Source organism: Scyliorhinus torazame, chromosome 2, assembly GCF_047496885.1.
Source record: "Scyliorhinus torazame isolate Kashiwa2021f chromosome 2, sScyTor2.1, whole genome shotgun sequence".
Classification (NCBI taxonomy): domain Eukaryota; kingdom Metazoa; phylum Chordata; class Chondrichthyes; order Carcharhiniformes; family Scyliorhinidae; genus Scyliorhinus; species Scyliorhinus torazame.
Window position 1 is genome coordinate 78,857,424 of NC_092708.1, and position 144,179 is coordinate 79,001,602.

At 48.7% G+C, this 144,179-nt stretch overlaps 1 protein-coding gene across 3 annotated transcripts; it reads left to right on the forward strand.

Moving 5' to 3' along the window:
- Positions 1 to 49,313: 49,313 nt before the first annotated feature.
- On the forward strand, positions 49,314 to 95,514 carry insig2 (insulin induced gene 2). Of its 3 annotated transcripts, XR_011934232.1 has the most exons (7): positions 49,320 to 49,561; positions 55,264 to 55,621; positions 58,593 to 58,717; positions 59,071 to 59,237; positions 90,761 to 90,860; positions 93,508 to 93,873; positions 94,218 to 95,514. XR_011934232.1 is itself a non-coding variant. In XM_072473039.1 (6 exons), the coding sequence occupies exons 2-6, from the start codon at positions 55,372 to 55,374 to the stop codon at positions 93,547 to 93,549; spliced, it is 684 nt and encodes a 227-aa protein (XP_072329140.1). In that variant the 5' UTR covers positions 49,320 to 49,561; positions 55,264 to 55,371; the 3' UTR covers positions 93,550 to 95,514. The 3 variants fall into 3 exon arrangements, 2 of the variants coding, with proteins under 2 accessions (XP_072329151.1, XP_072329140.1); XM_072473039.1 differs by having other exon boundaries at positions 93,508 to 95,514; XM_072473050.1 differs by lacking the exons at positions 90,761 to 90,860; positions 93,508 to 93,873; positions 94,218 to 95,514 and adding an exon at positions 79,294 to 79,512 and having other exon boundaries at positions 49,314 to 49,561.
- The last annotated feature ends 48,665 nt before the right edge of the window (positions 95,515 to 144,179 follow it).

A 144,179-nucleotide genomic window follows, 5' to 3' on the forward strand; every position in this document is an offset into this window, starting at 1 on the left:
AGTCCCGCAATCTCCCATACTCTTTAGAGGAGGTCCGTACAGTCACAAGGAACTGCCACATCTGCGCGGAATGCAAACCGCATTTTTTCAGGCCGGATGGTGCACACCTGATTAAGGCTTCCCGCCCCTTTGAACGCCTTAGTCTCGATTTCAAAGGGCCCCTCCCTTCCACCGACCGCAACACATACTTTCTTAATGTGGTGGACGAATACTCCCGCTTCCCATTCGCCATTCCCTGCTCTGACATGACCGCGGCCACAGTCATTAAAGCCCTGAACATCATCTTCACACTGTTCGGTTGCCCCGCATACGTCCACAGCGACAGGGGGTCCTCTTTCATGAATGACGAGCTGCGCCAGTTCCTGCTCAGCAAGGGCATAGCCTCAAGCAGGACGACCAGCTACAACCCCCGGGGGAACGGGCAAGTAGAGAGGGAGAACGGCACGGTCTGGAAGACCGTCCTACTGGCCCTACGGTCCAGGGACCTCCCAGTTTCACGGTGGCAGGAGGTCCTCCCGAACGCTCTCCACTCCATCCGGTCACTATTATGTACGAGCACTAATCAAACGCCTCATGAGCGTCTCCTTGTCTTCCCTAGGAGGTCCTTCTCTGGAACGTCGCTGCCGACCTGGCTGGCGGCCCCAGGACCCATCTTGCTCCGAAAGCATGTGCGGGCACACAAGGCAGACCCGTTGGTCGAAAGGGCTCACCTCCTCCACGCGAACCCGCAGTACGCTTACGTGGAGTACCCCGACGGCCGACAGGACACAGTCTCCCTGTGGGATCTGGCGCCCGCCCGCAAACACACACACCCCCCCGACACCATTCACCCAACCCCCCCCTTCCTGCCACCGCCGCACCCCGCGACCGCCCCCTTCCCAGGAGGATCGGTTCCCCTCCCCTCAGGCCCGACCAAGAATAAAGCCCAAGCTGAAACCGTAAGGCTCCCGGAGACGACAACACTGGTACAAGCACCACCACCACCACCGGGGCCGAGGCGATCGACACAGACGACCAGACCACCCGACCGACTCGTGGCGTCGATCTAAATCAATATATGGACTTTTCACAAGAACTTTTTGCTTTTCTCCCGATACCTTCTGTAAATAGTTGAAACAGGACAAAATTGTACATACTGTATTGCCATGTGAATGTTTTCCTCCCAGGACCAGCCCTGTAAACCCTTACCACCATGCGAAGCATCACCCCGCCGGGTTCATTTTTGACAAGGGGTGAATGTGGTAGTATATATTAGGGGTCATGTGGGACTGGAAACCCTAATGTCATTGGCTGACAGATCCCGGGTCCTGGTTGGCCGTTGACCTCTAGCTCCGCCCTGAAGGCGGAGTATAAGAAGCCGGAGTTCTCCCCCGCAGGCCATTCTACTATCGAGCTGCGGGGGAACAGACACGCTTAATAAAGCCTCATCGACTTCACTCTATTCGTCTCACGGAGTCTTTGTTCGCTACACTTTGGACGTGCCCAGAACATGTGGACATGGTTCGCTGGTCCTCCTGCACATTTTGCACACCTGTCTTCCACCCCAAAGAACCTGCTCATCTGGGCCACTGTCATGTGGGCCCGGTGAACGACATTGAATTGAATCAGGCTGAGCCTGGCACATGTTGCGGTCGCGTTGACTCTACTCAACGCATCTGCCCATAGACCATCCTCTATCTCTCCTCCCAGCTCCTCTTCCCACTTGTGCTTCAGCTCCTCGGTCTGCGTCTCCTCTGATCCCATAAGTTCCTTGTAAATGTCAGAAACGCTCCCCTCTCCCCTCTGGAAACTACCCTGTCCTGTATCCCCCTTAGCGGCAGGAGTGGGAAGGTTGATACCTGTCTACGCAGAAAGTCCCGCACCTGCAGATATCTAAATTTGTTTCCCCTCACCAATGCAAACTTCTCCTTCAGCGCCCTCATACTCGGAAAGTTCCCCTCCATAAACAAGTCCCCCACCCTCTCAAACCCCACTCTCCACCATATTCGGAACCCCCCGTCCATCCTCCCTGGGGCAAACCGGTGATTATTACAGATTGGGGACCAGACCAATGCTCCCACTTCTCCCACATGTCTCTTCCATTGCCCCCAGACTCTCAGGGCCGCCACCACAATGGGGCTAGTAGAGTACTGTGCCAGCGGGAACGGTAGAGGCGCAGTTACCAGCGGCCCCAAACTTGTGCCCTTGCATGAAGCCGCCTCCATATGCACCCATGCCGACCCCCCCCCTCCCCAACCACTTCCTAATCATGGCTATATGAACCGCCCAGTAATAGTTGCTAAAATTCGCAGCGGCAGCCTGCCCTCTCCCCGACTCCGCTCAAGCATTACCCTCCTTACTCGCGGGGACTTGCCCCCCACCCGAAGCCTGCAATAACTTTGTTATCCGCCTAAAAAAGGACCGTGGAATAAAGATGGGGAGACATTGAAATACAAACAGGAATCTCAGGAGGACCGTCATTTTCACCGTTTGGACTCTTCCAGCTAGAGACAACAGGAGCGCATCCCATCTCCAGAAATCATCTTTCATCAGATCTACCAACCGGGCCAAGTTCAACTTATGTAGCCGGTCCCAATCCCGCGCCACTTGATACCTAGGTACCTGAAACTGTCCCCTACCAATCTAAACAGCAGTGCCCCCAGTCGCCTCTCCTGATCCCTCGCCTGGACAGCAAACATCTCGCTCTTCCCCATATTAAGCTTATACCCCGAGAACTGACTCAATTCCCCTAAAATTCCCATGATTTCTTCCATCCCCTCAATTGGATCTGAAACATACAGGAGCAGGTCATCCGCACAAAGCAAGACTCTGCTCCAACCTCCCCCGGACCAGCCCCTTGAAGCTCTCAGAGCAATTGCCAGTGGCTCTATAGCCAGCGCAAACAGCAGTGGGGAGAGGGTGCATCCCTGTCACGTCCCCCGGTGCAGTCTAAAATAGTCTGAAGTTGTCCTGTTCGTCCGTACACTTGCCACAGGAGACTGGTACAGCAACCTGACCCAGTCAATAAAGCCCCTCCCAAAACCGAACTGCCGCAGAACCTCCCATAAATAATCCCATTCAACCCGGTCAAAAGCTTTTTCCGCATCCATTGTGACCACTACCTCCACCTCCCAACCTTCCGGGGGCATCATGATCACATTTAACAGCCTTCTTACATTGGCCACCAACTGCCTGCCCTTAACGAACCCCGTCTGATCCTCCACAATAACATCTGGAACACAATCCTCGATCCTGGAGGACAAAATTTTGGCCAACAGTTTGGCGTCTCTATTCATCAGGGATATCGGCCTGTAAGACCCAGAAAACTCCGGGTTCTTGGCCCGTTCCAGGATAAGCGAAATCGTGGCCTGTGGCATCGTCCGGGGCAGAACCCCTCTATCCCTTGCCTCATTAAACATCTTCATCAGCACCAGCCCCAATATCCCGGAGAACTTTTTATAGAACTCAGCTGGGTACCCGTCCGGTCCCGGGGCCTTACCCGACTGCATGGCCTTCAAGCCATCCACTATCTCTTCCAACCCGATGTGGGCCCCCAGTCCTACTACCAGCACTCCATCCACCTGCGGGAAAGTTAGCCCCTCCAGGAAGTGCCTCATCTGCTCCGTCCCCGTAGGGGGTTCCGACCTGTACAGCCTGCTGTAGAAATCCCAAAACGCCTTACTTACCCCTGCCGAATCCCCAACCAAGTTCCCATCCCCGTCCATAACTTTCCCTATTTCTCTAGCTGCCTCCCTCTTTCTGAGCTGCTCTGCAAGCATCCTGTTGGCCTTCTCACCATGCTCATAGATCACCCCCCTCGCCTTTCTGAGCTGTTCCACTGCCCTCCCTGTGGTTAACAAGCTGAACTCCGCCTGTAGCCTCCGCCGTACCCTTAAAAGCCCTATCTCTGGAGTCTCCGCGTACCTCCTGTCGACTTGTAAAATCTCTTTTACCAGTTGGTCCATCTCTGCCCTGTCCATCCTGTCCCTGTGAGCCCGAATCAAGATCAGCTTTCCTCTCACTACTGCCTTCAGCGCTTCCCAGACCACCGCTGCTGAGACTTTCCCCGTATCATTTACCTGCAGGTAATTTTGTATGCATTTCCTGAGTCTCTCGTACACCCATTCATCCGCCAACAGCCCTACATCTAACCTCCATTGCGGGCGCTGATTACTATCTTTACTAACCTGCAGGTCAACCCAGTGTGGAGCATGGTCTGAGATTGTAATCACCGAGTACCCCGTGTCCACCACCCCTGCGAGCAAGGCCCTACCCAAAATAAAGAAATCGATCCGAGAGTATACCTTGTGTACGTGGGAGAAGAAGGAGAACTCCTTCACCCTCGGCTGCCTAAATCTCCATGGATCCACCCCCCACCCCCCCATCTGCTCCATGAACCCTTTCAGTTCCTTTGCCATTGCTGGCACCCTGCCCGTTTTCAAGCATGACCGATCCAGGCCGGGATCAATAACTGTATTAAAGTCCCCTCCCATGACCAGCTTGTGGGAGTCCAGGTCCGGTATCTTCTCCAACATCCTCTTTATGAAATCCACATCATCCCAATTTGGTGCATACACATTAACCAGCACTACCTTTATCCCCTCCAGCTACCACCAACCATAATATATCGACCTCCCACAACCGAAACTATTCTGCCCACCACAAATATCACCCGCTTATTAATCAAGATCGCAACCCCTCTAGTCTTTGTATCCAGTCCCGAGTGGAAGAGCTGACTGACTCAGCCTTTCCTCAATCTAACCTGGTCCGCTACTCTAAGGTGCGTCTCCTGCAACATTACCACGTCCGCCTTCAGTCCCCACAGGTGCGCTGTAGCCACCTGAGTTGGTCACTTCCCGACTTAAAATGGAGAACCGCAAAGGCTGAAGGGAAATTCAGCCAACACAGGCAAAAACTAGCAGGTGCAAGTTTACTGTGTATTAGACTCTGCAGAAACCCAGACAGCATCGATACAAGCAGCCATCTGCATAGTAATGTAGCAGCCATCTGCATAGTAATTTAGCAGCCATCTACATAGCAATGAGCGATCCCCGGGAACAATCGAAACATTTTAAGGTAAACAACGCCAAGCCAGACTCCTCGGCGCCAGCAGGAGCCAACACAAAAGAGGTTAACGGACACTTAAAGACCGCCCAACGATCAGGGAACAGCTCCAGTATTGGAGAAATCGAACCATGTGATTGGAAAGTAGTCCAATCACTTGGAACCAGGTACAGGGTCCACCCTGAAGGGCGGGAAGCCCCTGGGGACTATAAAGCAAAGCCCCCAAGTTCAAATCGGCCTTCTTGACAGGGTCACTCAACAACGCGAAGCAACCCCTGAGAGTGAACTGTCCAGCGGCCTCCAAGCATGTAAGTCTCAAGTCAACACTCACTACGAGATAGGTGCTCCTAGCTACCAGTCCATACCAGCTTTTGAATCCCGCATACTCAGAACCCGAACGAAAGGCCATTTGTTCCCCTGACCTGGCGGGCCAGTCCGAAGCTAAGTATAGGCCTGTTAGTGATAGAAAGTAGAGTTTATGCATGAGTAGTGATTTACTGTGTATAATAAATGTGCTTTGATTTGAATCTTACTAATTGGTGTGTTGAGCTATTGATCATTACTTGAACTTGAACCTTGTGGCGGTATCATAAAGATACCTGGCGACTCTAGAGCAAAGGTTATAAAACAGAGCCAATTGAACCAACCAAAAGTTAGCAACATATTACTGGCGACATCCTGACTGGACCCGATCTAGAAGTGGCTTAACCACTCTGGAAGAACCCAAAATTTGAATTAGAAATCCAATTGTGAACAGAAAAACCACAAGTGTTCAAGCAGTTCTGATCAATCCTCATAATTCGGAAGTGTGTTAATGCATGCGTAACTAACGGGGCTATAAGGTAATAGTGATAGATTTTTGTTGAGACAAAACTGTCGGGAGTTTGTATTCCGGAAAATAGCGAAAGCCGTACCCGTAATTACAGCACCGCCTTAAGACCCCTTGTTCCAAATTTTAAGAGAAGTATTCAGAGAGGAAAGATGGCAATGCAGGCAATGCAACGCCTCATGAACCCCGAAGAATTTGTGGTCGCAGCGACCAGCAGTAGAGTAGGACAGTGTCCCGTTTGGGAAGAGGAAATCAGAAAGTACCTCAAAGGGAAAGGATGTCCCCTTTGGAGCGAATTCTGTGACAATGAGGAAACAGGTCCCGGGAGTATAGGACATATTTGGTGGGAGAACCTGAGCGAGATTCACAAGAAGAGCTTAGGAAAAGCTCGCAAGCCGATGGCAATCGTGTCCTGTTTGGCACAATTGCGAGGCACAGAGGAGACCGTTCGGATGCTCCGTAGAGAGATAGAGGGGACACATCGAATGAGTAAGGTCGATGTGAGCGAGATAGAGAAAGAAAACGTATAATTAATAAGGAAGTTAGCAGCAAAGGACGGAGAGGTGGATGATGCCAAGAGGGCACACCAGTCTTGTCTGGCGCACCTAAGCAGCTTCCAATCCCAAGTCGAAAAGGCCTATCAGCACATGCAACGTACAGTCCTGGTACGAGAGGAAACAGAGAAGCAGGTAGAGGCATAGCAAAGGCAGTAGCGACCTGAAGGCAGCGTTAAGAGCACTCCATACGGCCACCACGGAGCAAAGACAAAGCTCATTAGACCACGCAAAGTGCCAGAAGCAGATTGCAGAACTGCAATCTCTGCTTTCAGTTCAAAAATGATTCCAGGAAACCTTTGGATCACAGTTAGATGAGGAAGACGGCCCTGATTGGGAAGAATTGAGTGAGACAGCGCTGAGATATGTTCAGGGAACATGTGCGCAGGGAAAGCCCCAGAAGAGAAAAGTGCCCCAACCCCCCCACAGAGCAGATAGTTCAGGCTCCAATGAACCCAGTCACCATCCACCGCACAGCCACATCGGACGACACGAAATTTCTGTACACCACCCCCTTAACAGTGACCCAATTATGGGACGCGTGCAATAAAATCAAACCGTTCCTCCCCACCTTAGACCCCCACCACTTCTTTGCCAGAGTAAAGCAGCAGACGACCATGTACAGCCTGGACGAGCGTGAGCATGTGAATCTCACAGTTTTGAGTTTAGACCCTTCAGTCGTAGCAGCCCTTCCCGACCCACAGAATGTAGGAGGAGGCACCCTTGCAGAAATGCATACCGCGATCCTAGACTCAATCGGGTATAACAGGGGTGACCCAGTAGAAGGCCTCAATAAGTGCAGGCAAAAGAAAACCGAGCACCCTACAGCGTTTGCTGGACGCATGTGAATCCATTTCGCAGCAGTTTTCGGAGACTTAGACCGTGCCCATTTGTCCCCAGACAACATGGCCAAATGGACCCGCACCCTTATCTCCCATGTCACAGAAACAGGACGAAAAGCTTGTGCCAAGTATGATCCCTCAGAGGAGGCTCATAATGAGAAATGTAAAAAGATTGTCCCGCACCTGGGAGCAATCTGTTCAAAACAAACCCACGAATAAAAATCCCAAAGAACAGCAGGCAGAAGCAGACATACACACAGTTAAGGCACACCAGAACCCCGCATGGGTAAATGAAGGCTGGAACAGCCCCCCACAAAAGCCACAGGAGTGTTACAACTGTGGACAGTTAGGACACTTTGCAAGAGAATGCAATGCCCCACGAAAGCCACAGAGAGCCCAGCAGGCAGGCACTCTGAATAAGAATAGGACAGAGCCCATACATAGTGTGAGCACCTGTTCAGATCAGACGGACCTGAACGGAATGGACTGACGGTGTTCGGGCTCCCCCAGTTGGGTCTGCGACACCCTTTGGGATAGGTCCGGCCGACCAGTAGTTGCAGCAAAGATTCGGGGACAGCCCATCGAATTTCTCTGGGACACAGGAGGGTCCCGCACCACAATCAATTCCTCCACCATGTTTCAAAAGGACACGTGGCCCACTACAGCCACCATCACCCTCAGCGGCTTTACAGGCCACTCACAGCAGGGACACATCATAGTCCCTGTACCCATTCAAATTGGCAACATCACCACCAAGCACCCCATAGTCTTAGTCGATCTGCCCCACACAGCAGAACACATTTTAGGCATAGATTTTATGAATTCCCACAACCTGTCCTTTGATCCAGTCAACCAATGTGTCTGGAGAATGGCAAAATCCGCAAGAGCCCCCGCAACGCTCACCATAGGAGAATATGCAAACAAGATTAGCGCAGAAGGCGAAATTTGGTTTGACCCGACCACGATTAGCACAGACAAGCAGGTTAGGGCAGTTCTGCAGAAGCACAGGACAGCATTCGCGACCCACAAACACGACTGTGGCCGGATGACTGGCTCTGTTCAATTCACAGGACCTGACCCTAGACCCCAAAAGCAATACAGATTTCCCCAAGAGGCAGAGGGAGAAATCACAAAAGTTATCGACAGCTTATTAGAGCAGGGTTGGCTCAGATCAGTAGCCTCCACTAATAATGCCCCGATTTGGCCAGTGAGAAAGCCCGATGGATCATGGCGACTGACCATCGATTACCGGGAACTCAACAAAGTCACCCCTGCAGCAGCCCCCACGGTAGGCACAAGTCCCGAGACCATGCTCAAACAGGGACTCAACTCACGATACTTTACGGTTTTGGACGTCAGTAATGGATTCTGGTCCATTCCATTGGCAAAAGCATGCCAATACAAATTTGCCTTCACTTTTAAAAATCAGCAGTACACGTGGACATGCCTGCCACAAGGATTCCACAACTCCCCCTCCATTTTCCACCGACAGTTGGCAAATGGTTTGTCAAAATTTTCTCACCCCGAATGTCTGGTCCAGTATATGGATGACCTATTACTGCAGACAGACATCAAGGCAGAGCACATCGAGCTTCTGGCCGAACTCCTGGAACTCCTACAGAAAATTGGTTGTAAAGTAAACCCCAAAAAGGTGCAGATTTTGGAAAACAAAGTGATATATTTGGGTACGATTATCACGCACGGTAAACGCGAGATCGAGCACAAAAGAATTGACTTGATTGCCAAATTGCCCTTCCCCAGAATGTTTCAGCCCTCCGGTCGTTTTTAGAACTGGTTGGCTACTGCCGAAGCCACATTGACGGTTTCGCCAGCAAGGCAGCGCCCCTCTCAGACCTCCTAAAGAAAGGAGCCCCCTTGGAATGGCTTCCGCAGCATACGGACTCTTTGAAAAGAGCACTCATAGCAGCCCCCGCACCACATGTTCCAGACCTGCTTTCCCCCTATGCGATAGAGGTAGCAAGCACAGACGGCACCCTTTCGGCCGTGCTCCTCCAGGAACGGCACGAACAGTTAAAGCCCGTGGCTTACGCCTCCAGAGTCTTAGATGCTGTGGAGCAGGGATTTTCAGCCTGTGAAAGGCACCTGCTCACAGTTTTTTGGGCAGTACAATATTTTCCATACATAACCGGACTGAACCCCATCACAATCCTGACGGAACACCCCCCCCCCCACCCAACTTTTACTGGACGGACGACTTAAGGACGGTACAGTCAGTCAAATAAGAGCAGCCAGATGGACCCTTCTGTTGCAGGGATGGGACATCACTGTTAAAAGGACCAAGACCCACACTTTCTTAGCCGATAACCTTCAGTACCCAGGCAACCCCCATGAATGTGAAATCATCTCACTGCACCACAACACAGGCCCCTTTATTGCGAAAACACCCCCCAGAAAGATAGGTAGTTCACCCCAGAGCCCCCAGCACACAGACGCGTGCGCACCTTTGCGAATACATGTGGATGGATCTTCCACAATATTAGAAGGGAAGCGCATAACAGGATGCGGCATTTGTGTCGAGGACGCGCAGGGACGTGCCCTAGAAGAATTCACAATAAAACTTCCAGGACACTTAGGCGTGCAGGCGGCAGAGCTAGCAAACGTGGTGCACATTGTAGAACACCCAGATTCCTTCCCCAGCCCAGCAGACATATACTCAGACAGCCTCTATGTCTGCAACAGCCTTACAGAGTATCTACCCCTGTGGAAAGCAAGAGGATTTGTTTCCGCAGACGGAAAACCCCTCCCCTCAGCCCCATTGCTCCATCACATTGTAGAAAAAGCACAGGGTAGGACTTTTGGAATAGTTAAAGTTCGTAGTCACCATCGTTCCTCCCCCCCTGGAAATGTAAAAGCCGACGCACTGGCAAAAGCAGGTTCCAGGCACGGATATTTTTGGACACCCCCCGAAAGCGCACCAGTGAATGCAGTTCAGTTCTCGCAGACTAATATTGAGGAATTAGTGCAGGCCCAGGCGCAGGATAACAATCCCAGGGAGATTTTAAAAGGAAAATTTACAGCACCTTACGATAGATTTAAAAATGCACTGACCACACATGACGGTGTGGTGTTAAAAGGCACCCTTTATGTGGTTCCTGAACAGGACAGGAATCAGCTCATTTGTTTGTTCCATGACGGTCATGGACATCAGGGAATTGATCCCACTACAGCCCACCTCAGGCAGCTCTGTTGGTGGCCAAGTTTAAAAGAAGACGTAACGCACTGCGTTGAGAATTGCCTTATCTGTGCCCAGAACAATCCGGACAGATATGCCAAGAAAGCTCAACTTAGTCACACCCGCCTCGTTAATGACCCCTGGACTAACCTCCAGATTGATTTTATAGGACCATTGCCCCCTTGCAGGAATGGTTATAAGTATGTACTCGTTGTGATAGACACGTTTACAAAATAGAGGCATTCCCATCCAGAACGAACATGGCAAAGACCACAGCCAAGATCTTAACCCACCACATCTTTACGAGATGGGGACTCCCCCGCAGCATTGAATCCGACCAAGGTTTCCATTTTACGGGACGTGTCATGAAGAACGTCCTCACGATATTTGGCATTACCCAAAGATTCCACGTTTGGCGGTATGGAGGAATTTTTGGAGGTTTGAGTCGTGGTCCTGCTGATCGTGGCCACAGATGGTGACATTATCTAGGTACGGGAGCGTGGCCCGCAGCCCGTACTGGTCAACCATTCGGTCCATCTCTCGCTGGAAGACCGAGACTCCATTGGTGACGCCGAAGGAAACTCTAAGTGATAGAGGTGGCCATCTGCTTCGAATGCAGTGTATTGGCAGTCTTCCGGGCGGATGGGGAGCTGGTGGTAGGCAGACTTCAAGTCAACTGTGAAGACTCGATACTGCGCAATCTGACTGACCATGTCAGATATGCGTGGGAGAGTGTACACATCGAGCTGTGTGTACCGATTGATGGTCTGACTGTAGTCGATGACCATCCTGCATTTCTCCCCCGTCTTGACTACCACTACTTGAGCTCTCCAGGGGCTGTTACTGGCCTCAATGATCCCCTCCCGCAGAAGCCGTTGGACTTCTGACTTGATGAAGGTCCTGTACTGTGCACTGTACCGTCTGCTCCTCGTGGCGACGGGCTTACAGTCCGGGGTGAGGTTTGCGAACAGTGAAGGCGGCTCAACCTTAAGGGTCGTGAGGCCACAAACGGTGAGGGGGGGCAGGGGTCCGCCGAATTTCAGAGTAAGGCTTTGGAGGTGACATTGAAAATCGAGACCTAGTAACAGGGCAGCGCAGAGATGGGGGAGGACGTAGAGCGTGAAGTCGCTATACTCTATGCCCTGAACGATGAGAGTCATATCATAGAATTTACAGTGCAGAAGGAGGCCATTCGGCCCATCGAATCTGCATCTGATTAAGACTGCAGTTGGAAAGAGCACCCTACCCAAGGTCAACACCACCACCCTATCCCCATAACCCAGTAACCCCACCCAACACTAAGGGCAATTTTGGACACTAAGGGCAATTTATCATGGCCAATTCACCTAACCTGCACATCTTTGGACTGTGGGAGGAAACCGGAGCACCCGGAGGAAACCCACGCAGACACGGGGAGGATGTGCAGATTCCGCACAGACAGTGACCCAAGCCGGAATCGAACCTGGGACCCTGGTGCTGTGAAGCAATTGTGCTATCCAAAAGGCTACCTTGCTGCCCCAAAGTCGTGACGCAGTACACCCGGATTTGCACGGAATGGGATCTGGAGGCCAGGGAGATTTTCTGGGTGACGGGGAGTACCGGGAGGGAGCAGCGCCTTACCGTAGTAGGGTGGATGAAACACTCTGTGCTCCTGGAGTCAAAGAGGCAGGTCGTCTTGTGCCTGTTGATCTTTACCGTCGTTTTAGTGGTCGCGAGGTTGCGCGCCCGAGACTGATAAAGGGTGATGGAAGCGAGCTGCGGAAGATGTTGGGAGGTCCCGGGCTGATCAACATTGGCGGAGGTATCGGCGGGCCGCGAACGGCCAGGCGAACAGGGGTCCTGAGGCACGGTCCAAGATGGCGGCACCCATGGGGCGCACATGACGGGCGACATCAAAGATGGCGGCACCCACGGGCTGCACGTGACTCGTGATGGAGACGATAGCGGCGCCCCTGGATCACACGTGGGGGGTGTAGCGATACTGGGTCTGAAAATAGCGGTGACCGACCGGGCCTGGCAAACGGAAACAAAGTGGCCCTTCCTCCCACACCCGTTGCAGGTCACGCTCCGTGCCGGGCAGCACTGCCTGGGATATTTGCTCTGGCCACAAAAGTAACATTTGGGCCCTCTGGAGTTGGTCGACTGCCGCGCGGCGCAGGCTTGCGGTGCAGTCGAGTTGGCTGCTGGTGGGGCCCAAGATGTCCACGAGGGTACAGCGTGGTCGGAGCTGTAGGCCTCCAGGTTACGGGAGGCCACTTCTAGGGAGTTAGCAAGCTGCACAGTCTCTGCAAGGTCGAGCATACCCCCTTCCAATAGCCGCTGGTGAACGTAAGTAGACTTAATGCCCATGACGTAAGAGTCTCTGATTAATAGTTCGGTGTGTTGGACTGCCAAAACTGCCTGGCAGTTACAGTTCCTACCGAGTATCCGTAGAGCCCGCAAAAAATCATCCTGAGACTCCCCCGGGAGTTGCCGTCTCTTGGCCAGGAGGTGCCTGGCTTACACTTGATTCACCGACTTGATGTACTGACCCTTTAGTAGCGCCTTTGCTTCTGTGTAGGTGGGCGCATCCCGGATGAGGGGAAAAACTTGTGGGCTCCCCCGTGAGTAGAGGATCTGGAGCTTCTGCGGGTCTGAGAGTTCTTCAGTGGCAGCTCTGAGGTATCCTTCGAAGCAGGCTAGCCAGTGCTCAAAGGTGGCAGCGGCTTTGGCTGCATGAGGATTCAGCTCCAGGCGATCAGGCTTGATTAAGACGTTCATCTCGTAAAATCTTGTGCAATAAAATTGATGTACCATCACGAGACGAGAATGGTGAAACAATTGAGGCTTTATTGCACAAGATATTGAGCCTCCTGCAGCTGGAACCAGAATGGGAGCAGCACAGGAGAGCATACACTTTTATACGGCGCCTGCTGGGAGGAGCCAGCAGGCTGGGATTACTGTGGTACCTGTAATACAGTGGCAGTACCGTAATACGCGTAGTGTGTTACCAGTGGTGTTTACACAGCCTCCTTGTCCAAAATTAATGGGCTGGGAAGATTCAGCCCTAAGAGTCTATATGCAGCCCATAGTGGGACAGTTGCATGAATCAAGCAATGTCAGACTTTTAATTTGGTTTGTTGCATGTAAAGTTGTGAGTGAAGAAAATCTTCCCGCTGAAGACTGGGAGTATGAAGGCCACCTTACTCCATCATGGATATTGAGTGTAAGGGATGGTGGGAGCTGGAATGTGTGACTTCACTTATTGCCAATGGATTCTTCTTCCCTGCCTTCATTGTCACTTCACCTCCTGATCCTAATTTATATGCAGCTCTTATGCCCGATAACATTCTGGGTCAGACTTCCGGGTGCGGCGATGGTTAGCTAAGTCGCACGTTTCAGCACCTCCCGTTTCAACTGACTTTTGGGCTCTTATCGGGAGTCCCAACGGAAATTTTCAAAGGCTAAACCCAGTGTGAGGCGACATAGGAAGGAGTCTCCCCGGGTGTGGATGAAAAGAAGTGATAGTAGTGGCCAGATTGTGGAGGATCCTCTGGAGCAGTGGCAGAGAAGGGAAGGGAGAAGCAAGATGGCGGCTGAGGGAGCCCAGTTGGTATGGGGCCTGGAACAGCAGGAGTTCCTCCGGCAATGTGTGGAGGAGCTCAAGAAGGAGGTGCTGGCGCCGATACTACAGGCGATTGAGGGGCTGAAGGAGACGCAAAAGACCCAAGAGATGGAGCTCCGTGGCGTGAAGGCAAAAGCTGCCAAAAATGAGGACGAGATACAGGGCTTGGTGGTGAAGACGGAGACGCACGAGGCGCTACACAAGAGGTGTATGGAGAGATTGGAAGCCCTGGAAAATAGCTTGAGGAGGAAGAACTTAAGGATTTTGGGTCTTCCCGAAGGGGCAGAGGGAGCGGACGTTGGGGCGTACGTGAGCGTGATGCTCCATACCTTAATGGGAGCTGAGGCCCCGACGGGCCCCCTGGAAGTGGAGGGAGCGTACCGGGTCCTCGTGAGAAGACCAAAGGCAGGGGAAACACCGCGAGCAATAGTGGTGAGATTCCACCGCTACAAGGACAGGGAGATGGTCCTGAGATGGGCTAAGACGACACGGAGCAGCAGATGGGAGAACGCGGTGATCCGCGTCTACCAAGATTGGAGTGCGGAGGTGGCGAGAAGGAGGGCGAGTTTCAATCGGGCCAAGGCGGTGCTCCACAGGAAGAAAGTGAAATTCGGAATGTTGCAGCCGGCAAGACTGTGGGTTACACACCAGGGCAAACACCACTACTTCGAGACGGCAGAGGAGGCTTGGACATTCATTCAAGAGGAGAAGTTGGACTAGATTTGGGAAAGGATGTTTGGAATGAAGTAGTGAGGTGGTGGCAAGAAATTGTAAATCAGATGGTGGACTTTTTTCCCCTCGAAGGAGGGGGACACGAAGGGGAAAAGGGGGCGTAGGAACGAGGGGGCCTCACACGCAGGGAGGCTAAGGATAAACGGGGGAAGCCTAGGTCAGCCAGAGTTTGCTGACTCCGGGAAGCAATATGGGGGGTGCAATCAAGCTAGAGCGGGATCTAGCGGGGGGGGGGGGGGGGGGGGGGGATTAACTGGGTTGCTGCTGATAAGGGGAAGGGGGAGCTGTTACGGGATGGGATGGTCGGGACGGGAGGGTGCTGTCTGGGGGACAAGCGGTTGCGTGGGAACCGGGTGAGGAGCTGGTTTAAAAAAGGGGATGGTTAGTCGACGAGGTGGGGGGGTAAATAGCCCCCCAACCCGGTTGATCACGTGGAACGTGAGAAGGTTGAATGGGCCGATTAAGAGGGCAAGGGTATTTGCGCACCTAAAGAAGCTAAAGGCAGACGTGGTTATGCTTCAGGAGACGCACCTGAAACTGGCGGATCAGGTCAGATTAAGAAAATGATGGGTGGGACAGGTATTTCACTCGGGCTTGGATGCGAAAAATAGAGGGGTGGCAATATTGGTGGGGAAACGGGTATCATTTGAGGCGAAGACCATAGTGGCGGACAGTGGGGGTAGGTACGTGATGGTGAGTGGCAGATTGCAAGGTGAAGCGGTGGTGCTGGTGAACGTATAATGCCCCGAACTGGGATGATGCAAACTTTATGAAGCGTATGTTGGGGCGCATCCTGGACCTGGAGATGGGAAAGTTGGTAATGGGGGGGGACTTCAACACGGTGCTGGACCCAGGGCTGGACCGGTCCAGATCTAGGACCGGGAGGAGGCCGGCAGCGGCCAAAGTGCTTAAGGGCTTTATGGAGCAGATGGGAGGAGTGGATCCCTGGAGATTTACTAGACCGAGGAATAAAGAGTTTTCCTTCTTCTCCCACGTTCATAGAGTGTACTCCCGGATAGATTTCTTTGTCCTGGGAAGGGCGCTGATCCCGAAGGTGGCAGGAGCGGAGTACTCGGCTATAGCCATTTCCGATCATGCCCCACATTGGGTAGATCTGGAACTAGGGGAGGAAAAGGAGCAACGCCCACTTTGGAGATTGGACATGGGACTGTTGGCGGACGAGGGGGTACGTGGAAGGGTGAGGGGATGTATTGAAAGATACCTAGAGGTCAATGATGACGGAGAAGTCCATGTGGGAGTAGTCTGGGAGGCGCTGAAGGCGGTGGTGAGAGGGGAGCTGATTTCCATAAGGGCCCATAAGGGGAAACAAGAGGGTAAAGAAAGGGAGAGACTGATTGGGGAGATTCTGAGGGTGGATAGGCAATATGCGGAGGCTCCGGACGAAGGGCTACACAGGGAAAGACGGAGACTACACACGGACTTCGACTTGTTGACCACGGGTAAGGCGGAGACGCAGTGGAGGAAGGCACAGGGAGTACAGTATGAATACGGAGAGAAGGTGAGCCGACTGCTGGCCCAACAATTTAGGAAGAGGGGGGCGGCGAGAGAGATCGGAGGAGTTAGAGACGAGGAGGGAAGGATGGAACAGAGAGCGGAGAGGGTGAACGGGGTATTTAAGGTATTCTACGAGAGGTTGTATAAGGCCCAACCCCCGGAAGGGAAAGAGGGAATGATGCATTTCCTAGACCAGTTGGAGTTCCCGAAGGTTGAGGAGCAGGAGAGGACAGGACTGGGAGCGCAGATTGGGGTAGAGGAGGTGGTAAAAGGAATCGGGAACATGCAGGCAGGGAAGGCCCCGGGACCAGATGGGTTCCCGGTGGAATTCTATAGGAAATATGTGGACCTGCTGGCCCCACTCTTGACGAGAACCTTCAAGGAGGCTAAGGAAAGGGGGACACTACCCCTGACGATGTCGGAGGCGATGATATCGCTGATCCTGAAAAGAGACAAAGACATGCTGCAGTGCGGGTCATACAGGCCCATCTCCCTCCTGAACGAAGATGCCAAGTTATTGGCCAAAGTGATGGCGACAAGGATAGAGGACTGTGTCCCTGGGGTGGTGCATGGTGACCAAACAGGATTTGTTAAAGGGAGGCAATTGAATACCAATATACGGAGGTTGTTGGGGGTGATGATGATGCCCACCGGAGGGGGAGGGGGAGATAGTGGTGGCTATGGATGCAGAAAAGGCATTTGATAGAGTGGAATGGGACTATTTATGGGAGGTACTGAAGAGATTTGGATTTGGAGAGGGGTTCATTAGATGGGTTCGGCTCCTATACGGGGCCCCGGTGGCAAGTGTGACTACGAACAGGCAACGATCCGACTACATCTGACTATATAGGGGCACAAGACAGGGGTGCCCCCTGTCCCCGTTACTGTTTGCGTTGGCAATTGAGTCATTGCCCATAGCGCTGAGGGGCTCTAGGAAGTGGAGAGGGGTACTTAGAGGAGGAGAAGAACATCGGGTGTCATTATATGCGGATGATCTGCTGTTATATGTCGCGGACCCAGTGGAAGGGATGCCTGAAATAATGCAGACACTCAGGGAGTTTGGAGAGTTTTCGGGATACAAACTGAATATGGGGAAGAGTGAACTGTTTGTGATGCACCCCGGGGAACAGGGCAGGGGAATAGACGAGCTGCCGCAGAGGAGGGTAACAAGAGATTTCCGATATTGAGGGATCTAGGTGGCCAGGGACTGGGGAACCTTGCATAAGCTTAACTTGACACGACTGGTAGTGCAGATGGAGGAAGACTTTAAGAGGTGGGATATGGTGCCCCTGTCATTGGCGGGCAGGGTGCAGGTGGTTAAAATGGTGGTCCTCCCGAGGTTTCTTTTTGTGTTTCAGTGCCTCCCCATACTGATTACAAAGACCTTTTTTAAGAAGGTGGACAGGAGCATCATGAGCTTTGTGTGAGCCGGAAAGACCCCAAGGGTAAAGAGGGGGTTCCTGCAGCACAGTAGAGATAGAGCGGGATTGGCACTGCCGAGTCTGAGTGATTATTATTGGGCCGCTAATGTGTCTATGATATGTAAGTGGATGAGGGAAGAAGGAGCGGCGTGGAAAAGGCTGGAGATGGCGCCCTGTAGGGGAACTAGCTTAAAAGCACTGGCAACGGCACCGCTGCCGTTCTCCCCGAAAAGGTACACCACAAACCCAGTGGTGGTGGCGACTCTGAAGATTTGGTGGCAGTGGAGATGACATAGGGGAGTGACGGGGGCCTCAGTGTGGTCCCCGATAAGGAACAACCACAGGTTCGTCCCGGGAAGGATAGGTGGGGGATTTCAATCTTGGCAGCGAGCAGGAATTGCGCAACTGAAGGACTTGTTCTTGGACGGGACGTTCGCGAGTCTGGGAGCACTGACAGGAAAATACGGGTTGCCACCTGGGAATGCATTTCGTTATATGCAAGTGAGGGCATTTGTGAGGCAACAGATGAGGGAATTTCACCAGCTCCCGGCGCAAGGGATCCAGGACAGAGTGATTTCGGCGGCATGGGTGGGTGATGGTAAGGTGTCCGATATATACAGGGAAATGAGAGACGAGGGGGAGACGATGATAGAGGAACTGAAAGGAAAATGGGAGGAGGAGCTGGGGGAAGAGATTGAGGAAGGGCTGTGGGCAGATGCCCTAAGTAGGGTAAATTCCTCGTCCTCGTGTGCCAGGCTCAGCCTGATCCAATTCAAGGTACTACACAGGGCGCATATGACGGAAGCAAGATTGAGCAGGTTTTTTGGGGTGGAGGATAGGTGTGGGAGGTGCGCGGGAAGCCCTGCGAACCACACCCACATGTTTTGGTCATGCCCGGTATTGCACGGGTTCTGGGTGGGTGTGGCAAAAGTGATTTCAAAGGTGGTGGGGGTCCGGGTCGAACCAAACTGGGGGTTGGCTATATTCGGGGTTGCAGATGAGCCGGGAGTGCAGGAGGCGAGAGAGGCCGATGTTCTGGCCTTTGCGTCCCTAGTAGCCCGGCGAAGGATTCTACTTATGTGGAAAGAAGCTAAACCCCCGGGCGTGGAGGCCTGGATAAATGATATGGCAGGGTTTATAAAATTGGAGCGGATAAAATACGCACTAAGAGGTTCGGCTCAGGGGTTCACCAGGCGGTGGCAACCGTTCCTCGACTATCTCGCAGAGCGATAAGGGAAAATAGGAAAGACAACAGCAGCAACCCAGGAGGGGGGCGGGGGGGGGGGGGGGGGGGGCGGGGGGGGGGAGGGTGCATTCGGGTCTTTGGTTTTTTTGTGTGTGTTGTTACATATTTGTTGTTCATCGTTATCTTCTCAATGTTACTATTTCTTTTCGTTTTTCTTTTTATTTGTGTTGGCACTTGCCTTTAGTTAATATATTATTTTTAAAACGATCAATGTATATACTGTTACAAAGTTGTAAAAATTGAAAAATTCTTGGTTGATCGAAAAACTTTAATAAAATATATATTTAAAAAAAAAACATTCTGGGTCACCCATATGCATCCTGAAGGCATCCAACTTTACTTCCCACCACATCTTTGACTCCATTTCTGCTTCTTTCCGATTGGATTACAAGCTATGGGTGAGTTCAGCAATTTGTCCCTTTTAAATTTGGTAAGATTGAAGCCATTCTGCTTGGATCTGAATGGAAACCAAATTCCTCAATTTCTGATTCTCTTCCTCCTCCCATATGGCTCAGGTTCAACCTGATGGTATGGAACATTACTTGAGCTTGAACTCACGCCTGGTCCATTACCAAGGCTGCCTATTCTATCTTTAAAATACCACCCATCTGATCTTCTCCTTGTCAATCATCTTTCCCACAAATTCTCCTATGTTAATCTTTCCGTTAGTAATCACCGTTAATATTTTCTCCCAATCCCTCTCCATTCACTTTCATCTCCTTGATTCCTCTTCCATGGTCCATTGAGTGATTGATTTCTCTTGTGTGTGAATTGTAGATAATAGATAATTGAAAATATATCTTGCTATCTATTTATAATGAATCAGGAGAACAATAATTGCACTTTTATATAGATAATAATATTTACACTTTCATGTACCAAAACGATTGCTGGCCATCCATAGCTTATTTATTATTCCAATCTGACTGCTCTCTGCCTTTTTCCAGATCCTTATTTTTGCTTATTTTTATTTCAAAAGGATATAATTGAGGAGGTTGGTGCTGATGACATTTGGACAAAAAAAATATTTATTACAAAGAACAGCTTGAGTGAAAACAGTGGTGAAAAATTGCGAGGGTGAAAAATGCCCCATAGGTCCAGCACTGGAACGGAAGTACACTGCAAATCCCAGCAAGCATTGTGACCCAACAAAAGACACAAGAGGGTTGAATCTCTGGGTTTCCTTACACATTTTCATGGATAACAGAAGATGGACTAGTTTGTTCTTCACAATAACTACAGATTCCTATTCGACCAATTAAACATCTCAACTAGCCAAAAGAGTTTCAAATTTATCTGATCTAAAATGCTATGTCAATCAGAAGAAGCCTTTCATCAGGCTTAACTACTAGAAGCTAAACAAGATAATTCAGGACTTCCCTAGGAATGGTTCAATACCATGTACTGGATTATCCCCCCCATTGGTGGGTTAGTGACAAAGTGGACATGTTGCCCATCCACCTGACTGCCCTTAAAATATGGACTAAAACAGTCCAGTATTCTAGATATACTTGGATCTAGTAAGAATTAACTTCTGGTTTTATATTAATGTGTCCTTGCTATCTACCATCACCCCACTAACATTTACAAAACTTCCACATCACAAACAAACTTTAAGTAGAAATAACTGAATTTTCAACAAAGTTGAAATAATCGTGAATACTTAAAAGGTCAAAGTTGTTGGAAAGTTGATTTGGTTGAAAGCCAGTTAAGTTCCAGTCCCCCGGAAAACCTGATGCTCAATTTATAAATAGGCTGAGCAGAGCTGTTTGCTGCTGAAGCCTCAGTAACTCTGTGAACAGAGAAAAACAACTGATAAATTACAGAAATGCTGGGGAAGTTAGCAATGCAGCTCTGTTTTAAGATCAATGATGTTGGGACTTCCGGTGACGGCGGGCGGGAGGCGGCCGCACAATGGAGGGCTCTCATTCGGGAATGGCATTTTCGGGGCTTTAAGCCCGGTCCCATGGTCCACGGAGGCGGCAGAAGCAGGGAAAAGGCACGGAGGAGGCACAGTGAAGACACAGGAGGAAAAAAAAAGAAAAATGTCGAGGGTGAGCAAAAAAAGGCCAAAAGAAAAACAGCTGAAGGTCCGTCGGGGAGTGGAAAGGTCACCGCGGGGTCACCAAGGAAAATGGAGGATGGAGCACCAGGGAAGGCCGCACTGCTTACGGCTGAAGACATAACTAAGGTGATGGCTGCGGAATTTGAAAAGCAGTTGGCGCAGATTGCGAAATGCATGGAGACGGTGAGGAAGGAGATGAGGGAAGTTTTGAGTGTGCTGGTGGAGGAGGCGGTTTCCCCGGTGAGGACGGAGGTGGCGAGCGCAGTGGCGGAGGTGCGAGAGCAAGGGGAGGCGCTGAAGGAAGTGGAGGAGACGTTATTGCAGCACGGTGATCAACTTGCCTCGATGGGGAAAGAGATGCGGAAGGTGATGGACACTAACAAGGATCTGTGAGGGAAAATGGAAGACCTGGAAAACAGATCCAGGCGACAGAATTTGAGGATTGTGGGGCTGCCCGAAGGAGTTGAAGGACCGAAGCCGACTGAGTATTTTGCCGCGATGCTGGCAAAACTATTGGGGGAGGGAGAGGATCCCTCCCGATATGAACTGGATCAGGCTCATCGGTCGTGGAGGCCTGTACCAAAGGTGAGTGAGCCGCCAAGGGCAGTGACTCTGTGCTTCCGTAGGTACAGTGTGAAGGAGAAGGTCCCGAGCTGGGCCAAGCAGAAGCGGGTGGTGCAGTGGGCTGGAGCTGGTATACGTGTATACCAGGACTTTACGGTGGAGCTGGCAAGGAGGCGGGCTGCCTTCAACCGGGTGAAGAGGGCACTGTACATTAGCAAGGTGCGGTGCGGCATTGTATATCCAGCGGAGCTGAGGGTGACTTACAAGCTCAGGGACTTTTATTTTGGAATGGCTGAAGCAGCGGAGGAGTTTGCGAAAGCAGAAGGACTGTGGCAGAACTGACAAATTGAGGAATGGCCATGTGCCGATGTAACCTCATGACTGGATTTTCTTCTTTTTTGTATCACTGCGCGCGGGTGTAGAGGCTAAAGGAGCCAATGTGGTATATATTTGGACAAGGGACAAGGGACTTTCACTCGAAATGAGGGTTCTTTGGGGTGTATGTGGATATGCGGGGTTTGTGTGCTAAAAGGGGATCTTTGGGCTTTCCTAGGGCCGGGCAAGTGGGAAAGGGACCCGGGCGGGGGCCTCCACGCTGGCCGGTTTAAGCCGGCCAGTGAACGGGAGTGAGGTGGGGGAGGGGCTGCGGCCATCGGAGCCTGGCAGAACAGGGTCCGAGTGGTCTAGCCAGGGTGGAAAGTTGGGGGGAAGGAACCGAGGTTGGGAGGAGGAGTTTAACAAAAGGCAGTGGACGGGAGGAGCTGGAGACCTGGGGTGGGGGGGGGGGGGGGGGGTGGGGGGGGGGGGGGGGGGGGGGTGGGGGTGGGGGGGGGTGGGGGGGTGGGGGGGGTGGGGGGGGGAGGCGGGGGGGGGAGCTGTGTAAGATTAAGGGTGACTACGGGTAATCCCTGATTCCTTTTGTCATTTGTTTATGTAAACATGCGGGTTGAGGTTTGGGGGTTGGTGAGTAGATGGGATCGTTGTTATTATGGGGACTGACATATCTTGCTGATTATTGTTTATTGTTGATGGATGTAAATGTGGGAGAAAATGTGAAAAAGGAGGAGAATAACATTTTTTTAAACAAAAGATCAATGATGTTGGTGACTCATAATGATGTGAGTTGTGTGAGTTGTAAACAATACTATTTCCTAACCAGCGAGTGAAAGATGTGTGCCAGTATATGTTGTCATTAGGATAAGCCTCGGGTGACTCATTAGCGAACAAGATAGGAAATAATAAGAAAAAAAGCCTTAACTTGTCCTTTTTCTAGTTTTTTTGATTCACTGTGCCCTTACACCTCATGCTGCATGGCACTGTTAAGATCAAAAACTCAATCATCTACATTTGATCATGCTGTGATACATTACATTAATACACCATCACGTGTATTAATGTAATACACAGACATTGTGGCGCCAGACATTTAAAAAAATTTAAATACATTTACAATCATTAGTTTAAAAAATAGTTCGAAACTCTACACATGAATAGACCCTTAAAAAAATTCTAATTTGCTTTAAAATAGTGATTGATTTTGTAAGTGACCTTTTATTAATTAAGTATAATGTGAAAATTAACAATCTGGAACATTCTGAAATTTGTTGCTATGCACAGTGCTCAGATACTAGAGTTAATTTTTTAAAAAAGTGGTACTCTATTTCTGAATAACTTCATTGCTGGCAGAGCTATGAAGACTATGAAGATGAATATTCTGGAGTTTTGCAATTTGAGATTTTTTGCGGAATATTCTTTCAAAAGATTAAATGAATAGACAAGTGTTCTTGATAAGGTAGATTGTAAATGGTCTGTAGAAGATGTGACGCTGATGGGTCAAATACCCTTTCATTCAATCACTATGGTGATTAACATTTTTTACTCCATTTATGAAAAATGGGTTTTTAATATGCACCATGTCTTCCTACATTAGGAGTAATTAATTAAGCACTTTTTACGGATTTAACTTGGTACTGGTGTCAATCATGTTCTTTGTAATGACCTTTGACCCAGATGTAGTACAGTCAGGAAAATGTGTCATGTCTGTGGACTTTGTAATTGTTTTCTACAATATTTGAAAAGGACTTTTGAGTGTTTGCATCAATAGCAAAGTTTTCAACTGGTCCATGTGACCTGGATGTGCCCTCTCTGACTCACTGGAAGTGGGTGCAAACAAAGACTGAAAAGCTCACTGACCTGGTGAACCTTGACCTGGAATTAATAGACCCAGGGGTGTAGTGCTGCCAGAGCGTACCAAAGCGATGATTTGGCACGTTTGATTTCAAGCAGAGCAGTAAATTCAGTGCGGCCCAACAAACATCAATATTCAAGTGACTGATATTTGAAAAATTTTGTCAAGCTGCTCAGGTCCTATCACGGGCTGATTCCTTCCTGAATTTGCTGATAGGCTCACGATTGGGAAGGTATGTATCGAAGGTAAGTTTCAAAGCCCAAAACGCGAGAAAGCTGGTGTGGCATGCAGGGCCCAGGAGACGCAGATGGAGCTGCGATGTGGGGGTTCTGGAGAGGCAGATGGAGCAGTGATTTTGGGGTTCTGGAGAGGCAGATGGAGCAGCGATGTGGGCCCAGGAGAGGCAGATCGAGCAGCGGTGTGGGGCCCAGGAGAGGCAGATCGAACAGCGGTGTGGGGCCCAGGAGAGACAGATGGAGCAGTGGTGTGGGTATACAGGAGAGGCAGATGGAGCAGCGATGTGGTGCCCAGGAGAGGCAGATGGAGGAGCGGTGGGACCCAGGAGAGGCAGATGGAGCAGTGGTGTGGGGATACTCGAGAGGCAGATGGAGCATCGGTGTGGGCATACAGGAGAGGCAGAAGGAGCAGCGATGTGGGGCCCAGGAGAGGCAGATGGAGCAGCGGTGTGGGGCCCAGGAGAGGCAGATGGAGCAGCGGTGTGGGGCCCAGGAGAGGCAGATGGAGCAGTGGTGTGGGGATACTCGAGAGGCAGATGGAGCATCGGTGTGGGTATACAAGAGAGGCATATGGAGCAGCGATGTGGGGCCCAGGAGAGGCAGATGGAGCAGCGGTGTGGGGCCCAGGAGAGGCAGATGGAGCAGTGATGTGGGGGTTCAGGAGAGGCAGATGGAGCAGTGATGTGGGGGTTCTGGAAAGGCAGATGGATCACGATGTGGGGGTTCTGGAAAGGCAGGTGGAGCATCGATGTGGGGGCTCTGGAGAGGCAGATGGAGCAGCGATGTGGGGCCCAGGAGAGGCAGATGGAGCAGTGATGTAGGGGTTCTGGAGAGGCAGTTGGAGCAGCAATGTGGGGGTTCAGGAGAGGCAGTTGGAGCAGCGATGTGGGGGTTCAGGAGAGGCAGATGGAGCAGCGATGTGGGGGTTCAGGAGAGGCAGGCGGAGCAGCAATGTGGGGGTTCTGGAAAGGCAGATGGAGCAGCGATGTGGGTGTTCTGGAAAGGCAGATGGAACAGCGATGTGGGGGTTCTGGAAAGGCAGATGGAGCAGCGATGTGGGGGTTCTGGAAAGGCAGATGGAGCAGTGATGTGGGGGTTCTGGAAAGGCAGATGGAGCAGCGATGTGTGAGTTCAGGAGAGGCAGATGGAGCAGCGATGTGGGGCCCAGGAGAGGCAGGTGGAGCAGTGGTGTGGGGCCCAGGAGAGGCAGATGGAGCAGCGATGTGGGGTTCTGGAAAGGCAGATGGAGCAGCGATGTGTGGGTTCAGGAGAGGCAGATGGAGCAGCGATGTGGGGCCCAGGAGAGGCAGGTGGAGCAGCAATGTGGGGGTTCTGGAAAGGCAGATGGAGCAGCGATGTGGGGCCCAGGAGAGGCAGGTGGAGCAGCAATGTGGGGGTTCTGGAAAGGCAGATGGAGCAGCGATGTGGGGGTTCAGGAGAGGCAGATGGAGCAGCATTGTGGGAGTTCAGGAGAGGCAGATGGAGCAGCAATGTGGGGGTTCAGGAGAGGCAGATGGAGCAGCGATATGGGGCCCAGGTGAGGCAGATGGAGCAGCGATGCGGGGGTTTAGGAGAGGCAGATGGAGCAGCGATGTGGGGGTTCTGGAAAGGCAGATGGAGCAGCGGTGTGGGGTTCTGGAAAGGCAGATGGAGCAGCGATGTAGGGGTTCAGGAGAGGCAGATGGAGCAGCGATGTGGGGGTTCAGGAGAGGCAGATGGAGCAGCGATGTGGGGGTTCAGGAGAGGCAGATGGAGCAGCGATGTGGGGGTTCAGGAGAGGCAGGCGGAGCAACGATGTGGGGGTTCAGGAGAGGCAGATGGAGCAGCGATGTGGGGCCCAGGAGAGGCAGATGGAGCAGCGATGTGGGGGTTTAGGAGAGGCAGATGGAGCAGCGATGTGGGGGTTCAGGAGAGGCAGATGGAGCAGCGATGTGGGGGTTCAGGAGAGGCAGATGGAGCAGCGATGTGGGGGTTCAGGAGAGGCAGATGGAGCAGCGATGTGGAGGTTCAGGAGAGACAGATGGAGCAGCCATGTGGGGTTCTGGAAAGGCAGATGGAGCAGCGATGTGGGGGTTCTGAGTGCTGAGAGGGGACCTTTCAGGGAACTCACAGACCTCAGTGCATAGCTGCACCTAAACCATCACGGAGGCCCTATATGCCCAGGTGGATCAATGCATCCATTTCGATGTGGACCGTGCCCACCAGGATGCCTGAGCAGCGGGGCTTGCTGCCATCACCGGGATGCCCCGGGTCCAGGGGGCAATCGACGGGATGCATGTCGCCCTATGTGCACCTGCGGATAACAGGCTGCTCCACACCGACCAAAAGGATTTCCACTCGATGAATGTTCAGCTGGTGTGTGACCATCAGCTGCACATCATACACCTCTGCGCTCGATACCCGGGCAGTGTGCACGATAAGGGGATCACGGGTTATGGGGAGAAGGCAGGAGAATGGGGATGAGAAAATATCAGCCATGATTGAATGGCGGAGCAGACTCGATGGGCCAAGTGGCCTAATTCTGCTCCTATGTCTTATGATCTTATGATGCCTTCATCCGGGAACATTTGGTGATTCCTGACATGTTCGAGAAGACCACCCCCACCACCCCCAGATTGAGGGGGAGGCTCGTGGGTGACAGGGGTTATCCACTGCGGCCATGGCTGATGAAACCTATCCGGACGCCACAGACCGACGCAGAGACCCGCTACAACGATGCCCGTGCAGCGACCAGGAATGTGATCGAGTGATACTTCGACCTCCTGTAGATGCGGCTCAAGTGCCTGGATCGTTCTGGAGGGGCCCTCCAGTATGATGCTGGGAGGGTCATACGCATTGTGGCGGTCTGATGCGTCCTCCACAACATTGCGCAGAAGAGAGGCCATGTGCTGGCAAGGACAATGAGGTCCAGGCCTTGTCCGATGAGGAGGATAGGGGGGAGGGGGAGGATGGGCAGGACATGGGACCCAGGCAGGCAGGGGAGGCCGCACAACGTGCGGGCAAGGGCCAACGTGCACGGTACGCTCTGATCGCCTCCAGGTTCATCGAGTAGGAGGGGGATAGGTGGGGGGGGACTGGCAAGGGACATCCCAACCCCACATGCCTCACTTCCCACCCCGACCACCCCCTGCCTGTACACACTCCGTGATACATACCTGTGGCACTATGGGGTGGGGGCCCTGGGTTGGCAGTAACACTGGGTCTGGTCCATGGGATGGAGGATGCTGACAACCCACTCTACGATGAGCTCTGGTGCTCCCCATTATCTGACAACGTCTGACTCCTGCCCATGGTAGCAATTTCCACCTGGGTGATCTCTGCATGCGAGCTGGGCATTCCATCACACGGTCCCATTGAATCCCTGGGGTGGCGGTGGTGGGGTCGTTCGGGATGGGGGGGGAGGAGGAGGAGGGGGGAGCACGGGCCAACCACAGGGCCTGCACCATTTCTCACCCCCCCCAGCTCAGACTAGCCTACTCCTCACACCCATCAGACAAAGCACCGAGACAGGTTGTAACAGTGGGAACAGATGTTTATTGTGAACAACTATAACCCATTTGTGCCCTAGCCCCTATACCTAAACTGTGCCCTAAACACATGCCAACTCAACTGGTGTCTGACTTTCTGGCCTTACCTTCCATAACGCTAGGTCTAGGTGGATCCCCAGACAATACAGCAGAAGTTGAGGCGGACTGCTGTGACTCCTGGGTCCCCGTTGGCGGGTGTCTTCTGGGGCAACCGGGCCTGGAATGGCCCGGCCGCTGCTCTGGTGTACCAGATGGCATGGTGCTGCCCTGTTCTGCCCTCTGCCCACCACATACACCAGGAACAGGAGGAGGGGGGGGGGAGCAGGAGGTGATGCGTTATGTGGCACCTCCCCTGTGGCAGTCACTGGCACGGGCCGCATCACCTCCACCTCCCTCAGGGTGCCCGATGGCCCCCGGGCTACTCCATGGGACAGGGATGCAAGCAGGGTGGCCCACTGTGGTTCTCCTACCGCCTGGCTCTGCCAGTCCTGGAGGTCCGCTCTGGTCTCGACCAGGGTCCGCATGCTCGCGGCCATGGAGCACAGGAAGTGGACCATCTCCGTCTGGGACTGCGCCACATCATGCCGAGACTGTGCCACCACACTTCTGGATTTGAGTCACATCAACCAGTAACTGTGCCATCTCCCTCTGGGACTGGGCCACCTCCCTCTGTGTCTGAGCCACATTGGCCAGCGCATGACCAATGCCGCCGATGTTCGCAGCTATGGCCTGCTGTGACTGGGTCGTACTCAGGAGCGCCGCTGCAATGTCCAGTTGGCTCTGGCACATGGCTGCCTGTGAGAGGACAGCCCTGTCCTGGGCTTTGGCCAACGCCTGCACATAATGCCCCAGGCCTTGGACATGCTGATCCTTGGCCGTAACCGTCGCCCCCAATGCCTCCACCGCGGGTGCCACCAGTGCAATGTTGGCCTGGATGGCGCGCATTGTCGACACCACCTCCTGCTCCTGCACGCAGTTGACCTCCTCCAACTGTCCCTGCAGGTACAGGATGCTCAATGACAACACCTCATGCAGTCCCTGGCTCTGCAACTCCATCTCCACTATCGTTGGGACTGTCTGTTCCAGACGCCCGTCTGGACGGTAGCTAGTGCCTGGGTTCGGCCTGCCCTCTGACCGTCTGCTCCCTTGGGTGCTCTTACCTCCACCTGCTGTACCAGGTCAACTGTGTGGTGAGCACCAGAGAGTGCCCCAGGAGCCTCTTCATTAACCGAGGTCAGTGTCTCTGGGGTGGTAGAGGGTGTTGGAGAAAGCTGTGATGGAAAATCACTGTCATCCTCCGAGCCGAACACCGGGGTCTCCTGAGTCTCAGGTGGAGGGCTGGTGTCTGAGTTGCTCTCAGAGTCACTTCTCGGCTCATGGAGGTACTCCGGCTGTGGCACTGGCTAGGGGCGGGGTGTGCCTGATGGACCCGCCTCATTTACAGCAGATCCTGCAAGACACAAGACAAAATGCATGATTAGACCGCGGGTTGCGGGGGAGTGGGTGTGGAGGGGGCGGGGGGTGGGTTTATGGTGTAGGGTGAGGGTGATGTGGGGGTGAGGGTGTGTAGGGTGAGGGTGGTGTGGGGTGAGGATGGGGTGCCAACACACGTGTCATGGGGAACAGCAACTCAGCTGGGTCCAATTCCACGCTCGTGGCCGCACTCCACTGTGGCGACCTCCCATTCCTCCGCACCAATCCTCTGCCCATGGGGGGGCTAGCAGCCGCGCAGCGTAAAGCTCCCGGCTACACCTGCGGATACGGCCGCAAAATGGCCGGGTCCTTGGCCATGCATGCGCACATCGGAGGCCCCGCCGTACAACATGGTGCTGGCCGTGTGCGGAACCGGCCTGCCAGAAACTGCCCCCCTCGCCACCCCGGACCACCCCTCACCAGCCCCCGCCGAGGCCCCCCCCCCCGACTGTGGCGATGCTGGACACAATCCGCAGCCGTCACCCAAGGCCCCCGAAAGTTGTGAGGGCCCCACGCTATCGGTGACTCGGCCCATCGGGGGCGGAGCATCGGGGTAGGTCCTCGGGTGACGCCCTGAGGACATCCTGACGGTGTGCCCTTATTCCTCGAGTACGCCGTTTTTGAGAGGGCGGAGCATCGTAAAAACGGCGGCGCCCTCAATACCAGTGTAAAAACGCATTCTCCGGCTGATCGCTGAATGCGATTTCGGCGTCGGCAATCGGAGAATCCAGCCTTTAGTTGCACAAATGGAGAATCCAACCCAGTATTTTTACAAATGAGGGAATATTTAGCCATCACAAATAACGTAACAGAATAAGTTTGGAAGCAAAACAGTGCAGTATTTCATGGGGAAAGTGATGTCCCTTGGAACAAAGAGAATGAAGCCGTTCAAGATGTCAGACAAAAAGGAGCAAGTGCGGTGAATAAAACCCACAAAATCAGTAAAAATGTGCAAACGTTGAGATGCTCTCAGAGTGGTGGGAATACCCTGCACAAGCAGGAAGAATGCCCACCAGGCAACAGAATCCCACAACTGTGGAAAGTTATGACATTTTAAAAATATCTGCCGATCTAAAATATACGTAGCTCACAGGAAGAAGGAGAAAATAGCAAGGCCAAATCAAATTCAAGAATTGAAGGAGCCACAGAAAAAACCCAAATAACCTTTCGAAGAGAAGTTAACAAAACAGAAAATGATTATTGGAGCATTTAATTAGAAGTTGATGATCATCCCACAGAATTCCCGCTGGATACGATGTGTGGGTGTTTCATTATTATCTGATGATGTGGAGATACCGGCATTGGATTGGGGTGAGCACAGTAAGAAGTCTTATAACACCAGGTTAAAGTCCAACAGCTTTATTTCGAATCATTAGCTTTCGGAGCGCAGCTCCTTTATCAGGTGATGAAGTGAATTCAATCCTCCATCCATTACAAGGTCCAGGAGGGATGACACAGAAATTAAGAGGGCAACATTTGACGGTGGCCATGCAGTGAGCAGTCGCACATTTGGCAGCTCCCGGTCAAGGTGCATATAAAAAAATCTTTTCCCATTCGTAGGGTGGGAAAAAGTGTAGAGAAAGTGAGACTTCACTGGTGTGGCTGGTGGATAGATCCACGGACCAGGAGGGGGTCGGGAAGATGGGAGCTGGTGGAGCACCACAGTTCAAGGTGGTGGAGAGTAAAGGGCCAGTCCGCCTGCCCAGTGATCAACGAAGCAGCTGGTGGACTTCTTAAATGAGAAGTTCAGCCAGCTGAGAAGGGACGCCCAGGAGGACCTAGCCAAGGTGGTAGAGCTGCTTAAAACAGAGATCGATCGTGATGAGCAGAGGCTGGAGTCCTACAGACAGGCGACCCAGAAAGTGGAGGCGATGATGCACGAGGAGCAGTTCACCTCATTGGTGGCTGAGATGGAAGTGATGCGGGAGACCCAAAAGCAACTGAAGGAGAAGATGGAGGATCTGGAGAACCGCTCCAAATGACAAAACGTGTGGATCATGGGGATGCCTGAAGGCATTGAAGGAGCTGATGTCGGCACACATATGGCCAAGATGTAGGAAACGCTGATGGGGCAGGGGACCTTTGACCGGCCCCTGGAGGACAACCGAGCGCACAGGGCATAGATGAGGAGGCCACAGTTGGGAAAGGCGCCGAGGGCAATGGTGATACACCATTTTGTGGACAAGGAGGAGATTCTGCGATGGGCGAGGCAGACGAGGATGTGCACCTCGGAAGGGAACACCTGCCCTACCCATCCTTTCCTCAGCCTTGTCTGGTTCCCTATCTTTAAAAGCGCCTCTTGTAAAAAAGCCACGTCCGCCTTCAGGCTCCTCAGGTGCGTGAACATGTGACCGTTTGACTGGTCCATTCAACCCCTCACATTCCACGTGACCAGTCTGCATTGATCTCCGAGTTTGTATGGGCAGGGAAGACCCCATGGGTCAGTAGGGTGTTTTTGGAGTGGGTACAAGGAGGGGGGGTGTTGGCATTGCCAAACATAATGGGCAGCTAACATTGCTATGACTGAGAAATGGGTAGTGGGGGAGAGGTCAGTGTTGGGGAGAGGTCAGCATGGGGGCGGATGGAGGCGCCTTCTTGCAGGGCGTGTTTAGGGGCATTGTTGACGGCGTCTCTGCCGTTCTCGCTGTCCAGGTACACCGTGAGCCCAGTGGTGTTGTCGGCCTTGAGGGTATGGGGGCGTGGAGGCAGCATTTGAGACTGGAGGGTGCCTCAGTGTGGGCACCGATTTGTGATAACCGTAGATTTGCACCGGGGGGGGGTGTTTGGATGAGAGGTTTCTGGGGTGGCGGCAGATGGGGATTGAGCGGTTTGTGGATCTGTTCGTAGGGTGCAGCTTTGCGAGTTTAGAGGACCTGAAGGAGGAATATGAGCTGCCCAAGAGGAAATGTTTTACGTACTTACAGGTCTGAGATTTAGTGAGGAGGAAGGTGCTGTCTTTTTCTGGGTTGCCGCCCTTGGTGTTGCAGGATAAGGTGCTGTCGAGGTAGGGAGTAGGGGAGGGGAAGGTGTCCAAGGTTTACACGGAGTGATGGACTGGGAGGGAGCCCCGATAGGACATGTGAAATGGAAGTGGGAGGAGGAGCTGGGGAGTGGGGGAGACGGTGGTGGAGGCTGGGTCATGAGAGAAGGCTCTGTGGAGGGTGAATGCATCCTCGTCGCATGCAAGGCTCAGCCTTATTCAGTTTAAAGTAGTTCACAGGGTGCATATGATGGTGGCAAAGATGAGTAGGTTCTCTGAGAGAGTAGAGGATAGATGTGGACGGTACACGGGGAGGCCTGCGAACCATGTCCACATGTTGGTGGCGTATCCGAAACTGAGGGGTTCCTGGCAGGGGTTCGCGGACGTAATGTCCGAGGTGTTGGGGGTAAAGGTGGTCCCGAGCCCAGAGGTAGTGATATTTGGGGTGTCGGAAGACCATGGAGTCCAGGGGGCGAGCAAGGCCCATGTCTTGGCCTTTGCCTCCCTGGTAGCCTGGAGATGGATTTTGCTTGGATGGAGGGACTTGGAGAGCTGAAAGCAGGGTGTGGGTGAATGACTTGGCGGAATTCCTGAGGTTGTAAAAGATCAAGTTCATCTCGAGGGGGTCGGTTGATGGGTTCGCCCGGAGGTAGAAGCCATTTATAAAAGTGATCCCCGACAGTGCAGACTTTGTTTGCACTGAGTGCTGAATTTGGTGCATTTGAGTGCTATAGTGAGAGTTTGGTGACTGAGGGAGTTAGGTGAGGAGGGAGTAAGGTGCTCCTTTCATTTTGTTTCCGACATTTCCGCAAAGAGTGCGAAGAGAGCCAGGAGTTTACAGAAAGTGTAGCTGACTGGGAGCAAGGTCGGAGGGCGGAGACCTAGTTAGTCCACAGGGCAGCTATATTCTGTCAGGTAAGAGGGGATGGAGGCTAGGCCAGTTACATGCTCCTCCTGCAGGATGTGGGTGGTGAGGGATACCACCGGTGTCCCCACTGACTATACCTGCGGGAAGTGCACCCAACTTCAGCTCCTCAAAGACCGTGTTAGGGAACTGGAGCTGAAGCTGGATGAACTTCGGATCATCCGGGAGATAGAGGGGGTGATTGAGAAGAGTTACAAGGAGGTAACCACACCCAAGGTACAGGACAAGAATAGCTGGGTTACAGTCAGGGGGAAAAAAAAAAAACAGGCAGACAGTGCAGGGATCCCTCGTGGCCGTTCCCCTTCAAAACAAGTATACCGTTTTGGATGCTGTTGGGGGGGATGACCTACCGGGGGAAGGCCCTAGCGGCCAGGTCTCTGGCACTGAGTCTGGCTCTGGGGCTCATAAGGGAAAGGGGGAGAATAGAAAAGCAATAGTTGTAGGATATTCAATGGTTAGGGGAATAGATAGGAGATTCTGTGGTCGCGAGCGAGACTCCCGGAAGGTATGTTGCCTCCCGGGTGCCAGGGCCAGGGATGTCTCGGATCGTGTCTTCAGGATCCTTAAGGGGGAGGGGGAGCAGCCAGAAGTCGTGGTGCACATTGGTACCAACGACATAGGTAGGAAAAGGGGTGTGGAGGTAATAAACAAGTTTAGGGAGTTAGACTGGAAGTTAAAAGCCAGGACAGACAGAGTTGTCATCTCTGGTTTGTTGCCGGTGATAGCGAGGTGATAGCGAGGCTAGGAATAGGGAGAGAGTGCAGTTGAACACGTGGCTGCAGGAATGGTGTAGGAGGGAGGGCTTCAGGTATTTGGATAATTGGAGCGCATTCTGGAGAAGGTGGGACCTGTACAAGCAGGACGGGTTGCATCTGAACCAGAGGGGCACCAATATCCTGGGAGGGAGGTTTTCTAGTACTCTTCGGGAGGGTTTAAACTAATTTGGCAGGGGAATGGGAACCGGATTTGTAGTCCAGCAACTAAGGTAGCCGATATTCAGGACGCCAAAGCGTGTAATGAGGCAGTGGGGAAGGGAACACTGACAAAGGAGAGTACTTGCAGGCACGGAGAGGGGTTGAAGTGTGTATACTTCAACGCAAGAAGCATCAGGAATAAGGTGGGTGAACTTAAGGCATGGATCGGTACTTGGGACTACGATGTGGTGGCCATCACGGAAACTTGGATAGAAGAGGGGCAGAAATTGTTGTTGGAGGTCCCTGGTTATAGATGTTTCAATAAGATTAGGGAGGGTGGTAAAAGAGGTGGGGGGGGGGTGGCATTATTAATTAGAGATAGTATAACAGCTGCAGAAAGGCAGTTCGAGGAGTATCAGCCTACTGAGGTAGTATGGGTTGAAGTCAGAAATAGGAAAGGAGCAGTCACCTTGTTAGGAGTTTTCTATAGGCCCCCCAATAGTAGCAGAGATGTGGAGGAACAGATTGGGAAACAGATTTTGGAAAGGTGCAGAAGTCATAGGGTAGTAGTCATGGGCGACTTTAACTTCCCAAATATTGAGTGGAAACTCTTTAGATCAAATAGTTTGGGTGGGGTGGTGTTTGTGCAGTGTGTCCAGGAAGCTTTTCTAACGCAGTATGTAGATTGTCCGACCAGAGGAGGGGCAATATTGGATTTAGTACTGGGTAATGAGCCAGGGCAAGTGATAGATTTGTTAGTGGGGGAGCATTTTGGAGATAGTGACCACAATTCTGTGACTTTCACTTTAGTAATGGAGAGGGATAGGTACGTGCAACAGGGCAAGGTTTACAATTGGGGGAAGGGCAAATACGATGTTGTCAGACAAGAATTGAAGTGCATAAGTTGGGAACAGAGGCTGGCAGGGAAGGACACAAGTGAAATGTGGAACTTGTTCAAGGAACAGGTGCTACGTGTCCTTGATATGTATGTCCCTGTCAGGCAGGGAAGAGATGGTCGAGTGAGGGAACCATGGTTGACAAGAGAGGTTGAATGTCTTGTTAAGAGGAAAAAGGTGACTTATGTAAGGCTGAGGAAACAAGGTTCAGACAGGGCATTGGAGGGATACAAGATAGCCAGGAGGGAACTGAAGAAAGGGATTAGGAGAGCTAAGAGAGGGCATGAACAATCTTTGGCGGGTAGGATCAAGGAAAACCCCAAGGCCTTTTACACATATGTGAGAAATATGAGAATGACTAGAGCGAGGGTAGGTCCGATCAAGGACAGTAGCGGGAGATTGTGTATTGAGTCTGCAGAGATAGGAGAGGTCTTGAACGAGTACTTTTCTTCTGTATTTACAAATGAGAGGGGCGATATTGTTGGAGAGGACAGTGTGAAACAGATTGGTAAGCTCGAGGAAATACTTGTTAGGAAGGAAGATGTGTTGGGCATTTTGAAAAACTTGAGGATAGACAAGTCCCCCGGGCCTGACGGGATATATCCAAGGATTCTATGGGAAGCAAGAGATGAAATTGCAGAGCCGTTGGCAATGATCTTTTCGTCCTCACTGTCAACAGGGGTGGTACCAGGGGATTGGAGAGTGGCGAATGTCGTGCCCCTGTTCAAAAAAGGGACTAGGGATAACCCTGGGAATTACAGGCCAGTTAGTCTTACTTCGGTGGTAGGCAAAGTAATGGAAAGGGTACTGAAGGATAGGATTTCTGAGCATCTGGAAAGACACTGCTTGATTAGGGATAGTCAGCACGGATTTGTGAGGGGTAGGTCTTGCCTTACAAATCTTATTGAATTCTTTGAGGAGGTGACCAAGCATGTGGATGAAGGTAAAGCAGTGGATGTAGTGTACATGGATTTTAGTAAGGCATTTGATAAAGTTCCCCATGGTAGGCTTATGCAGAAAGTAAGGAGGCATGGGATAGTGGGAAATTTGGCCAGTTGGATAATGAACTGGCTAACCGATAGAAGTCAGAGAGTGGTGGTGGATGGCAAATATTCAGCCTGGATCCCAGTTACCAGTGGCGTACCGCAGGGATCAGTTCTGGGTCCTCTGCTGTTTGTGATTTTCATTAATGGCTTGGATGAGGGAGTTGAAGGGTGGGTCAGTAAATTTGCAGACGATACGAAGATTGGTGGAGTTGTGGATAGTAAGGAGGGCTGTTGTCGGCTGCAAAGAGACATAGATAGGATGCAGAGCTGGGCTGAGAAGTGGCAGATGGAGTTTAACCCTGAAAAGTGTGAGGTTGTCCATTTTGGAAGGACAAATATGAATGCGGAATACAGGGTTAACGGTAGAGTTCTTGGCAATGTGGAGGAGCAGAGAGATCTTGGGGTCTATGTTCATACATCTTTGAAAGTTGCCACTCAAGTGGATAGAGCTGTGAAGAAGGCCTATGGTGTGCTCGCGTTCATTAACAGAGGGATTGAATTTAAGAGCCGTGAGATGATGATGCAGCTGTACAAAACTTTGGTAAGGCCACAATTGGAGTACTGTGTACAGTTCTGGTCGCCTCATTTTAGGAAGGATGTGGAAGCTTTGGAAAAGGTGCAAAGAAGATTTACCAGGATGTTGCCTGGAATGGAGAGTAGGTCTTACGAGGAAAGGTTGAGGGTGCTAGGCCTTTTCTCATTAGAACGGAGAAGGATGAGGGGCGACTTGATAGAGGTTTATAAGATGATCAGGGGAATAGATAGAGTAGACAGTCAGAGACTTTTTCCCTGGGTGGAACAAACCATTACAAGGGGACATAAATTTAAGGTGAAAGGTGGAAGATATAGGAGGGATATCAGAGGTAGGTTCTTTACCCAGAGAGTAGTGGGGGCATGGAATGCACTGCCTGTGGAAGTAGTTGAGTCGGAAACATTAGGGACCTTCAAGCAGCTATTGCATAGGTACATGGATTACGGTTAAATGATATAGTGTAGATTTATTTGTTCTCAAGGGCAGCACGGTAGCATTGTGGATAGCACAATTGCTTCACAGCTCCAGGGTCCCAGGTTCGATTCCGGCTTGGGTCACTGTCTGTGCGGAGTCTGCACGTCCTCCCCGTGTCTGCGTGGGTTTCCTCCGGGTGCTCCGGTTTCCTCCCACAATCCAAAGATGTGCGGGTTAGGTGAATTGGCCAATGATAAATTGCCCTTAATGTCCAAATTGCCCCTGGTGTTGGGTGAAGGTGTTGAGTTTGGGTAGGGTGCTCTTTCCAAGAGCCGGTGCAGACTCAAAGGGCCGAATGGCCTTCTTCTGCACTGTAAATTCAATGATAATCTATGATTAATCTAGGACAAAGGTTCGGCACAACATCGTGCTGTATTTTCTATGTTCTATGTTCTATTGACTTCTTTACGGAGGATTGATGTGTCAGCAGTGGGGAAAGACGAGGGGGGGGGTAAGGGTGTTAAAAATGGAAGAGGCAGGATGGAAGAGGGAAAGGGCAGGGGTTGTGTGGGTGCTGGTTATTTACTGTGATGTACAATTTTGCCAATGATCTTTTTGTTTTGTTTGTTGTTTACATAAATGCCTTAATAAAATATTATTTTTTTAAAAAGCTGAAGACAGAATGTCATGCACCCCTAAGGGCAGATGCTAAGCCTGAATGTCTCCTCACAGTGAGGAGATCCATCCCTCAGTCACTCTTTAAGCAAACTCAAGAACGAGATTGAACTTAATTAAAAGGGTCATCTCTCCAGTAACAATCCTGACATAGTGGGTATTGTCCACATGTTGTGGGTGTGTCCAAAACCGAGGGGTTTCTGGCAGGGGTTCGCGGACGTAATGTCCGAGGCGTTGGGGGTAAAGGTGGTCCCGAGCCCAGAGGTAGTGATATTTGGGGTGTCGGAAGACCCAGGAGTCCAGGGGGCGAGCAAGGCCCATATCTTGGCCTTTGCCTCCCTGGTAGCCTGGAGATGGATTTTGCTTGGATGGAGGGACTTGGAGCAGCTGAAAGCAGGGTGTGGGTGAATGACTTGGCGGAATTCCTGAGGTTGTAAAAGATCAAGTTCATCTCGAGGGGGTCGGTTGATGGGTTCGTCCGGAGGTAGAAGCCATTTCTTGACTTCTTCACGGAGGATTGATGTGTCAGCAGAGGGGAAAGGCGCGGTGGGGGCGGGGGGGGGGGGGGGGTGGTTAGGGTGTTAAAAATGGAACCAAACCCTAATGGTTCAATTAGAAACTGCCTGGAATTGAAATGAAATGAAATGAAAATCGCTTATTGCCACAAGTTTATTATGCCTCAAGATCTTTCACGGCCACAAAGAGATATGCAATTTTTGGGAAAGAAGCAATAGCCACAAAAAGAACTTCTCTGATTATGTCATTGGATTCAAAACTGACCTCAAACTTTTGATTACTCTTCTTAACCTAAAGGTTACTCTTCTTAACTTACTTCGAATTCAATGTTTTAGATTGAGACTCATGAGATACAATTCAGTTTCTGAGTACATTAAAGAGAAGTCTCAGCTGAGAGCCGTTGCATTATCAAGAATATCAGTGGAAAAAGTCAGACGGTAGATTGAAATATTATTAAGGAAGTGGAAGCTTACTCTTCGCTGATTAATAAACACTTGCAACAGCAAGCACAACAACAGGATGACAAATGTATCAAATAAATAAACATTGCCAGAATGGATGGTGTAGCCACCTGGGATGGCCACGTCCCAATTACAAAATGGACACTTGCAAAGAATACAGGGAAAATTGGACAATACCGAAAAAGCAAGCAGGTGCAAGGTCTGTCTGTTGATTAGAGCTGTAGCTCTCAGACAGGACCGATACTGCAGAACCATCTACATACTAATGAGCCATCCCCGGGAACAAAAGGCAACATTTAGGTAAACAATGCTAGGACAGACATCCCGGCGCCAGAGGAGACTAAAACAAAGCAGACCAACGGCCACCTAGGACACGCCCAGCAACCAGGGAACCCACATATCTATTGGAGGAAAATTGATAGGAAAGATTGGGAAACGGCCCAATTAATTGGGGCCAAGTTCAAGGCCCGCCCAAAAGCCCGCGAAGCCCTTTTGGGTATAAAAAGGATTTCCCAAGAGAGAATCGCTCTCTTGGCATTGGCTCTCAACGAGTAGAGACCCGCCAAAGCTACACCAGACCAAGTAAGTTCCAAGTCAATGCACGCTACGAAATAGACGCTCCTACTTGCTATCCTGTAAACAGCTCAACCCAGCAGCCTCAGAACCAAGCACCGGCCATTGTTCCTCTGACTGAGTGGGCACCCGAAGCTAACTATAGGCTTTTAGTAATAATGATAGTTTAGGTTGTAGAGTTTCTTGCATGAGTAGATTTGACTGTGTGTAAATAAATGAGCATTGCTTTTGAACTTATTAACTGGTGTATCGAGTCTTTGATCAGTATTCGATTTTGAACCTTGTGGCGGTGTCGAAAGATACCTGCCGACTCTTGAGCAAACGTAATTAAATTAAGAGACAACAGCAAGTTAGCAACAATGGCCAGATTATGCTCCTAACGACCCAATACTTTGCCAATACTTTGAACAGAGAAAACATCTCACGATCATTGATAGTTTTTTAGTTTTTAATGACATATTAATCATCCCTAAAACATCACGACTTGACATTCTCCAAAAAAAATCCATCAGAGGTGCTACCTGGCCTGCTGAGCATTTCCAGCATTTTCAGTTCATACTTTAGATTTCCAGCATCTGGAGTACTTTGCTCTCTTATTATGCTTCATGGTGGGAGACTGATAAAGAAGGCAAATGCACATGTGGTGCATGGTAACTTGATAAGGTGGATTCAAAATTGGCTTAGCTGTAGGAGACAGACAGCTGCTTTAGTGATTGGAAACTAGTGTCCAGTGGTGTATCACAGAGATCTGTGCTGGGCCCCCTATTGTTTGTCATCTATATAAACAACATAGATGACTATGTGAGGGGTAGGATCAGTAAGTTTGCGGATGTCACAAAGATTGGTCGGGTGGTTTACAGTGAGGTTGAGTGTCTTGGGTTACAGAAAGTTGTAGACGGGATGGTCAAATGGGCAGAAAAATGCCAGATGGAATTTAACCCTGAAAAGTGTGAGGTGATACACTTTGGAAGGACTAATGTGACAAAGAAGTATTCAATAAATGGCCTGACACTGGGAAGTTCCAAGGAACAAAGGGACCTTGGCGTGTTTGTCGATAGATCTCTGAAGGCAGTAGGACAGGTTAATAGTGATGTGTTGGGTGCTCTGGATCCATGGAACACATACAGGCCACCAACACTTAAAATAGTACAACACTATTTTATTAAGTTAGAAACCGTTGAAGGTACTTTCACTGTGGGTTAATACGATGTTGGATTAAACTAAAGACCTATTCCTGTCCTAACCAGTCTATGCACTCAGCACATGGTGAAGAACTGTGCTGTAAGCTGTAAGCTCTGTCCTGAGAGGCTGCTTCCCGAATGAGTGGGAACTCTGATGCCCCCTGTCTATATAGTGAGTGTGCTTTTACTGGTGATTGGCTGCGGTGTTGTGTGTGTTGATTGGTCTTGCTGTGTGTCCATCAGTGTGTGTGTCTGCACCATGATATACTGGTGTATATTATGACAAATAGGGTGGTGAAATAGGCATATGGGACACTTGCCTTTATCAATCAATGCACAGATTATAAAAGCCGGGAAGTCATGTTGGAGTTGTATGGAACTTTGGTGAGGCCACAGCTGGAGTACTCTGTGCATTTCTGGTCGCCACATTATAGGAAGTGTCTGATTGTATTGGAGGGGGTGCAGAGGTGATTCACCAGGATGCTGCCTGGAATGGAACATTTAAGTTATGAAGAGAGTTTGAATAGGCCTGGGGTGTTTTTGCTGGAGCAGAGAAGACTGAGGGGTGACCTGATCGAGGTGTACAAGATTATGAGGGGCATGGACAGGATGAATAGGGAGCAGCTAGCAGCTGTTCCCCATAGTTGAAGGGTTAGTTACAAGGGGACACAAGTTCAAGGTGAAGGGCAGGAGGTTTAGGGTGGATTTGAGGAAAAACCTTTTTGCCCAGAGGGTGGTGGTGGCCTGGAACACTGCCTGGGAGGTTGGTGCAGGCGGGTTGCCTCACCTCCTTTAAAATGTACCTTGATGAGGACTTGGCACGTCATAACATTTAAGGCTACAGGCCAAGCGCTGGCAAATGGGATTAGGTAGGCATGTCAGGTGTTTTTTATGCATCGGTGCAGACTCGATGGGCCGAAGGGCCTCTTCTGCACTGTATTATTCTGTGATTCTGTGACCTGCAAGTGCGGTTAGTTTTAATTTAAAATCAGAAAATATTTATCACTCAATGGAAAGTGTAATTTTTCAGTAAACAAAACCCGCCTGTGTGGATAGCAGTAGCTATCTGAACTGGTTGGTGTCAATTTACTGGAAGCTTTTGCCATTTGGAAGGGAAACCATGAGTCATGCACTCATAGAGTACATCACTGTTAGTTCTAGATATTCTCATTTGTACATAAGATTGCTGTTTGTGGTACTTGTGAGGTACAAATCTTTTGGATATTGCATCGAGCCAGGTTCAAAGAATCAGAACTAATTGTATAATATGAATGTTCAGATTATTTGCAAATGTCTGACAAAGCTATGGCTATAAAGTGTATCATACTGAAACACGAGCTTTCAATGAGCTTTATAAATAAAGTCATCGAGTACAAAAGCCAAGACGTTTTGCTAAACCTATCTTTTTTTTGTTCTTTCATGGGATGGGCGTCACTGGCAGGGCCAACATTTCATGCACATTCTTAACGGAGTGGCTTGCTAAGCCATTTCAGAGGGCAGTTAAGACCATGAAAATGTTGTCCACATTTCTTTGGGTCTGGAATCACATGCAGGCCAGACTGGGTAAGGATGGCAGATTTTGTCCTCCAGAGGATATTAGTGAACCAGATAGGTTTTTAACAATAGTTGATAATAGATTCATGGTCATTATTCTTGAAATTAGCTTTATATTCCAGATTTCTTAATTTAAATTCCACCAACTGCCATGTGGGATTCGAACCTGTGTCCCCAGAGCACTAGGCCGTTCCTCTGGATCACATATGTAAAATAGTTCGGCCCCATTGTGATGTTGTTCCCAATTCTGGGAACCCAAAGTATGTGAGGGGTAGGGATAACGGGGCCTGGGGGGAAGGTGGAATAAGGGCCCAGAAACAGGAGATGAATGAGGGCCCATGAATTCTCTCCCTGGTCTTGGCAGTGCTGGGACCTCACACTTGATTAAGTGTGAGGCAGGAAGACTTCTGAGTGGCTTTCCCACCTAGTTGCCAATTGAGGATCTTAAGTGGGCAATTAACGCTGCATGTAGCAATGTGAGGAGAGGGACTCGGTCAGCTGTAATATCGGTCAGATTTAGTCAGGAATAGAACTGTGGTTTATACAAGCCAAATTTTGATGGCTTTCATCAGAGAGAGCAGGCACACTGCCTGCTGGCTCCCATTACAATGGCTGTCAGCATGGAAGGTTGGTGTGCAGGGCACAATGTCAAATTGTTTTCTGAAACTTGGCCAGCTTATCCGAGCCTACGAGGTTGGAAAGAATGTGCCGTGTTTTATTTTTCTAATAGAAAAATATCATTTGTTCAAAAATCACTGAAGTAAAATGAAAATTAAGAAAATAGTGCCATTTACATGTAGGTTATAACTCAGAAATCCTTAATGGTAAACAAGCATTCTAAGCAGTATGCTGAAAGCTGAAATCAATAGAGGCATCGCCAAAGCTGCAGTTGTTATGCCCACACTGACTATGAGAATGTGGAACAAAAGCAACCTACTTAGAACACCAAGCTGTGAGTCTACCAAGTCTGCGTCCTCAGCGCACTCCTCTACTGCAGTGACTCAGTATTCTTAGGACCCCATGGCAGGAGATGCCTATCAACCCAGAAGTCCTGGAGCGTGCCAATTCCATCAACATTCATCCATTGCTAAGCAAACAATGTCTGCACGGGCTTGACCATGTTCATTAGATGGATGTATCCAAAGACTTTCTGTGTGGTGAATTGTCCACTGGGTCATTACCCTTGGGCATCCATACCTCTGCTACAAAGTCCACAGCAAGGAGACCTGCAAGTGAGATATGAATATGGTGGACATTGACATAGAACCTAGAACATAGAACATAGAACATTACAGCGCAGTATAGGCCCTTCGGCCCTCAATGTTGCGCCGACCCTTGAAACCACTCTAAAGCCCTTCTACGCTATTCCCTTATCGTCCATATGTCTATCCAATGACCATTTGAATGCCCATAGTGTTGGCGAGTCCACTACTGTTGCAGGCAGGGCATTCCACGCCCTTATACTCTCTGAGTAAAGAACCTACCTCTGACATTTTTCTTATATCTATCTCCCCTCAATTTAAAGCTATGTCCCCTCGTGCTAGACATCACCATCCGAGGAAAAAGGCTCTCACTGTCCACCCTATCCAATCCTCTGATCATCTTGTATGCCTCAATTAAGTCACCTCTTAACCTTCTTCTAACAAAAACAGCTTCAAGTCCCTCAGCCTTTCCTCATAAGATCTTCCCTCCATACCAGGCAATATTCTGGTAAATCTCCTCTGCACGCTTTCCAATGCTTCCACAACCTTCCTATAATGCGGCGACCAGAATTGCACGCAATACTCCAAATGCGGCTGCACCAGAGTTTTGTACAGCTGCAACATGATCTCATGGCTCCGAAACTCAATCCCTCTACCAATAAAAGCGAACACACCGTATGCCTTCTTAACAACCCTCTCAACCTGGGTGGCAACTTCCAGGGATCTGTGTACATGGACACCGAGATCTCTCTGCTCATGCACACTGCCAAGAATCTTACCATTAGCCCAGTAATCTGTCTTCCTGTTATTCCTTCCAAAATGAATCACCTCACACTTTTCTGCATTAAACTCCATTTGCCACTTCTCAGCCCAGCGCTGCAGCTTATCTATGTCCCTCCGTAACTTGTAACATCCTTCCGCATTGTCCACAACTCCACTGACTTTAGTGTCATCTGCAAATTTACTCACCCATCCTTCTACGCCCTCCTCCAGGTCATTTATAAAAATGACAAACAGCAGTGGCCCCAAAACAGATCCTTGTGGTACACCACTAGTAACTGGACTCCAGTCTGAACATTTCCCATCAACCACCACCCTTTGTCTTCTTCCAGCTAGCCAATTTCTGATCCAAACTGCTAAATCACCCTGAATCCCATGCCTCCGTATTTTCTGCAGTAGCCTACCGTGGGGAACCTTATCAAACGCTTTACTGAAATCCATGTACACCACATCAACTGCTTTACCCTCATCCACCTGTTTGGTCACCTTCTCAAAGAACTCAATAAGGTTTGTGAGGCACGGCCTACACTTCACAGAACCGTGTTGACTATCTCTAATCAAATTATTCCTTTCCAGATGATTATACACCCTATCTCTTATAAACCTTTCCAAGATTTTTCCCACAACAGAAGTAAGGCTCACTGGTCTATAGTTACCGGGGTTATCTCTACTCCCCTTCTTGAACAAGGGGACAACATTTGCTATCCTCCAGTCTTCTGGCACTATTCCTGTAGACAAAGATGACTTAAAGATCAAGGCCAAAGGCTCAGCAATCTCCTCCCTAGCTTCCCAGAGAATCCTAGGATAAATCCCATCTGGCCCAGGGGACTTATCTATTTTCACACTTTCCAGAATTGCTAACACCTCCTCCTTATGAACCTCAAGCCCTTCTAGTCTAGTAGCCTGAATCTCAGTATTCTCCTCGACAACATTGTCTTTTTCCTGTGTGAATACTGATGAAAAATATTCATTTAGCACCTCTCCTATCTCCTCGGACTCCAAGCACAACTTCCCACTACTGTCCTTCACTGGCCCTACTCTTACCCTAGTCATTCGTTTATTCCTGACATATATATAGAAAGTTTTAGGGTTATCCTTGATCCTACCTGCCAAAGACTTCTCATGTCCCCTCTTGGCTCTTCTTAGCTCTCTCTTTAGGTCCTTCCTAGCTCACTTGTAACTCTTGAGCGCCCTAACTGAACCTTCATGTCTCATCTTTACATAAGCCTCCTTCTTCCTCTTGACAAGTGTTTTGACTGCTTTAGTAAACCATGGTTGCCTTGCTCGACCACTTCCTCCCTGCCAGACAGGTACATACTTATCAAGGACACGCAGTAGCTGTGTGACGACTGGAAGACAGTTGATGATGGTCGTGACTGCTGGAGTCTGACTGATTGGAGGGACGTTGGAAGAAAGAGAAATAGAAAGCACAGACGCCTGAGAAGAGGGCCCAGATGACACAGTGACCAGCAATCCTGCACCTTCTCAGTAGCAAATGCGAGGGAGAGTGCCATGAAAAAATGGGGCTCCTGAGCCACATCAGGCAATGCTGGGTTGACTACCATGGAGAGACCATCATCTCGCAGGATGGAAAGCTGCCAAGTCAAATTGTAAACATGGATATAAATCAGTGTTGGTTTTCATGGTATGCCCATTACTTTTCTTAGGCAAGAACATTATGGGTCACAGAAGCAAGGCAGGAAAATGGAGTTGAGGTAGAGACCAGCCATGATTTACTTGAATGGCTAGAACAGGCTTGGGGGCCTGCAATAGCTCAAGCTCCAGGCTTCAGAGTTTGAGGAGGAGCCTGTGTCGCTATGCCACATCCGCAATGTTGAGAACTCTATGTAGCATGTTTATGGAATTGGTCACCCCGCATCTTAAGAGTATACAAAGAGAGAGAGAATGGATTATCATCAGGCAGGAAAGAAGAAACAGGCAGGTCATAAAGGAGTCCTCTGAGTGCATCTGACCCTCCAACCAGTATTCAGATCTGAGTGCGCTGAAAATGATGGTATAGTTGAGGAGTGCAGCCAGAGCCAAGTCCATGGCACCAGGGTGGCTTAGTTGTATTGGAGGTGTGGTCACAAAGAAGACTAGAAGAGCAATAATTATAGTAAATTCAAGAGTTAATGGAATAGACAGTATTTCTGTGATGTGAATCCAGGACGTATGTTGCCTCCTTGGTGCCAGAGTTAAGAATGTCACTGAATGACTGCTCAACACCCTGAGCAGGGGGAGTGAACAGCCAGTGGTTGTGGTCCACATTGGTACTAAGGACCTGGGTAGAAAGGGGAATGTGGTCCCGGGAGCTAGGTAGGAAATTAGCAAACAGGACCTGAAAAGTAGTAATCTCAGGATTATTCCCTGTATCATGTGCAAGTTAGTATAGAATTAGAACCCTTTGTTGCCCTATTATGTATTTTCTTTTTCTTTTCTTTTCATGTACTAAATGATCTGTTTGAGCTGCTCGCAGAAAAATATTTTTCACTGTACCTCGGTACATGTGTGACAGTAAACAAATCCAATCCAAATCCAGAAGGATAGAGCAGGTGAATACATGTATGGAGAGATGGTGCAGGAGGGATGGCTATTGATCCTTGGGACATTGGGATCAGTTCTACAGGAGATAGGACCTGTATAGACTGAACGGGTTTCACCTACACATAGCCAGGATTAATTTCATTGTGGGGCAATTTGTTAGTACTGTTTAGAAGGTTTATACTAACATGGCAGGGGTTTGAGAACCAGGAGGTAATGCTAGAGAGAGATGGCAAGGTGTAAAGAATATTGGGAAAGACAGATGGTACTAGAGTAGGAAATAGTAAGGTGGATTCAGCTTAAAAGGGACAGTAATAAAGTCCAAATTAGAGTTACAATACATGTATGTGAATGCACGGAGTTCAATAAATAATAGTGAGCTGCAAATTGCAGATTTTTGCTAATTATAAGAGCCTATAAATATACATAAATATATATATAGGCTCCATAATCACCAGAGATCTGTCACTTGATGCTGAAATCAACACTTGAATCACGAAAACTGCAGTTGTTATCTACAAGCTGAGTAAGAGTGTGTGGAACAACAGCAACCTGACTGAGACCAAACAGGTTGAGAAGGTTGTTAAGAAGGCGTACGGTGTGTTAGCTTTTATTGGTAGAGGGATTGAGTTTCGGAGCCATGATGTCAAGTTGCAGCTGTACAAAGCTCTGGTGCGGCCGCATTTGGAGTATTGCGTGCAATTCTGGTCGCCGCATTATAGGAAGGATGTGGAAGCATTGGAAAGGGTGCAGAGGAGATTTACCAGAATGTTGTCTGGTATGGAGGGAAGATCTTATGAGGAAAGGCTGAGGGACTTGAGGCTGTTTTCGTTAGAGAGAAGGTTAAGAGGTGGCTTAATTGAGGCATACAAGATGATCCAAGGATTGGATAGGGTGGACAGTGAGAGCTTTTTCCTCGGATGGTGATGTCTAGCACGAGGGGACATAGCTTTAAGTTGAGGGGAAATAGATATAAGACAGATGTCAGAGGTAGGTTCTTTACTCAGAGAGTAGTAAGGGCGTGGAGTGCCCTGCCTGCAACAGTAGTGGACTCGCCAACACTAAGGGCATTCAAATGGTCATTGCAGAGACATATGGACGATAAGGGAATAGTGTAGATGGGCTTTAGAGTGGTTTCACAGGTCGGCGCAACATTGAGGGCCGAAGGGCCTGTACTGCGCTGTATTGTTCGATGTTCTATGTTCTATGCAAGACTACCAAAATTACATCCTCAGTGCTTACATCCACTACTGTACTAAATAAGATCTGGACAACATATACTCAGCAGGAGAAAAGGTTGAACAGTTGCCACCTTTGCTGTCGCAGATGTATCCTTGGTATCTCTTGGCAGGACAACTTTCTCCAATAGTTTCCCTGCCACTATGTGAGACTCACTGGTCTGTAATTCTCTAGTTTATCTCTACCAGCCCTCTTGAAAAGTGGAACCACATTAGCTGTCCTCCAATCCTCTGGCATCTCCCCTGTGGCCAGATAGGAAATAAAAATTTGGGTCAGAATCCCTGTAATTTCCTCTTTTGCCTCCCACAGCAGCTTGGGAACTCATCCAGACCAGGAGATTTGTCTACTTTTCAGGCTGCCAAAACCTCCACTATCTCTTCGTTCCCTGTGTCAAACTGTTCAAGAATCTCACAGTCCCTCTCCCCGAATTCTGTACCTGTATCTTCCTTCTGAGTGAAGACAGATGTGACGTACTCGTTTAGCACCCTACCAATATCCTCCGGCTTCATGCACAGATTGTCCCTTTAGAACATCTTGGCATTCGCCCTAATATTACCCGCCAATGCTTTTTCATGCCGCCTCTTTGCTCCCCTAATTTGCTTTCTTAAGTTCCCTCCTGCACTTTACATGCTCCAGCAATGCCTCCGCTGATATTCTCCCTTAGCACTTGCTATGGGCGACATGGTTGCAGTGGTTAGCACTGTGGCTTCACAGCGCCAGGACCCCGGGTTTGATTCCCGGCTTGGGTCACTGTCTGTGCGTGCTTTCCCTGTGTCCGCATGTGTTTCCTCCAGCTGTTCTGGTTTCCTCCCACAAATCCCAAAAGATATGCGGTTATATGCGGTTATATGCGGGGCAGCACGGTAGCCTTGCGGATAGCACAATTGCTTCACAGCTCCAGGGTCCCAGGTTCAATTCCAGCTTGGGTCACTGTCTGTGCGGAGTCTGCACATCCTCCCCGTGTGTGCGTGGGTTTCCTCCGGGTGCTCCGGTTTCCTCCCACAGTCCAAAGATATGCAAGTTAGGTGGATTGGCCATGATAAATTGCCCTTAGTGTCCAAAATTGCCCTTAGTGTTGGGTGGGGTTACTGGGTTATGCGGATAGGGTGGCGGTGTTGACCTTGGGTAGGGTGCTCTTTCCAAGAGCCGGTGCAGACTCGATGGGCCGAATGGCCTCCTTCTGCACTGTAAATTCTATGATAGGTGATTTCGACATTCTGAATTCTCCCTCAGTGTACCTGAACAGGCGCCGGACTGTGGTGAGTAGGGGATTTTCACAGTAACTTCATCGTTAATGTAAGCCTACTTGTGACACTAATTAAGGTTCTTGTGGTGAATGTATTCACCATAGCATAATCTGTCTGTGTAGCACTGTGGCCCAATGGTAATGTGATCTCCTTACAGGTATTGTACTGGAACCTGGTGGGCTCTGCCTCTGGCTCCACCCCCCTCGGACGGTATATAGACTGGCCATCTGGGGGCGGCGCTCATTTGTACAGCAGACACAGGCAGGCAAGTTCTTGGTTAATAAAGCCTATGTTCACTCACTCTCATTGTCTTGCAGTGAATTAATGGGATATCAGTTCTTATTATTTTAAAAGTCTCTCTTTCATTTCTCATCCAAGGCTCCCTGTGCTTGTTACTCCTCCATTTAACTCTGAAGGGAGCTTCTCCGGCTGTCAGCTTTCTCGCACCCACTGCACCTGCGCAGCGCGCCCCCAAGGAGCGCATGGGTCCACCTCTCGAGCACGCGTGCCCACGTCCGGGGCGCGCACGGCGATCTCACTCCAACCCGCCGCTAAAGCCGGAGCGCGCACGCAGGCTGTGCGGAGCGCGTCCCCTGGGGGGCGGGGCAGGGGCAGGCGGTGGTTGGAGCGCCTGTTTTATTTTGCTGTCGCGGCGATGCAGCTCGGACGATCAGGCAGGAGGCAGCGGGGGAAAGGCTGAACGGCCCGGAGCCACCTACTCGGTGTTCCCACCGGGAGGGCCGCCGGATCAGAGAGCGGCGGGTGAAGTTCCTTGGCAGGAGCCAGCAGGCTGCGTGTGGCCTAGGGCTGTGCTCGGCGGGAGCCAGCAGGAGACGGTTCAGCTGCTGTGAGGGTGAGAGGGCTGTGGGCCTTGCTGAGGGCTGGCTGGCTGGGGGTGGTTAATGAGGGAAACTTTTTTACTGCTTAGTATATTATTTATACCATTAAAATTGCAGGTGCCTCGATCAGAGTGAATGCTCCCAAATGAGTGGTGTGCCTTTGCCAGGTGGCCGGTCCCCCTCTTTATTCAGGCAGGAATCCTCCTTTGGGGTTATTTCAGCACAATGCTGCCAAATATCCCACAGCACCTCCGTCCCGATAGAAGTAACTGCTGCTGGTCGAGCTTGTATGCATATTCCAGATTGTAATACCGATCTGGAGGCAATGGTCAACTATATTCCGCAAGAACATTGTATTGCAATTGTTGACTTATAGGGCTGTTCGTTGATGGGGCCTCACTAGATCATCAAGAAGTAAACCTCCCAAGTGATGGCGGGCCAACCAAACCATATTCACAATCTAATCTAACCTTAAAATCCAACACTGTACTGAAGGAGTGTACATTATCGGCGGGTATTTTTTGTATCCTCGTGACGAAATGTCAAACCAAACCTGCCTGTTCAGTTGGATAAGGATTCCCTAGTAATATTTGAAGAAGTGTACATAATTTTTCTTGGGAACTGGCCAGTGTTCCCCTTTCCCACAGCCAACAGTAAAAAAAAAGCAGTGCGACTCTTACTTGTCCCATGTTTGTAATTTCTTGCTGGATGCAAAATGGTTAGTACACTTAACCTCTGTGATAATGACTGCGGAAGTAATCCATTTTGTGTGAGCTGCTTTTGGGAATGTGTTATTTAAATGGTATAATTATGCATGGTTTAAAACCAATATTTAGGCTGATGAAACAATCAGTTTGCTGTTGTGATATAAATTAATGTAATTTGGTGCTTGAACTATTCAGAGTAGTACAAGCTAACTTCAGATTAAGTCATATTTCATGCAAAACAACAGTTATCAAATTTTAGTGCATAGAATCGGTGATCTAGACCTTGAAAATAAAGACAAAGAACAAAGAAATGTACAGCACAGGAACAGGCCCTTCGGCCCTCCAAGCCCGTGCCGACCATGCTGCCCGACTAAACTACAATCTTCTACACTTCCTGGGTCCGTATCCTTCTATTCCCATCCTATTCATATATTTGTCAAGATGCCCCTTAAATGTCCCTATCGTCCCTGCTTCCACCACCTCCTCCGGTAGCGAGTTCCAGGCGCCCACTACCCTCTGCGTAAAAAAACTTGCCTCGTACATCTACTCTAAACCTTGCCCCTCTCACCTTAAACCTATGCCCCCTAGTAATTGACCCCTCTACCCTGGGGAAAAGCCTCTGACTATCCACTCTGTCTATGCCCCTCATAATTTTATATACCTCTATCAGGTCTCCCCTCAACCTCCTTCGTTCCAGTGAGAACAAACCAAGTTTATTCAATCGCTCCTCATAGCTAATGCCCTCCATACCAGGCAACATTCTGGTAAATCTCTTCTGCACCCTCTCTAAAGCCTCCACATCCTTCTGGTAGTGTGGCGACCAGAATTGAACACTATACTCCAAGTGTGGAGTATACTCATAGATTACATAGAACATACAGTGCAGAAGGAGGCCATTCGGCCCATCGAGTCTGCACCGACCCACATTAATCCCTCACTTCCACCCAATAACCCCTCCCAACCCTTATGGACACTACGGGTAATTTTAGCATGGCCAATCCACCTAACCTGCACGTCTTTGGACTGTGGGAGGAAACCGGAGCACCCGGAGGAAACCCACGCGGACACGGGGAGAACGTGCAAACTCCGCACAGACAGTGACCCAGCGGGGAATCGAACCTGGGACCCTGGCGCTGTGAAGCCACAGTGCTAATCACTTGTGCTACCGTGCTGCCGAACTCCAAGTGTGTAAAATTATAAAAGACCAAGCACCTTTGAAAGGTCAATAAAACAAGATGATTGAGTTAGCAACAGGTCATGAAAGTTATGAACCTAAAACATTTCTCCATAGATGGAGCCAGATCTGCTGAATATTTGCAACATTTTCTGTTTTCAGTTCAGATTTTCAGCATCCACAATATTTTTCTGTATCTGACCTTCCAAATAGTTACCACACATGATGACAAATAAGATTATTTTGTAAGAGAAGATGATTTTTTGTAATACTGGATGGATTTTATGAATGGCTTTGAAGACGCTGTTGCAGGCTGTATTTATTTACTTTCAGTAGAATTCATTTTCTGGTAACTTCAAAGTTTAGAAAGTGACTCTGGTCAGACTCGGGTTGTTTTTCTTGGAGCAGAGAAGGCTGAGTGTGCACAAAATTATGAGGGATATAGATAGGAAAAAAGTTTTACACTTAGTAGAGGGTTCAATAAAGAAAGTAAGGAGCAGGAGATTTAAATGGGATTTGAGGAAAAAGCTGTTCAGCTAGAAGGCAGTGGGAATCTGAAACTTACTGTCTGAAAGGGTGGCAGAGGCTAGACAACCTCGCACCATTTAAGAAGCATTTTGATGAGCACCTGAAAGGCCTAGCATACAAGGCTACAGACCAAGTGCTGGAAAATGTGATTGGAATAGATAGGTGACTGATGGTCGACACAAACACGTTGGACATGAAGTGCTTCGTTCTTCGTTGTAAAACTCTATAATACAAAGCCAAGAAGTTGTGTGAATAGCTTTCCCAAGGTGGTTTAGTGTTGTTTGATAGATTATGGCTGACTTAATTATCAGATTATGGCTGACTTAATTATCAAATTAACCCATAGTGCTTAGTTGAAGCACATTCACATCATTCTAAAATGCCTGAATATCTTGGTTATTAAAATATGTAATCACCTGGAATTGTATTATTTACCTGAATTATGATCTGCAGTGTTTTAGGACCGTGACTCTCTCACATCTTTGGTCAAAGAACCCCTATTCAAATGGTTTTAGAAATCATAAACCTTCATCAAAATTATAATACCATACAATACTCCTATAATATGGAAGTGTGTGCAAAGAGTATTTTAATAATGCTTTTCAGAAACCAGCTATTTACTTACCGATAATAGATGGGTGTGCCTGCTTCTCACCACAAAATCAGTCTATCCTTGCCAAGGACATGGTGAGAGGAGGAAGAGCGAGAGTGCAGGAGTCCAGGGACAGCAGAGCACAGAAAAAAACAATGGGGAAGCAGAGTTCAAGGAGGTTGCATGAGTTAAGAAAGAGGAGTAGGGTTATTCAAAAAATGTTGCCCACAAACAATCAAGCCATATCTGTGGCATGGATTTCCTCTTTCCAGATGTCAGTTTGAATTTGGTACCAAGAGATGGGGGTAATCGGCATCCAGCAGCAGTCATGACATCAGCAGAAAAAGCGACACAAATCACATTGAAGTATTCTTACAAGACAGCAAACTAGGAAGTAAAATGTGCTTTTTTTCACTTCTTATTAAAATTTTTGCAGAGAATGAAATAAAATGATTGGAACATAAATAGATACTGAAATATCAAAACTTAAAAACAATTTACTGACATTTCATAAACTATTTTTCTCCTGAGACTGTTTAGCAGTAATTATGAACTTAGTATGCCATTTAAAAACCCAGTTACTCTTCATTCTACTTTTTCAAGGGTCTTTACAGTGAGGTTATCTTCAGTTATTTCCACAGGATTGCATTCGTAGAATCACGAACAGCGGTTTGCCACTTTTACAGGATCAATGCTGGCAAACGTTGATGGTTTGCCATCATTACTACTACAAAAACTGGGCCAGTAACATCAAGCATCTAAAGCTGCCATTTGACCATTACTGCAATAGTAGCATTTTCCAGCAGTAGGATACTAAAAATACAACTAATGCAAAATATGAAATATTATTTTAATATAAAAATACTTTTTGTCAAATAAGACTAAAATTAATTTTTGGAATTGGGTTATTGCTGACATCCATACTACATTTAGTCACGGCTTCTGAGAAGCATCCAGAGAATAATTATTTTCCATTCTAAGCAGCAATACAATTAGAAAAAATGGATGTAATTTTAAAAGCTAACATTGAAAAAGTAAGTTTAACGGTTTAAAAGTCCCAATAATATTTTTAATAGGAATGTAAGCTTTTGGATTAGTTACAGCACAAATGGACATTTACTGTGATAATCTAGGAGATGGTGTGCAAATTAAGATTGCAGGAAGAAAACTGGTAGTTTACTTGCAAATATTTTCTTTGCAAAGTTTAGTGAGGTTGTATTTTGAAACTGTCTCAATATTTCATAGCTTAAAAATTATGATTCATTTCAATGCCCTTCCATATTGTCACCACTTAACACCTGTATTTGAGCGCCAATACATGAACACAACCTACTGACAACATTGGGGAACATTTTCAAATATTGAATTTCAGAATTAATCTCAATATTCTAAGTGTGAAGTAATATGTTCTTCAAAATTTAATATCTTTGAAAATGCAACATTTTAAAAATCAGGAATGTGTGCCTGGAAGTTGCCACTTTTCTTCCCCCTTCCGGTTCCCTGTATTATATTTACACCTCTCCCAAGTTTCAGTTAGCAAATAAAATATGTGACAAATCTGGATATGAAATTTGCATGAGAAGAATATTTTATAGGAAAAATATTGTTATAATGTCTGGGACATATTTATTTAATCTTCCGGTTTAGAATTTTTGATCTGGGCCCAATTCTCTGAAATCCATTGTGCTTTGAAAGCAGACCAAGGCAGGCCAGCAGCACGGTTCAATTCCTGTACCAGCCTCCCCGAACAGGCGCCGGAATGGGGCGACTAAGGGCTTTTCACAGTGACTTAATTTGAAGCTTGACAATAAGCGATTTTCATTTTCATTTCATGAACATATAGAATTTAGGCAAAAGATTTATGAGCAAATAAAGAACTTACAAGAACCACTCAAAATTGTCAATAATTTGTTTCCGATACCTCATTTGTATCTTTACTGCATCAAATTCCATTTACAAAGAGTCTAGAATTGTTCTTGAATGATTGCTGTAGATCATTTAATCTGTCATTAGATTGAAGAGATCATAAATATCACTTCCACAGTCTAAACTTTAAGCCTGCCATTTTTGTGATTCAGTCTTTTGGAAACTGTCAGGTGACTTGTTTATCATTGCATAGCAGGGTTCTTTAGTTGCCAATGCCATTTTAATACAGTCCTGCAGTGTATTAGATATGGCTATTACATGAAGTGGAAAGCGGCCTAAATCAGTGGTTCAGAAAGGAACTGTTGAAAGAAGAAGCACTGGGAACAACCACAAAGAAAATTCATTTTAAACTTTGAGTAACCAAATGAGCAGAATTGCTCATTTTCACAGCTAATCTCTCCATCCCCTTCAATTATGCCCTCTAAAGGTATTCTCACTAGTATCACCTATGTTGGAGGCTCATGTTCTATGTACGGGTGGTCTACCAAATTTTCTACCACACCCCCTTTCCCACAAAAATAGCAAATTCTTGATCATCTCTTGGAATGTTCTGGTAACTTTCCAGTCGAATGGAAATGTGTTTTAACCATCAATATGGTTTGGCCTCTTGCTGACAACATAGTGATCTCTGTGCTTACTATCTTCATCAAAGCCTATTACATTTTTTGTCTCAAGTACTTGCTTGTTAAGGGGACTACTTCATTATGTAAAAATATTCCCATTTTATTTGATCTTATCAGAGATTACTCACTGTAATTATATAGCATGCTGTCTTTCAATTCTTTGTAGGTTGCACACACTGTGCATTACCAAGGGTGAACATAGATCCAGCTAAATGGAGCTCCACTCTTAACAGCCAACAACCAAGAAGACAGATATTCCAATACCTTTATCTCAATGGCGGAGGAGGAGAGACACAGAATCACAGCTGTGCAGATCAGGCATGGCCTCTACCTTTCTGCCATCACAAACCAGAATATGAACTTGCTTATTCGGGGCGTGGTCCTGTTTTCTATTGGAGTGTTCTTAGCACTTGTATTGAACTTACTACAGGTACAAAGAAATGTTACCCTTTTCCCTCCTGATGTGATTGCCAGCATTTTCTCTTCTGCTTGGTGGGTTCCACCATGTTGTGGTACAGCATCGGGTAAGTGATCACAATATGTTCTGTTTTGTGATATTGTGGTTTCGGGAACACTTAACCTTCATTGTACAAGCGCATGCATTTCAGCAGTTGGAGCCACCATATCACTTCATAATCATCCCTAAGAAATTTAAGAGCAAAATAATAGCTTCTATTTGTGAGCAGCTACATTTCAGCATGTCAATTGAAAGAAACCTTTTGAGGTCTAGAGTAAAACAATGGCAGCATTTATTTTAATCGCTGTTTATAAATAGACTTCCTTTATACTGTAAACTTGCAGGTTTGGGTAATCTTAATTTTTCCTTTAAAATACACTGTTCATTTCATGTGTAAAGGCTGTATGAAAACTATTCTTGTGCTTGTTATTGTGTTCTGTCCTTGTTATTGGGCTATCACAGTCCATATGTTTGTATGATTTTAATTAGTGTTGTTATCTTATGCTTAATGAAAGTTGAGATTTGCGCAAATCTCCCTGACCCCCATGTATCTATAAACCAATTAAGTTGATAAGTTGATTTGAATTTTAACCTACTAATTATGGTTTTAAAAAAAAAAATTGTTTCGCAAATAGCAATGAGATGTGTTGAGACAAGAGTGTTTGTGTGATTGATTGCCACAATGCACAATGGAAGCTTCTGCCTTACTTCAGCTTGATGTTTGAGAGCCTGTAGGTAACCATATTTTGTTGTTAGTAAGTGTTTGAAGACACCAGAACGAGAAAACAATATTTTCCATTTCTGTGTCATGGGGAATGTGTTACAATCCATCATTAAGGAGGTTATAGCTGGGCACTGGGAAAAACTCCAAGTAATTGCAAAGAGTCAGCATAGCTTTGCCAAAGGGAAATAGTCTCTAACCAATTTATTGGAGTTCTTTGACGGAGTAACATGTGCTGTGGAGAAAGGGGAGCCTGTAGATCTACTGCACCTGGATTTCCAGAAGGCATTTGATAAGATGTCACAGCAAAGGTTATTGCAGAAGATGAAAGTTCATGGTGTTTGCATTCGCACAATAGCATGGATAGAAGATTGGCTGGTTGGCATTCATCAATGCATCATTTTATAATTTGCAGAATGTGTTGATTGGATTCGCGCATGGGTCCTCAACATATTCCAATTTTTATCAATGACTTTGACAAAGGGAGAGAAGGCATGGTAGATACATTTGCAGATGATGCAAAGGTAGATAGGAAAGTAAGTTGTGAAGATGAGGGTGCAAATGGATAGGATAAGAGGGGGAATTTCACTTTGGCAGGAAGAATAAAAAAAGCAGAAAATTACTTCAAAGGAGAATGACAGCAGAAATCAGAGGTGCAGAGGGATATAGGTGTTCTTATGAGGGGAATTAAACATAAAAGTAATGATAAGCTTCAGTTATGCAGGGCATTGCTGAGACACATCTCATACTCCGTGAAGTTTTGGTCTAATTTAAAGGGGGAAAGACACTTAAAGTGAGAGCCATTGATCACATTTTTCCTAAATGCCGAAAAGAAAAGAAAAGTAGTTGGCAGCAATCTCTTGACCAAAAATCACAATATCCTTTTGTTAAATGGATCAGTTGCGCCATTTATTTAACCTGACTCCTTTGGGGCTTGCTGAATAATATAAATATGTTGACGCACAAGTCAATTTGTAGTTATGGTAAAAACACCTGGTTCATTTTTGAACATTTGAAATTACTAACATTCTGGGCTAACTTATGATGTTAGTTTGACAAACGCAAATGGAAAAAAGTTAGCTGGAATTTTCCCTGTGACAATATTACTATCACATTTTCCCACGGCGATTTACGTGGCGCGGCTGGGGGGGCCATTGCCAGAGGCTCTCCCGGTGATTCTCCGGTCCCGACCGGCTGAATTCCTGACGTCATGGTTCTAACCACGTATGGCCGGTCGGAACTCTCGTGTGGCAGCTTCGGACTCAGTCCGCGACCGGCCTGGTGGGGGGGGCGGGGGATCAAGTATCAGGGGGACGACGACTTATGGGCGACCAGGGTGGCATTCGGGCGAGTTAGATGGAGCGGTGCGGGGCAGATCATTGGGACCTTGTTTGTTGGTCCAGGTCTGCCGGCTGAGTCCGCCATCATGCTCGGCCGCTGGAAGCCGCCGCCGTGCACATGCGCGGACTCTGAACTGGAAGTGCGGGGGGCCATATCCGCAGCTAAAGCTGCGAGAAGCACTCTTGGGCCCTGCCAAACCCCTGCAGGTAGGTGAATAGCTCTTCATTGTTTTAAGGAAAGTCTGGCGTGGGGTCATAGCCCCCATTTTTGGGGAACCCAGCCCATGAAATAGTGTCCTTTTTACTGCTTAATTGTGAAGGTAAAGATATTTTGGCGATTTTGAAAGTTGCAGGATAGCTTCAGAATTCTGTATCGTATTTTAAAGTCCACTCTTTAAATGCATACTAGTTTATCGAATGACAGCATTCAAGTTCTTGGTTTGAATGAGATGAAGGGCTCCCACAGGAAGGAAAAAGAACAAAGTGAATTAGCATGCAGTCTACTTCCCAATACTGCTACTAGTGATGTGGCAGATGTTTATCATTTGTTCATTCTCAGCAAAGAAATGGGATGCTGGTTGATATGTTTGGTATGGTACATTTTCATTTAGAAACAAAATTGCAAAAATCAGCATGAAAAATTAACTTGGAAAAAATGCAAAACTACCGTTGCCCATAATGGTCAGCAAATTTGATTTCTGGTATAATTGTCCATTTATGCCACTGTAGTCCCAAATCTTGTATGTTAAATTGATTGGCTGGAAAACAAAAAAAAGAGTTCATATATTTTAGCAGAATTTATTTGTCATAAATTATATACTGCATTGTGTTAGCTGGGTTTATGCTTGCTGAAACCATGTTTTTTTTTGTGTTTTGTTTGGTTAGTGCTGTTGAACTGAAGTAACCCAAAGGCCACATATGAAAAAAAAATGCTATTTTAGGTCTTGCTAATCAATGCTGTTATTCTGTTCCTGCAGCTGTGATTGGTTTGCTTTACCCATGCATTGACAGCCATCTGGGAGAACGACACAAATTCAAAAGGGAATGGTCTAGTGTAATGCGTTGTGTGGCAGTCTTTGTCGGCATAAATCATGCTAGTGCTGTATCCTTCTCTTTGTTTAACAAACCATAAAATGCAGGTTTTTAAAAAAAGTTCATCTTATTACTAAGAATGCAGGATATTTATTAATTAATAATTTATATGATTAATTTCAAAATAATTACCTGCAAAATTAATAATTTCAGGTGAATATCTGTTTAGAAATTCTTCAAAACATTCCTTCTACAAAGACATGGTTTACCATGAGATGGAAATATGGTTATTGATAGAAGTTTTGTTTTGAGATACGGGGTGGTTGATTAAACCCCCAAAACAATTTTAATTGTGGGATCATTTTTCTTTGATTTCTGTGAAATGCTGCCTTTGTGTCTTGAACCTTAACGAGTCTTGCATAGAAGGTGGATTTTGCCAACAATATGCAGCTGTCCCTTACCTTAGCAGCACTTTCCATTGGATTGTGGTGGACCTTTGATAGATCTCGAAGTGGCTTTGGGCTTGGAATAGGAATTGCTTTTCTTGCCACGTTGGTCACTCAGCTTTTAGTCTACAATGGTGTTTACCAGTAAGTATAAATATATTTATTTTAACAGGGGCCATTTTGGTGCTTTTAACATAAAGTTGCTATTACTTTGGGTATTAACTTGGTTAACATTTCTTTTATCTCTCGTTGAGTGTTAATATAAAACTAAATTGTACTACAGATCACTCCAGTTGTTTTCATTGAAATCTGTATATTTTCTCTTCAATTGTTTCATTTTTCCAATTAAGGGGCAATTTAGCATGGCCAATCCACCCACCTACCTGGAATCTTTGTGTTGTGGGGCTGAGACCCACGCAGACACTGGGAGAATGTGCAAGCTCCACCGGGACATTTGCACAGTGACCTGGGGCCGGGATTAACCAGGGTCCTTGGTGCCGTGCTGCCCCTGATAAAAATCTATGAGTATTTTTAGTTGAGTATTGTGATGTTCAGCCAAATGATTTATAAACCATAGGTGCTGGTTTACACTTGAGCAATTAAGAAAATATCTTCACTAAACATGCATTCATGGTGCAGTTGGGGGCTCCTTCTCTCATGGGCAGATGCAAACCTCGGTTTGCAGAGATCGTGAGGCCTGGAACATTCAACTTCTTCCTGCAATGATTGAATCTGACGGAAGGAGTAGAATATGTGCAGTAATGTATTCTTCTGAGCAGCAATAACAACCTTTAATTTAAATGGTGTTTTTAACACCAGAAAATGTCCCCTACTGGTTCATAAGTACAAGGAAAAATTAAACACTGAATCACTGAAACACTGAATCTAATGGAAGAGGTCATTGAATTAAATCTCTGTGAGAGTTGGGATGAAGCTTAGTGAAGTTTTGGAAGGCAGAGTGGAAGTTCTCAAGCATGCATAACATTTCATAGGAGGCGAGGGAGAGGCTGCGTTTGGATTTGTCAATGACAGCCCAGTTGCTTTGGGTTGGAACATTGCACATTTCACATCCTGTCATGGGAGTGTCCCTTTAAGAAAGGCTGTTGTCTTATCACAAGGCTTCAATGATATTTTGTGGGTGGAGCTCAGCTGTGGCTCTGAGATTTGTTAGTTTCACTTTCAGTTTGACTGCTGTAGACTACAGACGAGGAGAAAGAAGCGTTTCAGCCTGTCTCTCTATTTTCATTTTAAAAACAGTCCCAGAAGTAAACAGGTTGTGACTATCTGCTTTGGTAACTTAAAAGATATATTGAGGGAAAGCCAGTCTCATTCAAGTGAAAAGGGACGCGTAAAGTCTTGGTGGGAAAGGTAGATTTCAAGAGGGGATTTAAAATTGGATGAGCGATGTTGTTGTACAGTCTGACGAGTTTTGGAAGAGCTGGAGTTTATGGTTTGATGAACATGGGGAAAACCAGGAGAAAGATTATTGGAGTAATTCCAATTGCAAGTGATGAAGGCCAACGAGCTGATGTAGGGATGGGTGGATGATGACCGTCAGTGTCACAGCTATTTGATGTGGCGTGTCGTTAGCACCCAGGTTCATACACGTCTTATTTAGTGGTGGGGAGAGAAGATAACTATCCCTTTTAAAACAGGGAAAGAGCGAGAAAGAAACTAGCTTGAGCTGAACTGGAGGTTATCTTGAACAGCTGGGAGATGAGAATACAGCCGTACTATAGAATGATTACAGCACAGAAGGAGGTCATTCGGCCTGTCACTAATGTACCAGCTTTCTGAGAGCAACTCAGCTAGTCCCATTCTCCCGACAATCCCTGTCGCCCTGCAATTTTTTATCCGTTCAGATTATTATCCAATTTCCTTTTGAAAGCTGTGGTTGAATCTGCCTCCATGATACTTGGGGAATGCATTCTTGATCCTATGCACTTGCTGTGTGAAGAAAAGGTTTTCCTTCATGTCGCCAAATCCTCCTGCCATTCACCGTAAACCAGTACCCTTGAGTTCTCAATCCTTCTGCCAGTGAGGACTGTTACTTCCTCATGATTTTGATCAGCTTGATCAAATCTCCTGCAAAGAAAACATTGGCATCTATCCATGTAGCAGAAGATCCTCATCCGTGTAACCATTCTCTTAAATCTTTTGTGTACCCTCTCTAATACCTTCACATTATTGCTGAAGTGTGGTGCCCAGAATTGGGCACAAAACTAGTGTTGAAGCTGAACCAGAGTTTTTTTTTAAAAGGTTCACCATAATTTTGTTGCTTTTGTACACCATGCCCCCATTTATAAAGTCATGTACGCCACATTCCTTAGTAAACACTTACTGAACGTACTCTGCCACCTTTAACAATTTATGGACATATACACACAGGCCCCTCTGCACAAATGTATCCTTTAATAGGATCTCCTCTCATTCTTCCTGCCAATATAGTTCACTGCACTAATCATCTGACATGTATCTGCCTAGTCCACCAGCCTATGTCCTCTTGAAGTCGTGCACATTCTCCCTGTGTCTGCGTGGGTCTCACCCCAGAAACCCAAAGACATGCAGTTTAGGTGGATTGGCCTCGCTAAATTGCCCCTTAAATGGAAAAAAATAATTGGGTACTCTAAATTTATATAAAACAAATGTCCTCTTGAAGTCTATCACTAACTTCCTCTCAATTCACAATATTGCCAAATTTTGTGTCAGCCCAAATTTTGAAAATGTCCTGCACACCCAAGTCTAGGTCATTAGTGTATATCAAGAAAAGCAATGGTCCCAATATTGACACCTGGAGAACAGCACCGAACCTTCATCCAATGTGGACAAACAACTGTGACCACTGCTGGGTTTCCTGTCACTCAGTTAATTTTGATTCCGCTGTCACTGCACTATTCTCAAATATTGTTATATACCATATATAAAAGAAAACCTTTTGGGCACATTTCACATACATCAAGTGGGCAGATGAGAGTGACTGCCATTGACATCAAGGCAGCAGTTGACCAAGTGTGATTTCAGTGAACCCTTGCAAAGCTGAAGTCATTGGGAATCATGGGGAAAACACTACTCTTGTTGGAGTCGTACCTCGCATTTGGAGGCCAATCCTTTGAAGCTCAGACAGCGCTGCAAGAGTTCCTCAGTGAAGTGCTCTAGGCCTAACTATGTCCAGCTGCTTTATGAATGACCTGTCCTAAGACCATAAGACAGGAGCAGAATTAGGCCACTCGGCCCATCGACTCTGCTCCGCCGTTCAATCATGGCTGATATTTTTCTCATCCCCATTCTCCTGCCTTCTCCCCATAACCCCTGATCCCCATATTAATCAAGAACCTATCTATCTGTCTTAAAGACACTCCGTGATTTGGCCTCCACAGCCTACTGCTGCAAAGTGTTCCACAGATTCACCACTCTATGGCTCAAGAAATTCCTCCTCATCTCTGTTTTGAAGGATCGTCCCTTTATGAGATGGTGTTCTCTGGTTCTAGTTATTCCTACAAGTGGAAACATCCTCTCCACATCCACTCTATCCAGGCCTCACAGTATCCTGTAAGTTTCAATAAGATGCCCCCTCATCCTTCTAAACTCCCAACAAGTACCGACCCAGAATCCTCAACCGTTCCTCATACGACAAGCTGTTCATTCCAGGGATCATTCTGTGAACCTCCTCTGGACCCTCTCCAAGGCCAGCACATCCCTCTTTAGATATGGGGCCCAAAACTGCTTACAGTCCTCCAAATGGGTTCTGACCAGAGCCTTATACAGCCTCAGAAGTACATCCCTGGTCTTGTATTCTAGCCCTCTTGACATGAATACTAACATTGCATTTGCCTTCTTAACTGCCGATTGAACCTGCACGTTAACCTGAAGAGAAAAATGAACAAGGACTCCCAAGTCCCTTTGTGCTTCTGATTTCCTAAGCATTTCCCATTTCGAAAATAGTCTATGCCTAAATTCCTCCTTCCCAAGTACATACCACATTGTATTTTATTTGCCACTTCATTACCCACTCTCGTAGCCTGTCCACATCCTTCTGCAGCCCCTTGCTTCCTCAATGCCACCTGGCCCTCTGCAGATCTTTGTATCATCTGCAAACTTAGCAACAGTGCCTTCAGTTCCTTCTTCCAGATCATTAATGTATATTGTGAAAAGTTGTGGTCTCAGCACAGACCCCTGAGGCACATCATGAGTCACCGGCTGCCATCTTGAAAAGGACCCCTTTGTCCCCACTCTCTGCTTTCTGCCAGTCAGCCAATTCTCGATCCATGCCAGAATCCTTCCCTTCACACCATGGGCTCTTAACTTGTATAACAATCTCCTATGCGGCACCTTGTCAAAGGCCTTCTGAAATCTAAATAAATCGCGTTGACTGGTTCTCCTTTGTCTAACTTCCTTGTTACCTCCTCAAAGAACTCTAACAGATTTTGTCAGACATGACCTACCTTTGACAAAGCCTTGCTGACTTGGTCCTATTTTACCATGCACTTCCATGTATTCTGTGATCTCATCTTTTTTTTAATTAAATATTTTATTGAAAATTTTTGGTCAACCAACACAGTACATTGTGCATCTTTTACACAATATTATAACAACACAAATAACAATGACCTATTTTATAAACAAAAAATGAATAAATAATAAATAACAAAAATGAAAACTAGCCCTAATTGGCAACTGCCTTGTCACAAGTAACACTCTCCAAAAATATAATTTAACAGTCCAATATATAATTATCTGTAGCAACGACCTATACATACTATACAGTATATATTAACAACCCTGAGAGTCCTTCTGGTTCCTCCTCCTCCTCCTCCCCCCCCCCCCCTGATCCTGGGCTGCTGCTGCTGCTGCCTTCTTTTTCCCATTCCGTCTATCTTTCTGCGAGGTATTCGACGAACGGTTGCCACCGCCTGGTGAACCCTTGAGCCGACCCCCTTAGGACGAACTTAATCCGCTCTAGCTTTATAAACCCCGCCATGTCATTTATCCAGGTCTCCACCGCCGGGGGCTTGGCTTCTTTCCACATTAGCAATATCCTGCGCCGGGCGGCTACTAGGGACGCAAAGGCCAAAACATCGGCCTCTCTCGCCTCTTGCACTCCCGGCTCTTGTGCAACCCCAAATATAGCCAACCCCCAGCTTGGTTCGACCCGGACTCCTACTACTTTTGAAAGCACCTTTGTCACCCCCATCCAAAACCCCTGTAGTGCCGGGCATGACCAAAACATATGGGTATGATTCGCTGGGCTTCTCGAGCACCTCGCACACCTATCCTCCACCCCAAAAAATTTACTGAGCCGTGCTCCAGTCATATGTGCCCTGTGTAATGCCTTAAACTGAATCAGGCTTAGCCTGGCACACGAGGACGACGAGTTTACCCTGCTCAGGGCATCTGCCCACAGCCCCTCCTCGATCTCCTCCCCCAGCTCTTCTTCCCATTTCCCTTTTAGTTCATCTATCATAGTCTCCCCTTCGTCCCTCATTTCCCTATATATATCTGACACCTTACCATCCCCCACCCATGTCTTTGAGATCACTCTGTCCTGCACCTCTTGTGTCGGGAGCTGCGGGAATTCCCTCACCTGTTGCCTCGCAAAAGCCCTCAGTTGCATATACCTGAATGCATTCCCTTGGGGCAACCCATATTTCTCGGTCAGCGCTCCCAGACTCGCGAACTTCCCATCCACAAACAGATCTTTCAGTTGCGTTATTCCTGCTCTTTGCCACATTCCATATCCCCCATTCATTCCCCCCGGGGCAAACCTATGGTTGTTTCTTATCGGGGACCCCCCCCAAGGCTCCAGTCTTTCCCCTTCACTGTCCCCAAATCTTCAGTGTAGCCACCACCACCGGGCTTGTGGTGTAGTTCCTCGGTGAGAACGGCAATGGGGCTGTCACCGTAGCCTGTAGGCTAGTCCCCCTACAGGACGCCCTCTCTAATCTCTTCCACGCCGCTCCCTCCTCCTCTCCCATCCACTTACTCACCATTGAAATATTAGCGGCCCAATAATACTCACTTAGACTCGGTAGTGCCAGCCCCCCCCTATCCCTGCTACGCTGTAAGAATCCCTTCCTCACTCTCGGGGTCTTCCCGGCCCACACAAAACCCATGATGCTCTTTTCAATCCTTTTAAAAAAAGCCTTCGTGATCACCACCGGGAGGCACTGAAACACAAAGAGGAATCTCGGGAGGACCACCATCTTAACCGCCTGCACCCTCCCTGCCATTGACAGGGATACCATATCCCATCTCTTGAAATCCTCCTCCATCTGTTCAACCAACCGCGTTAAATTTAACCTATGCAATGTGCCCCAATTCTTAGCTATCTGGATCCCCAGGTAACGAAAGTCCCTTGTTACCTTCCTCAACGGTAGGTCCTCTATTTCTCTACTCTGCTCCCCTGGATGCACCACAAACAACTCACTTTTCCCCATGTTCAATTTATACCCTGAAAAATCCCCAAACTCCCCAAGTATCCGCATTATTCCTGGCATCCCCTCCGCCGGGTCCGCCACGTATAGTAGCAAATCGTCCGCATACAAAGATACCCGGTGCTCTTCTCCTCCCCTAAGTACTCCCCTCCACTTCTTGGAACCCCTCAACGCTATTGCCAGGGGCTCAATCGCCAGTGCAAACAATAATGGGGACAGAAGGCATCCCTGCCTTGTCCCTCTATGGAGCCGAAAATATGCAGATCCCCGTCCATTCGTGACCACGCTCGCCACTGGGGCCCTATACAACAGCTGCACCCATCTAACATACCCCTCTCCAAAACCAAATCTCCTCAACACCTCCCACAAATAATCCCACTCCACTCTATCAAATGCTTTCTCGGCATCCATCGCCACTACTATCTCCGTTTCTCCCTCTGGTGGGGCCATCATCATTACCCCTAACAACCTCCGTATATTCGTGTTCAGCTGTCTCCCCTTCACAAACCCAGTTTGGTCCTCGTGGACCACCCCCGGGACACATTCCTCTATTCTCATTGCCATTACCTTGGCCAGGAACTTGGCATCTACATTTAGGAGGGAAATAGGTCTATAGGACCCGCATTGTAGCGGGTCCTTTTCCTTCTTTAAGAGAAGCGATATCGTTGCTTCAGACATAGTCGGGGGCAGTTGTCCCCTTTCCTTTGCCTCATTAAAGGTCCTCGTCAGTACCGGGGCGAGCAAGTCCACATATTTCTGTAGAATTCGACTGGGAATCCATCCGGTCCCGGGGCCTTTCCCGCCTGCATGCTCCTAATTCCTTTCACCACTTCTTCTACCTCGATCTGTGCTCCCAGTCCCACCCTTTCCTGCTCTTCCACCTTGGGAAATTCCAGCCGATCCAAGAAGCCCATCATTCTTTCCCTCCCATCCGGGGGTTGAGCTTCATATAATTTTTTATAAAATGTCTTGAACACTCCATTCACTCTCTCCGCTCCCCGCTCCATCTCTCCTTCCTCATCCCTCACTCCCCCTATTTCCCTCGCTGCTCCCCTTTTCCTCAATTGGTGTGCCAGCAACCTGCTCGCCTTCTCCCCATATTCGTACTGTACACCCTGTGCCTTCTTCCATTGTGCCTCTGCAGTGCCTGTAGTCAGCAAGTCAAATTCTACATGTAGCCTTTGCCTTTCCCTGTACAGTCCCTCCTCCGGTGCTTCCGCATATTGTCTGTCCACCCTCAAAAGTTCTTGCAGCAACCGCTCCCGTTCCTTACTCTCCTGCTTCCCTTTATGTGCCCTTATTGATATCAGCTCCCCTCTAACCACCGCCTTCAACGCCTCCCAGACCACTCCCACCTGGACCTCCCCATTATCATTGAGTTCCAAGTACTTTTCAATGCACCCCCTCACCCTTAGACACACCCCCTCATCTGCCATTAGTCCCATGTCCATTCTCCAGGGTGGGCGCCCTCCTGTTTCCTCCCCTATCTCCAAGTCCACCCAGTGTGGAGCGTGATCCGAAATGGCTATAGCCGTATACTCCGTTCCCCTCACCTTCGGGATCAATGCCCTACCCAGCACAAAAAAGTCTATTCGCGAGTAGACTTTATGGACATAGGAGAAAAACGAGAACTCCTTACTCCTAGGTCTGCTAAATCTCCACGGGTCTACACCTCCCATCTGCTCCATAAAATCTTTAAGTACCTTGGCTGCTGCCGGCCTCCTTCCAGTCATTGACTTCGACCTATCCAGCCCTGGTTCCAACGTCGTATTAAAATCTCCCCCCATTATCAGCTTTCCCATCTCTAGGTCCGGAATGCGTCCTAGCATCCGCCTCATAAAATTGGCATCATCCCAGTTCGGGGCATATACGTTTACCAAAACCACCGTCTCCCCCTGTAGTTTGCCACTCACCATCACGTATCTGCCCCCGTTATCCGCCACTATAGTCTTTGCCTCGAACATTACCCTCTTCCCCACTAATATAGCCACCCCCCTGTTTTTCGCATCTAGCCCCGAATGGAACACCTGCCCCACCCATCCTTTGCGTAGCCTAACCTGGTCTATCAGTTTCAGGTGCGTTTCCTGTAACATAACCACATCTGCCTTAAGTTTCTTAAGGTGTGCGAGTACCCGTGCCCTCTTTATCGGCCCGTTCAGCCCTCTCACGTTCCACGTGATCAGCCGAGTTGGGGGGCTACCTACCCCCCCCCTTGTCGATTAGCCATCACCTTTTTCCAGCTCCTCACCCGGTTCCCACGCAGCTGTATCTCCCCCAGGCGGTAGCTCCCCCCTCTCCCCAGCAGCAGCAACCCAGTAATTCCCCCCTCCCACCCCCCCCGCTAGATCCCCCGCTAGCGTAATTACTCCCCCCATGTTGCTCCCAGAAGTCAGCAAACTCTGGCCGACCTCTGCTTCCCCCCGTGACCTTGGCTCGCACCGTGCGACGCCCCCTCCTTCCTGCTTCTCTATTCCCGCCATGATTATCATGGCGCGGGAACCAAGCCCGCGCTTCTCCCTTGGCCCCGCCCCCAATGGCCAACGCCCCATCTCCTCCACCTCCCCTCCTCCCCCCATCACCTGTGGGAGAGAGAAAAGTTACCACATCGCAGGATTAGTACATAAAACCCCTCTTTGCCCCCCACATTCGCCCCACCACTTTGTTCGAACGTTCTTTTTAATAACCCGCTCATTCCAGTTTTTCTTCCACAATAAAAGTCCACGCTTCATCCGCCGTCTCAAAGTAGTGGTGCCTCCCTCGATATGTGACCCACAGTCTTGCCGGTTGCAGCATTCCAAATTTTATCTTCTTTTTATGAAGCACCGCCTTGGCCCGATTAAAGCTCGCCCTCCTTCTCGCCACCTCCGCACTCCAGTCTTGATGAACGCGGATCACCTCGTTCTCCCATTTACTGCTCCGAGTTTTCTTCGCCCATCTAAGGACCATTTCTCTATCCTTAAAACGGAGGAATCTCACCACTATGGCTCTGGGAATTTCTCCTGCTCTCGGTCCTCGCGCCATCACTCGGTATGCTCCCTCCACCTCCAACGGACCCGCCGGGGCCTCCGCTCCCATTAACGAGTGCAGCACCGTGCTCACCTATGCCCCGACGTCCGCTCCCTCCACACCTTCAGGAAGACCAAGAATCCTCAGGTTGTTCCTCCTTGCGTTGTTTTCCAGTGCCTCCAACCTTTCCACACATCGTTTCTGATGTGCCTCCTGCGTCTCCGTCTTCACCACCAGGCCCTGTATGTCGTCCTCATTCTCGGCTGCCTTTGCCTTCACGACCCGAAGCACCCGCTCCTGGGTCTTTTGTTCCTCCTTTAGCCCTTCGATCGCCTGTAGTATCGGGGCCAACAGCTCTTTCTTCATTTCCTTTTTGAGCTCTTCCACACAGCATTTCAAGAACTCTTGTTGTTCAGGGCCCCATGTTAAACTGCCACCTTCCGACGCCATCTTGGTTTTTGCTTGCCTTCCTTGCCGCTGTTCTAAAGGATCCACTGCAATCTGGCCACTTTCTCCTCCTTTTTCCATCCGTATCCAGGGGGGGATTCCCTTCTGGTTTACCGCACAGTGTTTTTAGCCGTCAAAATTGCCGTTGGGGCTCCTATCAAGAGCCCAAAAGTCCGTTTCACAGGGAGCTGCCGAAACGTGCGACTCAGCTGGTCATCGCCGCACCCGGAAGTCCTGTGATCTCATCTTTAATAACGGACTTTAAAATCTTACCAATGACCGAAGTCAGGCTAACTGGCCTATAATTTCCCGTCTTCTACCTCCCTCCCTTCTTAAGCATTGTGTTACATTAGCCACTTTTCAGTCTTCTTGACACCCTTCCTGCCTCCAGTGATTACTGAAAGATCACCACCAATGGCTCCACAATCTCCTCAGCTATCTCTTTTAGGACCCTGGGATGTAGTCCATCCGATCCAGGTGACTTCTCCACCTTCAGACCGTTCAGTTTCCCCAGCACCTTCTCCTTAGTGATGGCCATTGCACTCACCTCTGCCCCCTGATTCTCCAGGAGCTCTGGCATCCCACTGGTGTCTACCACCGTGAAGACTGATGCAAAGTAACTATTCAGTTTGTCTGCCATTTCTTTGTTTCCTATTATTACTTCTCCAGCCATGTTTTCCAGTGGCCCAATGTCTCTTTTTGCCTCCCTCTTACCTTTTATATATTGAAAGAAACTCTTCCTATCTTCTTTTACATTACTAGCTAGCTTGCACTCATATTTCATCTTCTCTCTCCTTATTGTTTTTTTAGTTGTCCTTTGCTCGCTTTTAAAAGATTCCCAATCCTCTGGCTTCCAACTAATCCTTACCACTCTGTATGCCTTTTCTTTTGCTTTTATGCTGTCCTTGACTTCCCTCGTCCTGCCCTTAGCATGCTTCCTCCTCCTTGGGATGAATTTCTGCTGTGCGTCCCGAATAACCGCCAAAACCTCTGCAATCGCTGTTCCACTGTCGTTCCTGCTAGGCTCCTTTTCCAATCAACTCTGAAACCAGCTCCTCCCTCATGTCTTTGTAGTTACCCTTATTTAATTGTAATGCCGTTACATCTGACTTCAGCTTCTCCCTCTTAAACTGCTGGGTAAATTCTATCATATTGTGGTCACTGCTCCCTGAGGGTTCCTTCACCTTAAGATCCCTAATCAAGTCTGCCTCATTACAAATCACCAAATCCAGAATTGCCTGTTCCCTAGTAGGCTCTGTCACAAGCTGCTCCAAAAAACCATCTCTTACACATTCCACAAATTCCTTTTCTTGGGGTCCACTACCAACCTGATTTTCCCAGTCCACATGCATATTGAAGCCCCCCATGATTATTGTGATATTGCCTTTTTTACTTGCTTTCTCTATCTCCTGATTTATTTTCTGCCCCACATCCTGACTACTGCTAGGGGGCCTGTACATAACTCCCATCAGGGTCTTTTTACCTTTGCGATTCCTCAACTCTACCTACAGAGATTCTATGCCTTCTGATCCTATATCGTTCCTTGCTATCGATTTAACTTCATTCCTTACTAACAATGCAACCCCATCCCCTTTGCCCATCTGCCTGTCCTTTCGATAGGGCACATATATCCTTGTGTATTTGGGTCCCAGCCCTGACCCTTTCCAGCCACGTCTCTTGTGATGCTCACAACATCGTATCGGCCAATTTCAATGTGCACAACAAGCTCATTTACCTTGTTCCATATATTGCACGCATTAAGGTATAATACTCCCAGTCTTGCATTGACCACCTCCCTTCTCTCGCTTGTCGCCTTTTTTGCTCTGCCTGTGGGTGATGTTGTTCTCTTATTTTTGTTCTCTATTTCCCCTTCAGTTATGACACCTTCTAAGCTAACACTCTGGTCCCACTCCCCTGCCATATTAGTTTAAATCCTTCCGAGTGACACTAACAAACCTCCCAGCCAGGATAATGGTGCCCCTCGAGTTTAGATGCAACCCGTCCTTCTTGTACTGGTCGCATCTGCCCCGGAAGAGATCTCAATAGTCCAGAAATCTGAAACCCTCCCTCCTACACCACTGGTTTAGCCACGTGTTTAGCTGCACTATCCTCCCATTTCTAGCCTCACTGGCGTGGCACAGGGAGTAATCCTGAGATTACAACCCTAGAGGTCCTGCTTCTTAGCTTACTACCTAACTCCCTGAACTACTTCTGCAGGACCTCATCACTCTTTCTGCCTATGTCGTTAGTACCTATGTGTACTACGACCTATGTCTGTTCACCCTCCCCCTTTAGCATGCCCTGTATTCAATCAGAGACACATGACCCTGGCACCAGGGAGGCAACACACCATCTTGGAGTCTCTTTCACTTCCACAGAAGCACCTATCTGTGCCCCTTACTATAGAATCACCTGTAACTATTGTTCTCCTGCACTTTGCCCTCCCCTGCTGAGCAACAGAGCCAGTTGTGGTGCCACTGCACTGACTGCTGTTGTTTTCCTCTGATAGACTATCCCCCCCCAACAGTATCCAAAATGGTATACCTGTTAGAGAGGGGGACAGCCACAGGGGATTCCTGCACTGCATGCCTGCACTGCCTGCCTGCCTGCCCTGTCTAGAGGTTACCCATCTGTCTGCCTGCACCTTGGATGTGACCATGTCTCTATAACTCCTATCTATGACACTTTCCACCACCTGCATGTTCCTAAGTTCATCCAACTGCTGCTCCAACTGAACCATGCGGTCTCTGAGGAGCTGCGATTGGTTAGACATCCTGCAGACGGAGTCGACTGGAACGCTGGAAGCGTCATGGATCTGCCACATCTCTCAGTTAGAGCACTGCACCCCGCACCTCCATCATAACGTCAGAAGTGAGGATGTTCGCTGGTGATTGCGCATGTTTGCTGGTGATTGCGCAATGGTGAGCATCATTTGCAACTCCTCCAATACTGAAGCAGCTGACACCCGCATGCAGCAAGATGTGGGTAACATTCAAGCTTGCGTCAATAAATGATGAGTGACATTTGCACAACAGAAGTGCCAGGCAATGATAAACTCCAACAAGAGACTCTTAATCATCTCCCCTTGCCATTCAGTGGAATTACTATCACTGAATTCCCCTACTATCATCACCCCAAGGAACGGTCTACCAGTAACTAGAAACTGAACTGGATCAACCATATAAATACTGTAGCTACATGAGCACGCCAGAGGCAGGGAGTTCTGTGGCACGTAAATCATCTGACTCCTGACTTCCGGTTGCGGCCATGCCTGACTAGGTCGCACGTTCGGCAGCTCTCACTGGGAACGGACTTTAGGGCTCTCTAGCGGGGCTCCAACGGCACTTGTTTGACGGCTTCCAGTGTGGGAAGGTGACAGCAAGCCCCCCCCCCCCCGGACAGTGTATGGATTGGACCAGGAGTGGAGCGGTGAAAAAAGGGATCTTGGAGCAGCGAAAAGTGAGGGAGAAAAAGCAAGATGGCGGCGGGTGGAGACCAAGCAGCATGGGCGCAGTGGTCACAGGAGTAGCAGGAGTTTCTTAAACGCTGCTTTGAGGAGCTGAAGACCGACATGCTGGTGCCAATGAAGGCGGCGATTGAGAAGCTCGTGGAGACCCAGAGGGCCCAGGGAGCGGCGATCCGGGAGGTGCGACAAAAAGCCTCTGAGAACGAGGATGAGATCTTGGGCCTGGTGGTGAAGGTGGAGGCACACGAGGCGCTGCACAAGAAGTGGGCGGAAAGATTTGAGGACCTGGAGAATAGTTCGAGGAGGAAGAATCTTCGGATTCTGTGTCTCCCTGAAGGAGTTGAGGGGCCTGATACCGGGGCATATGTGAGCACGATGCTCAATTCGCTGATGGGCGCGGGAGCCTTCCCCTGGAGCTAGATGGGGCTCATCGGGTCCTGGCAAGGAGACGCAAGGCCAACGAGCCGCCAAGGGCTGTAGTGGTGAGGTTTCACCGCTTTATGGATAGTGTGTCTTGAGATGGGCCAAGAAAGAGCGGAGCAGCAGGTGGGAGAACACGGAGATCAAAATCTACCAGGACTGGAGTGCAGAGGAGGCCAAGAAGAGAGCTGGCTTTACTCGGGCCAAGGGGTGCTCCTACGGAAGGGGGTGAAGTTCGGTATGCTGCAGCCAGCGCGATTGTGGGTCACATTCCAAGATCGGCACCACTATTTCAAAACCCCTGAGGAGGCTTGGAGCTTTATACAGACTGAAAAGTTGGACTCAAATTGAGGGTCTGTGGTTGTGGGGGGGATGTCTGCTGTCTGTATGGTTTTAACCACGTGTAGGGAATGTTCACTTGGTTGGGTGCTGGATGGGGATGAGTGAAGGGATTTGATGGGGAGGCTGTGGGAGAGTGTGGGCGCCGGTGTTGGAGGGAGGGGAGGCCCGGGGATGGGGGAATTGAGATAAGGCCGCAAAAGGAGCTGCGGGGGCGGGGCCGGCTCAGGAAAGCGCAGACTTTTTCCCAGGCTAGGGAAGGACGGTGGTGGGGGTCGGAGGAGCGCACTGACTGAAGGGGAGGGGCGATTCCCACATTTGGGGGGTCGATGGGAAGGCCGGAGTCAGCTGACTTACGGGAGTGTTATGGGGGGAGCAAAAGAGCTAGATATGGATCTAGCGGGGGGAGGGGGGGTATAGGGTTGCTGCTGCATTGGCCAATGGGGAACTGGAAATAGGAGAGGTGGTCAGGGCGGGGGTCCGCCGTCTGGGGGACTGGAGGGTGTGGGATGCGTGGGCACGTGACTGGCCTAGAAAAGGAGATGGCTAGTCGGCAGGGGGGGGGAGGGGGGGGGGGGGGAAAGAGAGAGTGAGAAGCCCCCCAATCCAGCTGATAACTTGGAATGTGAGGGGCCTGAATGGGCCGGTTAAGAGGGCCCAAGTGTTCGCGCACGTTTGAAGGTGGCAGACCAGGTCAGGTTGAGAAAGGGATGGGTAGGACAGTTATTCCATTCTGGGCTGGATGCGAAGAACAGAGGGGTTGCAATACTGGTGGGGAAGCGGGTGTCGTTTGAGGCCAAGAATATTGTAGTGGATAATGGAGGTCGATATGTGATGGTGAGCAGTAGGTTGCAGGGGGTGTGGGTGGTACTGATAAACGTATATGCCCCGAACTGGGATGATGCCGGATTTATGAAGCGCATGCTGGGTCGGATTCCGGACCTGGAGGCAGGAAGCTTGATAATGGGTGGGGATTTCAACACGGTGCTGGATCCAGCATTAGATCGCTCCAGATCCAAGACGGGGAAGAGGTCGGCTGCGGCCAAGGTGCTTAGGGGGTTTATGGACCAGATGGGGGGAGTGGATCCATGGAGATTTGCTAAGGCCCTGGCCAGGGAATTCTCATTCTTTTACCATATACATAGAGCCTACTCCCGGATAGATTTTTTTTTTGTTTTGAGTAGGGCGCTAATCCCGAAAGTGGAAGGAACGGAGTATTCGGCCATAGCCATCTCAGACCACGCCCCGCACTGGGTGGAGCTGGAGTTAGGAGAGGAGAGGGACCAGCGCCCGCTGTGGTGTCTGGATGTGGGATTACTGGCGGATGAGGAGGTGTGCGGGGGTGCAGATAGTTGGAGGCCAATGATAACAGAGAGGTGCAAGTGGGGGTAGTCTGGGAGGCTTTTGTAAGGGCCACGAAGAATCCAGCACGAGTTTTAAGGATACAAAATAATAATGTTTATTTACTATAACAATATATACATAACAGTAGCAGTAACTTCCCTTGCTACCTTCTCCTTCCTGCTGGTTCCTGAACTGGCCAGCTTATTTATACTAGGAGTTTCTCCGCCCCCCTCATTGGGGAAGTTCATACTCCCATAGGATTGTGGGATAGTCATTAGTCCCCAGCCAATCGTAAGTAGGCAGGTTATAACAGAGGCGCTGAAGACGGTGGTCAGGGGAGAGTTAATCTCCATTAGGGCCCACCGGGAGAAGAGAGCACAGGGAGAGGGAGAGGTTGGTGGGGGAGATCTTAAGGGTGGACAGGAGATATGCAGAGGCCCCCGAGGAGGGACTACTTGGGGAGCGGCGAAGCCTCCAGACGGAGTTTGTCCTGTTGACCACAGGGAAAGCAGAGGCACAGTTGAGGAAAGCACAGGGACGACGTTTGAGTATGGGGAGAAGGCGAGCCGGATGCTGGCACACCAGCTCCGTAAGAGGGTGGCAGCGAGGGAGATAGGTGGAGTTAAGGATAGCAGGGGGAATACGGTGCGGAGAGAGTAAATGAGGTATTTAAGGACTTCTACGAGGAGCTGTACAGATCTGAGCCCCCAGCGGGGTAGAGGGGATGCGACGATTTTTGGATCAACTGAGGTTCCCGAGGGTGGAGGAGCAGGAGGTGGCTGGTTTAGGGGCGCCAATTAGGTTGGAAGAGCTGGTTAAAGGATTGGGGAACATGCAGGCGGGGAAGGCCCCGGGGCCAGATGGGTTCCCGGTCGAGTTTTATAGGAAATATGTGGACCTGCTAGACCCGTTGTTAGTGAGGACTTTCAATGAGGCAAGGGAGGGGGGGACCCTGCCCCCGACAATGTCCGGGGCGCTGATCTCGCTGATTCTGAAGCGGGAGAAGGACCCACTGCAATGTGGGTCGTATAGACCGATCTCACTCCTCAATGTGGATGCTAAGTTGCTGGCAAAAATACTGGCTACGAGAATTGAGGACTGTGGCCCTGGGGTGATTCATGAGGACCAGACGGGATTTGTAAAGGGCAGGCAGCTAAACACTAATGTGCGGAGGCTCCTCAACGTGATTATGATGCCATCGGTGGAGGGAGAGGCGGAGGTAGTGGCAGCTATGGACGCGGAGAAGGCCTTCGACTGGGTGGAGTGCGAGTATCCTTGGGAAGTCTTGCGGAGGTTTGGGTTCGGGGAGGGGTTTATCAGTTGGGTCAGGCTCCTATATAGAGCCCCGGTGGCGAGTGTGGCTATGAATCGGCGGAGGTCAGAGTACTTTCGGCTGTACCGAGGGACGAGGCAGGGGTGCCCCCTGTCCCCCTTGTTTGCATTGGCAATCGAGCCTTTGGCCATGGCACTAAGGGAGTCCAGGAAATGGAGGGGGTTGGTCCGAGGGGGAGAGGAACATCGGGTGTCGCTGTATGCGGATGACCTGTTGCTGTATGTGGCAGATGGAGGGGATGGTGGAGGTCATGCGGATCCTAAGGGAGTTTGGGGACTTCTCGGGCTATAAGCTCAACGTAGGGAAAAGTGAGCTCTTTGCGCTGCATCCAGGGGACCAGGGAAGGGGGATAGACGACCTACCATTGAAGAGGGCGGAAAGGAACTTTCGGTACTTGGGGATCCAGGTGACTGGGAGCTAGGGGGCCCTGCAGAAGCTCAATTTGACACGGTTGGTGGAGCAGATGGAGGAGGATTTCAAAAGATGGGATGTGCTGCCACTCTCGCCAGCGGGCAGGGTACAGTCGGTTAAAATGATGGTCCTCCTGAGGTTTCTCTTTATGTTCCAGTGCCTTCCCATTATGATTACCAAGGCCTTTTTTAAATGGGTAGGTAGGAGCATCATGGATTTTGTGTGGGCAAATAAGACCCCGAGGGTAAGGATGGTGTTTCTGGAGAGTAGCAGGGACAGGAGAGGGCTGGCGCTGCAGAATCTGTGCGGCTACTATTGGGCAGCCAACGTGGCGATGATCCGTAAGTGGGTAATAGAGGGAGAGGGGGCGGCGTGGAAGAGGTTGGAGATGGGGTCCTGCAGGGGCAGAAGCCTGAGGGCGCTGGTGACGGCACCGCTGCTGCTCTCGCCGACAAGGTACACCATGAGTCTGGTGGTGGCGGCAACGTTGAAGATCTGGGGGCAGTGGAGACGGCATAGGGGTGAGGTGGGAGCCTCGGTTTCGTCCCCGATTCGGGAGAACCATCGGTTCGTCCCGGGAACGATGGATGGGGGGTTTCGGAGCTGGCATCGGGCAGGGATCAGAAGAATGGGGGACCTGTTTATAGATGGGACGTTTGCGAGCCTAGGGGCGCTGGAGGAGACGTTTGGGTTACTCCCGGGAAATGCGTTCAGGTATATGCAAGTGAGGGCGTTTGTGAGGCGGCAGGTGAGGGAATTCCTGTTGCTCCCGGCACACAGGATTCAGGACAGGGTGATTTTGGGTGTATGGGTCGGAGAAGGCAAGGTTTCGGCGATCTATCAAGAGATGAAAGTAGAGGAGGAGGTTTCGGTAGAGGAGCTAAACGGCAAGTGGGAGGAGGAGCTTGGGGAGGCGATTGAAGAGGGTCTGTGGGCTGATGCCCTGAGTAGGGTTAATTCCTCTTCCTCTTGTGCCAGGCTCAGCCTAATACAATTCAAGGTTACTCACAGAGCGCATATGACAGGGGCGAGGTTGAGTAGGTTCTTTGGGGTGGAGGACAGATGTGGGAGGTGCTCGGGAAGCCTGGCGAATCACATCCACATTTTCTGGTCGTGCCCGGCACTGAAGGGGTTTTGGAGGGGTTTCGCGAGGACTATGTTCAAGGTGGTGAAAGTCCAGGTCAAGCCGAGTTGGGGGTTGGCACTATTTGGGGTAACGGACGTGCAGGGCGTGCAGGAGGCGAAAGAGGCCGGTATCCTGGCCTTTGCGTCCCTGGTAGCCCGGCAAAGGATCTTGCTATTAGGGAAGGACGCGAAGCCCCCCCAGTGTGGAAGCCTGGAATAAATGACATGGCAGGGTTCTTTAAGTTGGAGAGGATAACGTTTGCCTTGAGAAGGTCTGTGCAGGGGTTCTTCAGGCGGTGGCAACCGTTCCTAGACTATCTCGCGGAGCGCTAGGAGGAGGTCAGCAGCAGCAGCAACCCGGGGGGGGGTGTCTCTGTCGCGGGGGTATCTGGGTGGGCGGGGCGGGGGGGCGGATTCCCAAGGGTACTTTTGAATGTTATATGGGGGGGTTAATACATGTGGGAGAAACCCAATGTATCAGTAGTTTATAATTTTTGATTGTGATGTTTGTGTTCTTTTTGTTATGGGGGGGTTTGTTTGTTATAAAAATTCTGTTGGAAAAATTTGAATAAACATATTTATAAAAAAAAAAGAAAAAATCATCTGACTCCCCAAAGCCTGTTCACCATCTGCAAGGCAAAAGTCAAGAGTGTGATAGAATATTCTCCAATTGCTTGGATGAGTGCAGCCCCAACAACACTCAAGCTCGACATCACCCTGGAAAAAGCAGCCTGCTTGATTGGCACCCCATCGACCACCTCAAGCATTCACTCCCTCCACCACCCAATGCACACTGGCAGCAGTGTTTATTATATACAAGATGCATTTGCAGCAACTTGCCACATCTCTTTTGTTATGGGCCAGTGTTTAGAGAACCCCAAAGTGTATCATGGAGTCACCTGACCCACACCTTTTACTAGATTGTGGTATGGGGAGCACACGGCCCACTCTACAGGTGTGGTACAGCAGAAAGGGAAATGTATTTTTTAAAGCAAAACCATGTTTATTCTATGAGTTCAAGTTAACCTTTTTCAAACAAACCGTGAGCATTTTAGCAACCATTAATTCAAATACAACCTCCAAAGAATACAACCTCCAAAGAATACAACACTAAGTAATCCTTAATACCTTCCCAAACAACATCCAGAAGACAAAAGAAACACCTTTTAACAGAAGCACATCAGGTTTCCATTCACTACTGAGAACATTTATAATTCTGAATTCACCAAATGATCAAGAGATAGTCTTTTCATGGCAGAGAGAACAATAGTACACCTGCTCTGTCTGGCTTCAGCTCCAACACTGAAAATGAAACTAAAACACACCCTGCAGCAAACAGCCTAAAATGAAAGTAAAAAGCTGACAGGCAGCCGAGCTCCACCCCCTCTCCAACATCACTGCAGTAACAACACCCATTTCTTAAAGATACTCTCACATGACACTTTCAACAGAGGTCGTGGGTTAGGAATTCAAGGGCAGCAGTGAGAAGTTCCCCTCCATTCCATACATCATCCTGACTTGGAATTACATCGCTGTTCTTTCTTTGTCGCTAGGTCGGATGCACGGTAGCACAGTGGTTAGCACTGTTGCTTCACGGTCCCAGGTTTGATTCCCGGCTTGGGTCACTGTCTGTGCGGAGCCTGCACCTTCCCTCCGTGTCTGCATGGGTTTCCTCCGGGTGCTCTAGTTTCCTCCCACAAGTCGCCAAAGATGTGCTGTTAGGTAATTTAGAAATTCTGAATTCTTTCTCCGATGTACCCGAACATGTGCCTGAGTGTAGCTTTTCACAGTAACATCATTGCAGTGTTAATGTAAGCCTAACTGTGACAAAGATTGTTATTTATTATTATAAAATCTTGGAACTCCCTTTTTTAACAGCACTGTGGGTGAGACCTATATGAACTGATACAATTCAAGAAGATGGCTCATCACCACCTTCCCAATGAAGCGCACAAAATCTGGCCGAGCCAGCAACACTGGCATGCTGTGAAACAATAAAAACACCCTAAAGCTTTGGTGCCACAATTTGTGGTTTCACTCGTACGACCAAATAGAATCACTGTTTTGTCCCTAAATGCTAAAATAAATGTCTTTCTAACTGCCCCTCCTTATGTTGTACAGTATTGTTTTTAACTAATTTTACTTGAGCATTAACTTGTTACTTCACAGCGCCAGGGTCCCAGGTTCGATTCAAGCGTGGGTCACTGTCTGGGGAGTCTGCACATTCTCTCTGTGTCTGCGTGGGTTTCCTCCGAGTGCTCCGGTTTCCTCCCACTAGTCCCGAAAGACGTGCTGTTAGGTGAATTTGACATTCTGAATTTTCCCTCTGTGTACCCGAATGTGGTGACTAGGGGATTTTCACAGTAACTTAATTGCAGTGTTAATGCAAGCCTACTTGTGACAATAATAAAGATTATTATTAAAAATATTTTTATATTTTCCTTGTTTGAAAACAAGCTGGACGAGCTTAACGCCAGACTTGCCTCTCAGAAGGAAATAAGAGACTGCTGTGTGCTCTGTTTCACAAAGACATGGCTCACTCCTGCCTCACCGGATTATGCCATACAACCTGACGCTTCTCAATACAGCGGATGGATAGCATTGTGCGTTGGGGAACTCCTCATCAACTCCTCTTGGTGCTCCGACGTAGCAACCCTGGCAAACTACTTCTCATCGGACCTGGAATATCTCACCGTTTTACATCCCACCCCAAGCGGAAGTGAAGAAGGGGCTTGATGAATTGTGCACCACCATAAATAACAGTGAAACAGGATACTCCGAGACCTTGCTTATCGTGTCTGGGGACTTCAACCAGGCCAACCTCGAGTGTACTGCCAAAATGACACCAACACCTCTCCTGCCCCACCAGAGGTCCCAACATCGTTGACCGCTGCTGCACAAACATCAAGGGTACTTAGCAATCCATCCTCCGACCTCACTTCGGAAAATTGGACCAGAAGACAGTGCTCCTTCTAGCATACAATCAGAAACTAGTGGGGGAATCCGGTTAAGAAGGTCATGCTCCTTCTCCCGGCATACTAGCGGAAGAATCCGGTTAAGAACGTCGTGCTATGTTGTTCCGAGGCAATGGAAGAGCTCCTATGTGATTGCTTGGAGTCAGTGGACTGGTCCGTAATCAAGAACTCAGCGTGCATGCCAAAGAAGGTAGGACGTACATTCCCCAACCAGAAACCATGGTTTAATCTGGAGATTCACTCCCTACTGAAGTCCAGGTCTGAGGCGTTCAAGACAGGTGATCCTGACCTATACAAGAGATCTAGGTACGATCTCCGCAAAGCCATCAGGGACGCCAAGAGACAATACCAGACTATGCTAGAGTCACATACTAACGACATGGACTCTCGTTGGTTGTGGCAAGGCTTAAACAACGTAACAGTCTCGAGGCAAAGCAGAGTAGAATCTCTGACAGCAGTGCACCCTCTCGATGAATTCAATGCATTCTATGCTCGTTTCGAGCAGGAAACCAACGAACCGTTGTCAACTGCCCCAACAGCCTCCGATATACCCACGCCTATCGTCACAGCATCAGAAGTCAGATCAGCCTTCTTGAAAGTGTACCCACGGAACACAACATATCCAGAAGGAGTCCCTGGTCCTGCTCTCAGACCCTGCATGGCCCAACTGGCGGGTGTTCTTGGACATCTTCAACCTCTCCCTCCTCTGTTCCGAGGTTCCTACCTGCTTCAAAAAGACCACAATCATACCGGTGCCAAAGAAGAACTAGGTAATGTGCCTCAACAACTACCGCCGATAATCTTGACATCTATCATTATGAAGTGCTTCGAGAGGTTGGTCATAAGACACACTCCATACTTACAGAAAGCCTTGATCCACTGCAATTCGCATACCGCCACAACCGGTCCACAGCAGAAGCGATCTCCCTGGCCTTACACTCATCCCTGGAGCATCTCGACAACAATGACTCCTACGTCAGACTCCTATTTTTTGACTACAGCTCCGCATTCAGCAGCATAATCCCAGCCTAGCTCATATCTAAACTTCAAAACCTAGGACGTGGTAACTCCCTCTGCAACAATAGCCTCGAATTCCTGACCCATAGACCACAATCGGTAAGGATAAACAGCAGCATCTCTTCAATCGTTCTCCGCACAGGGGCTCCGCAAAGCTGCGTACATAGCCCCCTACTACACACACACGACTGTGCGGCAAAGTTCAACTCCAACTCCACCGACAAGTTTGCTGATGACACGACCATAGAGGGTTGGATCTCAAACAACGATGAGTAAAGTACAGGAGAGAGCTGGAGAACCTAGTGGCGTGGTGCAGTGACAACTCCATGTCAGCAAAACTAAGGAGCTGGTCATCAACTTTAGGAAGTGAAGTGCTGTACACACCCCTGTCTGCATTAATAATGCCACGGTGGAGATGGGTGACAGCTTCAAATTCCTAGGCGTACACATCACCAATAATCTGTCCTGGTCCACCCACGTCGACACTACGACCAAGAAAGCACAACTACGCTTATACGTCCTCAGGAAATTTGGCATTTCCGCATTGACTCCTCACCAAATTTTACAGATGCACCATAGAAAGCACCCTATCTGGCTGCATCAAAGCCTGGTATGGCAACTGCTCGGCCCAAGACCGTAAGAAGCCAGGAGAGTCGTGAACACAGCCCGGTCTATCACGCGAACACGCTCCCATCCATTGACTCTGCCTATATCTCCCGCTGCCTCAGGAAAGCGGGTAACATAATCATAGACCTCTCTCATCCGGGTATTTTCTCTTCTAACCTCTTCCATCGGGCAGGAGATATAGAAGTCTGAGAACACACACTAACTGATTCCAAAACATCATCTTCCGCGCTGCTACCAGAGTCCTGTGGCCCTCTAATGGCTGAACTGATCTCTCCACGCATCTTCTCTGCTGTGTAGCACTACACTCTATGCTTCTCTATGCATTTATCTCATATCCTACGTTTTTCATGTATGGTACGATCTGACTGGATTGTACAAAACAGTACTTTTCTCTGTACCTCTGTACACGTGACAATAAACTAAATCTTTTAGTATCAATCTCGGGATAGGGGACAGTGGGGAATTAGAGCCGAAAAAGGGTCATTTCAATTAAAATCGACAAAACTACTTTCACCACCCCTAACCTACCAGAATGCAAGTAACTAATTAACGAGGAGGCCTTCGGTGGCGGCTATGAAGGAGTAAGTCGCACATTTGGTGGTTCCCGCTCTGGTCGGACTTTTGGACCTTTCCCCCGTTTTTCTATCGGACTTGAATTGTAAAAAGGATGCTCGTGGCAATTGTTTACTGAATTCCGACTTCGGTGCGTGGTGAGAAGGACTAGAAGTGTTCGTAAGGGCAGAAACAAAACGTGAGAGAAGGCTTGGGCTATAGCTGCAACAGAAGACAGCATGGCGGAGGTTCGGACCTCTGGCTTGTAAACCCAGCAGTCTACGGAGCAGCTGATGCAAGTCATTCAGGAAGGCTTTTCTACGCAGAAACGGGACTGCTTGGACCCGATAAAAGAGTCGATTGAGCGGTTGGAGCATAGATTGGACGCCCAGGATCGGGCGATCCAGAGGTTGAGAAGGCGCTGGCTGAGCAGGAGGAACATCAGACTACGGTGGAGCTGGAGGTGGAGGACGCTGGGTCATACATCGCAGACATGTTTGTGAAGCTGCTGGGGGATGGGGCTTTCTCCCGGCCCTTGGAGGTGGATAGGGCTCACAGAGCACTCGCGAGGAAGCCGCGACTGGGAGACCACCCGAGGGCAAGGGTGGTGAGATTCCACAGGTTCTCGGATAAGGACCGCATTCTACAGTGGGCCAAGCAGACACGGAGCTGTAAATGGCACAATAGCATCCTGCGGGTTTACCAGGACCTGAGTGGAGAGATGTCCAGGAGGAGAGCAGGCTTCAACCAGATCTTTTTGATCCTTTTGAAGAAAAAGGTGAAGCTTGGACTGTTATACCCAGCCTGTCTCTGGGTCACGCATGAGGATCAGCACATCCTACTTCGAGTTGCCAGAGGATACGTTGCACTTTGCGAAAAAGAAAGGGCTGGTGATGGATTGAGAACTTTTGAACTTGGCTGCGACGTTCTTGTTTTTGTTTTTGCTTTTTGTTTCTCTGTTTTTGTAAAAAGTTTCCTGTTTTGTGTTTCATGGAAGATGTTTGTGATGCAGTTTGCATTGATTTGGAACCAGCGGTAGAGCTGAGTGAGTTAAGGTTTTCATTTGCACTGTTGGGGGATGGAGGGGTGCTTGTTTTGATCTTGGTGTTTTTCTGTTGGGCAATTGTGGGGGTTGTTTGATGTTGGAGTTTGTTTGTATGAACGGGGGGAGGGTGGGGAGGGAACAATAGGTGGGAGACTATCTTGCGCCGGGGATGGGGGCCACCAAGCTAGCTGGGTGGGCTAGCTCTCTGAAGCGCAGTGGGGGGTGTGCATGGTTTAATAAAGGGGTTGGGCTACAGGGTGTTGTTACGGGGGGGTGGTGAATGTTCTGCTGACGTGGGAGGGACTTGGGCTGAGGGACAGTGAGGAGGTTGGGGGTGGGGGATGCCTGGGGATGGCTGATCGGCGGAGGGGGGCAATGAGCCCCCCCAACTAGGCTGATCACCTGGAATGTTAGAGGGTTAAATGGGCCGGTCAAAAGGGCACGTGTGTTTGACCATCTTAGGGGATTGAAGGCGGACGTGGTAATGTTGCAGGAGACACACCTTAGTTACGGACCAGGTTAGACTGAGGAAAGGCTGCGTCAGTCAGGTCTTTCACTCGGGACTCGATTCAAAGACTAGAGGGGCCGTGATCCTGATCAATAAGCGGGTGGTGTTTGAGGCAGGTAGAATAGTCTCGGACTTGGGAGGTCGGTACATTATGGTCAGTGGGAAACTGGAGGTTGTGCAAGTGGTATTAGTAAATGTGTATGTGCCAAATTGGGATGAAGTGGAGTTTATAAAGAGGATGCTGGGGAAGATACCAGACCTGGACTCGTACAGGTTGGTCATGGGAGGGGACCTCAACACTGTTATGGACCCTGGCTTGGACTGGTCGAGCTCGAAAACGGGCAGGGTGCCAGCAATGGCAAAGGAACTAAGAGGGTTAATGGAGCTGATGGGTGTTGGGGGGGGTGTCCATGGAGATTCGGGCAGCCGAGGGTGAAGGAGTTCTCCTTCTACTCACACGTGCATAAAGTGTATTCCCAGATTGATCACTTTATTTTGAGCAGGGCCTTGCTGGTTGGGGTGGTGGACACGGGGTACTCGGTGATTATTATCTCAGACCATGCTCCGCACTGGGTTGACCTGCAGCTTAGTAAAGACCGTAACCAGCGCCTGCACTGGAGGTTGGATGTGGGACTTTTGGCGGATGAAGATGTGTGCGAGCGGCTGAGGAAATGTATTCAGAGCTATCTGCAGGTCAATGACACGGGGGAAATTTCAGCAGCAGTGGTGTGGGAAGCACTGAAGGCGGTGGTCAGGGGGGAGCTTATCTCGATCTGGGCCCATACGGAAAGGTGCACAGGGCAGAGACGGACCGACTGGTAAAGGAGTTTCTTCAGATGGGAGGTATGCGGAGTCCCCAGAGGCAGGGCTTTTAAGGGAACGGCGGAGGTTACAGGCGGAGGTTAGCTTGCTGACCACCGGGAGGGCAGTGGAGCAGCTGAGAAAGGCGAGGGGGCGATCTATAAACATTGAGAAAAGACCAGCAGAATGCTTGCACAGCAGCTTAGGAAGAGGGAGGCAGATAGGGAAAGTGAAGGACGGAGATGGGAACCTGGTTGGTGATTCAGTAAGGGTGAATAAGGCATTTAGGGATTTCTACAGTAGGCTGTACAGGTCAGAACCCCCTACGGGGCCAGAGGGGGTGAGGCACTTCTTGAAGGGACTGAATTTCCCAAAGGTGGACGGGGAGTGGATAGAAGGGCTGGGGGCCCCAATTGGGCTGGAGGAGATAGTGGAAGGCTGGTGTTGTTGAGGATGTTCAATGAGGCAAGGGAAAGAGGGGTGTTGCCCCCGACGATATCACAGGCAACAATTTTGCTGATTCTTAAGCGGGTCAAGAACTCGGAGCTGTGTGGGTCCTACAGACCGATCTCCCTGTTGAATGTAGATGCCAAGTTGCTGGCCAAAATCTTGTCCTCCAGGATCGAGGATTGTGTTCCGGACGTTATTGGGGAGGACCAGACTGGGTTTGTAAGGCAGGCAGTTGGTGGCCGTTAAATGTGATCATGATGCCCCCGGAAGGTAAGGAGGTGGAGGTAGTGATCGCAATGGATGCAGAAAGGCTTTTGATCGGGTAGAATGGGACTATCTGGGAGATACTGGGACGGTTTGGATTCCCGCGGGGCTTTATTGACTGGGTCAGGTTCCTGCATCAGGCTCCTGTGGCGTGTACGGACGAATAGGACAACATCGGACTATTTTAGATTGCACCGGGGGGACAAGATAGGGATGCCCCCACTCCCCACTGTTGTTTGCGCTGGCTAGAGAGCCATTGGGAGTTGCTCTGAGAGCCTCGAGGGGCTGAAGAGGACTGGTCTGGGGGGGTGGAGCACAGGGTTTCGCTTTATGCGGATTACCTGCTTCTGTACGTTTCGGATCCAATAGAGGGGATGGAAGAAATCATGAGGACTCCAGGGGAATTTGGCCGGTTTTCGGGGTATAAGCTTAATATGGGAAAGAGTGAGATGTGGTCCAGGCGACGGGACAGGGGAGGCGACTGGGAGAGCTGCCATTTAGGTTAGTAGAGGAAAGCTTTAGGTACATAGGCATCCAGGTGGCGCGGGAATGGGACCGGCCGCATAAATTGAATCTGGCCCGGCTGGTGGACCAAATGAAGGACTATTTTCGGAGATGGAACGCACTTCCGTTGTCTCTGGCTGGGAGGGTGCAAGCGGTGAAGAGGACGGTCCTCCCGAGATTCCTATTTGTATTTCAGTGTCTCCCCATCTTTATTCCACGGTCCTTTTTTAAGTGGGTTAACAGAGTGATCACGGGCTTCGTCTAGCTGGGCAAGACCCCGCGAGTAAGGAAGGTAATGCTTGAGCGGAGTTGGGGAGAGGGCGGGCTGGCGCTGCCAAATTTTAGCAACTATTACCAGGCGGCTAATATAGCCATGATCGGGAAGTGGGTGGTGGGGGAGGGGTCGGCATGGGTGCGTATGAAGGCGGCTTCATGTAAGGGCACCAGTTTGGGGGCGTTGGTAACTGCGCCTCTGCCTTTCCCGCCGGCACGGTATTCCACCAGCCCCGTGGTGGTGGCGGCCCTGAGAGCCTGGGGGCAATGGAGGAGACATGTGGGAGCAAAGGGGGCATCGGTCTGGTCCCCAATCTGTAATAATCACCGGTTTGCCCCGGGGAGTATGGACAGGGGGTTCCAGTTATGGCGGAGAGCGGGGATTGAGAGGATGGGGATATGTTCATAGAGGGGAGCTTTCCGAGTATGATGGCGTTTATTCGCAAGGGGAAACAAATTCTGGTATCTGCAGGTGCGGGACTTCCTTCGTAACAGGAAGTTTAGATTAGAGTAGGGGGTCAATAAGGGTGGGACCTGCACGAGAGGTAAATGGCTTTTGCACTATGTTTATGGTTTCATGTGTATTGTTTATTTTATTGTTGTCACTATACCAAAAAGACCTCCATAAAATGTTTATTAACAAAAAACTAATTAACGAGGAAATGTAAAACGTTTTCATTGAGCATTGCTGAAATAATGAACTCCATTGTTACATTAAATAATGTCCAAATGTGGAGTAGTCAATTTTTTACCAACAATTTATGAACTGTAAAGAATTTTGTTTCGCCAAATGGTAGGTGATTGTTCACAAACTAACTGTATTTGGCAATTGTCTATTCTAATTTAACTCACGGAAGGCACATGAGTTTACCCAGATGTTTTGAACTATGGCACTGCTATTTCTCTGGCATTTTAACGATAATTAATAATATTCTTTATTTTATTTCTTTATCAGAGTTGCAAAGCCAAATCTCAGAGTGGACAGGGGCAAACCCCTAATCCAGCTCCTTGTCTGCTCCAATTCATGGTCCCCACAAGAGAGACATACCAGATCCTGACATTACACCTGACCTCCCGATCAATTTTGGCCAAATGGCCGAGAAGCGATAATAATCTTTATCATCTTTATTAGTGTCACAAGTAGGCTTGCATTAACACTGCAATGAAGTTACTGTGAAAATCCCCGTGTTGCCTGTTCGGGTACACTCTGAGAATTCAGAATGTCCAATTCTCCTAGCAGCACGTCTTTCGGGACTTGTGGGAGGAAACCGGAGCACCCGGAGGAAATCCACCCAGACACAGGGAGAATGTGCAGTCTCCGCACAGACTGAACTAAGCTGGGAATCGAACCCGGGTCCCTGGTGCTGTGAAGCAACAGTGCTAACCACTGTGCTACCGTGCAGCCCATATTTATGTTGGTGACACTTGCCAATAGAAAATAAATTGTGTGTTCAATATTGTTGATAGGTTTTACATCCATGTGTGCAGTAAGGATATGAAGTTACTACTTGCATTATATTATTTTTGCAATTTTCTGCAGAAGCAGTGGCTCAATAATATACTTATTAATTGATTGAGAACCAAGAATTAAATTCAACAGTATCCTCACGAACTTGCCTCAAGTTGTCTTTCCAGAATTTGGTACTGAAGGTCAGGTCTCTGGATGCATATGTATAATATAATTTTATACTTTGTTATAGTGGAACATTGCAGGTATTTCCGGTAATTTAATTGCTTCATTATCTTTAATAATGAAAAATAATTTGTAAGCTTTGAAGTTTTTTGACTGTAGAAGAGTAAAACTTCAAAGCTTTTCTGGCTGCATATCTCAATAAAAATTCTGTCCATTTGGAAAAGAGTGGTTGGTGGGGGGGGGGGGGGGGGGAAGCTGGCCTTGAGCAACAGAAAGACTAAAGGAGAGCCCTGCTGATATATATTTTTAAGAAGTCCTCACTCATATTTTGCAAACCAAACTTGCATGAGAGATTATTTTCTGGTTTTTAGATGCCTTTAATTACGGACAATTTAGTGTGAAATTATTGGATGCAGAATCTATTGCATATTTTGAAATATTTACTCCTGTCTAATTTCTTCACTGTTTGCTTATTCCTCTAATGGTAAAATTGCAAAACCGTCCTGCATGTGGAAAATAAAATTTGTAAAACGTTGATGTAACTCTGTAGAATATCAAAATTTAGTTTGATGGAAGTGATTGTTTGATGGAAGTGATTGTGTGGGGTTAAATGCAATTATTAATTGTATTTCCAAAAAAATTGCCCTTAATTTTATTGATGGGAATAAATAATTACATTGAAAGACAATTATGTTATGCAATGATCAATGGGTTGAATGGTCAGTGTAGTATATTTTCTATGTTTCGGAGTTTATGACAAACGGTTGTTCCATTTAGTCTGGACTGGTTTTGATTGCCTGAGGTGATTTGAAAGGAATTTCCCAGTATTTTTTCTCTGCCCTCAATTTTTTTTGTATTTTTCTTCCCCTCCTAGGAGATTGTATTGTTGTAGCGAGTCCTGTAAGGACGTGTCTCGTAAAAATGGTCCAACCATCACGTTGGCGAGCTTGATGGTCCAGCTTGTCCATCAGTTTTTTGTAATTTGTGATTCACTTCTGGAAGAAGTTTAAAAAGTGTTATACTGTAATTTATATTAAAGTAAAAACTAGTTGATGGCTTTGTGCAACAGCATGGGAAAATGTTTTGCCATTGCTGAGACCTACCAGACAACCTTTACTGGGGAGAAAGTTGACAACATGAAGTTGTCATTCGATAGCTGTTAAGCAGTAGTTCTAAAGTCAGTGTGCCATTTTAAAAAAAAAAAAGTTATACCTCATTCCATAAGGTGCAACTTTTTCAAGAATAACAACATTGAGGTGGAAGCTTTTGACATCATGATTTAAATGGCGATCACAGATGGCGGGAACCTTCACAGTGCTCCCTATGGAGGACAATAGGCCTATTAACAGCAACATGTGCAAATCCACATTATTCTACACACAAGCCGACTCCCGAAATTGCTGTCAGTTTGTGGTATCATGACTGTGAAAGCTGAGAGTTTCACTTTCAATACCACAGCAAAACTTGCGTTGGATGTTTGTCATGTATGAATTTATTAATACCATATATTTTAATCCTCATTTGTGGAGTGTTAATTTCTTAATGTGGACCAGCGTATATAGTTTTAATTGATGCCTTGTTTACCAATTATTAAGTACAGCAGAAAAATCCTGGACTTTTTTTTCCCCCCAATAAAAGAGAAACCTGGATTTTGAAGTATTGAGGGAGGTAGTGGGACAGAACAAAATTCAAGTGTCCTGCAAATTCAAAACAAAAACTCCCAAGAAATTGGTGAACAAAGCAAATTTAGTCTTGTTCCCTAAGTAAAGCAAACTCCGTCTGCACAACAAAGGATAACATTTGTAATTTATAGGATCAATATGAAATGAAACCAAAATCCACGATTAAAACATTTGCAGAAAACTTAAGAAAAAACTTGAAGTAATTTTTCGAAATTCTTGGGGCATTAAGATGTCCCACTGAGATCATTACAGGAAGTAGTAAAAAACACTTAGTAATCTACAAAGAAATGGAAAAATGAAGGAAAATCTTACAAAATAAATGAATTAAGCAGATAAATTTGCAGACCACATGCATTGAATCTGGGACCTGCTGCATCTATTTGATTCAGATGCACAGTAATTCTTTGCAATTAGATGAAAATGTTCTTAATTTATTAAGAAAATATCAAATTGTTTATAGTTTTCTTTGGTTTTAAAGCCACAAAAGTTCTTTCAGTTTGTATGTTTAGATGCCCCCACAAGAATTATGTATTTTAGTGGTATCATGCACAAATCATAGAATTTATCATAGAATTTACAGTGCAGAAGGAGGCCATTCGGCCCATCGAGTCTGCACCGACTCTTGGAAAGAGCACCCTACCCAAGGTCAACACCTACACCCTATCCCCATAACCCAGTAACCCCACCCAACACTAAGGGCAATTTTGGACACTAAGGGCAATTTATCATGGCCAATCCACCTAACCTAATGTTATGTTTATATTTTTAACTGTCAGCCTGAATTCAGTGTTAAGTCAATTTTCCCGTATTTAATTCACTTGGCCGAAAGTTGCTGTTCTTATCCATATGGGTTTATATCAGTTACAGACTTGATCTTAATTCCAAATTTAGTAATTCACAAAGAGCAGAAACTGTTGGCACACTGAAAGCTGAATACATTTTACAAAATGTTACATTAGAGATTTAATCTGTATATTGGGAAACTAATTTTATCCATGAAACCTTGTTTTGCAGATATACATCTCCAGATTTCCTTTATGTTCGATCTTGGTTACCATGTATATTTTTTGCTGGTGGAATAACAATGGGAAATATAGGACGCCAGTTAGCAATGGTAGGTAGATTGGTATGGCCTTTGGAAATGTTGATTTCTTTTTGGTGGATATTTGTTGATAACCCCTCCATTCTTCCCAAATTCCCTGATTAAAAATTATTTGTAAAATTTGATCCTCAATCATTATGAGGGAGAATATATTTATGGTTCTGTTTTTCCTGAAAATAAAATTTATGCAGTATGAAACCTCAAAAATGCTTTAATAAATGAATTTCTATCTTTGCACTGGAAAAATGCTTTCTAATTTCTTTGATTAGTGTCATCTTCCTACCTTTCTTTTATAATTGAAATATACATAGCAATTAGAACTGCCCATACCAGGCAGCCAGAACAAATTATGTGATAGTACACACAACATGTGTGTGTCCCACAGGCAGTATCTGGAATAGTGTGAAATTTAAGTATAATTACCAAGAATAGTAAAAGAGCTTTTTTAAACTTGTAAAACGTTAGTTTTCTTCATCAAGGTCAGCAAGCACGTAAACCAGTTTGCACAACTTCCAATTAGAAGTTAATTGTTCTTGCCGTCTAGATCTGACCAAGCTCGTTTGGCTAACCAGGGGGAACATTCATTGGCATAATTCTGCAGGCCACCACTTATGTATCGTGTGCAGGTTTCCTCCATTGATAGCATTTGTAAGGGCCATGGAGGCATTGCCCTGTGGTACTATCAGCCCCGGGGAATCAATGTAGTCTGTGCAGCATCACTTTAAGTGACAAAAAGTGAACAAATTTCTCTTGCATATTTAAAATAAACTCTCCTCAAGGGAGTTAGAATTCCTTTTCCACCCTCAAACCTGAACGACCGCTACCACCACCAGAACAGTGCATGTGTGGAATCTCAACAAAACCTAGGAATTGAAATTACATTTGAGCCTTGGATAAACAGTTGTCGACTGAAATGGTCAATATTGAAACGTGGTAACGGCAGCAGACAATCCAGTCCCTCGAACCTGTTCTGTGTTCTCTTCGATCATGGCTGATCTGCACTCACCCCATTTATTTACCTTTGCTCCACATCCTGGATACCTTTACCTAACAAAAGTCTCTTGGTCTTCAGCTAACTTCAATTGACCCAGCATCCACAGCTTTTTGCAGGAGTGAGTTCCAGAATTTTACAACCTGATATGTGGAAAAATGCTTCCTGATTACTCTCCTAAATCCCTCGGGGTAATTTGATTATGGCCTGTTTGTTTTAGTTGTACCACCAGAGGAAATTGTTTATCTGTGTGTAACCTACTGAATGACTTCACCATTTTATCAGTTCATTATACATTCCCGCAATCATCTAAACCTTTTCATGCAATCTGCCTGGAAAATTTAAGCCTAGATGTTGTGGTAAATATGCATTGTACACCTGCGCAGGCCAATATATATTTCCTGAGAATCAGTGCCCGATGTTAAATACAGTACTGCCAATGGGATCTGACCACTTTTGAATTTCAATCTCTTGAGAGATGAAGGTCAACTTTCCATTACCGGTTTGTTTACTTTTAGTACATCTGCACTAGATTTTATGTTTAGTGTACATGGAGGCTTAAATTCTATTGTTCCTAATTGTTCACCATTAAGAAAATATTCGAATCTGTCATTTTTGGGACCAGAATGAATGCCCTCGCACTCTCTTACATTAGATTGCGTCTGTATAATTTTGCCCACTCAGTCTGTTGGTGATCGATTGCAACTTCCTGCACATAACACTAAATTAGAAAGCAAAGTGCGGTTATGTTAATTAAACCTGGATAAAGGAGCTCTCAGTTATTTCATCCAAGTCACTAATGCAATTGGTGAAAAACTGAAAACTCATTGCAGATCCCTGGGGAAGCAGATTTGCTACATCCCCATGATACAGAGCACAAATCCCTAAAGGAATTGGGTGATTGGGTACTATGTTTAAGAGATTCTAGCAGATCCGGTTTCAAAATGGACATCTGAGGAAAGATAGACGATATGCAGTCTGCACATCTTATTAACTTTTGTAATTGGACCATTTAGATCGAGGTGCTTCAGGATGTTGAGAGTCAAGTCCACAATAGGATTAAGTTGTAGATTCTAGGGCAGCGCAGTGGTAAGCACTCCTGCATCACGCTGCCGAGGCCCCAGGTTCAATCCCGGCTCTGGGTCACTGTCCGTGTGGAGTTTGCACATTCTTCCCGTGTTTGCGTGGGTTTCGCCCCCACAACCTAAAGATGTGCAGGGTAGGTGGATTGGCCATGCTAAATTGCTCCTTAATTGGAAAAAGTGAATTGGGTGCTCTAAATTTAAAAAGAAAAGTTGTAGACTCTATGGAAGGGATTACATTGATGTGCTAATTTTCTTTTTTGCAAAACAGAAAGTTATGGAAATACTGAGCCAGTCAGGCACGTGTGAAGGGAGGCTGAGTTAGCATTTTACTTTGGTGACCCTGTGACAGAACTCTCCACAGATGCTCCCGGACCTGCTGGCTATTTCCAGCATTTTCTGTTTTTATTTCAAATTTTCAGCACCTGCTGCATTTTGCTTTTGCTTTCATTTTCTTGTTCTATGTTTTAATATTCCAATTTAATTTATGAATGAGTTTACAAACAACAGTGTTTGTAATTAATATTCTTCAAGTGTCCTACAACCTATGAACCATGATCACTTTATATTTTCTTTCTAATTGCAGTACGAGTGTAAAGTTATTCCAGAGAAACCTCACCAAGATTGAAGGACTGTTGTGGAAATTTGAAGATTTCAGTTAGACAATTGGAAACGAGGATGATATGCCAAATGAATGTCAAAAGTTGTAAATAAGATTTCTGGCTGTAGAATTGCAGCAACTGCAGTTTATTTCTTATTCTGCTACACGGAATGCAATCTGTGATTGCTAGTGGTATAAAATGTCCTGTTAGAGCATTATTGTGTAGTGAATACACTGCAAGACCATACATCGATATACATCTCTGGATTCAATCTTAGTAGGTGGAGAACATTCATATTATTCCCAGGGAAAGATTTTGGAACATATCTGTAGATGTGTGGTGCCAAACAGGTAGATAATTTCATTGCTCTTAATTTTAATCTGGATGAGCAAACGTTTCAGATTTTATACTTCATTTAAGATAGTCCTTGGACAATATCCTGCTATTATTTAGCTAGCTCAATTTTTAAATATCTTAAAATTGCAGTTGTCCCGATTTTCTCTAAATTATCGGCTTGCATGTATGTATTTATAAATCTTAAAAATCAGATGATTCAACAATATTTGAATGAAGTGCAACATTAGTATTTCTGACTTCCTGATTTTTAAAATATATTTTATATAAGGATAATATTTTATGGTTCTGCCTTACAGGGAATGTAACGTCTGAACTATTGACTCTTTCCCATTTTTAGAATCCTGCTTGTAGAAATAGGACATTTACAGATGCATGAAACTGCTTCTATCAACATATATCTGCACAAACGTGTCATACTATTGAAGCAATATACTATTGATATTTCAAAATATGGTGAGCTCTGATTAACTAGCAGGTTTTGGACATCTGCAGCATACCTAGGCTGATCTACGTTTTCAGATTGACTTTTGAAAAATTTAAGAATGTGTACGTGTTTTGTTTTGAATAATAAGATTTTATTTTGTAGGGAGGACATCTTGCATCACAGCCAAATGTTAAATAAAAAAACTATTTTTAAGAAATTTGTGTCAAATGATAATGCAAATTGTTCTTATTTATCAATTTTTTTTTTTTTTTTATGGGACCCCTGTCCTTTCTGAACAAAGACATTCAGTCGTCAGTTGGGTAAAATCATTTGGCTTCATAAGTATCTTAAATTAATTTATTCTGATTAAATATATACTGAATATTGCAATAAAATATGAATTCCAGTAAAGCTGACTGCTCCAGTCCTGTGGAAAAAAAATTACACTTTTTATTTGGGGGGTGAGAGAAACGCTCTCAGTAACAGTGCAACTCTTGACGGCTTTTAATGGTAGTTGAGTGTTTATAGAAAATTAAGGTCAAGTGACAAAATTCAAGCAGAAAACTTTGAGATTGTGGAAGAAGTTCAAGCGTGCTTGTATATTCTCTCCATAAATTGCATCCTAGATAAAATTACTCTTGGTACATTTCACCTGCATTGTGGCAATTACCAAAATTTGAAGTAGAAATTGATGTGATTTCCAATTTGAAATTGAATCACATTAATGCTGCACACACTTATTTATTTTAACTTGGGATCAAATGGTTCATTACAAAATTCCGTAGTGTACTTTCTACCCATGCTTACTTTAATGTCTGCAACATTTCAAGTTAATTTTAACACGTTTATGTCCATCGTCCAGGATTTTGCTAGATGAAGCATTGAGCAAGTAGGAACATTATAATGGGTTATTTAATGTAATTGTTTACGAATGCTAGGATTTTATTTCGTCAATTAAATAGAATAAGCATAGGGTACAGATGTTGAAGCATTTTGTATGTATTTGTGTTCTGAGTGAAATATTAACCACTAAATGCTTCGACAGTTTGTGATAGATTTTTTCTATTTTAGTTTACCAGTATGCAAAAAGAGATGGGGATTCTGTAATAGCCATGGTATGGTATCACAGTGGTTATGGAAATTGCGGGGAACTCTATCACTTTGAAAAGAAGCTGTCATATTTTTCACAATAAAAGTTTATACTGTGCAAGTGTAGCTTTATTTCTTTTGCAGTAGCATTGGCTTACATTACAGATACTGTGCTACCTTAATTGATTTCGTTAATAATGCTGGTGATGGTACAAAGACTAATGTTCAATTACTATTCATTATCAGACTTTCCATTTTCCTCCATACCATCAAGTCTACAGGTGCTTTTTATTTAAGTTCTATTTAAATTTGCTCTTTTTGGGCAGACTAATTCATGCAGAGGTAGAATTCGTAGGCCCACCGTCCCTTACCCAAGTACCATTTTTGCAATTTCCAATCGGTGTGGAAATTTGCGCAGGTATGTCCTGTCCACAGAAGGCAGAACTGATTCAAAGCGGCCGCTTCCAGCCCCATTAGGCAACTTTCGATCATCAGCAAAGTGATAGGTGCCATCGACCATGCTATCATGTGGTCAGCGATAACCTGCTCAAGTGACACTCTGTTTGGATTCTGCAAGGGCCATTCGGCTCCAGACTTTATTACAGAATTGGGCCAAACATAGATAAAAGAACTGAATTTATGAGGTGAGTGACTGCCCTTGACATCAAGGCAGCATTTGGCTGAATATAGCAGCAGGGAGCCTGAGCAAAACTGATGAGAATGGAAATTTTGGGCAGGGGGGTGCAGTGGATGTTGCTCTTCACTGCAATGAGTCATACCTAGCAAAAAGTCAAATGGTTCTGGTTGTTGGAGGTCAATCATCAAGACCTAGGATATTGCTGCAAATTCCTGAAGGTAGTGTCCTAGGCCCAGCCACCTTCATCTGTTTTGTCAATGACCTTCTCTCCATCATAGAAGTGTTTGCTGATTATTATACAGTGTTTAACACCATTTGCGATTCCTCAAATACTGAAGCAGTCTGCCCATACGCAGCAACATCTGGACAATATCCGGGCTTTAGCTGATAAGTGGTAAGAAACACTGAGGGCACAATTGTCTTAAACAATGACAGTGTAATTTTGGGTGGGTTTTTGTGGGTGATTCCTGTCGGGTGTTTGGGTGCGATCCAGAGCAGTGTTCCCACAACATAATCTCTTTGCAGCTTGGGGAGTTTGTCACTGAAAAATCACACATTTAGAATGCTTTTCTGCAGTGGGGAACTAAAGACACCGGCACAACCAGCTCTGAGATTGGTTCGCCATTTTTAAAGGGTGCCCAGATCTCAAAGTGAGGTTGAGGGTCCCCCACACCCCCCACTCATGGACATTGCGGACCCCAGAGTGACAACTCCTCTTCTCGCACCCCGCACACCACCCAAGCATGAGGGTGATGCTGTCCCACACACACCCCTCCCCTCTTGGGCATGGGGCATCATTGCCATGGCATAGGGCCCCCAAACTATAGAAGGCCCTAAAACTGATGATGAGTGAATGATGAAGCTACTCACCCTGCCACCTATGAGTACTGTTCATTCCCTTGCACCTCTTATTTCCTTGCTGGCTCTTTAAACTCTTCTGTTATTTCCTGAAACGTGCCTTTTTATTGGCTGCTACACTTCTCATTGAAATTGCATCGCAACCAGTATGGCATTTGATTGGCTGGTGCTGGTGGTTAACCCTGTCTCTGATTAGCCTCTCTCTCTCCATCTGTCAGCTTCCCATGGCTCTTTCCTGTGTGAGAATCTGGAAATAGCACCACGGCTCCAACAACTCTTAGCATTGTCACCTAACAGTGGGAATTTGTGGAGGAAGGTTGTACAGAGTAAGACCAAATTAATCTCTTTCAGCTCTGCTATTTATTAATTTGAACTTGTGATTAGCGTCTGCTTATATGTTAATCAGTGTGTATCTATGTATATGTCTGCATATGAATGGGGAGGGGGCTGGTTCTAAATGAGACCTATATTTATAAGATAGTTTTACCAGCTCAAGAGTTACACGCATACTGCAAAAAGTGTAACGATTCTTTTTGAATGTATCTGCACCTCACTGAATCAGAACCATGATATGTTAAAAACAATACTTCCTCCTGATTGCTCCTGCAGATTTCAGACCTCCCCACTAGGAATTTATCTTACTGAGCTGTCTCAGGAAACTATTTGGACCACCAAGTCTGCACTGACCCTCTGAAAGAGCTCCCAACCTAAGCCGACATGTTGCTCTATTCCCGTAACCCCACCTAACCTCCACATCTTTGGACTGTGGGAGGAAACCAGAGCACTCAGAGGAAATCCACGCAGACACGGGGCAAAAGTGCAAACTCTACACAGTCACCTAAGGCCGGAATTGAACCCGGATCCCTGGCACTGTGAGGCCGTAGTGCTAACCACTGTGCCACCACGTTGGTGTGTTTGGGAAGGCAGCATTGACTGGGTATAGTTAAAAGTTAGTGTTACGTTCAAGGTGTACCCACTTGTTTGACGTTAATGATTAAAGTGAAGAATAAATAGGCCAGCAGAAATATGTGGCCATTTCTTAGCAACTGGGGCCTTGTAAGGTAGAGAAGTTTTAAATTTTAGTTTAGATAATTTGAAAAAAAAAGCGGGTGACGTGCCGTAGATTTAAAGGCGTGAGGAGTGGAGATTTAAAAGTGGGAGGGGAGCCGGGGATTTAAAAGAGCAGGAGGGGAGCTGGGGATTTAATTGGCCAAGAGGGGACCTGCTAAATTTGAATCCATCTGGTAAGTAGTGGTGACTAGTAAGTAGTTTTTCTTTTCTCCATCTTTATTTTTGGCAGTGTAGTTGCACAAGTTAACCTAAGGTTAAGATATGGCAGGAGATCCAGACCCGTGTCATGCTCCTCTTGTGCAATGTGCAAGTTCAGGGACACGTCCACTGTCCATGGTTCCTTCATGTGCAAGAAGTGTGTCCAGCTGCAGCTCCTGCTTGACAGCTCCGGAGCTGCGGATGGACTCACTTTGGAGCATCCACGATGCTGAGGAAGTCGTGGATGGCACGTTTAGCAAGTTAGGCACACTGCAGATAAAGAGCACTGAGGGCGATAGGAAATGGGTGACCAACAAGTAGAGGAAGAATAGGAAGGCAGTGCAGGCATTCCCTGCAGTCATCTCCCTCAAAAACAGGCCTGTTATCATGAAATGCTTTGAGCGGCTAATCATGAGACGGATCACTGCCAGTCTCTCGGACGGTCTCGACACATTACAGTTTGCCTATCATCGCAACCGGTCCACAGCAGATGCTATCTCCCTGGATCTACAATCAACACTCGAACACCTCGACAACAAGGACACCTATATAAGATTGCTGTTCATTGATTATTGCTCCGCCTTCAACACCATTATCACGACAAGACTAATAACTAAATTCTGCAATCTTGGACTTGACCCCTTCCTCTACAGCTGGATCCTTGACTTCCTCAACAACAGACCGCAATCTGTCAGGATAGGCAATAGCACCTCCTTCACATTAATCCTCAACACCGTGGTCCCACAAGGATGTGCGCTCAGTCCTCTACTGTACTCCCTATACACAGATGACTGTGGCAAGATATAACTCCAACTCAATCTACAAGTTTGCGGATGATACGACTGGTGGGCCGTATCTCAAACAACGATGAATCAGTGTACAGGTGAGAACACTTGGTTGCACGGTGTACCGAAAACAACCTCTCTAAATGTCGGAAAGACCAAGGAACTGATCATTGACTTCAGGAAGCGTAGCACAACACTCCCATCTGCATCAACGGCTCTGAAATGGAGATGGTTGATAGCTTTAAGTTCCTGGGGGTCACCATCACCAACAGTCTGTCCTGGTCCATTCACGTTGATGCAACAGTCCAGAAAGCCCAACAACGTCTCTACTTCCTACGGAAGCTAAATAAATTTGGCATCAACTCTCAAACTTCTACCGATGTGCGATAGAGAGCATCCTATCCAGCTGCATCACAGCCTCGTATGGCAACTGCTCGGTCCAAGACCACAAGAAACTGCAGAGTGTGGTGAACTCATCCCAGCTTGCCATTTCCACATTGATTCTGTATACACCTCCCGCTGCCTCAGGAAGGCAGACAGCATTATCAGAGACCCCTCCCACCCAGGCATTGCCTTCTTCCAGACTCTTCCATCAGGCAGGTATAGAAGTCTGAAGACCCGCATATCCAGACATAGGAACAGCTTCTTCCCCACAGCTGCAAGACGCCTCAACAACTCCGCCCTCGGACTGATCTGTTTTCTAGAATCATAGAATTTCCAGTGCAGAAGGAGGCCATTCGGCCCCTCGAGTCTGTGCCAGCCCTTACAAAGAGCACCCTACTGAACCCCACGTATCTACCCTATCCCCGTAATCCAGTAAACCCCACTTAACATTTTTGGACACCAAGGGCAATTTAGCATGGCCAATCCACCTAACCAGCACATCTTTGGACTGGGAGGAAATCCGCGCACACACTGGGAGAATGTGCAAACTTCGCACAGACAGTAACCCTGCCGAGAATTGAACCTGGGACCCTGGAGCTGTGAAGCAACTGCTAACCACTATGCTACCGTAATGCCCTTAAACATATGATTTAGGAGCAGGAGTTGGGAATTAAAGCCATTCAATATGATCTTCGCTGATCTAATTGTGGCCTCAACTTCACATGCTTACCTACCCTTAATACCCTTTGGCTCCCTTGTTCGTCAAGCATCCATCTACCTTTTTCTTAAAAATATTCACTGACCCTGCCTCTGACGTTCTCTGGGGAAGTGTTCCAAAGACACTCAGCCCTCAGAAAAAATTCTCCTCATCTCCATCTTAAATGGGAGGCCCCTTTCCCTGTAAGAACACTATTCTTACTCATGTATTTGCTTTGTTTGGCCCCTTGTTCCGCACTGTAACCAATCACTGTTTGTCGATGTACCATTTGTCAATGTTTTCTGTTGATTATTCTCTTTGTCTACTATGTACGTATTGTGTACATTCCGTCGGCTGCAGAAAAATACTTTTCACTGTACTTCGGTACAAGTGACAATAAATCAAATCAAATACTGTTTTGGATACTGTTGGGTAAATGGCTCACTAGGGGAAGGTGACAGTAGCCAGGTTCATGGCACCGTGGATGGCTCTGCTGCACAGGAGGGCAGGAAAAAGAGTGGTAGAGCTATAGTGATCGGGGATATGATTGTAAGGTGAGTAGACAGTTGTTTCTACGGGGATTTGATTTGTCACTTACCGAAGTACAGTGAAAAGTATTTTTCAGCAGCCGAGGGAATGTACACAATACGTACATAAACAAAGAGAATAATCAACAGAGAACATTGACAAATGGTACATCGACAAACCGTGATTGGTTACAGTGTGGAACAAGCCTCCAGAAAGGTATGTTGCCTCCCGGGTCCATATAGGCACCAACTGTCATGGTCAGATGTCGGGGTGCATATAGGCACCAACGATTATAGGTACAAAGTGGGATGAGGTCCTCCATGCTGAATTTAGGGAGTTAGGAGCTAAACTAAAAAGTAGGACCTCCAATGTAGTAATCTCGGGATTACTAGCAGTGACATGTGCTAGTCAGAGTAGGAATGACAAGATAGATGGGATGAATGCGTGGCTTGAGAGATGGTGCAGGAGGGAGGGATTCAGATTTTGGGGACATTGGGACCGGTGCTGGGAGAGGTGGGACTATTACAAATTGGACGGTCTGCACCTGGGCAGGACTGGAACCAATGTCCTAGGGGGGTTGTTTGCTAGCAGTGTTGGGGAGGGTTTAAACTAATATGACCGGGGGGTGGGAACCAATTCAGGCAGTCAAAGGGTAGTAAAGAAGGGATAGAAACAAAAGCCAGTGAGGAGAAAAGTGGAAGGCAGAGAAACAGATTGAACTGCATTTATTTCAATGCAAGAGGCCTAACGGGCAAGGCAATGAACTCGGCATGGATAGGTACATGGGATTGGGATATTATAGCTATTGCTAAAACATAGCTAAAGGAGGGGCAGGACTGGCAGCTCAATGTTCTGGGGTACAGATGCTATGTGAAAGATAGACCAGGAAATAGGAGAGGAGGGGATGTTGCATTTTCGATTAGGGACAACACCACAGCAGTACAGAGAGGATATATCCAAGGGTTCGCCCACTGAGTCTACATGGGTAGAACTAAAAAATAAGGATGAGATCACTTTGATACGACTGTACTATAGGCTCCCAAATTGTCAGCTGGAAATAGAGAAGCAAATATGTAAGGAGATTACAGATAGCTGCCGGAAAAATAGGGTGGTAATAGTTGGGGACTTACTTTCCCAACATTAACGGACAGCCATAGCGCTAGGGGTTTGAATGGAGAAAAATTTGTCGAGTGTATTCCGGAAGAATTCCTCATTCAATATGTGGATGGCCCGACTTGAGAGGGGGCAAAACCTGATCTCTTTGGGAATAAGGAAGGGCAGGTGACTGAACTGTTAATGAGGGATCACTTTGGGTGACCATAATTCCAGTAGTTTTAAAATAGCTATGGAGAATGATAGTTCTAGCCCAAAAATTAAAAGTCTAAATTGGGGCAAGACCAATTTTGATGGTATTCGGCAGGAACTTTCAAAAGTTGATTGGGGGAGCCTGTTTACAGGCAAGGGGACAGCTGGTAAGTGGGAGTCTTTCAAAAGTGTGTTAACTACTGTTCAGGGTGAGCACATTCCTCTTAGAGTGAAGGGTAAGGCAGGTAGGAGGGAATCCTGGATCCCTTGAAGAGTATAGGGCTTGTCGGAGTAGAGTTACGAGAGAAGTCAGGAGGGCAAAAAGGAGACATGAGATTGTCTTGGCAGATAAGGCAAAGGAAAATCCCAAGAGCTTTTACAGATACATAAAGGGCAAAAGAGTGACTAGGGAGAGGGTAGGGCCTCTTAAGAATAAACAGGGCCATCTATGTGCGGATCCACAAGGGATGGGAGAGATCTTAAATGAATATTTCTCGTCTGTATATTTACTGTTGAGAAAGGCACGAATGTTAGGGAAATTGGGGAAATAAAAATGATGTCTTGAGAAGGAGATGCTGGAGGTATTAAAGCGCATCAAGATAGACAAATCCCCAGGACCTGATGAAATATATCCCAGGACATTGTGGTAGTTCGGACGTCTTGTTGAAGTTGTACAAGACATTAGTAAGACCACACATGGAATACTGTGTTCAGTTCTGGTCACATTATAGGAAGGATATTGTTAAACTAGAAAGAGTGCAGAAGAGATTTACAAGGATGCTACCAGGACTTGATCTGAATTATAAGGAGATGCTGGATAGGCTAGGACTTTTTTCCCCTGGAGCGTAGGAGGCTTAGGGGTGAACTTATAGAGGTCTATAAAATAATGAGGAGCATCAATAAGGTAGATAGTCAACATTTTTTCCCAATGGTAGAGGAGTCAAGAACTAAAGGGCATAGTTTTAAGGTGAGAGGAGCAAGGTACAAGAGAGACCAGAGGGCAAATTTCTGCACACAGGGTGGTGAGCAGCTGGAATTGGCTGCCAGAGGCAGTGGTAGAGGCGTGTACAATTTTGTCCTTTTAAAAAAAAAAAAACAGACAGTTACATGGACAGAGTGGGTATAGAGGGATATGGGTCAGATGCAGGCAAGTGGGTCTAGCTTAGTGATAGAAACTGGGCGGCATGGACCAGCTGGGCCAAAGGACCTTTTTCCATGCTGTAAACAACTATGACTGAGTCTATGATTGCAGTTGGAAATGGCATCTCTCACATCTCTGCTGAAAGCAGTTAGTTTTAGATGGCCTCTCTCAGCCTTGCTAGAAGAAAACCATATTGGAGTAATGATTAAGGAAACAGATGCTGGATATCTAAAAGTCCAGCTAGTTAAGGAAGCTAGAGAAATGAAGAAAAGTTTCCAAGATATCTGGAGTTAACACGACAGTGGAAACTGGAAACCAGTACATATTACATAAGAACTAGTAACAGGAGTAGGCCATCTGGCCTTTCGAGCATGCTCCGCCATTCAATAAGATCATGGCTGATCTTTTTGTGGGCTCAGCTCCAGTTACCTGGCCTGCTCACCATGACCCTGAATTCTTTTACACTTCAAAAATCTATCGATCTTTGCCTTAAAAACATTTAACAAGGTAGGCTCAACTGCTTCGCTGGGCAGGGAATTCCACAGATTCACAAACCTTTGGGTGAAGAGGTTTCCCCTCAATTCCAGTCCTAAATCTGCTCCCTTATTTTGAGGCTATGCCCCCTAGTACTAGTTTCACCTGCCAGTGGAAACAACCTCCCTGCTTCTAATCTATCCCCTTTAAAATTTTATTTTTTTCTATAAAATCGCCCCCCTCATTCTTCTAAATTACAATGAGCATAGTCCCAGTCTACTCAGTCTCTCCTCAAGCCAATCCTTTCATCTCTGGAATCAACCTAGTGAATCTCCTCTGCACTCCCTCCAGTGCCATTATATCCCTTCTCAAGTAAGGAGACCAATACCGGACACAGTACTCTAGGTATGGCCTCACCAGCACCCTGTACAGTTGCAACCTAATCACCCTGTTTTGAAACTCCATCCCAATAGCAATGAAGGGCAACATTCCATTTGCCCTCTTCATTACCTGCTGCATCTGCAAACCAACTTTTTGCATCTGTTCAGTGAAGTCACAGAGTTGAAAATGCATTGGATTGTTAGAGGCCAGGAAGATATCTGCAATAATGCTGAGGTTTTGTGAAAAATTACTACAGTTTGGGAGATATTATTTGAAGTAATTGTGGAAATCAGTAGCTGGACCTTGGGAGTTTGTGTAAAAGCCTTTAAGACATAGTAAATTGGAATGGAGAGGTGTAAAACCTGAAAGCAAAACCTTGATAGATGAAGTGGGGGGAAAGCATAATTTAAAAGAAGGTTTGGTAACGTAGCTTTGGAAAGCGGAATTTGAAATCACTCGTGTCGAAGCCAGAGTTCAGTGAGACAAGGTGGCTCACGCTCTAAGAATCACTTGGAGGCATTTTGAGGTGAAGCACGGGGCCCTACTAACTGTAAATTCATTACTGGTTCTAATATTTTTCGTACGACTGACCTTAAACTAATAGCCCATATTCAATCTCCTTGCTTTATTAAATAGTAGGGTTGCATTTTGCTACTTTCCAGCCTGAAAGATCCTTTCCAAAATTTATAGAATGTTGAAAGGTAACCACTAATGCATCCACTATCTGTCCAGCCACCTCCGGCAACACTTTGGGACACAGCCCATTTGGCCCAGGGCAATTATTAACCTTCAATCACATTAATCTTTCAAGTGCTACCTATTTCAGGTCCTCATTTTTACAAGTCCCTTAGTTGTCTAGCATATCTAGTAATTGTTTTGTTTCTTCCTCCATAATAACAGGCACAAATAAATTGTTTAATTTCTCTGCCATTTCCCTATTCTCCAATATAAATTCTCATGTCTCCACCTCTAATGGACCCCCATATTTGTCTTTGCTTATCCTTTCCTTTTCACATACTTAAACTTTTACTTCTGCTTTTATGTTCTTTTTTGTATCTAACTAGCTTACATTCATATTCTCTTCCCTTTATCAGTTTCTTGGTCATCCTTCACTAGAATATGAATCGCTGGTAACCTTTCAGCCTCTTCCTTTCATCTGACATAATCTTTAAAGTATTTTGTTATCCACGGTTGATTCACTTTTCCTGTTGGGTTTTTGTATCTTGAAATACTAGCCATTGTCTATTTTAATGAATTTTCCCAATCCACCATAGACCACTTACCCCTCATGAACACTTTCAAACTTCATGTAAAAAGTCTATCATTATAATCACTATTTCTCAAAGACTGCTTTACAACATGGTTATTAATTAGCCCTTTCTCATTGCACAATACTAAATCTGAAAAAGACTGTGATCCCTCACTAGTTCTTCAATGTACTGCTCCAGAAACCCACCCCGTAAACACTCCAGAAACTCATCCTCCACAGCATTAGTGCTGATTAGGTTTACGCAGTCTATATGTAGATTGAAGTTACCCATGATTTCTGTTTTATCCATGTTGCATGCATCTCTAATTCCCTGATTCATACCCTGTCCAGCATTACTACTACTGTTTGGTGCCCGATAAACAACACCCACTAATGTTTGCTGCCACTTGCTGATTTTTAGTTCCACACTAACTGATTCTACACCTTGATGTTTCGATCTAAAATCTTTTCACCAATATTTTGATTTTGCGCCTTACCCCATCTCCTTTTTTCCATTTCATTGAATGTTGAATATTCAGGTCCAAGTTTTGAGCACTCTGTAGCCATATCTCTGTAATGACAAATAATATCACTGTTTACTTCTACTGATACCTTCAAATTACCTATCTTGTTGAGAACATACATTCAGACAGAGTGCTCTTAATTTTGTCGTCTTAACATTATTTTGTAGTTTGGTTCTATTTGATGGTTGCCTTTGCTTTGTCCACTTTCTAATTTTACTTACAACTTTCCTGATGCTGTTACCAGTTTTGCTCGTCTCCACTATGAGCTCCCTCTGCCAAGCTAGTTTAAACCCTCCCCAGCAAATCTCCTTGCGCGAATGTTAGATCCAGTCCTGCTATGGTGCACCAAGTCCATCATGTACCAGTCCCACCTGCCCCAGAGCTGGTTCCAATGCCTCAGAAATCTAATAATGCCCTCTTTCCTACACCATTTCTCTTGCCTTACATTCATTCGCTTACTGCTCCTACTCCTTTGGTTACTAGTACATGGCATTGAGAGTAACCTGAGATTACGACATATGAGGTCTTGCTTTTAAAATTCCAATTTTTTTTTCCTAACTCTCAAAAAATCTGTTTTCAAAACCTCATTCCCCCTTTTTTTGTTTTAACTCTTTTTTTTATTGGCATTTCTCATATTTATAAACAGTTGCGTATACATACATCACATTTTTCTTGCCCCCCCCCCCCCCTTGGCTTCAGCTGTGTTTTTTATTTTCCAGAGAAAAGAAAAAAAGGGGGGGTTAGCCCTCCCCTCTTCTCTTGTGGTTTCCGCACCTTCCTTCCGTCTCCCACCCCCTGCATTGCGCAGTCTTTTGGTTCCTCATCTACCTTGGTTCTTTTTTTTATTCTTAGCTTACTCCTCGTTGTTGGCCTCGAAAAGGTTTTGGAACAGGCCGACAAACTGCCCCCAAGTATCCAGGAAGCCTTCCTCCAAACCTCGGATGGGATACTTAATTTTCTCCAGGTGAAGACATTTTGAGAGGTCAGCAAGCCAGTCTGCAGCTGTGGGTGGTGCTGCCGATCGCCAGCCGAGCAGGATTGTCCGGCCTGTGATTAGGGAAGCGAAAGCAAGGGCGTTGGCCCCCTTCCCCATGTGCAGTTCCCCACTTCTCGCTGCTCATGCCTATTCGGTTCTCTAGTAGTGTGGTTTCTGGGGCCCCAGGGTACCCTACTGTCTCTTTGCGGAGGGAGTGTTTTATTTGGAGGTGCCTCATTTCCTGTCCTTTTACTAGTTTCCACTTCCTCGTCAGTTCGTCCAGTGTCGCTGGTCTGTGCCCTATGGAGACATCCATGACCGTCAGTGTGCCCCCGTCCCGCCTCCATCTTTTGAAGTGGTATCTAGCATGGCTGGGTGGAATCTGTGATTGCCGCATATGGGGGCCATGGGGGACATTTTGGTTATCCCAAAGTGTTGTCTCAGCTGGGTCCACGTTCTCCGCGTGGCCGCTACTACTGGGCTCGTTTTATATCTTGTTGAGGGGGCTGGGAGTGCTGCTGTAGCCAGGGTCCAGAGAGTCATTCCTTTACAGGATGCCTCCTCCATTTGTACCCAATATGTGTCGGGTTTTTGTACCCATCCCCTCACTCTTTCTGCCGTTGCTGCCCAGTGGTAGTATTGTAGGTTTGGTAAGGCCAAGTCCCCCTGTGCACTTGTAAAAGATATGAGAATTCCTTCTTGCCCAGGGTTTAATCGGTCGGTCAGTGGGTCCTGCACGCAGTTGAAGTTGCCCCCCATAATCAGTTGGTGTGTGTCAAGGTCGGGGATTTCTGCCATGGCTTCTTTGCAGTGTCTGTTTGGGAATTCTAGGGTTCTTTCCTCCCCCCCCCCCCCCCCCCCCCCCCCCCAACACACACACACACACACACCGGCATGATTAGACTGTCCATGTTTTGGGAAAAGGCCTTGGGAATGAAGATCGGTATGGATCTAAACAAGAAGAGGAACCTTGGCAGTACATTCATCTTGATCGTCTGCACTCTCCCCGCCAGGGAGAGTGGGAGTGAGCCCCACCTTTAAAGGTCTTTTCTTACTTCCTCCACCAGGCAGGTCTGGTCTCACTTGTGAATTTGTGTCCAGTCTCTGGCTATTTGGATCCCCGGGTAATGGAAGCTGTTCTGGGCCATTTTGAACGGGAGCCCCTCCAGCTCTGTCCCCTCCTCCGTTTGGGTTCACTGGGAATGCCTCACTTTTGCCCAGGTTAAGTTTGTAGCCCGAGAAGGTTCCAAACTCTTTCAGTATTTGCAGTATTGCCTTCAGTCCCTCCTGTGGCTTTGAGACATAGTGGAATAGGTCATCTGCAGAGAGTGAGACTCTGTGCTCTCTGTCTCCTCTCCAGATTCCCTTGCAACTATTCGTGTCCCACAGGGCTATCACCAGGGGTTCGATCGCTAGCGCGAACAAGAGTGGGGACAGGGGGCAGCCCTGTCTTGTTCCTCTCTGCAGCTGGAAGTATTCCGAGCTGGTGGTGTTAGTTTGGATGCTCGCTTGAGGGTTGTACAGGAGCCTCACCCAGGCAGTGAACCCTGCTCCTAGCCCAAACTGTTCCAGTACCTTGAGGAGGTAGTTCCATTCGACTCTGTCGAAGGCCTTTTCTGTGTCGAGGGAGACGATCAGCTCTGGTGTTCTCTCCCCGGGGGGGGGGGAGGGGGGGGGGGGGGGGTGGTGTCATTATTACAATCAGCAGCCATCTGATGTTCGCTGTGAGCTGCCTACCCTTGACAAAGACTGTTTGGTCCTCTGCGACCACCTCCGGTACGCAGCCCTCCAGCCTTTTGGCCAGGACCTTTGCGAGTATTTTCACATCCACGTTCAGCAGTGAAATGGGTCTGTATGATTCACATTCCGTCAGGTCTTTATCTTTTTTGGGTATCAGTGAAATTGTGGCCGGCGCTAGTGTGGGGGGCAGGGTGCCCCTTGCCAGTGAGTCCGCGAACATGTTCCTTAGGTGTGGGGCTTGGACTGGTGCAAATTCTTTACAGACGTCCGCCGGGAACCCATTGGGTCCCGGTGCCTTCCCCGCCTGCATGGAGCTGATGCTCTCCATGATTTCTCACAGATCTAATGGTGCTTCCATCTCCCCCTTCTGTCTTCCCCCACAACTGGTAGTTCCAGTCCGTCGAGGAACTGTTTCATCCCCACACTCCCATTGGGGGCTTGGAGGTGTACAGTCCCCGGTAGAAGGTCTCAAATGCCCAATTTGACCTCCTTTGGTTCTGTTAGCAGTCTGTCTCTGCTATCCTTTACCTGCGCTATTTCCCTCATGGCTGCCTGCTTTCTTAGCTGGTGAGCCAATAGGCGGCCAGCCTTGTCTCCGTGTTCGTAGAAGGTCTCCTGTGTCTGGCGGAGTCGGTACACTGCTTTCCTAGTGGTTGGCAGGTTAAAGTCCATTTGCAGCTTTTCCCTCTCTTCCATCAGTTCTATGGTCAGGGCCTCGGAATATTTTCTGTCGACTTCCAGGATGGAGTCCACCAGTTGTTGCCTGGCCACCCTCTCTCCTTGCCTCTTCTTGCCTTGTAGGCTATGATCTCTCCTCTAATCACTGCCTCCCAGAACTTGGAGGGTGAGACCTCCCCGTTTTGGTTGTTACGTAATCGCCTATGGCCCGCGATGTTTTTTGACAGAAGGCCTTGTCAGCCAGGAGGTCCATGTCCAGCCTCCATGTAGGGTGTTGGGCTTGGCCTGTCTCCAACCTCGCATCCATATTGTGTGGACCGTGGTCGGACATAATGATCGCGGAGTATTCTGTTCCCGTGATCGCTAGAAGCACCAATTTCACCACTGCAAAGAAGTCGATACGGGTGTATACCTTGTGCACTTGTAAAAAAGAATATGAGAATTCCTTCTCTCCCGGGGTTTGATCGGTCGGTCAGTGGGTCCTGCACGCAGTTGAAGTCGCCCCCCATAATCAGTTGGTGTGTGTCAAGGTCGGGGATTTCTGCCAAGGTCTTCTTTATGAATTCTGTGTAGTCCCAGTTGGGAGCGTACGCATTTACCAGTACGACCGGTGTCCCTTCCAGGACACCGCTGACTATAATGTACCGTCCCCTTTGGATCGTAACTGTCTTGGTTTCCATAAACCTCGTCATTTTGCTAATTAATATTGCTACCCCCCTAGCCCTTGTCCCGTAGCATTAGTGGTACGTCTGTCCCACCCAGCCCTTCCTTGCCAGCAGTCAGTCCTTCTCCCTCAGGTGCGTCTCTTGTAAGTAGATTATGTCTGCTTTTAGGCTTCTTAGGTGGGCGAAGACTGAATCTTTTCACTGAGCCGTTGAGTCCCCTTACATTCCAGGTAACAGTACTGGTGGGGGTTTCTGACACCCCGGTCCTGCGGGATCACCCATTCTTAGCTGGTGGACTTGTCCCTGCACTCTGGGGTTTCCCTTTGTTAGGGGGCTGTCTAAAATGGCCGCGGTCGCCGCTCTCACCATGAGGTCGGGCCCAGCGCTCCGGGGTTTCCCTTTGTCCAGAGGGCACCCAACATGGCCGCCAGCTATGTGTACACCACGTGGATGCGCCCTTGCACTCTGGGGTCTCCCTTCACCCTGAAGTCATCCCGAGTGGCTGTTGCGGCGCCATCTTGGTTCCTTGCCCTGCTCCATGCCCACCGAGGCCTTTGTTTGTACTGCTTCTCTACCTCACCCTTCTCTTTGCTTCTTTTTTATTCTGCGCTCTTTCCCCCCCGACTTCTCTCCCCACTTCTGCACCCCCCCTCTCTGTGCCAGGCGCTCCATCTCCCCTGAGAGTCACACCGCGGCCCTCTTTTGTTCCTGCCCTCCCATGTTGGCCCCCCCCTCCCAGTACTTGCTGTGGCTAACTTTTGGTTGGTTCAATTGGCTGTTTTATAACCTTTGCTCTCGAGTCGCCAGGTATCTTTATGATACCGCCACGAGGTTCAAGTTCAAGTAATGATCAATAGCTCAACACACCAATTAGTAAGATTCAAATTAAAACACATTTATTATACACAGTAAATCGCTACTCATGCATAAACTCTACTGTCTAGGCTATTTCTATCACTAACGGGCCTATACTTAGCTTCGGACTGGCCCACCAGGTCAGGGGAACAAATGGCCTTTCGTTCAGGTCCTGAGTCTGCGGGATTCAAAAGCTGGTATGGACTGGTAGCTAGGAGCGCCTATCTCATAGCGAGCATTGACTTGAGACTTACTTGCTTGGAGGCAACAAGACAGGTCACTGTCAAGGATTGGTTCAAGTTGCTGAGTGACCCTGCCAAAGAAGGACGATTTGAACTTGGGGGCTTTACTTTATAGTCCCCAGGGGTTTCCCGCCCTTTGGGGTGGACCCCATACCTGGTTCCAAGTGATTGGACTACTTTCTGATCACTTGGATCGATTTCTCCAATGCTGGAGCGGTTCCCTGATCGCTGGGCGGTCCCAAGTGTCCGTTGGCCTTCCTTTGTCTTGGCTCCTGCTGGCGCCGAGGAGTCTAGCTTGGCTTTATTTACCTTAACTGTTGCCATTGTGCCTGGGAATCGCACATTACTATGTAGATGGCTGCTACATTACTATGCAGATGGCTGCTGGTTTCGGTGCTGTCTGGTTCCTTACAGGTCTCCATACACATGATTTCTGTATTTGCTAGTCTTTGCCTGTGTTGGCTGAATTTCCCTTCAGCCTTTGCGGTTCTCCATTTTAAGTCGGGAAGTGGCCAACGCAGGTGGCTACATTGCCCTGCTCTGGCCCTGTTTTACCTTCCTCTTACTAGCCCTTGTCTCGCCCTCCTGTCCTCTTTTCTCACCCTCACTTCCCTTGCTCTGCTCCCCCCCCCCCCCCCCCCCATTGCATTGAGCAAAGAAATGAGCCTGGAAACAAGTCGGCACAGTCCTGTGCAATACAGCAAACACGTGTACAGTTCATGATCTTATTGTCTCTGTTTCCGGTCTGTCCTCCGCTCTTTGTTCCGATTCTTCCTTTTTTTCCCATCCCTGTTGCTTTCATGATGGCTGTTGTGGCTGTTCCTCCCTCCGTTTGATCGATCTAACGAACTCCTCGGCCTCCGCTGGGGTGTTAAAATACAGCTCCATTCCCTTAAATGTTACCCAGAGTCTGGCCGGGAATAATATCCCAAATTTCCCCTTACTTTTGTAGAGTGCTGATTTGGTCCTGTTGAACTCAGCCCTTCTTTTGGCCAGGTCCACCCCAATATCCTGGTACACCCTTATGTTCTTCCCTTCCCATGTGCTCGATCTCATCTGCCGGGCCCGCTTTAGGATTTTTACCCGGTCTTGGAACCGGTGCAGCTTCGCGATAATCGCTCTGGGCTGCTCCCCGGCTTTGGGCTTGGGTCGAAGTGACCTGTGGGCCCTGTCTGGGGGGTTTGGAAATTCCTCCCTTCCCACTAGCTTGCCCAGCATTTGGGCGATGTAGCCTACTGGGTCTCTGCCCTCTATCCCCTCTGGCAAACCCACTATTCTGCCGTCTGGACCTGTTTTCCTGGTCCTCCACTTCCCTTTTTAGGCTTCCCTGGGATGTTACCAACCTTTTTCACCTCGGTTTCCAAAGCTACAATCCTGTCGCTCTGGTCCGAGGCGGCCCTCTCCAACTCCAGAATTGTTTTCTCTTGTGCCTCCACCTTCCTTCCCAGGCCTTCGATGATTCGTTGCATTTTGTCCGTTGTCTCCGCCAGCATCTCCTTCATCATTGTGTGGAGCTCCGTCTTGAGTGCTCCTTCATGGCGTTTAGCTCTGTTTTCAGCACGCTTCTCCATTCCTACCCCTGCGCGGGAGGGGAGGTGTTGGGGGGGGGGGGTGGGGGGGCTTGTTTCCTTCTTACATCTCGCCATTCCCCTCCGATTTATTATTATTTGCAGGCATATTTCTGTTATGTGCCTTTCTCTTTTTGCCGGGTTTTGGTTTTGGAAAAAAAAATCTTTTTTTTTTAAAAGAAAAACCCAAAGGTTAAAATTTTTTTTTTTTTTAAATTTTCAGGAGAGAAAAAAAAAGAACTGTCTTATCCTCTCCGTGCTCTTTGAGCCCTCCGACTTTTAGGTTGCTCCTTGGGGAACAAAGTCTCGATCCCCAATCCTCCTCCACGTGCAGCCGCTCCGCTGAGCCCACCGGGACCAGTCTCTCCTCTCCTCTCACCTTTTTTTCTATTATCTCTTCGGCTCCGTGGAACGGAGCTTTGGCGCTTGGACAGGGCGAGGGAAGCGGGGCCGAATTAGGGGAACTTTAGTTTTTAAAAAAACACGCCGGGCAACGCCCCGAAAAAGAACACTATTTCACGAACCTGCGGGAGTCTCTTTAGTGCGGCCGCGAACACCACCGGAAGTCCTCATCCCCCTTACCTATGATGTTGATACCCATGTGGACTACGATCTCAGGATGTACACCAGAGAGGAGGCAGTGGCGTAGTGTTATTGTTGCTGGACTAGTAATCCAGAGACCAAGTGTCATGCTCTGGGGACCAGGGGTTGAATCCGGCCATGACAGATGAAGACATTTGAGTTCAATAAAAAAACCCTGAATTAAAAGTCTAAAGATGACCATGAATCGATTGTCGTAAAAACCCATCTGGATCTGGAATGCCCTTTAGGGAAGGAAATCATGTCGCCCTTACCTGGTCTGGCCTATACATGACTCTTAAATTCCCTCGGGGATGGGCAACGAATGCTGGCCCAGCTAGCGATGCCCACACTCCAAAATAATCACCCCCATAAGAATATCTTGCAGCCGCTCTGTGACTTGCTTGACCCTGTCACCAGGGAGGCAACATGCCACTCTGAAGTCACATTTATGGACAAAGAAATGCCTGTCTGCTCCCCTATTTACTGAATCTCTTACCACTATTGCTCTTCCATTCTTCTTACTCCCTTCCTGTGCAGCCGAGCCTACCCACAGTACTGCGGATTTGGCTGTTGCTGCACTCCTCTGAGGAACCATCTCCCTCACCAGTACTCAAAACAGAAAACCGTTTAGCAAGCGAGATGAACTCAGGGGCCTGCTTCAATACTTGCCTGTTTTGATTAGTCTGTCTGGTCGTCACCCATTCCCTCTCTGCCTGCCTTCTCCGAATCTGCTGTGTGACCACCTCACTTAAAAACAAATAGAATAACTTACCAATTACTCACCAATCAGCTTCTTCCTGTACCAAAGTAATTACCTATCCTGGGGTTATTTAACTTTTAAGCAAATATATATATATATATATATATATATATATTACTGAAACTAACAATAGATATTTATAGACTGCCCCTTGTAGCAATATGTATAAAAATATGAAAAAAGTTTCAATTCTCAATTAACTCAGAGATCTAACCCAGAATTGTTGCTTTAACAGTCAGTACACTGGTTTGCTGAGCTGTGCGGAATGTGGAACTCATCAGGGTCAACCAGTTGAAAAGCGTACAAAGTCCTTGATCAGTGAAACTGACTGGCTGAGAAGCCTGCCTTCAAAGAGTGATACTCACTGCTCGCAATACTTCTTCTAAGAGCGTGCTTTCACGACTTGACTGGGGCTTTTGAAATCCATTTACCTGTCTTGGACTTCACTCACATTGAGCAGCACTTCTCTGCTGTCTACTGCCTGCAGCTTGGGAGCAGCACATGCAGCTCTACCTTTAATGAGGAACTAGAGGAACACCAAATCCTAACAGCAGCAGGGGCAACACCATCATCAGTCGGAGCTATTGCCTTCTCATCCGCATTACGGGGGTGGGGGGGGGGGGTTTAGACTCAAAGTTCCAACTTGAAAGAGGCAATGCCCTTAACATACGGTCTGCACAGAGGATCAGTTTTCTTAATACTTTAAGCAGCAGTGCTTCAGGTGGCTCAGACTTTAACAGTGGGTGTTTGCTGCTATTTGGTGGGGGTGGGGGGTGGGGGGGGAGTGGAAGCTTCCTCCTAGCGGAACAGGTGGGCACACAATGCTGGTGGCTGTCAATTGAGGCTGCCTCCCCACCACCCTGCTCCCCGCTTCTTCCTCCTCCTTGAAGTTCTGTCCTCTCTACTGCAACAGAAAGTAAAGGGTGTCATGATATTCAGGTAAACATCATGGTGCAAACATACATACATACTGATGGACAGATCAACGGACCAATCAATACACACACAACACCACAGCCAATCACAGGCAAGAGCATACACACTATAAAACGGGGAACACGACACTTCCCGCTCATTCCAGCAGGAGACAGATCAGGGCACAGAGTTCACACCAAGCCACTCAGACATCCACCATGTGCTGAGTGCCCTCCAAGATAGTGTTAGGGATAGGTCCACAGATTCAAGGGTAATGAACGAACCACAGTAACCAGTTTACCATTGTAAATATTGTTAGTAATAAAACTGAGTTGTACCATCCGCAACCGTGTTGGTTCGTTTGTGTAGCAGAGCACCCAACACGACAAAGGGCTGTGAATGTGAGAAATGGGGTGTGTGCAGAGGAGAGAGGACAACACGTGGAGGATAACTGTGACATGGCACAAAGATGAGGGTGAGTGTCAGTGTTGGCTGTTCAGATGGGGATGTGAGAAGCTACCTGGAGAAAGAGGAATGGGTGGAGCTGCAAGGTGAATTGCTCTGAGGAATGCTGGGAGAGTGAGAATGTGGAGCTTGGCATCTGAAGGTGTTATGCCACTCACCTTTCCTGCCCTCCTGAGGACCCTGAATCTCTTTGGGCACCATATTCAGGTTCAAAGAACCACAGGCCTAATTTTCTCGGCCGGTTCAATCAAAATCTGCTTGGTTTAAAAGTCTGCCATTATGGACAAGGCTGGGAGAGAACTGAAACCCTTGTACTCTTTCCCTTATAATCCGTAGTCAGTGCGGTTTTCGAAAAGTAAGCTGTGCATGTCTGTCACAAGCACGTAAAAGGTATTACTTTAAAGAGTCCATGAGCTAACAATTAGTGGGCGTGATTCTCTGGTCGGCGATCGGCCAGAGAATCCCCAGTAAATCGCGTTCGCCGATCGGCCAGAGAATCCCCGTTTGCGACGAAATCGGGGGCGGCGACACTTTTGCGATGTCCGGCACCGCCACAGTTGTGGGAAGGCCAATCCATGGGCAAGGGGACTTTGGCAGGGACTGGGAGCACTATTGGTCCGGGGGTCGCGAGCTGGCCAAAATGGGGGGCACTATTTTGCAGGCTGGGTCCACACGCGACCATTGCCATGTTGCAGGTCTTCGAAGAGACTGGTGAATTATTTCCACTTGTGGTGGAACTTTCCCTCTGATCCCCTGATGGTGAATTATATTTTTCCTGATTTCAGAAACTCCACTAGGTCGGATAGCCAGTCTGAAGCCCTGGGTGGCACTGCCAATCTCCATCCAAGCCGAAGTCTTTGCCAGGCAATTAGGGAAGTGAATGTTAGGGCATCGACCCCTCTCCCTACAAAGAGCTCTGGATGCTCCGGTACCCCGAAGACCACCACTGAAATGCATGGTTCTATCCCCATTCCCACCACTGGAGGTGGCCTTTATCTGGGCAGTAAAGAGCCCCGGGATACGGAAAACTGTCGTACAAAGAGGGCGGGACATGGGGCTTGGCTCTGCCAACTGGGCAGTGAACAGAGAGGCTGAGGGCGTGGCTGAGAGCCAGAGGTGGAATTGTGCAGATGGGGGAGGCCTTCTGCATTAGGAGATCCCTTCGGGCACTGGTCACCACCTCACTCCCTTTCTTCCCAGCCAAGTACTTGAGGAGCCCGGTGGTAGTAGCCACATTACCGACCTGGAACTGTCTGCATATGTCACCACATTTACCATTCCCAGCAAGTCTGGCTCTAGCAGTCTGACCAGCAGGGTGTGTTTGGGTATCTGGGGGAACATCGTGGTCTCCTTGCGGAGGAAGTCTCACACCTGCAAGTAGCGGAGCTCATTCACTTTCCAGAGCTAGAGCTTCTCTGTTTACTCCCCCAAGGTCACTACTGCACCGTTCACGTACCTGTCTCTTATCATCAGTAACCCTCCGTCCTCTCTCCACGTTTTTAAGGTGGCGGTTTCCTCCCACAAGTCCAGAAAGACATGCTGTTAGGTGAATTAGACAATCTGAATTCTCCCTCAGTGTACCTGAATGGGCGCCGGAATGTGGTGACTAGGGGCTTTTCACAGTAAGGTCATTGCAGTGTTAATGTAAGCCTACTTGTGACAATAATAAAAATTATCATTATTAGTGAACCAGATGGGTTTTTATGAGAATCGATAATGGTTTCATGGTCATTATTAGACTTTTAATTCCACATTTTTATTGATTTCAAATTTCACCATGTGCAGTGGCTGGATTCAAATCCAGGTCCCCAAAGCATTACCTTGGGTTTCTGGTTTACTAGTCCAGTGACAATACCACTGCCCCACCACCTCCCCTTAATGCTATTCTTTTGTTAAACAGTATGGCCACCCGCTTCACCCTTGTGTTGGAGCACGCTTGGTACATCTGTCCCACCCAGTGTTTCCTTATCCTCAGTCGGTCCCTCATTCTTAAATATGTCCATAAGACATAAGAGCAGAATTAGGCCACTCAGCCCATCGAGTCTGCTCTGCCATTCAATCATGGCTGATATTTTTGTCATCCCCATTCTCCTGCCGTCTCCCCATAACCCCTGATCCCTTTATTTATCAAGAACTTATCTATCTCTGTCTTAAAGGCACTCAGTGATTTAGCCTTCTCTGCCTTCTGCGGCAAAGAGTTCCACAGATTCACCACCCTCTGGCTGAAGAAATTCCTCCTCATCTCTGTTTTAAAGGATCGTCCGTTTAGTCTGAGATTGTGTCCTCTGGTTCTAGTTTTTCCTACAAGTGGAAACACCCTCTCCACGTCCACTCTATCCAGGCCTTGCAGTATCCTGAAAGTTTCAATAAGATTCCCCCCTCATCTTTCTAAACTCCAACGATAACAGATTCAGAGTCTTCAACCATTCCTCATATGACAAGCTCTTCATTTCAGGGATCATTCTTGTGAACCTCCTCTGGACCCTTTCCAAAGCCAGCACAGTTTTCCTTAGATACAGGGCTCAAAACTGCTCACAACTGTCTACTGTAAAAAGACTACATCGACCATCAGGCGTTTGAGATAGACGAAGACTTTGGATCTTTTCACTAGACCATTGAGTCCCCTCATGTTCCAGATGACTATTCTGATAGGGGGTTTCTGTCTCCCCCATCCTGTGGGGTCAGCCATACTTACCTTGTGGACGTGCCCCTGCACAATGAGGGTCTCCTTTCTTCAGGGACCATCTAAGATGGCCGCCGCCTCCTTCCTCTTTCAACTAAACGTGCGACCTGTTGTAACCAGCATTCTACCTTTCCTTCCCCCTCTCAGCTCTCCCATCCTCCAGTATCCTCCCCCACGAGCTCTTCTGCCCATGCAGTCCCCCCTTCCCTTTCCCCACCTTCGAAGGTCTTTGAAATGTTTCCTACATTAGAACCAAGTCCTTTATTTTTCAGGGATATGGGCGTCGTTAGCAAGGTCAACATTTGTTGCCCTTGAACTGAATGGCTTGCTTGGCAATTTCAGAATCACATTGCTGTGGATCTGGAGTCACATGTAGGCCAGGCCAGGCTGATTTCCTTCTCTAAAGGGTATTGGTAAACCAGATGGATTTTTACAAAAAATCAACAATAGCTTAAATATTGAGACTAACCTTATATTCCAGATTTATCAACTAAATTTAAATTCCACCAGCTGCCAAGGTGGATTTGAATCCATGTCCCTAAGACATTAGTCTGCGTCTCTAGCTTATTGGCCCAGTAACATTACCACTACACCACAATTTCCGTTGTCCTGCTAGCTATGCTTTGACTGATGAACTAGCTGATGACCTCCAACTATGCCCGATTAGTTTGCTTGTCAGTTCTTCTCTTGGCCTCTCCAGAAATGAACAATTCCTCTGGCTCTCCACCATGGCATGACCTCCAGGGAGTTGTTTCTGAACAATGAGGCAAATCGACCATGAGAGAGTTGTGGTAGTCACCACTGTTGTATTGTATATACTGCATACGAGGGTATTACGGTAAGGCCCCTGTACTACAGGTACGGGGGTAAATCCCTGCCTGCTGGCTCCGCCCAGTAGGTGGAGTATAAATGTGTGGGCTCTCCGAGCTGCAGCCATTTCGGCAGCAGCTGCGGGAGGCTCCACATCTCTGCGTAATAAAGCCTCGATTGCTGTCTACTCTCGTCTCGTCGTTATTGATAGTGCATCAATTTATTATGCAGAGATTTTACAACGATGGATCTCCACATCAAGCCTGATCGCCTGCAGCTGCACCCTCAAGCAGACAACGCCAAGTCGGCCTTCGCACATTGGCTAGCTTGCTTTGAAGCATACATCGGACTGCGACAGACCCACCCTCAGAGGCACAGAAGCTCCAGATCCTTTACATGCGGCTGAGCTCCGCTATCTTTCCCCTCATCCGGGACGCACTGACCTACGCTGAGATCATGGCACTACTGAAGGAGAACTACACTCAGCAGAATAACAAAATCTACGCCAGGCACCTCCTGTCCACGCGGCATCAACTCCCCGGTGAGTCTGTGGAAGGTTTCTGGCGTGCCCTGCATGTCGTGGTGAGAGACTGATTGCCAGGCCGTTTTGGCCGCTGAACATTCTGACCTGCTACTTAGAGATGCGCTCGTTACGTGCATAGGGTCAGCCTACATCCGCCAGCGCCTCTTAGAAGGGGCTACCCTCGACTTCGCGGCAACCAAGAAACTAGCGCTCTCGCTCACAGTCGCCTCACGCAATATACAGGCATATGCCCCCGACCGCACGGCCCACCCCTCCTGGGCATCGTGGACCCCGCCAATGAACACCCCACCGTGGACCCCATCAGCGATCTTCCACAGCCAACCCCAGGCCTGCGCCGTGCGGCAGCCCGCAACCCCGGGGGACCCAAGTGCTACTTCTGTGGACACTCAAAACACCCCTGACAGCGCTGCCCGGCACAGAGCGTGCTCTGCAAGGCCTGCGGGAAGAAAGGACATTCCACTGCTGCCAGGCCCGCTCGGTCGCCGGTATTGTCCCGCACCCACATTGTGCGACCTGCGGGCACCGCCATTTTCCTCGTCTCAGACCACGTGCGGCCCGTGGGCGCCGCCATCTTGCTCCCCTCACAACATGTGCGGCCCGTGGACGCCGCCATCTTGTCGCCATCTTGCACGCCTCACAACACGTGCGGCCCGTGGGCGCCGCCATCTTGTCGCCATCTTCCTCGCCTCACAACACGTGCGGCCCATGGGCGCCGCCATCTTGCTCCCCTCACAACATGTACGGCCCGTGGACGCCGCCATCTTGTCGCCATCTTGCACGCCTCACAACACGTGCGGCCCGTGGGCGCCGCCATCTTGCCTGCCTCAGGACACGTGCGGGCCTGGGCGCTGCCATCTTCCCCGCCTCAGGACCCCTGCTCGTTGGGCACCTCATTGGGCTGCTCATCTTCTGCAACCGCCACTGACCGGCCAGGTCTGGCCTCCATCACGATTGACCAGTCCCGACCGCACAACCTCGCAACCGCGTCGACGACAGTGAAGGTCGACGGGCACAAGATATCCTGCCTTCTGGACAACGAGAGCACTGAGAGTTTCATCCACCCCGATACGGTAAGGTGCTGCTCCCTGACGGTACACCCCATCAACCAGAGAATCTCCCTGGCCTCCAGATCCCACTCCGTGGCGATCCGGGGGTATTGCACCGCCATTCTCACCATCCAGGGCGTAGAGTTCAGTTGCTTCCGGCTCTACGCCCTCCCCAACCTCTGCACTGCCTTGCTACTCGGCCTGGACTTCCAGTGCAACCTCCAGAGCCTAACCCTGAAATTTGGCGGGCTCCTACCACCCCTTACTGTATGCGGCCTCACGACCCTTGAGGTCGACCCGCCTTCCCTGTTTGTGAACCTCAACCCGGATTGCAAACCCGTCGCCACCAGGTGCAGACGGTACAGTGCCCAGGACAGGACCTTCATCAGGTCTGAGGTCCAGCGGCTGCTGCGGGAAGGTATTATCGAGGCCAGCAACAGCCCCTGGAGAGCCCAAGTGTTAGTGGTGAAAACTGGGGAGAAAAACAGGATGGTCGTTGACTACAGTCAGACCATCAATCGGTACACGCAGCTCGACGCGTACTCCATTTCACGCATATCTGATATGGTTAATCAGATTGCACAGTACCGGGTCTTCTCGACAATGGACCGAAAATCTTCCTACTACCAGCTCCCCATTCGCAATGCGGACCGCCAGTACACTGCGTTTGAAGCGGACGGCCGCCTTTACCACTTCCTTAGGGTTCCCTTCGGCGTCACTAACGGGGTCTCGGTCTTCCAACGGGAGATGGACCAAATGGTTGACCGGTACGGACTGCGGGCCACATTCCCGTACCTGGATAACGTCGCCATCTGCGGCCACGACCAGCAGGACCACAACGCTAACCTTTCCAAATTCCTCCACACCGCCAAACTCCTCAACCTAACCTACAACAAGGAGAAGTGCGTGTTCAGCACGAACCGATTAGCCATCCTCGGCTATGTGGTTCAGAACGGAGTTCTAGGGCCCGACCCCGATCGCATGCGCCCCCTCATGGATCTCCCCCTTCCCCACTGCCCCAAGGCCCTCAAACGATACCTGGGGTCCTTCTGGTACTACGTACTACAGTGAGTCCCTAACTATGCGGACAAGGCCCGCCCACTCATCCACTCCACAGTTTTTCCCCTGACGGCTGAGGCTCACCAGGCCATCAATTGTATCAAAGCCGACATCACCAAGGCCGCGATGCACGCGGTCGACGAGACGCTCCCCTTCCAAGTCGAGTGCGATGCATCAGACGTCGCTCTGGCCGCCACCCTCAACCAGGCAGGCAGGCCCGTGGCATTCTTTTCCCGCACCCTCCATGCCTCCGAAATTTGGCACTCCTCTGTCGAAAAGGAGGCCCAACCTATCGTTGAAGCTGTGCGGCATTGGAGGCATTACTTGGCCGGCATGAGATTCACTCTCCTCACTGCCTTTATGTTCAACAACACACAGCGGGGTAAGATCAAAAATGATAAGATTTTGAGGTGGAGGATCGAGCTCTCCACCTACAATTACGAGATTTTGTATCATAGATCATAGAATTTACAGTGCGGAAAGAGGCCATTCGGCCCATCGAGTCTGCACCGGCTCTTGGAAAGAGCACCCTATCCCCGCCCACATCTCCACCCTATCCCCATAACCCAGTAACCCCACCCAACACTAAGGGCAATTTTGAACACTAAGGGCAATTTATCATGGCCAATCCACCTAACCTGCACATCTTCGGACTGTGGGAGGAAACCGGAGCACCCGGAGGAAACCCACGCACACACGGGGAGAACGTGCAAACTCCGCACAGACAGTGATCCAAGCCAGAATCGAACCTGGGACCCTGGAGCTGTGAAGCAATTGTGCTATCCACAATGCTACCGTGCTGCCCTCAAATCGCCCCGGTAAGCTCAACGAACCCCTGATGCTCTATCCCGAGGTACATGTACCAGCGCACAAGTGGACCGACTCCGGACTCTGCACGACGATCTCTGTCACCCAGGGGTCACCTGCTTTTATCACTTCATAAAGGCCCGCAATCTGCCCTACTCCATCGAGGAAGTCAGTGCTATCACCAGAGACTGCCAGGTCTGCGCGGAGTGTAAACCGCACTTCTACCGACCAGACCGTATGCGCCTGATGAAGGCCTCCCGCCCCTTTGAACGCCTCAGCGTGGACTTCAAAGGGCCCCTCCCCTCCACCAACCGCAACACGTACTTTCTTAATGTGGTCGACGAATATTCATGATTCCCCTTCGCCATCCCATGCCCCAATATGACGTCTGCCACCGTCATCAAAGCGCTCAACACCATCTTTGCTCTGTTCGGTTTCCCCGCCTACATCCACAGCGACCGGGTATCCTCATTTATGAGCGATGAGCTGCACCAGTACCTGCGCAACAGGGGCATTGCCTCAAGCAGGACGACCAGATACAACCCCCGGGGAAACAAGCAGGTGGAGCGGGAGAATGGGACGGTCTGGAGGGCCGTCCAGCTGGCCCTACGGTCCAGACATCTCCCGGCCTCCTGCTGGCAGGAGGTCCTCCCTGACGCCCTTCACTCCATTTGGTCACTCCTGGCATTGCGACTAATGAAACTACCTATGATCGTCTCTTTGCCTTCCCCAGGAAGTCCACCTCCGGGGTTTTGCTCCCAACATGGCTGGCAGCTCCAGGACCCGTTCTCCTCCACAAGCACGTGCAGCTCCACAAGGCGGACCCGTTGGTTGAGAGGGTACAGCTACTCCACGCAAACCCGCAGTACGCCTACGTAGCGTACCCCGACGGCCGCCAAGACACAGTCTCCCTCAAGGACCTGGCACCAGCCGGGTCTCCCCCCCCACCCCCCTGCCTCGCCGCCACCCTCCCTCCCCCTGGCGCACCCCATCGCAGCCCCCGCTCCAGGACGATCCGTCCTCCCCTTGGTCCCACCTGGGGATGAAGATGAGGTCGACACGCTCCCCGAGTCTCCGACGACCGAACCGACGCCTGAATCGCCACCACAACTGCGACGCTCGCAACAACGGATCAAGACGCCCGATCGTCTAAATTTGTAACCTCTTTCTTAAATTTTAAACAACCTGTATGTAAATAGTTTTCCACCACCCAGCTGGACTCTTTTTTAACAGGAGGTGAATGTGGTAGTCACCACTGTTGTATTGTATATACTGCATACGAGGGTATTATAGTAAGGCCCCTGTACTACAGGTACGGGGGTAGATCCCTGCCTGCTGGCTCCGCCCAGTAGGCGGAGTATAAATATGTGGGCTCTCCGAGCTGCAGTCATTTCGGCAGCAGCTGCAGGAGGCTCCACATCTCTGCGTAGTAAAGCCTCGATTACTCTCTATTCTCATCCCATCGTAATTGATAGTGCATCAAAGAGTCAAGTTAATGCTCTGAAAGAGTGCTCGCTCAGTGATGACGCTGTCTGGTTGCCACAAGATTGATGGATGATGGCCTAGCAAGCCACTCAGTTGTATGCAACCACCCGGCATCACCTAGGCACCAGAAACATAGAATCATAGAATTTACAGTGCAGAAGGAGGCCATTCGGCCCATCGAGTCTGCACCGGCTTTTGAAAAGAGCACCCTACCCAAGGTCAACACCTCCACCCTATCCCCATAACCCAGTAACCCCACCCAACACTAAGGACAATTTTGGACACTAAGGGCAATTTATCATGGCCAATCCACCTAACACGCACATCTTTGGATTGTGGGAGGAAACTGGAGCACCCGGAGGAAACCCACGCACACACGGGGAGGATGTGCAGACTCCGCACAGACAGTGACCCAAGCTGGAATCGAACCTGGGACCCTGGAGCTGTGAAGCAATTGTGCTAACCACAAGGCCACCGTGCTGCCCAACAACAATGGCAAACTCAGCTCTGTCAACGCTGCAAAGTCCTCCTTACTAACATCTGGGCTCTTGTGCCAAAGTTGGGAGAGCTATCTCACAGGCTGGTCAAGCAACAGCCTGACATAGTCATACTCGCGGATTCATATCTTACAGATAATGTCCTTGACATCACTCTCACCATTTCTGGGTATGTCCTGTCTCACCGGCAGGGCAGACCCAGCAGAGGTGGCGGCATAGTGGAATGCAGTCGGGCAGGAGTCGCCCTGGGAGTCCTCAACATCGACTCTGGATCCCATGAAGTCTCACGGGTGCAGGTTAAACGTGGGCAAGGAAACCCTCTTCTGATTACCACGTACCTGCCACCTTCAGCAGATGAATCAGTACACCTAGTTGAACACCACTTGGAGGAAGCAGTGAGGGTAGCAAGGGCACAGAATGTACTCTGGGTGGGGGACTTCAATGGACCACCACAGACCGAGCTGGCCAGGTCTTAAGGGACATAGCTGCTAGACTGGGACTGCATCAAGTGGTGAGGGAACCAAGAAGAGGGAAAAATATACTTGACCTCATCCTCACCAACCTGCCTGCTGCAGATGTATCTGCCCATGACAGTATCGGGAGAAGTGACTATCGCAGAGTCCTTGTAGAGACAAAGTTCCGTCTTCACATTGAGGATACCCACCATCGTGTTGTATGGTGCAACCACCGTGCTAAATGGGACAGACTTCAAACAGATCTAGCAACTCAAGACTGGGCATCCATGAGGCGCTGTGGGCCATCAGCAGCAGCAGAATTGTACTCAACCACAATCTGCAACCTCATGGCCCGGCATATCCCCCACACTACCATTACCACCCTGCCAGGGGATCAACCCTGGTTCAATGACGAGTGCAGGAGAGCATGCCAGGAGCATACCTAAAAATGAGGTGCCAATCTGGTGAAGCTACAACACAGGAATACTTGGATGCTAGACAGCATAACCAGCAAGTGATAGATCTAAGCGATCTGACAGCCAACGCATCAGATCTAAGCTCTGCTGTCCTGCCACATCTAGCAGTGAATGGTGGTGAACAATTAAACAACTCATTGGAGGAGGAGACTCCAGAAATATCCCCATCCTCAATGATGGAGGAGTCCAGCTGAGTGGATGATCCATCTCGGTCTCCTCCAGATGTTCCCAGCATCACAGATGTCAGTCTTCAGCCAATACGATTCACTCCAAGTGATATCAAGAAATGGCTGAAGGCACTGAATATTGCAAAGCCGAAGGGTCCTGACAATATTCCAGCAATAGTTCTTGAAGGTTTATGCTCCAGAACTTGCTGCATCCCAGCCAAGCTGTTCCAGTACAGCTACAACACTGGCATCTGCCCGGCAATGTGGAAAATTGTCCTGGTGTGTCCTGTACAAAAGAAACAGGACAAATCCAATGCAGCCATTCACCATCCTATTAGTCTATTCGCCATCATCAGCAAAGTGATGGAATGAGTCATCAATACTGTGATCAAGTGGCACTTACTCAGCAATAACCTACTTGTGGATGCTCAGTTTGGGTTCCGCCAGGGTCACTCAGCTCCTGACCTCATTGCAGCCTTGGTTAAAACATGGACAAAAGAGCAGAATGCCAGAGGTGAGATGAGAGTGACTGCCCTTGACAACAAGGCAGCATTTGACCGAGTATCGCATCAAGTAGCCCTAGCTAAACTGGAGACAATGGGAATCAGGGGGGCAACTCTCCGCTAATTGGAGTCATACCCGGCACAAAGGAAGATGGTTGGGGTCGTTGGAGGTTAATCATCCCAGCTCCAGGACATTACTGCAGGAGTTCCTCAGGATAATGTCCTTGGCCTAATCATAGAATCATCATAGAATTTGCAGTGCAGAAGGAGGCCATTCGGCCCATCGAGTCTGCACCGGCTCTTGGAAAGAGCATCCTACCCAAGCCCACACCTCCACCATATTCCCATAACCCAGTAACCCCACCCAACACTAAGGGCAATTTTGGACACTAAGGGCAATTTAGCATGGCCAATCCACCTAATCTGCACATCTTTGGACTGTGGGAGGAAACCGGAGCACCCGGAGGAAACCCACGCACACACAGGGAGAATGTGCAGACTTCGCAGACAGTGAGCCAAGCCGGGAATTCAACCTGGGACCCTGAAGCTGTGAAGTAATTCTGTGAACCACTATGCTACCGTGCTGCCCTAAACATCTTCATAAGGTCAGAAGTGGGGATGTTTGCGGATGACTGCACAATGTTAGCACCATTCGTGACTCCTCAGATAATGAGCTGTTTAGCACACTAGGCTAAATCGCTGGCTTTGAAAGCAGACTAAGGCAGGCTAGCAGCATGGTTGAATTCCCGTAACAGCCTCCCCGAACAGGTGCCGGAATGTGGCGACTAGGGGCTTTTCACAGTAACTTCATTGAAGCCTACTTGTGACAATAAGCGATTTTCATTTCATTTCATTTCATGAAGCCGTTCATGTTCAAATGCAGCAAGACCTGGACAATATCCAGCCTTGGGCTGACAAGTGGCAAGTTACATTTGTGCCAGACATGTGCCAGGCAATGACCGTCTCCGATCAGTGAGGATCTAACCATTGCTCCTTGACATTCAATGACATTACTATCGCTGAATTCCCCACAATCAACATCCTGGAGGTTTCCATTGATCAGACACTGAACTAGACTAGTCACATTAATACTGTGGCTACCAGGGCAGATCAAAGGCCAGGAATTCTAGGGCAAGTAACTCAACTCCTGATCTCCAAAAGACTGTCCACCACCTACAAGGCACAGATCCGGAGATTAATGGAATACTCTCCACTTGCCTGGATGAGTGCAGCTCCAACAACACTCAAGCACTTGACACCATCCAGGACAAAGCAGCCTATTTCATTGCTACCCCTTCCACAAACATTCAAATCCTCCATCGCCGACGAACAGTGGCAGCCGTGTGTACCATCTACAAGATGCACTGCAGTAACTCACTGTGGTATTATAGGTATTACGGTACCTGAGAGGCTAAAGCACCATTGGTAGAACCTGTATACTTGCTATTGGCTAGAGTGTATAATAGCTCCTCCCTGATAGCCAGGGTATAAGAACCCGTGCCACCCCAGCAGCCCTCATTCTGTACCTGAGCTGCTGTGGGAAACAGCGAGCTTATTAAAGCCTTCAGTTGGACTACAACCTCGTTTTAGTGGCCATTGATCGTGCATCAATTTAATAAGCTAGATTTTTAAGAAGAAAGGATGGAGCTCCGAATCAAGCCGGAGTGTCTGCAAATTAGCCCCCACGCGGCGAACTCAGCGGCAATCTTTAAGCACTGGCTGGCGTGTTTTAAAGGGTATCTCGAGACGGCCGAAATCGCACCCATGGGAGAGCAGAAACTGCACGTCCTGCACTCAAGGGTGAGCCCGGAGATTTACACCCTCATTGAGGAAGCGGAAGACTTCGATGCAGCAATCGAGCTGCTAAAGGGACACTATATTTGTCCGGTAAACCAGGTCTATGCCCGGCACCTGCTTGCAACAAGGCGACAAACCCCTGGGGAATCGTTGGAGGAATTCTATCGCGCACTCCTGGTGCTGGGAAGAAGCTGCGCCTGCCCGCAAGTTTCGGCGAGCGAACACATGGAACTCTTAGTCCGGTACGCTTTCGTGCAGGTACGCTTTCGTCACAAATCCGCCAGCGCCTGTTAGGGAAAGACACCCTGGGTCTCAGGAAGGCACGGGCCCTTGCAGGCTCACTGGATGTGGCCTCTAGGAACGCCCGCGCCTACGTTCCTGACCGCGCGGCAGCCCCCTGGGCAGCGTGGAACCCCGCAGCGGCCGACCCCAAGACTTCCCCCGTTCCCCCACAGGCCTGCGCTGCAAGGCGGCCTGGCAACCCCGAGGGGCCCCGCTGCTACTTTTGCGGGCAGGCCAAGCACCCTCGCCACGCTGCCCGGCCCGTGCATCCACCTGCAAGGGATGCGGCAAAAAGGGCCATTTCGTGGGGGTATGTCAGGCCCGAACGGTGGCCGCGGTCTCCAGAGGTGACTCCGGACCGCCACCACAAACTTCTCCACGGGCCCCGTATGGCCAGCGGTCACCGCCACCCCCATATCCCAGGACCACGTGTGGACCCTGGGCGCCGCCATCTTGTTCCGCGGACGCCACGCTTGAGGGATGGGCGCAGTCATTTTGTGCACCCCCTGCCATGTGCGACCAGTGGGAGACGCCACTTTGGATGAACCCCCAGGACCGCAGCTCGGCCGACCACACACTGCCTGAACAGAACTCCCAACTACTGCGATTGGCCTCAGTGACCCTGGATCAGTCTCGCCCTCGAACACTCTCAACCGCTACGACGACCGTTTTCATCAACGGGCACGAGACGTCCTGCCTAATTGACTCTGGGAGCACGGAGAGCTTCATACACCCCGACACGGTCAGGCGCTGTTCCCTCCTCATCCACCCTGTTAATCAAAAAATCTCACTGGCCTCCGGTTCCCACTCAGTGGAGATAAAGGGGTTCTGTGTAGCAAACCTCACAGTCCAGTGAAGGGAGTTCAAAAATTTCCATCTCTACGTCCTTCCCCACCTCTGCGCGGCTACGCTCCTGGGTTTAGACTTCCAGTGTAACCTTCAAAGTCTGACCTTCCAATTCGGCGGCCCGATACCCCCCTCACTGTATGCGGCCTCGCGACCCTTAAGGTCGACCCGCCTTCCCTGTTTGCGAACCTCACCCCGGATTGCAAACCCGTTGCCACCAGGAGCAGACGGTACAGTGCCCAGGACTGGATCTTTATTAGGTCAGAGGTCCAAAGGCTACTGAGGGAAGGGGTCATTGAAGCCAGTAACAGCCCCTGGAGAGCTCAAGTAGTGGTGGTAAAGACCGCGGAGAAGCATAGGATGGTCATCGACTACAGTCAGACCATCAACAGGTTTACGCAGCTGGACGCGTACCCTCTCCCCCGCATATCATAGATTATCATAGAATTTACAGTGCAGAAGGAGGCCATTCGGCCCATCGAGTCTGCACCGGCTCTTGGAAAGAGCACCCTACCCAAGGTCAACACCGCCACCCTATCCCCATAACCCCACCCAACACTAAGGGCAATTTTGGACACTAAGGGCAATTCATCATGGCCAATCCACCTAACCTGCACATCTTTGGACTGTGGGAGGAAACCGGGGCACCCGACCTGGTAAACAGGATCGCACATTATAAGGTCTTTTCACGGTGGATCTCAAGTCTGCCTACCACCAGCTCCCCATCCGCACTAGTGACCCCAAATACACTGCCTTCGAGGCAGATGGGGGGCTCTATCACTTCTTATGGGTTCCCTTTGGTGTCACTAACTCGGTCTTCCAGCGCGAGATGGACCGAATGATTGACCGGTACGGTTTACGGGCAACATTCCTGTATCTCGATAATGTCACCATCTGCGGCCATGACCAGCAGGACCACGACACCAACCTATGAAAATTTCTCCAGACCGCAAAAATCCTTAACCTAACATACAATAAGGATAAATGCGTGTTTAGCAAAGACCGTCCAGCCATTCTCGGCTACGTAGTACAAAATGGAGTTATAGGCCCCGACCCTGACCGCATGCGCCCCCTTATGGAGTTCCCACTCCCTCACTGCTCCAAGGCCCTGAAACGCTGCCTAGGGTTTTTTAGCTACGACGCCCAGTGGGTCCCCAACGATGCGGACAAGGCCCGTCCCCTGATCCAATCCACAGCTTTTCCCCTGTCGATAGAGGCTCACTAGGCCTTCAGCCGCATCAAAGCAGACATTGCAAAGGCCACGATGCACGCCATCGATGAGCCCCACCCCTTCCAGGTCGAGAGCGATGCGTCCTACGTAGCTCTGGCGGCCACCCTCAACCAAGCGGGCAGATCCGTGGCCTTCTTCTCCCGTACCCTCCATGCTTCCGAAATCCGCCACTCCTCAGTCGAAAAGGAGGCCCAGGCCACAATAGAAGCTGTGCGACATTGGAGGCATTACCTGGCCGGCAGGAGATTCACTCTCCTCACTGACCAACGGTCGGTTGCTTTCATGTTCGATAATGCACAGCGGGGCAAGATAAAAAATGACAAGATCTTGCGGTGGAGGACCGAACTCTTCACCTACAACTACGAGATCTTGTATTGTCTCGGGAAGCTAAACGAGCCTCCTGACGCCCTGTCCCGCGGCACATGTGCCACTGCACAAGTGGACCGCCTCCGAGCCCTCCACGAGGACCTCTGCCACCCGGGGGTCACTCGCTTTTTCCATTTTGTCAAGACCCGCAACCTGCCCTACTCCATCAAGGAGGTCAGGGCAGTCACCAGGGACTGCCAAATCTGCGCGGAGTGCAAACCACACTTCTACCGGCCAGAGAGAGCGCACCTGATAAAGGCTTCCTGTCCCTTTGTACGCCTCAGCATGGACTTCAAAGGCCCCGTCCCCTCCACCGACCGCAACACGTACTTCCTGAACGTGATTGACGAGTACTCCCGGTTCCCATTCACCATCCCCTGCCCCGACATGACCACCACCACCGTCATCAAGGCCCTCCATAGCATCTTTGCACTGTTCAGGTTCTCCGCTTACATACACAGTGATAGGGGGTCCTCCTTTATGAGCGACGAACTGCGTCAATTCCCGCTCAACAAGGGCATCGCCTCGAGCAGGACGACCAGTTACAACCCCCCGGGGTAACGGACAGGTAGAGAGGGAGAACGGAACGGTCTGGAAGACCTCCCAGTCTCCCGCTGGCAAGAAGTCCTCCCGGATGCCCTCCACTCCATCCGGTCACTACTTTGTACAACCACCAATCAGACACCTCACGAACGTCTCCTTGTCTTCCCTAGGAAGTCCTCCTCTGGGACCTCGCTCCCGACCTGGCTGGCAGCACCCGGACCCATCCTGCTCCGAAAACACGTGCGGGCGCACAAGTCGGACCCATTGGTCGAGAGGGTCCATATGTTCCATGCTAACACCCAGTACGCCTACGTGGCGTACCCTGACGGCCGACAAGATACGGTCTCCCTACGGGTCCTGGCGCTCGTCGGAACCCCACGCACATTCCAGCCACCAATCCCACCCTCCCCTCCACCGCAGCACCTTACAGGAGGATTGGTCCTTCTGCCGCCCCCGTCTAGGCCCCCCCACACACCGACGCCCCCCGCAGGCACTGCCTTCCCAGGTCAACCGGTTTCCCCACCAGCGCCGTCCAGGGGTGACGACGCTGCCATGGAGATCGAAGCCACGCTCCCGGAGATACAGACGCCCGAGCCTCCACCGGCGTCACCGCCGAGGCTCCGAAGATCACAAAGGACGACCAGGGCAACTGATCGACTGATTGCTTCATTTTAACTGTAATCTGTAAATATAAATCACCAAATGTACATAGCTACCAGACTTGGAAATAGTTACTGAACACTGTACGGAGGTATTACAGTCCTTTGTAAATAATGCTGTTACAAAATATAATTGTACACGTTTCATATATCTAACAACAGACTCCCAAACATTATATCAAAGATCATTACAGAGGGTGGGGGGGATGGAGGGCAGTGGCAGTGAACTCAGAGGTGGCTAGCGTGTGGTGTAATCCCCCCTGCTTGGGGCCTGCCTCCTTGCCCTGTCCCACAGTAAAATCGGAGCATAAGCCATGGTTTGGCAGACCACAAATAATCAGGGATGCTTGCTGGCGGACAACAATAGTTAAAAGAGGTACAGGATAAAGATACAGCGAGTCGTGCCTCAAATGATTACAAAGTAAATACAGTAAAAACGTAGATGTTTTACAGAACTTCCGAAACTGTTGCGAATGCCCTTGAGCCACATAATTAATTGCAGTTGTTAATTAGCTTAGCTTTGGCATTTATAATCCCTTGCATCTTTTCCATGGTTTTAGCAATGTTCTAGGTAAAAATTAATTTGTTTAACTGTTTGTTCCCAAATTACCGAAGGTTTTGGCGCTCTGCTTGTTGCACTAATGTACTCCTAGTTATGAAGCAAAAAGAAAGACTTATTAAAAGATTAATACAGAACTGGGTTCATTGTAAACAGAGCGCAACAATGGGGAATTCGGTGTAACTGCCAATTCAGGGCAAAGGAGATTCTCTTTTACTGACTCCAATAGCTGTATTGATTTCTGTAATACTGCAGTGGGTTTGTGTTAAGTATTTTTAAGTATTGTTTATCCTGTGCTTTGGTTCTTAATGTGAGTGTGTAGGATTTTGTGTATCAGGTTGGGATCACTGTCAAGCAAGTCAGGATCGCTGTGTAACACGTTGGGATCACTGTGAAGCAGGCAGAATCACTGTGAAGCAGGGCGGGATCAATGTGAAACAGGTTGGGATCACTGTGAAGCAGGACAGATTCATTGTGAAACAGGTCAGGATATTTGGGAAGCAGGTCAGGATCAAAGTTAAGCAGGTTGGGATCACTATGTAATGTCAGCTTCATTGTGAAACATGTCAGGATCACTGTGAACCAGGCTGGGATCACTGTGAGGCAGGTTGGGATCTCTGTGAAGCAGGTTGGGATCTCTGTGAAGCAGGTTGGGATCACTGTGAAGCAGGTTGGGATCACTGTGAAGCAGGTTGGGATCACTGTGAAGCAGGTCGGGATCACTGTGAAACAGGTTGGGATCACTGTGAAGCAGGTTGGGATCACTGTGAAGCAGGTCGGGATCACTGTGAGGCAGGTCAGGATCACTGTGAAACATGTCAGGATCACTGTGAAACAGGTCAGGATCACTGTGAAGAAGGTTGGGATCACTGTGAAGAAGTTTGGGATCACTGTGAAGCAGGTCGGGATCACTGTGAAACAGGTTGGGATCACTGTGAAGCAGGTCGGGATCACTGTGAAGCAGGTTGGGATCTCTGTGAAGCAGGTTGGGATCACTGTGAAGCAGGTTGGGATCACTGTGAAGCAGGTTGGGATCACTGTGAAGCAGGTCGGGATCACTGTGAAACAGGTTGGGATCACTGTGAAGCAGGTTGGGATCACTGTGAAGCAGGTCGGGATCACTGTGAGGCAGGTCAGGATCACTGTGAAACATGTCAGGATCACTGTGAAACAGGTCAGGATCACTGTGAAACATGTCAGGATCACTGTGAAACAGGTCAGGATCACTGTGAAGAAGGTTGGGATCACTGTGAAGAAGGTTGGGATCACTGTGAAGCAGGACGGGATCACTGTGAAACAGGTTGGGATCACTGTGAAGCAGGTTGGGATCACTGTGAAGCAGGTTGGGATCACTGTGAAGCAGGTTGGGATCACTGTGAAGCAGGTTGGGATCACTGAAACAGGTTGGGATCACTGTGAAGCAGGTTGGGATCACTGTGAAGCAGGTTGGGATCACTGTGAAGCAGGTTGGGATCACTGTGAAGCAGGTTGGGATCACTGTGAAGCAGGTCGGGATCACTGTGAAGCAGGATGGGATCACTGTGAGGCAGGTCAGGATCACTGTGAAACAGGTTGGGATCACTGTGAAGAAGGTCGGGATCACTGAAGCAGGACGGGATCACAGTGAGGCAGGACGGGATAAATGTGAAACAGGTTGGGATCTCTGTGAAGAAGGTTGGGATCACTGAAGTAGGCTGGGATCTCTGTGAAGCAGGTCGGGATCACTGTGAAGCAGGTTGGGATCACTGTGAAGCAGGACTGGATCACTGTGAACAGGTCAGGATCACTGTGAAGCAGGTTGGGATCACTGTGAAGCAGGATAGGATCACTGTGAAGCAGGTTGGGATCACTGTGAAGCAGGTTGGGATCACTGTGAAGCAGGTCGGGATCACTGTGAAGCAGGTCGGGATCACTGTGAACAGGTCAGGATCACGGTGAAACAGGTTGGGATCACTGTGAAGCAGGTCGGGATCACTGTGAAGCAGGTCAGGATCACTGTGAACAGGTCAGGATCACTGTGAAACAGGTTGGGATCACTGTGAAGCAGGTCGGGATCACTGTGAACAGGTCAGGATCACTGTGAAACAGGTTGGGATCACTGTGAAGCAGGTCGGGATCACTGTGAACAGGTCAGGATCACTGTGAAGCAGGTTGGGATCACTGTGAAGCAGGTTGGGATCACTGTGAAACAGGTCAGGATCACTGTGAAGCAGGTTGGGATCACTGTGAAGCAGGTCGGGATCACTGTGAAGCAGGTCGGGATCACTGTGAAGCAGGTCGGGATCACTGTGAAACAGGTCAGGATCACTGTGAAGCAGGTTGGGATCACTGTGAAGCAGGTCGGGATCACTGTGAAACAGGTCAGGATCACTGTGAAGCAGGTTGGGATCACTGTGAAGCAGGTCGGGATCACTGTGAAGCAGGTCGGGATCACTGTGAAACAGGTCGGGATCACTGTGAAACAGGTCAGGATCACTGTGAAGCAGGATGGGATCACTGTGAAGAAGGTTGGGATCACTGAAGTAGGTTGGGATCACTGTGAAACAGGTCAGGATCACTGTGAAGCAGGTCGGGATCACTGTGAGGCAGGTTGGGATCACTGTGAAGCAGGTCGGGATCACTGTGAGGCAGGTTGGGATCTCTGTGAAGCAGGTTGGGATCACTGTGAAGCAGGCCAGGATCACTGTGAAGCAGGATGGGATCTCTGTGAAGAAGGTTGGGATCACTGAAGCAGGTTGGGATCACTGTGAAGCAGGTCAGGATCACTGTGAAGCAGGATGGGATCACTGTGAAGAAGGTTGGGATCACTGAAGTAGGTTGGGATCACTGTGAAGCAGGTCGGGATCACTGTGAAGCAGGACGGGATCACTGTGAACAGGTCAGGATCACTGTGAAACATGTCAGGATCACTGTGAAGCAGGTTGGGATCACTGTGAAGCAGGTTGGGATCACTGTGAAGCAGGTTGGGATCACGGTGAAGCAGGTTGGGATCACTGTGAAACAAGTCAGGATCACTGTGAAGCAGGTCAGGATCACTGTGAAGCAGATCAGGATCACTGTGAAGCAGGTTGGGATCACTGTGAAGCAGGTCAGGATCACTGTGAAGCAGATCAGGATCACTGTGAAGCAGGTTGGGATCTCTGTGAAGCAGGTTGGGATCTCTGTGAAGCAGGTTGGGATCACTGTGAAGCAGGTTGGGATCACTGTGAAGCAGGTCAGGATCACTGTGAAGCAGATCAGGATCACTGTGAAGCAGGTTGGGATCACTGTGAAGCAGGTCAGGATCACTGTGAAGCAGATCAGGATCATTGTGAGGCAGGTTGGGATCATTGTGAAACAGGTTGGGATCTCTGTGAAGCAGGTTGGGATCTCTGTGAAGCAGTTTGGAATCAGTGTGAAGCAGTTTGGAACCACTGTGAAGCAGGTTGGGATCACTGTCAATCAGGTCAGGATCACTGTGAGGCAGGTTGGGATCTCTGTGAAACAGGTTGGGATCACTGTGAAGCAGGTTGGGATCACTGTGAAACAGGTTGGGATCACTGTGAAGCAGGTTGGGATCACTGTGAGGCAGGTTGGGATCACTGTGAAGCAGGTTGGGATCTCTGTGAAGCAGGTTGGGATCACTGTGAAGCAGGTTGGGATCACTGTGAAGAAGGTTGGGATCACTGTGAAGCAGGTCAGGATCACTGTGAGGCAGGTTGGGATCACTGTGAGGCAGGTTGGGATCACTGTGAAGCAGGTTGGAATCACTGTGAAGCAGGTTGGGATCACTGTGAAGCAGTTTGGAATCACTGTGAAGCAGGTTGGGATCACTGTCAATCAGGTTGGAATCACTGTGAAGCAGGTTGGGATCACTGTGAACCAGGCTGGGATCATTGTGAGGCAGGTTGGGATCACTGTGAAGCAGGTTGGGATCTCTGTGAGGCAGGTTGGGATCACTGTGAAGCAGGTCAGGATCACTGTGAAGCAGGTTGGGATCACTGTGAAGCAGGTTGGGATCACTGTGAAGCAGGATGGGATCACTGTGAAGCAGGTCAGGATCACTGTGAAGCAGGTTGGGATCTCTGTGAGGCAGGTCAGGATCACTGTGAAGCAGGTTGGGATCTCTGTGAAGCAGGTTGGGATCACTGTCAATCAGATCAGGATCACTGTGAAGCAGGTTGGGATCTCTGTGAGGCAGGTTGGGATCACTGTGAGGCAGGTTGGGATCACTGTGAAGCAGGTTGGAATCTCTGTGAAGCAGATCAGGATCACTGTGAAGCAGGTTGGAATCACTGTGAAGCAGGTTGGGATCTCTGTGAGGCAGATCAGGATCACTGTGAAGCAGGTTGGAATCACTGTGAAGCAGGTTGGGATCTCTGTGAGGCAGGTTGGGATCACTGTGAGGCAGGTTGGGATCTCTGTGAAGCAGATCAGGATCACTGTGAAGCAGGTTGGGATCTCTGTGAGGTAGGTTGGGATCACTGTGAGGCAGGTTGGGATCACTGTGAAGCAGGTTGGGATCTCTGTGAAGCAGGTTGGGATCACTGTCAATCAGGTCAGGATCACTGTGAAGCAGGTCAGGATCACTGTGAGGCAGGTTGGGATCACTGTGAAGCAGGTTGGGATCACTGTGAAGCAGGTTGGGATCTCTGTGAAGCAGGTTGGGATCTCTGTGAAGCAGGTTGGGATCACTGTGAACAGGTCAGGATCACTGTGAAGCAGGTTGGGATCTCTGTGAAGCAGGTTGGAATCACTGTGAAGCAGGTTGGGATCTCTGTGAAGCAGGTTGGGATCACTGTGAACAGGTCAGGATCACTGTGAAGCAGGTTGGGATCACTGTGAACAGGTCAGGATCACTGTGAAGCAGGTTGGGATCTCTGTGAAGCAGGTTGGGATCACTGTGAAGCCGGTTGGTATCACTGTGAAGCAGTTTGGGATCTCTGTGAAGCAGGTTGGGACACTGTGAGGCAGGTTGGGATCACTGTGAAGCAGGTTGGGATCACTGTGAACAGGTCAGGATCACTGTGAAGCAGATTGGGATCACTGTGAAGCCAGTTGGTATCACTGTGAACAGGTCAGGATCACTGTGAAGCAGGTTGGGATCACTGTGAAGCCGGTTGGTATCACTGTGAACAGGTCAGGATCACTGTGAAACAGGTCAGGATCACTGTGAAGCAGGTTGGGATCACTGTGAAGCAGGTTGGGATCACTGTGAGGCAGGTTGGGATCACTGTGAAGCCAGTTGTTATCACTGTGAACAGGTCAGGATCACTGTGAAGCAGGTTGGGATCACTGTGAGGCAGGTTGGGATCACTGTGAAGCAGGTTGGGATCACTGTGAACAGGTCAGGATCACTGTGAAACAGGTCGGGATCACTGTGAAGCAGGTTGGGATCACTGTGAGGCAGGTTGGGATCTCTGTGAAGCAGGTTGGGATCACTGTGAAGCCGGTTGGTATCACTGTGAACAGGTCAGGATCACTGTGAAACAGGTCGGGATCACTGTGAAGCAGGTTGGGATCACTGTGAAGCAGGTCGGGATCACTGTGAAGCAGGACTGGATCACTGTGAACAGGTCAGGATCACTGTGAAGCAGGTTGGGATCACTGTGGACCAGGCTGGGATCATTGTGAGGCAGGTTGGGATCTCTGTGAAGCAGATCAGGATCTCTGTGAGGCAGGTTGGAATCACTGTGAAGCAGGTTGGGATCACTGTGAAGCCGGTTGGTATCACTGTGAACAGGTCAGGATCACTGTGAAACAGGTCAGGATCACGGTGAAGCAGGTTGGGATCACTGTGAGGCAGGTTGGGATCTCTGTGAAGCAGGTTGGGATCACTGTGAAGCCGGTTGGTATCACTGTGAACAGGTCAGGATCACTGTGAAACAGGTCAGGATCACTGTGAAGCAGGTTGGGATCACTGTGAGGCAGGTTGGGATCACTGTGAAGCAGGTTGGGATCACTGTGAGGCAGGTTGGGATCACTGTGAAACAGGTCAGGATCACTGTGAAGCAGGTTGGGATCACTGTGAGGCAGGTTGGGATCACTGTGAAGCAGGTTGGGATCACTGTGAGGCAGGTTGGGATCACTGTGAAGCAGGTTGGGATCACTGTGAAGCAGTTTGGGATCACTGTGAAGCAGGTTGGGATCACTGTGAAGCAGGTTGGAATCACTGTGAACAGGTCAGGATCACTGTGAAGCAGATCGGGATCACTGTGAGGCAGGTCAGGATCACTGTGAAACATGTCAGGATCACTGTGAAACAGGTCAGGATCACTGTGAAGAAGGTTGGGATCACTGTGAAGAAGGTTGGGATCACTGTGAAGCAGGTCGGGATCACTGTGAAACAGGTTGGGATCACTGTGAGACAGGTTGGGATCACTGTGAAGCAGGTTGGGATCTCTGTGAAGCAGGTTGGGATTACTGTGAAGCAGGTCGGGATCACTGTGAAACAGGTTGGGATCACTGTGAAGCAGGTTGGGATCACTGTGAAGCAGGTCGGGATCACTGTGAGGCAGGTCAGGATCACTGTGAAACATGTCAGGATCACTGTGAAACAGGTCAGGATCACTGTGAAGAAGGTTGGGATCACTGTTAAGAAGGTTGGGATCACTGTGAAGCAGGTCGGGATCACTGTGAAACAGGTTGGGATCACTGTGAAGCAGGTTGGGATCACTGTGAAGCAGGTTGGGATCACTGTGAAGCAGGTTGGGAACACTGTGAAGCAGGTTGGGATCACTGTGAAGCAGGTTGGGATCACTGTGAAGCAGGTCGGGATCACTGTGAAGCAGGATGGGATCACTGGGAGGCAGGTCAGGATCACTGTGAAACAGGTTGGGATCACTGTGAAGAAGGTCGGGATCACTGAAGCAGGACGGGATCACTGTGAGGCAGGACGGGATAAATGTGAAACAGGTTGGGATCTCTGTGAAGAAGGTTGGGATCACTGAAGTAGGCTGGGATCTCTGTGAAGCAGGTCGGGATGACTGTGAAGCAGGTTGGGATCACTGTGAAGCAGGACTGGATCACTGTGAACAGGTCAGGATCACTGTGAAGCAGGTTGGGATCACTGTGAAGCAGGATAGGATCACTGTGAAGCAGGTTGGGATCACTGTGAAGCAGGTTGGGATCACTGTGAAGCAGGTCGGGATCACTGTGAAGCAGGTCGGGATCACTGTGAACAGGTCAGGATCACTGTGAAACAGGTTGGGATCACTGTGAAGCAGGTTGGGATCACTGTGAAGCAGGTTGGGATCACTGTGAACAGGTCAGGATCACTGTGAACAGGTCAGGATCACTGTGAAGCAGGTTGGGATCACAGTGAACAGGTCAGGATCACTGTGAAACAGGTTGGGATCACTGTGAAGCAGGTCGGGATCACTGTGAACAGGTCAGGATCACTGTGAAACAGGTTGGGATCACTGTGAAGCAGGTCGGGATCACTGTGAACAGGTCAGGATCACTGTGAAGCAGGTTGGGATCACTGTGAAGCAGGTTGGGATCACTGTGAAACAGGTCAGGATCACAGTGAAGCAGGTTGGGATCACTGTGAAGCAGGTCGGGATCACTGTGAAGCAGGTCGGGATCACTGTGAAGCAGGTCGGGATCACTGTGAAACAGGTCAGGATCACTGTGAAGCAGGTTGGGATCACTGTGAAGCAGGTCGGGATCACTGTGAAACAGGTCAGGATCACTGTGAAGCAGGTTGGGATCACTGTGAAGCAGGTCGGGATCACTGTGAAGCAGGTCGGGATCACTGTGAAACAGGTCGGGATCACTGTGAAACAGGTCAGGATCACTGTGAAGCAGGATGGGATCACTGTGAAGAAGGTTGGGATCACTGAAGTAGGTTGGGATCACTGTGAAACAGGTCAGGATCACTGTGAAGCAGGTCGGGATCACTGTGAGGCAGGTTGGGATCACTGTGAAGCAGGTCGGGATCACTGTGAGGCAGGTTGGGATCTCTGTGAAGCAGGTTGGGATCACTGTGAAGCAGGCCAGGATCACTGTGAAGCAGGATGGGATCTCTGTGAAGAAGGTTGGGATCACTGAAGCAGGTTGGGATCACTGTGAAGCAGGTCAGGATCACTGTGAAGCAGGATGGGATCACTGTGAAGAAGGTTGGGATCACTGAAGTAGGTTGGGATCACTGTGAAGCAGGTCGGGATCACTGTGAAGCAGGACGGGATCACTGTGAACAGGTCAGGATCACTGTGAAACAGGTCAGGATCACTGTGAAGCAGGTTGGGATCACTGTGAAGCAGGTTGGAATCACTGTGAAGCAGGTTGGGATCACTGTGAAGCAGGTTGGGATCACTGTGAAACAAGTCAGGATCACTGTGAAGCAGGTCAGGATCACTGTGAAGCAGATCAGGATCACTGTGAAGCAGGTTGGGATCACTGTGAAGCAGGTTGGGATCACTGTGAAGCAGATCAGGATCACTGTGAAGCAGGTTGGGATCTCTGTGAAGCAGGTTGGGATCTCTGTGAAGCAGGTTGGGATCACTGTGAAGCAGGTTGGGATCACTGTGAAGCAGGTCAGGATCACTGTGAAGCAGATCAGGATCACTGTGAAGGAGGTTGGGATCACTGTGAAGCAGGTCAGGATCACTGTGAAGCAGATCAGGATCATTGTGAGGCAGGTTGGGATCATTGTGAAACAGGTTGGGATCTCTGAGAAGCAGGTTGGGATCTCTGTGAAGCAGTTTGGAATCAGTGTGAAGCAGTTTGGAATCACTGTGAAGCAGGTTGGGATCACTGTCAATCAGGTCAGGATCACTGTGAGGCAGGTTGGGATCTCTGTGAAACAGGTTGGGATCACTGTGAAGCAGGTTGGGATCACTGTGAAACAGGTTGGGATCACTGTGAAGCAGGTTGGATCACTGTGAGGCAGGTTGGGATCACTGTGAAGCAGGTTGGGATCTCTGTGAAGCAGGTTGGGATCACTGTGAAGCAGGTTGGGATCACTGTGAAGCAGGTTGGGATCACTGTGAAGCAGGTCAGGATCACTGTGAGGCAGGTTGGGATCACTGTGAGGCAGGTTGGGATCACTGTGAAGCAGGTTGGGATCTCTGTGAAGCAGGTTGGGATCACTGTGAAGCAGGTTGGAATCACTGTGAAGCAGGTTGGGATCACTGTGAAGCAGTTTGGAATCACTGTGAAGCAGGTTGGGATCACTGTCAATCAGGTCAGGATCACTGTGAGGCAGGTTGGGATCACTGTGAGGCAGGTTGGGATCACTGTGAAGCAGGTTGGGATCACTGTGAAGCAGGTTGGAATCACTGTGAAGCAGGTTGGGATCACTGTGAACCAGGCTGGGATCATTGTGAGGCAGGTTGGGATCACTGTGAAGCAGGTTGGGATTTCTGTGAGGCAGGTTGGGATCACTGTGAAGCAGGTCAGGATCACTGTGAAGCAGGTTGGGATCACTGTGAAGCAGGTTGGGATCACTGTGAAGCAGGATGGGATCACTGTGAAGCAGGTCAGGATCACTGTGAAGCAGGTTGGGATCTCTGTGAGGCAGGTCAGGATCACTGTGAAGCAGGTTGGGATCTCTGTGAAGCAGGTTGGGATCACTGTCAATCAGATCAGGATCACTGTGAAGCAGGTTGGGATCTCTGTGAGGCAGGTTGGGATCACTGTGAGGCAGGTTGGGATCACTGTGAAGCAGGTTGGAATCTCTGTGAAGCAGATCAGGATCACTGTGAAGCAGGTTGGAATCACTGTGAAGCAGGTTGGGATCTCTGTGAGGCAGATCAGGATCACTGTGAAGCAGGTTGGAATCACTGTGAAGCAGGTTGGGATCTCTGTGAGGCAGGTTGGGATCACTGTGAGGCAGGTTGGGATCTCTGTGAAGCAGATCAGGATCACTGTGAAGCAGGTAGGGATCTCTGTGAGGTAGGTTGGGATCACTGTGAGGCAGGTTGGGATCACTGTGAAGCAGGTTGGGATCTCTGTGAAGCAGGTTGGGATCACTGTCAATCAGGTCAGGATCACTGTGAAGCAGGTCAGGATCTCTGTGAGGCAGGTTGGGATCACTGTGAAGCAGGTTGGGATCACTGTGAAGCAGGTTGGGATCTCTGTGAAGCAGGTTGGGATCTCTGTGAAGCAGGTTGGGACACTGTGAGGCAGGTTGGGATCACTGTGAAGCAGGTTGGGATCACTGTGAACAGGTCAGGATCACTGTGAAGCAGGTTGGGATCTCTGTGAAGCAGGTTGGAATCACTGTGAAGCAGGTTGGGATCTCTGTGAAGCAGGTTGGGATCACTGTGAACAGGTCAGGATCACTGTGAAGCAGGTTGGGATCACTGTGAACAGGTCAGGCTCACTGTGAAGCAGGTTGGGATCTCTGTGAAGCAGTTTGGGATCACTGTGAAGCCGGTTGGTATCACTGTGAAGCAGGCTGGGATCTCTGTGAAGCAGGTTGGGACACTGTGAGGCAGGTTGGGATCACTGTGAAGCAGGTTGGGATCACTGTGAACAGGTCAGGATCACTGTGAAGCAGGTTGGGATCTCTGTGAAGCAGGTTGGAATCACTGTGAAGCAGGTTGGGATCTCTGTGAAGCAGGTTGGGATCACTGTGAAGCCGGTTGGTATCACTGTGAACAGGTCAGGATCACTGTGAAACAGGTCAGGATCACTGTGAAGCAGGTTGGGATCACTGTGAAGCAGGTTGGGATCACTGTGAGGCAGGTTGGGATCACTGTGAAGCCAGTTGGTATCACTGTGAACAGGTCAGGATCACTGTGAAGCAGGTTGGGATCACTGTGAGGCAGGTTGGGATCACTGTGAAGCAGGTTGGGATCACTGTGAACAGGTCAGGATCACTGTGAAACAGGTCGGGATCACTGTGAAGCAGGTTGGGATCACTGTGAGGCAGGTTGGGATCTCTGTGAAGCAGGTTGGGATCACTGTGAATCCGGTTGGTATCACTGTGAACAGGTCAGGATCACTGTGAACCAGGCTGGGATCATTGTGAGGCAGGTTGGGATCACTGTGAAGCAGGTTGGGATCTCTGTGAGGCAGGTTGGGATCACTGTGAAGCAGGTCAGGATCACTGTGAAGCAGGTTGGGATCACTGTGAAGCAGGTTGGGATCACTGTGAAGCAGGATGGGATCACTGTGAAGCAGGTCAGGATCACTGTGAAGCAGGTTGGGATCTCTGTGAGGCAGGTCAGGATCACTGTGAAGCAGGTTGGGATCTCTGTGAAGCAGGTTGGGATCACTGTCAATCAGGTCAGGATCACTGTGAGGCAGGTTGGGATCACTGTGAGGCAGGTTGGGATCACTGTGAAGCAGGTTGGGATCACTGTGAAGCAGGTTGGAATCACTGTGAAGCAGGTTGGGATCACTGTGAACCAGGCTGGGATCATTGTGAGGCAGGTTGGGATCACTGTGAAGCAGGTTGGGATCTCTGTGAGGCAGGTTGGGATCACTGTGAAGCAGGTCAGGATCACTGTGAAGCAGGTTGGGATCACTGTGAAGCAGGTTGGGATCACTGTGAAGCAGGATGGGATCACTGTGAAGCAGGTCAGGATCACTGTGAAGCAGGTTGGGATCTCTGTGAGGCAGGTCAGGATCACTGTGAAGCAGGTTGGGATCTCTGTGAAGCAGGTTGGGATCACTGTCAATCAGATCAGGATCACTGTGAAGCAGGTTGGGATCTCTGTGAGGCAGGTTGGGATCACTGTGAGGCAGGTTGGGATCACTGTGAAGCAGGTTGGAATCTCTGTGAAGCAGATCAGGATCACTGTGAAGCAGGTTGGAATCACTGTGAAGCAGGTTGGGATCTCTGTGAGGCAGATCAGGATCACTGTGAAGCAGGTTGGAATCACTGTGAAGCAGGTTGGGATCTCTGTGAGGCAGGTTGGGATCACTGTGAGGCAGGTTGGGATCTCTGTGAAGCAGATCAGGATCACTGTGAAGCAGGTTGGGATCTCTGTGAGGTAGGTTGGGATCACTGTGAGGCAGGTTGGGATCACTGTGAAGCAGGTTGGGATCTCTGTGAAGCAGGTTGGGATCACTGTCAATCAGGTCAGGATCACTGTGAAGCAGGTCAGGATCACTGTGAGGCAGGTTGGGATCACTGTGAAGCAGGTTGGGATCACTGTGAAGCAGGTTGGGATCTCTGTGAAGCAGGTTGGGATCTCTGTGAAGCAGGTTGGGACACTGTGAGGCAGGTTGGGATCACTGTGAAGCAGGTTGGGATCACTGTGAACAGGTCAGGATCACTGTGAAGCAGGTTGGGATCTCTGTGAAGCAGGTTGGAATCACTGTGAAGCAGGTTGGGATCTCTGTGAAGCAGGTTGGGATCA

Coding starts and splice junctions, on each gene's coding strand:
- insig2 (XM_072473039.1), top strand. CDS start 55,372: ATGGCGGAGGAGGAGAGACACAGAATCACAGCTGTGCAGATCAGGCAT. Junction 58,718..59,070: donor GCATAAATCATGCTAGTGCT/GTATCCTTCTCT, acceptor AGTCTTGCATAG/AAGGTGGATTTTGCCAACAA. Junction 90,861..93,507: donor TAGGACGCCAGTTAGCAATG/GTAGGTAGATTG, acceptor TTCTAATTGCAG/TACGAGTGTAAAGTTATTCC.